Below are 144,179 nucleotides of genomic sequence, written 5' to 3' on the forward strand. Positions count from 1 at the left end.
TATTTGATTCTAGTTACGGGGTTCTTCGATTCCATCGAAAGTTGTTAAGTGGCTTCTTTTGTGTTTATTACTCAGATGGAAAGCGCAAACCTCAGTTTTATTAGGGTTGCCATGAAGTCTCCAGTTAAGGGGAGTTATCACTCAGTTTTGTCAGATAACTTGTCAGAACAATTTCACAGAGAATAAAATCTACTCTGGAGAACTAATGCTATGATGTCTGCATACTGAGTTTTCTTGGAGTTTGTGTCTTGCATGTTACGGATATACAGCTTAAGCAGAATGGGGGCCACAGTTGATCCCAGAATTGAAACAATCAGTTGATGGTTGCAGACACAGCATCACTGTTACAGTCGTTTACGAAAGCCACGTCATAGATGTTGACCACTGATTGGATCGTGTATACGATTGGAGTTCACCCCCGCAGCGTCAGTTAAGGCCTGAAGACGGTATATTGAGTCTTCGAAACTGTAAGTTTTCTTTAATTTACGTCTATGGTCACAAGCTTTTTGGTAACAGGTTACCGGTTTCGGTCTATAATGAACATCATCAAATCTGATCAGATCAGATCTGATGGCTGCAGTACATTAGGACTTTGTTTTCATAAGACAAATCTGATGATGGTCATTATAGACCGAAACCGGTAATCTGCTAACAAAAGGTTTGTGGCCATAGACGTAAATTAAAGGAAACTTATTGTATATACGGGTCACTGTTTTATTCGTGACAATGTTTGTGGAAAATCTTCGAAACTGGTTGCTACATAATAAAATAGCATCGAAAGAACGGCCGCAGGTGTTTCATTTTATTACGCAAGTGAAAGGCCAAAGTCCCACAAACCTTCGGCCAGAAGGATGAACATACAGAAACTTAAGTAAATCTTGTTGTACCGGTAGAAAACTGCCAACTGAGAAAACTGTTGAGGTCTAGTACCATGATACTGAATCGGGTACATTGAAAAACTTGTCGAGTTCAAGCCCTTAAAAAGAGACGACGTGCTCATATAAAACGTAAATTTTAATTTAATATGTTCTGTACAGCTTTGTCTAAAAATTCCAGTAAACCAGTAAAATATAATCTCTTTGTTGTTTTTTCTCTTTTGACATACATTAAGTAAGATTTGTAGGTGGGGATATTGTCGTGGGACCTACTGTGTACAAGTCAAATGGTTCTACTAAGAAATATGTCGGTGGTATAGGAACGAGTTGGACATGGCCACTGGGCAGTTATTGAAAATGTCTGTTGTTGAATAATGGGCAGTTTTCTGGACCTAAGTAAAGGACTTTAAGTGTTTATGTGGACTTTTCAGATTCCCAGAACTGATTCCACAAACTGAGCTTCTGTTTTGTAGAAATGACTAATTATGGAATAAATATACTGCAAAGCAGTACCTTGTATTCCCACTTCCTTGACCAGGTTTCGGCAAGGTGTTCTCGAATTCACGAAGAATTTGTGTCTCACGGCTTTGCACTACACAAGCTGTTGATTGACCTGCTGAACTGTCCGAAAATGAAGTGGAAGTAACCAAAGTATGATAGATTTTTCTCATTTTATACACGCTTTTCTGACAACATTATAAGTACAATAAAGCATGTTGTTATCAATGGAGAGACGTCTACAGACGTTAAAGTAACCTCTGGCGTGCGACAGGGGAGTGTTATGGGACCATTGCTTTTCACAATATATATAAATGACTTAGTAGATAGTGTCGGAAGTTCCATGCGGCTTTTCGCGGATGATGCTGTAGTATACAGAGAAGTTGCAGCATTAGAAAATTGTAGCGAAATGCAGGAAGATCTGCAGCGGATAGGCACTTGGTGCAGGGAGTGGCAACTGACCCTTAACATAGACAAATGTAATGTATTGCGAATACATAGAAAGAAGGATCCTTTATTGTATGATTATATGATAGCGGAACAAACACTGGTAGCAGTTACTTCTGTAAAATATCTGGGAGTATGCGTGCGGAACGATTTGAAGTGGAATGATCATATAAAATTAATTGTTGGTAAGGCGGGTACCAGGTTGAGATTCATTGGGAGAGTCCTTAGAAAATGTAGTCCATCAACAAAGGAGGTGGCTTACAAAACACTCGTTCGACCTATACTTGAGTATTGCTCATCAGTGTGGGATCCGTACCAGATCGGTCTGACGGAGGAGATAGAGAAGATCCAAAGAAGAGCGGCGCGTTTCGTCACAGGGTTATTTGGTAACCGTGATAGCGTTACGGAGATGTTTAATAAACTCAAGTGGCAGACTCTGCAAGAGAGGCGCTCTGCATCGCGGTGTAGCTTGCTCGCCAGGTTTCGAGAGGGTGCGCTTCTGGATGAGGTATCGAATATATTGCTTCCCCCTACTTATACCTCCCGAGGAGATCACGAATGTAAAATTAGAGAGATTAGAGCGCGCACGGAGGCTTTCAGACAGTCGTTCTTCCCGCGAACCATACGCGACTGGAACAGGAAAGGGAGGTAATGACAGTGGCACGTAAAGTGCCCTCCGCCACACACCGTTGGGTGGCTTGCGGAGTATGAATGTAGATGTAGATGTAGATGTAGATGAAAGATTTGTTTAGCCATTTCAGGTATTCTGTAGTGTACTTCTTCAAACGATCTATTGTCAAATAGTAATGTCATGAATTTAACACTGTCAGCTTCTTCTTTTCTCTTGTCAACGTATTTTAGACATATTATGTATAGAAACCCACTACGAACTCCGAGTTGCTTGTCGTGTGTTCTTGCTAATATCGGTGCTGTACTTGATTTTGTTATTGATCGCGATGTTTGTATCAGCAGCAACTCAGTACAACTTCAACAAAGACGAGAATTATTTTATGCCACGCTGTGTTCCAGCCGCGGATGAGAGACTTCGCTCCGCTGGAGGTGTCGTAAGACTGTCTGAACGCAGGCGTTTCGAAGCTGTCAGAGAGAGAGAGAGAGAGAGAGAGAGAGAGAGAGAGAGAGAGTGAAGTGACGGTACCAGACACGTAAGTGTAATATGAAGTTAACGCGAGTCCTTCAGTGTTCTGTGACTGCTGTATCTGAGAGAATAATGGCACAAGATGATAACACATCACGTTGATAAACGTTATGAAATGTTTTTTATCTAAAAGAAGCCTCCGTCAGTTGCTATCTCAGTGGGAGTCAGGCCGGCGAGCTAGTTTCTTCTCAATGCCTTTACCCAAGTGACCGAACCTCAGTCATACGATCCTTCGAAGGAAGATCGCTAAAGAGGAATCGACGTTAACAGTCTGAAGTTTCGTCGAGGTGATCAGTCCTGGAGGAGTTCTGATGGGAAAGGATGGAAAGGAAGTGTCCTCGGGCAGCTCGAGGTTCCTGACTTTACTGGACGATGTTTGGGGTACTTACTTTATCTTTGGGCACTGTCGATATAACTTTTCTTCTTAATTCCGTTGAGGATTAACTAATACTTTTTAGGCCATATGAATTATTTCAGACAATACAGGTCACTCGCAGGCACCGCATACATTTCTATGTATACCGTCTGTTCTGTCTAGCGTCTTTTTGAAATCTAGGGGGATAGAATCTACCTGCATCTATGATTCGCTGGATACCGTGTATCAAGAGAGCGAGCTGTTGTCTTGTTATTATTGTAACGTGCAGAAGCTACACTGTGTAGAAGAACATCATTTGGGTTCCAAGATGTCAGCTGCACTGGTATATAATTCTGTACGTTCGTTATTTTCTCCCCACACGACGTCACAGAAGAACCTGTATACTGAGGAGAAAGAAAGCGGAGGAAGGTATTAATTCATTCCGCCGGCTGCAAGTGTAGAAGTCGCTGGTAAGTCGACCAGGAAATTTCAGAACAATGCAAACTCCACTGCTGCATTTTGGAAACAATCGCTTAGGTCCTATGGTGTCGTTAAGCAATTTGTTCGCAATTTCCTTTCGTCCAGAAGCACTAGGTGAGCAATGTATGATGGAGAGCTAATGTCTAGTGTTGAAAGAAGAAGAGAGTTAGTGGCAGTAATAAAGCCTGAAGACTTGTCGTGAATCTTACCTGCATGACTCTGTCGGTAGAGTACTGCCCGCGAAAGACGCTGTTTCGAGTTAAGGGTCCGGTGTTCCCCCCAGAGTTTTAACAAGTCAGGAAGGTTCAGCGAGGAAGCTGAAAAAACAACAGGTTCACCACCTCCTAAGATGTGACTTTGTGACGGTCTGTGGTCTTGGCATGCAATCTAAATCTCATCAGCCCCCTGCGTCAGTATAAGCAATCTATCCTAATGATAACTAAGTGAAATAAGTGTGTCACACGGATAAAATCCTGTAAGTGAAATAAGTGTGTAACAAGGATAAAATCCTGTGTAATCAGGTAATTTATGCTATCTAATTGAAATTATATGGGCAAATGCTAATGGACATCAATATAGCGTGTGTCCATCCTTCGCCCTTATGACCATTTGAAACTGTTGGGGACACTTTCATTGAAGTTCCTGAATGATGTAACGTTTCTAACTTATTTTTGGTATTCAGTTTTAAAGTAATGTGAGCTCTCTTTTTGTTCCACGTGTCACACTTCATATTTGTGCACTGGGTATTTTTAAAACAGAAGTCTTCACTAGTCGATATCTTACGCCACAGAGGTTCTGAGAACAAGGTATGTGATCTTTGGTTGTCACTAGCATTGTCGTTGTCAATAGCGTTTTTCAGTGGGACGTGAGTGAGAGTCGGGTGTTCGTCACGCTGCTGAGTGGTCTGGAAATAACTATCAGAACACAGAGATGAAAATGCAGACGATCTTCTCTTTTTGAAAATATGATTTGAGAACTGTGAAGATATTCAGGTAACGTTATCGCTGTATTCCTTGCTCGCGTGTAATTTATGATGAGTTTGAAAAAGTATGATTTTTCTTTATTGGTTTTGGTCAGTTAGTCTGATTGTCGAGACGAGATTAAACAAAATCGTCTGTTCACATGGTTTACCATTTCAGTAACTAATTGCGTGACAGAATTGTATTTTTTTCGTAAGAAATTAATTTTGGAAAGATTGTTGTAATTGTTAATGAATCGTTGTTTCGTAATTCAGTTTTGAATGCTAGTCCCTTTTCAATCATTCACGAAGTTTAGTTTCTTCCAGTGTCTACCCACGAAAATTCTGTTTTGTAGTTGTGTGTCACAGCACTGCACCGAGCGGAACATAGTCTTCAAAGTAAAGCGTGATGTGCTTGGTATAGCTGTTCATCCTTGCACTGCACTTGGCAAGGTTTTTCTTTAGCTGGTTTACTGCTGCACTGCATTTTGATTTTCACCACTTTAGAGCAGTATCGGGTATCCGTTGCTTGGAGGTACAATATGTAATCAAAAGTATCCGGACACCTGGCAGGAAATGACTTACAAGTTCGTGGCGCCCTCCATCGGTAACGCTGGAATTCAATATGGTGTTGGCCCACCCTTAGCCTTGATGACAGCTTCCACTCTCGCAGGTCCGCAGCTCGTGGTCGTGTGGTAGTGCTCTCGCTTCCCACGCGCGGGTTCCCGGGTTCGATTCCCGGCGGGGTCAGGGATTTTCTCTGCCTCGTGACGACTGGGTGTTGTGTGATGTCCTTAGGTTAGTTAGGTTTAAGTAGTTCTAAGTTCTAGGTGACTGATGACCATAAATGTTAAGTCCCATAGTGCTCAGAGCCATTTGAACCACTCTCGCAGGCATACGTTCAATCAGGTGCTGGAAGGTTTCTTGGGGAATGACAGCCCTTTCTTCACGCAGTGCTGCATTGAGAACTATCGATGTCGGTCGATGAGGCCTGACACGAAGTCGGCGTTCCAAAACATCCCAAAGGTGTCCTACAGGATTCAGGTCAGAACTCTGTGCAGGCCAGTCCATTACAGGTATGTTATTGTCGTGTAACCACTCCGTCACAGGCCGTGCATTATGAACAGGTGCACGACCGTGTTAAAAGGTGCAATCGCCACCCCCGAATTGCTCTTCAGCAATTGGAAACAAGAAGGTGCTGTGATAGTGTCACGCAAAGCAAGAGGGGGTGCAAGCCCCCTCCATGAAAACCTCGACCACGCAATAACACCACCGCCTCCGAATTTAATTGTTGGCACTGCACACGTTGGCAGTTGACGTTCACCTGGCATTCGCCATACCTACACCCTGCCATCGTATTGCCACACTGTGTATCGTGATTCGTCACTCCGCACAACGTTTTTCCACTGTTCAATCGTCCAACATTTACGCTCACTACACCAAGCGAGGCGTCGTTTGGCATTTAGCGGCGTGATGTGTGGCTTATGAGCAACCGCTCGACCATGAAATCCAAGTTTTGTCACCTGCCGCCTAGCTGTCATAGTACTTGCAGTGGATCCTGGTGCATTTTGGAATTCCTGTGAGATGGTCTGGATAGATGTCTGCCTATTACACATTACGACCCTCTTCAACGGTCGGCGGTCTCATTTGGTCAACAGACGAGGTCGGTCTGTACGCTTTTGTGCTGTACGTGTCCCTTCACGTTCCCACTTCACTATCACAGTGGACCTAGGGATGTTTAGGAGTGTGGAAATCTCGCGTACAGACGTATGACACAAGTGACATCCAATAATCTGACCACGTTCGAAGTCCGTGAGTTCCACGGAGTGCCCATTCTGCTCTCTCACGACGTCTAATGACTACTGAGGTCTCTTATATGGAGTACCTGGCAGTAGGTGACAACACAATGCACCTAATATGAAAAACGTATGTTTTTGGTGGTGTGTGTATACTTTTGATCACATAGTCTAAGTCACAAAAGTTTGTTAGGGCCAGTTTAGCACCACAGATGGGATACAGTAAGATCATTCACAGTTAAGCGTTGCCTTTCAAACTTATCTTCGGGGTCAGTTAAGGTGCAGTTCAATTAAGATTTCATTTCTTATGCAGACAGCCATACTATTGCAACGCAGTACTACATTCGGGTGTGCATCATCTAATATTTGGAAATGCATTTAGTCAGTGTGCCTGCGTAAATTTACGGGGCTTTTTAAAGAAGTACTTTGGACAGTTATTCTTTCAAAGTTCAGCTTGTAATTTTATGCAGAATTCTTACTCTCTTAGTTTTATGTGTTAGAACTGCAAGACACTTACTGCTACGTCATACATTGTAGCACTTTTCACTGCACAGGATAATCCAGAATTTCACAGGCCAGCTCGTTTAGTACATGCTTAGGGTTTTCAATTATTTATGGTAAAAATTAAGCGCAATACAGTTCACAGTTTCTGTTGGATTTGGTGACACTTTCTTCGGATAGAGTTTATATAAGTACACCGCATGCATTGTTCAGTTTCACGTAAAAATACAGACACACAGGAAAGTAAAAAATAAGAACCAGTTCTCGCACAAAAATTAATAAACAAATAAATAAATAAACAAAACCGTTACAAGTAATGTGGAGAAATGGCAGCTTATTCTTTCTCAACAGCCAAAAACCAGAGAAGGTACTTTGCTGAACGCTGAGGTCTGGAGCAAAGTCGACATTCTAAGAGATCCGGAAGGTGCTGCATTTGGTTCCGCAGGTCAGGACTCTGGACAAAAATGGGTAGGGAAATTGACAACGCATTATTTGAGGAATCATTCGCCTCAGCAGATTTAAGGAAGTTACAAAGACACCGTCTGGATAGGCCTTCAGGCCCAACGGTACTGACCGGCCGCCGTGTCATCCTCAACCCGTAGACACCACTGGATGCGGATACGGAAGGGCATGTATCCCGCACACCGCTCTTCCGGCCGTTTTCACTTTTCGTGCCCAGTGACGCTAATTCTCAATCAAATAGCTCCTCAGTCGGCGTCACAAGGGCTGAGTGCAGCCTGTCTGCCAAAGGCACTCGGCAGATTCGGACGGTGACCCATCCAAGTGCCAGCCAAGTCCGACAGCGCTTAACTTCGGTGATATGACGGGAAACGCTGTTACTACTGCGACAACGGCGTTGGGTCAAGGAAATTACAGAAAACTGAATTTAGAGAGGCTAATGGAGACACGAAATGCAGTCGGTTTGAGTTCGTCGTCTGAATAACTGCGCCATGTCGCTCCCTAAATACGGATAAGAAATGTATCTTCCGCTGTCAGGATTACAATTGCCTGCATCGAGCCACACCTGGGTGTGCCACCAGTATGTGCAGTGGTATGAAAAATCTGTAAAGTAACACGTGTAAGCCGTCTAACTATCTCGACTAGCTACGACTCTTCATATAACATGATGAACACATTTTATGCCCTGAAATTTACTTCCAGCCATAACACGATCAAGTTCTAGGGGACTGATGACCTTAGAATTTAAGTCCCATAGTGCTCAGAGCCATTTGAACCATTTTTGAACGAGAAAGGGGGAACTTGCTCGGAAGTAACACAACTGAATACTGAAAACGTCAGTGAAGCTGTCAATCAGATGCGGCATAACCTCCAAGTACGATAAATCGCATCTTACAGGTTCGATTTGTGCAGCGACAAATGTCCCGATCGGCTGTTACCTTCTTTGCCTGATAACGTATGAACATGTATGAATGCCTCGCTTTATGATACGTAGTTTCAGCAGCAGGAAATTTCGGAGTAACTGCATCAGTGTCAACTTAACTTGTTTGCTGAAAATCTTTAAGAAAACCAGAAACTCTAGTAGGAAAGACATGTGCAAAGTAGCCTTGAATCAAATCAAACACAAATACAAGAGGCATACCTGATATGAAGACAAACACACGCGTCTGAAATTGATAATATCAGGAAAAAGTGGGTTCGCGGTATCTAAAGGCAATAGATAAGCGCTTTAGTTTACCAGTAGATTACTTATACGATTTAGTCATGGTTGCGATAACAACGTCGAGTAACAATCTCACATACGGAGGGTCAAATATCGAAACATCTGCTATGCCTCTACAAAAAATTTGTTTTATGTAAAAGGAGCAAAGCTAGATCCCTCCGTGTATAACTAAAACTTCAATTTTTGGCATAAAAAACTGAAAAGCACAGTTTTCAGACTGCAATGTAATCACTCTCATTCGATTGTCAGGAAACTACTGCATAAAATAAATTTATTTTCTCGCATCGTATAGTCTGACATCACAGATAGACAACGAAATGCTTTTCTTTTCGTTATAGCTCACACTTATTGTAGTGCGCCGAAGGAAACTAAAATAAAAGCGCTTATTTTGAAAAGTCGGCTGTAAAAAATGCCATCACTGCCCAGTTTACGGTTGGTGAATTTTCGAACATACAGTAAAATGCTGCGTACCAAATGTAGCTAACGCATCAGAGCTGCTCTTAACTCTGCAAGGAAATCCATACCTCTTCACAATCCCGAATAAATGAGCGATATGTACTGGCGTTCGGCCGCAATGGACTACGACAAGCTGCACTCTAGACTATGTCCACGGGCTGTTTGGTGTTGAGCCTCGTATTTCCGTTTCGTATTGTGGTTTATGTAGTCAGTTATAGTCAGACTTCCAGTTAACATCCCAGTCATAGTTATTCTCATTTTAAAAGCAGGGACAGGCATTCGCAGATCCAAGTTCCGGATCAAACTTACGCAAAGTGGGCAACAGGGAATTGAAAAACGACTTATCCTCGTCACCAAGGGATGAGAAGGAACTGAAGACCTTTCCAGGAATATCCATCATTTAGCTTCAAGATCAGGTTTCACACTTCTGACTTTTGTAGAAGTAATGAGCCTGCTCAAGTCAGTTCAAGTGTTGCCGCTGTTGACTTCTGCCAGAGATAATTCCAAGAGCAGTACCACATCCTTATTCAGATTTCCTGTGGATTTGAAATTGACTCTCTTGCTTCTAAAACAAGTGACAAGGATCTCAGTTAGTCATCATACAAGTACTTCAATCTTCTTACTGCTTCTGAACCGGGTATCTTCATTTTCTTTGTATATTTCCGACAACAGTCCCTCTTCTTTCGCCACTTCTGTTGAGTCCACTGGTGTACATAGCAAAAAAAAAAAAAAAATTACCATCAACTTCGAAATGTTTAACGTCGTTAAATAATGACTAAAAATTGATGATAATTTTATATATTTATCTCTTCGGCTTTAGGTATTTGACCACTTGTTACTTAGTTCAGCTTTGGTGTGCATAGAGAACTGGCAGCTCAACAGCCAGCGACATAGTGAGAACAGTGTGCTGTGCGATTTCTGGCTGAGTGCGTGAAAAGTGTCCGCCTCAGCCCACAGGGATGGAATGGAAGAACATTGCAAACGAATTCCAAACCAACGGGAATGTACCGAACTGCACAGGGGCAATCGATGGTAACCACGTACGGTTGGTGACGCCAAAAATGAGTGGGTTATTGTTTTACTATTACAAGGACTTCTTCTCCATTGTTCTTCCAGCAGTGGCCGACTCAGATTATAGACACGTTTTTGTCGATAGTGGCTCGTTTGGAAAAGATTGAGGCGGAGAAGTGTCAAACAAATGGCTCCTGGTCGAGCGGTCAATGAACGTGAAATTCGATTCGCTGCTGGCATAACAAAACTACGATGTGTTTTGCATAATTACGTATGTGAGAGAGATGGGCACCAAGCTGAGGACGCATTTACTATGAAAGGATCAGAGTCTGCCACAAACATGGATGAAAGAAGTACAAATGTGTCAACAATAATAGACAGAGATGTAACTGCAAATTATATTGTAAGTGAGGCTAGTAAAGTGCTTTGATAAGACAGCAAAAAGGGCAATCATAAGCTTTTTCCTTTAAACGTACAATTTTGTTAATTTGATTGTTATTAGCGGTAGTTGTAACTCTAAATTTGCCTGAGGTACAATGCAAAACCTAATCTGCTACTGTTGATTCTTTCTCACACCATCTAGAAATCCATTTTAGAGCAGCGCTTACTGAAAGTGGCACTTTTAATGTTCTACCTTTACTGATGCATGGCTTTCTCCAATAACCTGGTCCGCCTCCATAGCTAAGTGGCCTTCGGTCAGAGGGTTAATTACCCTCCATAATAAAAAAACCCTGAGTTAATGAGTCAACGATGAGCTTGAACCAGCGTCATAGGATGTCCGCCCCGAAGAAATACAACGAACATTAACTAAAAATGCGATCAGTAAAAAAAAGTGGTTTGTGCGGCAGGATGCCAAGGGAGGGGTCCGGGTTCGATCCCCGTTCGGGGAGGGAATTTTTCTCCGGTCTCAGACTGGATGTTGCGGTGTCTTCATCATCTTTTCATCCTCATCTACACTCAAGCGGCCGAAGTAGCGTCAACTAAAAAAAAAATTGCACCAAGTGACCGGTCTATTAGGCAGGAGGTCCTAGACACACGCTCATTTGATTTCATTTCCAATAACGTGATTGCCCAACGCGATTATGTGGCTTAATTGATCGGATGGAAAGGAATCGATATCATTACTGCCGATTCTTCACGAACCGAGAGTTGAAACAGTAACTTTAGCCACGACTTATAAGAAACTGTAACGCATGCTGCCACCCATTCTTGTCATTGCATTTGCTGTGCATGCTTACAGTCAAATAATTAACAAGTTACATATTTGTCTTCATATCAACATTAATTATATTAGTCATGTTTCCCTGTATCCAATCATCGATCAATAGCTCAGAAATCATATTATTGAGAATTTTCGTAAATACGAGGGTTGGAACTTTAATAGTGGCAACTACTTATTTACAGCTCGTACAAAATAGATAACGTGTTTAAAAGTTTTATTGACCTTCAAAGTAGTCACCAGCATTGTGTATAACCCGTTGCCAGCGATGTGGGAGTCGTAGGATACTCTTAGCAGTGCCAGTTGTGTTGACAGTTCGAGCGGCGCGGTCTATTGCCCGACGAATTTGTAGCAGTTCTGAAGCGAATGCCATGAAGTGTTTCCTTCAGTTTAGAAATCGAGTTCAACTTACGAGGGCTCAAGTCAGGGGAGTGCAGTAGGTGGTATAGCACTTAGCAGCCCCATCAATCAAACAAATCAATAACAGCTTGCACTGTACGTGCTTGAGCATTGTCGTGCAAGATGATGGTCAGATCCTGCAGAAAGTATCATCACTTCTGTCTCTGAGCTGTTCATTTTTGGAACACAACCTACGACCAGCTTAGAGACAGAAGTGATGACACTTTCTGCAGGACCTGACCATCATCTTGCACGACAATGCTCAAGCACGTACAGTACAAGATGTTACTGATTTGTTTGACTGATGGGGCTGCTAAGTGCTATACCACCTACTGTACTCCCCTGACTTAAGCCCTCGTAAGTTGAACTCGATTTCTAAACTGAAGGAAACACTTCACGGCATTCGCTTCAGAACTGCTACAAATTCGTCGGGCAATAGACCGCGCCGCTCGAACTGTCAACACAACTGGCACTGCTAAGAGTATCCTGCGACTTACACATCGCTGGCAACGGGTTATACACAATGCTGGTGACTACTTAGAACGTCAGTAAAACCTTGAAAGACGTATCTATGTTGTACGAGCTGTAATTAAATAGTTGCCACTATTAAAGTTCCAACCCTCGTAGTTTATCTATCTTTCCCTTAGATCCAATCACGTTTTAAACCTAGTTATTGGATTCCATCATAACTGCAATTCAATTAGTGTTTTTGCTAGACTGTGTCAGAAGAAGCAAGATAAGGCAATAATAAAAATTTAGTTTCTCAAAACTTTTCACTTTGATGAATTTCTAAATAAAAATGTGTTACCTATTTGGGGAAACTGTATCGCTAATTCTGTAGTAATTTCGACTGATCTTGTAACCCAGAGAATTAGTTAAGAATGAAAAGATGAAAGTAAATACCAACAGATCCTCTCTCTCTCAACTTGGCTCTGCGAAATCAAGAAGTAATTGACAGCAAATATCATGCTATGCCATATGTTTTTTGGTTTTATCTTTCTGTTCATCGATTCACATGTCCCAAATACAGGGCCTCTTCTATTCCTTCATTTTCAAAATCTTTTTGTCAGTTTTCTCAATGTTGTGTCGGCTGCTGTGGGTGTCAGCAAGGACACTAACAAGGAAGTTGAACATTAATTAATCACTTTATTTCTAAAAAGAAAATAAACGTAACTTAATTTGCTTACTGTGCCTCCTACATGCAAATACTTTTCCCTATTTCCTTTTTCCCTACTCACATAACGCAGGCTAAGTATCAGCTTCCTATTATTCACTACTGATGCTCTCGAAGTCTGCTACCGAACTGGGGCCGTCCAGAGCCCTATTCTATATTGTACATACCGATCAGTGCAGTAGGTTAGTCTCAGTAGTAACGCCATCTACAGTTCTTTATCCGAATTTCCTATTCAGTAAGCATCTGAGGCCTGATACCGATCAGTCCTCTGGCCGATTTTTCGACAACTATACTGAGAGGTTTTGGATTTCGGTATGGCCCTATCGCTTGGTTAGCTGTGGTTTATTTACCTATAGTTTGTTATTTTAAACATACTGAGCGGTTTTAGCTTTGGATTTAGTGATTGTGTTACTAAGGAATCACCACAGGACGCGCCCAGTTGGGAAGTGAGTCTATAATAGACTATTTTCCTTTGGCAGAAATATGGTTAGGTTAGGTTGTTACTGTGAATGATTACAACATAAAAAAAAAGTTTTCGGTCAATATTCTCTCAAAACACCTGTTATTTTATGTAGTTAAGAGTTTAAAGATCATTAAATATCAAGACATCGGCTCTGCTTATGTATATTACATGAGTGTTAGCTGAAACTACTAGTGACTTCGCCTACTGTTTTCCGCAAATGGTTTACTTATTAACTATCGAAACGCGTTTAAAACTTTTAAATAATAATGCAAAGGAATTTTGTGAAGCCTGATAGAGGAAACCTTCCAGAATTTGATGGTTGGTTCAAATGGCTCTAGCACTATGGGACTTAACTTCTAAGGTCATCAGTCCCGTAGAACTTAGAACTACTTAAACCTAACTAACCTAAGGACATCACAAAAATCCATGCCCGAGGCAGGATTCGAACCTGCGACCGTAGCGGTCGCGCGTTTCCAGACTGTAGCGCCTAGAACCGCTCGGCCACCCCGGGCGGCCCAGAATTTGATGCATTTACGGCTTACACCCGCATCATTCAGCAACGTTGTCAGCCTGCGTCTCTCTCTCTGGGAATTACATAAAATAAAGCGGCAGCAGCACACTAGCTGTAGTAGCGAAGTTGGTAGATGACGAATTTCGTGACTTCCACATGTTCAAGAATTGAAAGATGAAATTACTGTGTGTGAAACAACTAACAGTGACATTACTACTACTTCTTGTCACAAACGGTTCATTTATTTCGGAATACGTTGCGGTTTCCGAGACTATGTTCAGACAGGAATCTAATATCACAACGTAAGTTACTGCGAATGAGACTAGCAGCAATCGTCTTTATATTTTAGCTTGTCACATGTATTTATCTGCGAACGAATCGTTAACAACAGTAGACAAAGATGAAAGGTTCCTGCCACAATATTTTCAGACTATACTACCATGTATGAAACATTTTTATTCATCAGATGCATGTTACAAACTACAACGAACTTCTGTAGCTGCACTCGCCACACGCTCTCGAAAAGGCGATTTTTAAAATTTTGTTTTTATGAACCAAATCGTTGATGTATCATATAGGGAAGTAGGCTACTTCAGCATTTGCATCGCCACTAGGAGCGAGCTACAACCACATTCTATGCGTCTTCTTATTCTTTGACATTCTCTTAAATAATTTTTCAGGCTCTTGGAGATGTGTTCCACCTATGCAACTAATTGAAGGCAGTTTATTCCGATACGCGTTTCGCTTCATTTATTTGTGAAGCATCATCACGAATAAAGGAAGCGAAACGCGTATGGCAATTAACAAACTGCCTTCAATTAGTTGGACAGACGGAACGTACCTCCATGAATTTGAAAGGAACGACGAAAAACAGAAAAAATGACGAATTTTTCGGATGTTTCTATTGATGTATTTGTACAATGTGGTACTACACTCCACTCCTAACTCATATTCCGAAACGTAAAATCCAAAACAATACGTCGATGTGAATGAGAATAAAATGACATAATGTGACATTTATGACAGATTTCAGACCACAGTCAATATTCTATCGTTATCATGCATTGATGGAAGCCCGTGGTCAGCGAAATTTGAACAGTATTACTTACTCTAACCAAACTTTTCGGTACTGTGAAGAATGGCATGCCTGTGTCGGCTGCTAGCCGCCTCGAGTTCGTGCCGTTGTGGCGCTGCAGTGCGCATGCCCGGATCTGAGGCAGATTGGTTTTTATGGTTGGCGTGAGGAGAACTGACAACAGTGTTTCGATTCGCTAGGACCCTTCGGCATCGCTTTCGAAATGCGTACTGAATAATGTTGGGTCTCTGTTTCGAAAACAAGACTGTTCGGGCCGCTCGCGTACCGAACCGATCGGCAAAATGGCGGAAAGATACAGCATAGGGCGCCAGCGATGGGCGGCTGGATAAGTCATTGTTGACAGGGGGCAGCTGACGTTCCGCAAATACTCCGTTCGTGTGCCCCCAGCCTCAACACCGATGTTTGCTGGTCGAATGCGTCCACATTCACACTTGACAGACGACTGAAAAGCCGTATCCTACAACGTGCTGCTTGTAAGAAATTTTGTCCAGTAGAGTGTAGTGGAACACAACCGGATTTTGCTCCCTAGCATTGCCTTAGCTCGCAGGAGGTCAAAGGTCTCCAAGCTCTCCGCTCACGCTTACATAGTCCTGTACTTTCTCGCTTTGGCGAAGGGCCTCGTTCTAGCAGTAAGGTGCGACGCATGACTGAATGTCTGTGAAGAAATAAGTGACTTACACCGAGAGTGCAGTAATTATGTGATACACTAAAGCCGCCCATCCGCCCATTCCAAAGTGGCTTTGTCTTTTCCACTTTCCGCGCGGAATGGCCGCGTGGTTAGAGGCGCCATATTACTAATCGTGCGGCCCCTCCCGCCGGAGGATCGAATCCTCCCCTGGGCATGGGGTGAGTGTTGTCCTTAGCGTTAAGTTAGTTTAAGTAGGGTGTAAGTCTAGGGAGCGGTGGTCTCAGCAGTTTGGTCCCTTAGGAATTCACACATATTTCAACATCTTCCCACTTTATTACGACGGTAATATAAATAAATACGATTTTTGAGTCGAAAATTAAGCATCATGTGACCTCCATATTGAAATGTATTTCATGTTCTGCTTGTGAGTAACGCAATTCCATAAGAAATACGATATTTCACTGTACTTCGTATATTCTCTGGAAGTTTGGCAAAATTATTCTCGCAGATAAAGCTGCCCATCAGCAGATGTGAGAAAGGTCTGCTATGTCATGCTGTATAGTTGTCTGAAGCCCCTCTTCACTGTATGAAGAGTGCATGTCCCTGGCTTTTAAGTGAGATTGTTTGACTGCCCTGTGAAGAAATCGACTTTTGAATATTTTATTTTGCTGTTCTTCTCTTAATATTTGACTGCAGTTACCACGTCACACTTTCTGCAGTTAGTAAACTATTTTATTTTTAGAAGGAAATTTTGATGCAGCAGTGTGCGCTAATGCGAAACTTTCTGGCACGTTTAAACTGTGTCCGTACCGAGGCTAGAGCTTGGGCGTTTGGAAGGTAGGGGACGAGGTACTGGCGGAAGTGAAGCTGTGAGGAGAGCTCGTGCGTCGTGTTTGGGTAGCTCATTTCATTGATCACTTGCCCGCGGAAGTTCGAGTCTCGGTCCGGCACAGTGTTTTATTTTTCTCGCTGTATTTACAGATCTGGTGATATGCTTTGTCATCCTGGAGTAGTCAACATGGCTACAATTAAATATTTATACGTATCTAAATTACAAGTCAATATGAACAAGTTTTAAATTAGGTTAATATTTTGCGAGAGAGAGAGATCGCGATAATGTCTCTCTAAGTAGCTTTCGCCCTCAAAGTGGCGCCAGTTTCAGTTCTCACGCGTCTGCTTTTGTTCCTTCCGCTGCTTTAAACTTTTCTCCAAATCATTTTCGGTGAGGCAACACAAAAGACCGCCCTTTTTACCTTTCTGCGCAGCAAAGGGATAGTGGGCAATAATCAGTTTGTCAATTGTCACTGAATGCAACACTGCTGATGAAACGTTATACCCTAAGCACATACATGTCAAAGTCGAAGAAAGGCGTGGACAAGTACGCACGGTTCTGTTGTGTTGCGGTAGTAGACCTTCTGTGACTCACACCGAAAAATTCGAAGTACTCACTTCGATATGCCCATAGTAGTCGTTCGTCAGAAGTTTCCAGTATGCTGGGTCCATACATATATCAACAGAAACAGCACAATCTTTGCGCCTTCTCTGCGTCTTGCGAGTAAGTGTGAACTCGTTGAAAGTTAACACATATGCAGCAAGAGAGGAGGGGGGGGGGGGGGGAGGAGAATAGGGACGATGTATGGTTTATGGTTTGTAAGGGCAGTGCAGCACCGGTAAGTAGCTCTGACGAGATGTAGCAGCGTTAGTTTATTACCGGTCGAGTATTAATTTGTGCTGCATGAGGAAAGTTAGAATTCACCATTTCTTTAAATCTAGAGAAGATTAGGAAAGGAACAAAAACTCAAAATGTGACGAACATAATGACACTAAGGTTTGCTATTGTAGGTCATCGTGTGGTTCTGTTACATACTTAGCAAATGGGAAGCTGATAAAAAGTATTATCGCTGGAAATCTGAACCGCAGCCAAATTCTGTAGGATTTATCAGTTTACTGTTGGCCTGGGAGGCATCTATCTAATATTTCACAAACCGAGTTAAGCATCCAGTTACTAAGAAACAGAGAAAGTACATACTTCGAGATAAAAGAACAAACAAACATCATAGTACGACAAGCTTGAGAAAAATAATGAGACTGACAACATTGCGATCGATCTGGCAACGCTGTGTTGTTCTGCTTGTGTAGACCTGTGTGTTCATCCCTCTAGATGCTCAGTTCGAGAATCAGCTCCGTACAGCCATTATGTGATTTTTGAGAAGGCCATCGGGGAAGTTGTGTTTAGTTCAAATGGTTCAAATGGCTCTGAGCACTATGGGACTTAACATCTGGGGTCGTCAGTCCCCTAGAACTTAGAACTACTTAAACCCAACTAACCTAAGGACATCACACACATCCATGCCCGAGGCAGGATTCGAACTTGCGACCGTAGCGGTAGCGCGGTTCCAGACTGACGCGCGTAGAACCGCTCGGCCACACCGGCCGGCTGTGTTTAGTTGTGTGTTACGAAAATGGAGCAATCGAATTTAGAGCAAGGTTATGCAATCAAGTTTTGTGCTAAACTTCAAAAGTTGAAACAAGTCTTTGAGGAACATTCCTTATCATGAGCAATCATTTTTGGAAGGCCGAAAACACGTTGAAAATGAACTTAGCTCAGGGAGACCTACAACTTCAAAAATCTACGAAAATGTCGAACGTGTGCGTGCTCTTGTGAGATCAGACCGATGTTTAGTAGTTAAGATGATGGGTGGTCTGTTAAAGATACTTTCCCCGTACATCAAATTTTGACCGAAGATTTGCACATGCGACAAGTTTGTGCCAAAAAGGTGTCGAAAAACCCCACAATTGAGCAGCAGGTCACTTGAAGAAACGTGTGCTTTGATCTTCTTGAGAGGACTCCTAATGAGCACGAACGGTTCAGTCGTGAGTTGTGTATTTTTGAGTCCGATTCTGAGGCAAAACGGAAAAGTGAGCAGTGGCTGACTGAGACATCTCCTTGACCGAAAGAAGCTCGAATAACCAACTCAAATATCAAAATGATGTTGATTTGCTTTTTTGACATTAGGGGTATCGTGCGTGAGGAATTTGTTCCTCCAGGACAAACTATCAACCAAGCGTTTTACAAGGATGTCCCTGAAAGGCTCAGGAAGAAGGTGAATCGATGGAGACCGGAGTGGATGACAACCCTCCCCATCTAACGCGGCCAATCACGGAATTTGTGACCTCAAAAGGCGTACCTGTTGTGCCACATCACCGCTAGTCGCCTAATCTGAGTCTTTACGACGTTTTTCTTTTCCAGAAATTGAAAAATGTCTTAAAAGGACGCCATTTTGGGATACTGGAGAACATTCAACAGAATGTGACCGACATATTAAAGGCCCCACCAGCTGAAACTTCTCAGCGCTGCTACCAAGACTGGAAACAACGACTCCGACGATATACAGCTGCCGAAGGGAACTGCTTTGAAGGGGCAGTATTGTTGTTTGAAAAGTAAAAACTTCGGTAGATAAAAATTCAGATTTATGTCTTTTCTCTCATATTAGTATGTTAAGAAATCGTGAAGAAAATCTAAGGTTTTGATAGACGTCTAACGCTTTACTGCTGATACAGCTGGTTTTCTTTTTAGATGGATTCGAGATATGTGAGAGTCGTCCAATAAGTAATTCACGACATATTTTTAAAAAAGCGATTAATATACGTAGACAGTCGTCCTTGTTGGTGCTCCACATTTGATGTTTGTTCTGTGCGCCGGTGAAGTTTCGAACCGTTCTGGCAGATGGCAGAGCCGTAGTACAGTGTCAAAATGGCGTCTACATACGACTCACGTTATAAGCAGCGTACTGTTATTGAATTCTTGTGCGCAGGAAAAGAAACCGTGGTGAACATCCATAAACAGTATAAAGAAAGTTACAGCCTCAGGAAATGCAGAAACAAAGCTCCATGATCACCCACTCTCGGGACGTGCCGTCACAGCCACGTTCCTGACATGCTGAATCGTGCGGATGCCATTATTCGTGCTGACCGGCGCATCACAACTCGACAGTTGGCTCTACAGTTGTCTGTCAGCATTGGCAGCGCGTCTGCAATGATGGAACCCGGGTGCACACCACCAAATTGGGTTGGATGGTTCAAATGGCTCTGAGCACTATGGGACTTTACATCTACGGTGATCAGTCCCGCCGGCCGATGTGGCCGTACGGTTACAGGCGCTGCAGTCTGGAACCGCAAGACCGCTACGGTCGCAGGTTCGAATCCTGCCTCGGGCATGGCTGTTTGTGATGTCCTTAGGTTAGTTAGGTTTAACTAGTTCTAAGTTCTAGGGGACTAATGACCTCAGCAGTTGAGTCCCATAGTGCTCAGAGCCATTTGAACCATTTGATCAGTCCCCTAGAACTTAGAACTACTTAAACCTAACTAACCTAATGACAGCGCACAACAAATTGGGTTGGACATCATGGCCTCATCCACCTTACAGTCCAGACCTGGCACCCTCGGACTTCCATCTCTTTGGGCCGCTTGCAGATCCTCTGCACACTTTGAAGATGACGAGTGTGTCAGTCATGCAGTGAGAACATGGCTAAGCCAACAAGACAAGAGCTTTTACCAGCAGGGAATAGATGACCTTCCACAACGTTGGGTGCTGCCATGGGACGTGATGGTGACTACGTAGAAAAAATAGGACATAGACAAGGCATATTGATGTATATAGTCACCAGATTCTGACTCTTAACAATAAATATGTTCTGACAGAAAAATGTGGTGCATTACTTATTGAACTACCGTCGTAATTTAAAAACTGCTAAATACGGCACACAGCGTACGCGACAGAATGATAAAATCAAATATGGTGTCTTTTCAGTTAGTTCTCCATCAGCCAATAATCTCACAGATAACTGATTCGTTATGTATGACTGCTAAAAATTGTAGGTATCGAAACCTAATTTGGTCTGCGATAACTGATAGGCAAAATAACTTTTTCGTGTCTCTAGTCTGGACGTTTCCATAATCAAACAATGCTATCACGTAGAATACAATAATCCCTATGCGAGTCTTACTTCATTTAAATGTTGCACTTTTTCCAGAATATGAAGCTGCTGTTATTACGTCAGTTTACACGTTATTAATTAAAAGTGTTCTATGGTTGAACACATTTCTGAATGGTAAATTCCTTCCAGTCACTGATAGTGCTGTTTTAATTACAGACTTACATACTAGATAACAGAACACGATTTGCTGTCCTTATTGGTTCGCTATGCTGTCGAAGTACGTCCTTTAGGGCCAAAATTAGGAACTAGTTAGTCTATCCCGTGAAGTATATGCAAAACAGAGTACTAAATAATGGAACTAGAGAAATGAAGAAAATAAACATGGTATCTTTACAAAATAAGCATCGGCCGTGAAACACGTAATGAAGAGAACCTTTGAAGCTCTGGCTGTCTTAAAAGGACGTCATTTTGGTATACTGGAGAACATTCAACAGAATGTGACCGACATCTTAAAGCCACCACCAGCTGAAGCCTCTCAGCGCTGCTGCCAAGAATGGAGGAATCTGGAAGGCACTAAACAAACCACCTACAGGCACCACAAGATAGAGAGATACTTGCAATAAATGCAGCTACCCCATAGACTCTAACCTCTTCGAATGTGCACTACTACAAACCACACTTCATATGTACACCTGACCACTGTAGGCCGCAAATTCCCTATAGAGGACCTTATGGCAGCAAAGCCAAATGCAATTGACGTCGCCAGTTTCTGGGTAAGAAATGTTTAGCTCGAACTTAAAATCACGATGTAGTTCCTATTTTTATATTCAATATACTGCCTTTTTTGGGCGTTTGTGTAATGGTAGGTCCTTTCAGACAGACGAACATGCAGGGATGCGGCGTACGCCAGATTTGGAGGACCCAGTTCTACATGATATTGAGACAGTCCACCTAGCACAAGTTCCAGATCTGGTGTACGCACAATCCGCCGCTTCCTTCCACGTTTGCCTGTCTGGAAGAACCCATGATCACACAAACGCCCAAAAAGGGCTGGAAACGTTGAGTGATGTTGTTGGTATCTGTGAGGGTACTTGCTGTGGTCTAGCCGTGCAGCCTCTTGACCGTTTCCATCTGCTTAGCCGTATACAAACAGCATCCCCCTTGTTTCCGGCATGAATACCGGATTACTCTGCTTTCTGAACACACGCGTGTAGGACCCTTTTCCCCCATTTACAGTCAGGAGACTACACTGCAGTTTGCCGATTCACTTCCAGTCACGAATCTGCCCCTGCAGTTACATATGAAGGGTTTATTTCAATAAAAATGGACTTGTACCACTATTGAAATAAGCCCTTCATATAAAGGGTGGGGCGGTTAAAACTCTTTGTGGAAATATCTGGGACACTATAACCGGAATGAAAAAAGGTTCTAACAAAAGTTGTTCGTCTCGGAAGGGGACATCCAATGACACGAACCCCCTGCCACACCCCGACGGGTGGGATGGTGATCGGTTTTGAAATCTTCGATAGCAACCCAATTTTTATTGCGCATTCGGATTCTGCGGAAAGAATACGTAACTTTTGTATAGAACAGTTTTATTGTTGCGTGATAGATGGCGCTGTAATGGTCACAGATCAAAGTGAGTTACAAATCGTTGAAAAGTTGAAAGAACCCGTCGCTTATACTAAACCTCCAGAAACGTCACGGTCAGCAGGTGAATCCGTAGGTTGTGCTATAAGGGGCATACAGTATAACTGGCCACGCTTTCCCACCCGAGTTTTGCTGTAAGGAAGCCAGTCCTTGCTTGAACTGGCTCAGTGAGCTGACACACAGGAATTCTTCCTGCCTGTTATGTGGAGGTTCTCTCGCAGTTTTGTGTCCCCTTGCAGAGCTGTAGCAGCGCCATCGGATTCTGAAAGTGCAACACTACTGTCTACGATTTGTGCAATAAAGTGGGATGAAGTTTTTTTGTGCAAATAATTTTTACACGGGATACCATTATGGTGCATTTATTTAAGGAACTTTTAAAATGAACTTCTTCACATTGATTGTAAGCTAACTATTAACGGTACGAGATCACGGTCTACCGCATAACTTGATCGAAAGGAAACCCGCTCACGACTGCCAACTATGGCGCACAGTCTGCAACTTGAGCACACACCCGCTACTATAGTCTGTACAGGATCGTACATCTTCGGTTATGCCAAAGTTATTGATTTATTTACTGATATCAACGTTTCTTGCCATTTTAAAATTACTGAAAGATAGTATTCATTACCCGTAGACTCCTTCAAATGTCTGAGTGGCAAAAGGCAGCTTTTGTCAGCAAATATTTACTAACAACAATTATTTGATTCGCGCCAGTATAAGTGTACTTTCCCTATGTATCCCTTTGCTGACGTCACAAGCTAGTTCTGCATCGGAACCTCATCCCACTGGCTCTGAAAGCACCAAATGGCCAAGCAACTCTGCTAGGCAGCGTGGGAACGCACTGCTCGCTCCTTACTCCGTACATACCGCAGAGCTGATACATTCACTTCGCGTATGCGAAATAGCAAAACTGGAAATAAAGTAAAATGCGCTCTTATCTGCAAATAAAGGGTACCTTTCCAAGTGACAGGGGAATGTTCGATATGTTAACCATTATCTGCGATACAGCTTGTTCTATTGAAATAACTGTCTGTAATGAAACTTCCTGGAGATTAAAACTGTGTGCCCGACCGAGACTCGAACTCGGGACCTTTGCCTTTCGCGGGTAAGTGCTCTACTATCTGAGCCACCGAAGCACGACTCAGGCCCGGTACTCACAGCTTTACTTTTGCCAGTATCTCGTCTCCTACCTTCCAAACTTTACAGAAGCTCTCCTGCGAAACTTGCAGAACTAGCACTCCTGAAAGAAAGGATATTGCGGAGACATGGCTTAGCCACAGCCTGGGGGATGTTTCTGGAATGAAATTTTTATTCTACAGCGGAGTGTGCGCTGATATGAAACTTCTTGGCAGATTAAAACTGTGTGCCGGACCGGGACTCGAACTCGGTAGAGCAGTCGGTAGAGCACTTGCCCGCGAAAGGCAAAGGTTCCGAGTTCGAGTCTCGGTCGGGCACACAGTTTTAATCTGCCAGGAAGTTTCATATCAGCGCACACTCCGCTGCAGAGTGAAAATCTCATTCTGGAACTGCCTGCAATGCACAGAAGGCGAACATACGTCGTAGCCCGTGATCAGACCGTCGCTGTAGGTGCAACACGTCTAGGTGCAAGAACGTAGTAGTTCCATGGTGTCAAGAGTGACTGGCCGCACTGAAAACAGCGGACAAGGATGTGACAGCATGAAGCGGTCACGGTTCACTTTACTGCAAACATTCAAACCACAGACATCGCTTCCTACGTGTGAACGATGTTGACGTTCGCAGAGAGAGCAGCTATTGTTGCTTCATACTTCGTGTTAAACAGGCTTGTACGAGGGGCATTCAAGTTCTAAGGCCTCCGATTTTTTTTCTCCAGACTGGAAAGAGATAGAAACATGCGCATTGTTTTAAAATGAGGCCGCGTTCATTGTCAATACGTCCCAGAGATGGCAGCACCGTACAGCAGATGGAATTTTACTGCCAGCGGCGAGAATGAGAACTGTTTTAAATACTTAAAATGGCGACGTTTTCCTTACTTGAACAGCGTGCAATCATTCGTTTTCTGAATTTGCGTGGTGTGAAACCAATTGAAATTCATCGACAGTTGAAGGAGACATGTGGTGATGGAGTTATGGATGTGTCGAAAGTGCGTTCGTGGGTGTGACAGTTTAATGAAGGCAGAACATCGTGTGACAACAAACCAAAACAACCTCGGGCTCGCACAAGCCAGTCTGACGACATGATCGAGAAAGTGGAGAGAATTGTTTTGGGGGATCGCCGAATGACTGTTGAACAAATCGCCTCCAGAGTTGGCATTTCTGTGGGTTATGTGCACACAATCCTGCATGACGACCTGAAAATGCGAAAAGTGTCACCCAGGTGGGTGCCACGAATGCTGACGGACGACCACACGGCTGCCCGTGTGGCATGTTGCCAAGCAATGTTGATGCGCAATGACAGCATGAATGGGACTTTCTTTTCGTCGGTGGTTGTGACAATGGATGAGACGTGGATGCCATTTTTCAATCCAGAAACAAGCGCCAGTCAGCTCAATGGAAGCATACAGATTCACCGCCAACAAAAAAATTTCGGGTAACTACCAGTGCTGAAAAAATGATGGTGTCCGTGTTCTGGGACAGCGAGGGCGTAATCCTTACCCATTGCCTTACAAAGGGCACTACGGTAACAGGTGCATCCTACGAAAATGTTTTGAAGAACAAATTCCTTCCTGCACTGCAACAAAAACGTCCGGGAAGGGCTGTGCGTGTGCTGTTTCACCAAAACAATGCACCCGCACATCGAGCTAACGCTACGCAACAGTTTCTTCGTGATAACAACTTTGAAGTGATTCCTCATGCTCCCTACTCACCTGACCTGGCTCCTAGTGACTTTTGGCTTTTTCCAACAATGAAAGACACTCTCCGTGGCCGCACATTTACCAGCCATGCTACTATTGCCTCAGCGATTTTCCAGTGGTCAAAACAGACTCCTAAAGAAGCCTTCGCCGCTGCCATGGAATCATAGCGTCAGCGTTGTGAAAAATGTGTACGTCTGCAGGGCGATTACGTCGAGAAGTAACGCCAGTTTCATCGATTTCGGGTGAGTAGTTAATTAGAAAAAAAATCGGAGGCCTTAGAACTTGAATGCACATCGTAGGAGAAGCTCGTCGATGGAATTCGAACTTGTTCCCTCAGAGGAATGTTCCTTCTGCAACGAAGTTTTGCACCATTATCCAACTGTTTACTTCAACTGGGAGTGTTCAGACAACAGGTGAATCGGCATAATAATATACTGCTGAGCAGTGGGGAATCCCCACTGGTTAAGGCGAGTTGAGCTTCAACGCCTCTGGTGTGTCACTATTTGGTGCAGTGCGTCAGGTACCCAAATAACTAGCCCATACTTCATAGATAGTAATGTGAATGTGTCGATGGACTGGATAAGGAGATCCTCATGAATGGGCTGTGCATTCGCTCAGTTTGACGCCTCCCCATTTTTTCTGTGGGGGACGCTGAAAGAGAGATGTTACATGGACATACCAACAACCCCTGCAAATATGTGGAGCGAATTAACACTGAATGTGCAAACAGCAAGGAGACACTTACAGATGTATGACCGTCTTTCAGAAATAGGGTTTCAATATGTATTGCAGCAATCGGGCACCATTTCGAACATTTGCTTCAGTACAACATGAAGATTGATCAGAGCCAAGGGGACGCACCTAAGACAAGCACCGCTATGGTGTGAGCAAAGGGGACTCACATTAAAATAACTATCCTGAAAGGAACAAACAACTAATACGTCCACATCATTGCCCCTTGGTAACGGAAAATGTAACAGTAAATGTAGTTGCTACTGCACTGGTAAAGGAACCAATGACCTGTTCCAACCACTTTCCACTTTGGCTCCATCTGTGAAGGTAAATTTTACCAACAATGTGGAAACCATAATGTGTTATGGTCTCGAGAATAATGTTGGTTTGCTATAAAACAAAGATGTCGCATTACAGAAGGGCCATGAAGTAAAGTCTCCTCCTACGCACGGACTTTGGTTCAGAGTGGTATTCGTGACTCGAACTGAGCGGCGGATCGCTTATAAGACATCGCTAGTTGAACTAGATTTTTACCAGTATCAGTTGCAATGGCGTGATCGCTGCTAGGATGCCACAGAGCACAGCGAGTCGTCAGCAGGTATGCCTGGGCAACGGTGTGCAAATGCTGCATTGCCAGCTGCAATCAGCAGGGCAGCCACAGCTGGCAGGGACCGCGCGCCGTGGCTGATGTACGACTGCGCCGTCTAGGCTACTGGCCCGCCTCTGGTCATGGAATGGAACACAGGAAAGGATGGCACTCAAACCATGGCCGCTATAGACGCTATAAGGCTGTTTTAGGAGCTATTGCAAGGAAAGGGAGGTCTGGCTATCGTCCCCTAGCGGGAAAATCAGCAAGAAGATAACAAAGGGGTGTCCACAGGGCTCTGTCATGGGGCCACTCTTTTGGTACATAAATATGGAACCCCTTTTGGATAACTTACAGAACAGTAATGATGTGCTAGAGGTCACAGCCTACGCAGACGACCTCCTCCTGCTGGTTGGCGGTCAAAGCCACGAAGACTTAGAGCCGAAAATCGAAAGGGCTATATATCCACCCTGACTATGTGGTGCCGTGCGACAAAAATGACAATATCAACTAGCAAGTCCTCGAATTTACTACTTTAGGGACAACTCGTAAGGAACCCAACAGTAAGAATAGACGGCTCACCAGTTCTTCGGCACCGCGAGGCCCGATGTCTAGGTGTAGTCGTCGATGGGCGATGGAGCTATACATCACATATTGACACTGTAACGCAAAGAACCCTGGAAACACTTAACAGCTTGATTGGGATAGGACATACACGTTTCCACTTGCCACCAGAGTTCATAAAATTATCCATAACAGTATTCTAACATCAATCGTAGGTTACGGGTCAGGAGTCTGGGCACACAGGCTCGTGATGGTCATGACCACCATGGCCGTAAGAAGAGTGCAACGGAATATGCTCCTAAATTCTGCAGGGGCATATAGGACAATTCCAGGGGGAGCACTGTTAGCGCTAATGGGACTTTGTCCTCTTGAAGTAAAAATTAGAGAACAGGCAGCATGGTACTGGGTGAAAAAGGAGAAAAGTGACAAAATAATTGAAATAATGGCGATTCGTGTAGGGGGGCAATCTGAAATTAAATGTACGGGGGAGGAGTTATGGCAGGAACAGTGGGATAACGACGATACATGTCGAAGAAGACACGAGCTGCTGCCAAACATCAAGGAGCGTTTGCAGCTCAAATACTTCAAGCCATCAAGAGGACTGCTACACTTTCTTACTTTACATGGACCCTACCTGGTGCCCCTATGCCGGTTTGGGAAGCAGACTAAACCAACATGTGGCTATTGGGCCGTACAGGGCACCCCAGACCATGTGGTGTATGAGTGCCACCTCTTTGACGACGTACCAGAACAACTAAGACAACAACTACAAAACCTCGACACTTACCACCTGCTCAGGCAAGAGTGGCATTTTCAAATCCTAAATAAACTTGCTAACGAAATGCCGAGCAAAGATTTAAAAGAGTTTCTAAGGAAAAATCAACAATAAATAAAACCCGATTTAGACTCCGTGTCCCTATCCTGTTCCGCTGAGGCGTAGACTTGGCCAGCCGCTTCATGGCTGTGATCCTCCACGTCTCGGACTAGGGGGAGGGAGCACATTCCAACCGGTCAAGACACGCACTGGAAATGGCAGCCGGAATTAGAATTAGGTAAGATGTAGGATGGGATGGGATAATCCTACTAGCTTAAAACTGCAGTGATTCAAATATTTTGGGCCAACCCGGTGCCAGGGGCATGCCCACTGGGATTAGGTCGGTGGGCATGGCCGATAACGTAGGTTTATAACACGCTGGCTCACCTGTAATGCTGCAGGTAGTGTGGATTAGTTCAGTGGATAAAGTAGCATATAGAGGAAAATACCAGCAATGAAGTATAAGTAACATAGCAATAAAAGAAACATGTATATTAAGATGCCAGTAGAATTAGTGATGTCCCTAGTAGGAGCAGAAGTAGTACTAACACTCCTGTAGTAACAAAATAAGATAAGCTGCAGTATTCGTAACATAAGTATAAATTAGGACCCACTTATGTATTAGGTGGTGGGCTAAACATTTATCATGTAGTTGTTGAATAAAGAAATTAAAAAAGAGAGGAAAAAAAGAAAAAAACCGTAACCCCTGGCGCCACTCGTAGGACCTGCCCCAAATACAAGATGCTGGAGCAGCGATTAATCTCTGGGATACGTTATGGTTGAGGGATCTGCGGGGTCCAGGATGCCAAAAAGAAAGTCCCCGAGCAAAAGGAGGAGAGGTACCGCAAGGGCCAGTAAGTTCAAGGAGTTTCTCGGGTTAACCACGGAAGATCGAGGCTGTTGAACGGAAACCGTGGATGTCGGTATTCAAACCGATCCCCAAAGTCTAACTGGATATTTCTCCTCCTATAGCTGGGGATATAGACCGACTGACGATCGGGAACGGCAAACAGGGTGTCTTGTGGTGGCTAACCAGTGGCAATGCAAAGGAATGAAACGCAGAACAGCCAATTACAGGACACTACAATTAGTAGTTCTACACCAACAACCGCAGTTCAAGTCCCCCCCCACCAGAGGGATGGTAACTAACACAGTAAGGGCACATCCCGGCATAGAGTTTTTGCAATGCAATGCGCCCGACTGCAGGAGCCAGCTGTCCTGGCCACTGCACTGCGGCATGTTGTCAGGTAGGACACAAGAACGGAAGAAAAGTCACCTTCTCGGCAATGGAGGCTGTAGAATCTCCCCGCTGACTTTGGAGCCTTGAGAGACTTTGTTAAGAAAGTATTTAAAAGACGAAACGAGACCTTAGACCTGGATGAGATTTACGGACAGTTAGCACTAGCCAATCGGCGCATAGCGCTCGACTGGAAGAAGACGTGGCCTAACTGTAATGCCCACACTTACTTTCCATAAGATGGACGTAAGTGTAGGGCAACTAAATACAGACAACAGTAAACTAGTAATGCAAGAGATCCGTAAAACGGTGGAGGAGAGGAGACTGGATGTACTCTATCTACAGGAGCCATACTCCTTTGCTGGGCAGATCGCTTTCGCGGCAGGTAAGAAGCTTTGGTGATGAACCAAAAGCTCAGCTAGTTGTCACCAACAAAGACTGCGTATGTAAGGATAACTGATCATTTTATATCACATAAGTTGCTATGAAAAGTACAGTTCGGCCTTAGAAGTTGTTTAACAACTGAAAATGCTATATTCTCTTTTCCCTGTTAGGTACTGGATGGGTTAGACAAAAGGTTTCGAACGCTAGGGATATTTTTTTTTATTTAACTACGGCGGTTGATTGTGTTGATAATAAACTATTGTTCCAGAAGCTGGACCATTACAGAATAAAGGGTGCAGCTCACAATTGGTTCACCTCTTACTTTAACAACAGACAGCAAAAGGTCATTGTTCACATTGTAGAGAATGGCTGTGATGTGGGGTCTGAGTGGGGTAAGGATAAGTTGCGGGTGTCCCAGGGATCAGTGTTCGGGCCACTCCTCTTGCTTATTTATATAAATGATATGCCCTCTACTACTACAGGTAACTATAAAACATTTCTGTTTGCTGATGACACTAGCTTGGTAGTAAAGGATGTTGTGTGCAACATTGGCTTGGTATCAAATAGTGCAGTTCATGACATAAGTTCATGGCTTGTAGGAAATAAATTAACACTAAATCACAGTAAGACTCAGTTTTTATAGTTTCTAACACACAATTAAACAAAAGCCGACGGTTTAATTTCACAGAATGGACATATTATTAGTGAAACTGAATAGCTCAAATTTCTAGGTGTTCAGATAGATAGTAAACTGTCGCGGAAAGCCCATGCTGAGGATCTTGTTCAAAGACTTAATGCTGCCATTTTTACTATTCGAACGGTATCTGAAGTAAGTGACCGTTCGATACGAAAATTAATCTACTGTGGTTATTTTCATTCGCTTATGTCATATGGTATTATATTTTGGGATAGCTCTCCCTATTCTAAAAGGATTTTTTGGCTCAGAAACGGGCGGTTCGGGCAATAAGTGGTGTAAGTTCGTGAACCTCTTGTCGACCCCTGTTCACTACTCTGGGTATTTTGACATTGGCTTCTCTATATATGTATTCTTTACTTTCGTTTCTTGTTAACAATATCAGGTTATTCTCAAGAAAAAGCTGCTTTCACACACTTAATACTCGGCAGATATTCAAACAGCATTTGGATCGGACTTCCTAAATTCTTGTGCAGTAAGGTGGCCAGTATACTGCTGCATCCACTTTCAATAAGCTGCCACAAGAATTCAAAAATCTTAGCAGTAATACAAGCGCTTTCAAATCGAAACTGAAGAGCTTCCTCATGGGTCACTCCTTCTATTGTGTTGAGGAGTTCATTCAAAAATTAAGCTGATTCTTATGTTATATTGTTAACTGCGTTTACTGAAACTTATGGCTTTATTTTTTTGGGTTCATAATCATTTTATTTTTATCTGTTATTACTTTTAGGTTGTGATTTCATGTAAAGCCCCGTTTCATGACTTTGGAGATTTGCTTCTCAATTTGGTCCTAAGGAACTTAACATGTAAACAAATAAATAAATAAACGCGCGATATCTTTGTTACCTAAGTGGTGCCGGAAAGCCATGATGAAGACTGCTCCGAATAAGTCCACATATTTACTGTGAAAAGGCCAGCTTGTGAGAAACCCGACCGTCAGAATCGATAGCTCACCAATTCAAATGGCTCTGAGCACTTTGGGACTTAACATATAAGGTCATCAGTCCCCTAGACTTAGAGCTACTTAAACCTTACTAACCTAAGGAGATCACACACATCCATGCGCGAGGTAGGATTCGAATCTGCGACCATACCAGCAGCGCGGTTCCAGGCTGTAGCGCCTAGAACCAGTCGGCCACAACGGCCGGCTCTCACCACTTCTGTGGGGGTTGAGAGGCCCGATATCTGGCCGTCGTCATTGACAAGAGATGGAACTTTGCCACACATATTGAGACCGTAACTGAGAGATCGATGGAGGTACTGAACAGTCTTATTTGTATTGGAGATAAAAGATTTCACCTTCCGGCCAATCCGATCCAACTGTATCACAACAGTATCCTCACCTCGATTGTGGGTTAAGGCTCCAGAGTCTGGACGCACAGGCTCACGAGGGACGCGCCCGCCGTGTCCGTGCAGAGAATGCAGCAGAATATGCTGATGAGGTCAATTTGGGGCATATAGAACCAGTCCAGGTGGGTCCCTGCTAGTGATAATGGGGCTCTGCCCCGTTGTCATTAAAATACGGCAACAGGCGCCCTAGTACAGGGTAAAGAGGGGGGAAATTAAAAAGACGGCAGAAATTATGGGAGTCCAGGTAGGGGATAAAATTTCGATCAGATGACAAGGGAGGGAATTTTGGCAAGAGACCTTGGAGACTGACAGAATGGGACGCAGGACATTTCAATTTTTTCCCAAGTAGCTCGGAACGACTGTAATTCACGTATTATCAACCAGGCAGATGTCTGTTGCTCTTCCTCACAGGACACGGGCCCAATCCGACATACCTATGTCTGTCTGGAAAGCGTGGAAAGCGGGCGGTGCCTTCGAACAACTGTGGAGCCTGGGGGAGCACATCAGACCACGTGGTCTATGAGTGCCCCCCATATGATGATGTGGCAGACGACTTGTGGCGACAATTGAATCCGCCATCGTGGAATAGGAGGGAGATGCGTCTCAGACCAAAGGATATTGCACTATTTTATTAAAATAGTTAGTCATAGATGTAGTTTAATAGAAACAGACTTTTTGAAACCAACATTTCAGGATCCTGCAGCGATAGTACAGTTTCTAGGGCCAACCCAGTGTCAGGGGCATACCCACTGGGGTTAGCTCGGTGGGCACGGCCACAAAAGTAGGTTTTTACTTGTGCTGGCACATCTGTTATGCTGCGGTAGTGTGTAGTATAGTAAAATAGTAGGAACGACTTGTAGTTCCCAGTAGAGCAAATAATGAACTCAGCTTGTCCATTAGAATTAGGAAACAGTACTGTATAATAAGCTGCCTGCGTAATTGTAGTAAATTGTAGGACCCATTAATTAGTTTGGTGTTGGGTTGTGTTGTATGATGAACATTGTTATGCATAAAGAATTTTTTTTTTCAACCGCAGCCCTCCCCCCTCCTGCACATAAGATGCTGGAGCAGCTTCTAATTTCAAGAACAGACTATGGCTGAGGGCCGGCCGCGGTGGTCTCGCGGTTAAGGTGCTCAGTCCGGAGCTGCGCGACTCCTACGGTCACGGGTTCGAATCCTGCCTCGGGCATGGATGTGTGTGATGTCCTTAGGTTAGTTAGATTTAAGTAGTTCTACGTTCTAGGGGACTGATGACCACAGAAGTTAAGTCCCATAGTGCTCAGAGCCATTTGAACTATTTTTTTATGGCTGAGGACACTACCAGACCCAGGATGCCCAAAAGAAAGTCCCTGAGTGAAAGAGGAAAGATGCCGCAAGAGCCAGCAAATTTAGGAGTTTCTGAGGTTGGCCACCGAAGCTCAAACGTGTTAAATTGAAACAGTGGATGTAGCTATCCAAACTGAGCTTCAAACTCCAACTGGAGCCCTCTTCTCTTCTGCCACAGATGGGGATACAGTCCAACAGATGACTGGGAACGGCAAACACGGCGTCCTGTGGTGGTAGGCTGGCTGTCGTGATGCAGAGAAATGAAGTACAGAATGGCCAATTTCAGGGCACTACGATCACAAGTACAAATCCAACAACTCCTGTGCAACTTGCACGACTGGAGGGGCCGGCTGTTATGACCACTATTTGCGGCACATGGTCCGGGTAGCTCACAAACACGGGAGGAAAGTCACTTTCTCGGCAATGGAGGCTATAGATAGGATACTGCTGAAGTCTCTCCCACCGACTTTGGAGCTTTGAGGGACCTTGTCAAGAACGTTTTTGAAAGGCGAAATGAGTGCTGTGCGGGATGAGCGACAGCTAGTTCGGCTTTCGGCTGGGGCGATCGCGGTCTGACGCTATTTCCATGGCGGCTGAGGTCTGTGGGTCAGCTCTGCACATCCTTGGCATCATGGTAGATATGAGTGGCACTTTTGACTACTGTGGTAACCTTTTCTCTTCTCCTGCTTGCGGGGAAAGGAGTGTCCAGCGACGCTAAAGGTTGTCGGAGGAGGTATTGTGAGGGAAAGGAGGTCTAGCTGTCGTCCCCTCTTGGGGGGCGTCCGTAGGGGTCTGCCCTGCTGCCACTCTTTTGGGGTGTTGATATGGAACCTTTACTGGAGAGTCTAAAAGGCAGTGACGATGTGCTAGATGTGATAGCCTATGCAGATGACCTTCTCGCACTAGTGGGCGGCCGTAGCCGCGAGGACTTGGAACCTAAGATACAGCGAGCAATATCTCTGCTATCAGACTAGTTCTAAAAAGCTAAAATGAGGATAGTCCAAAATAAATCTACCTATTTGTTGTTACAGGGGCAGTTAATTAGAAACCCAACCATAAGGATCAATGGCTTGCCAGTTCTTCAGCGTCGCGAAGGCTAATACCTGGCAGTCTCATGATGAGAAATGGAACTTCGCTACACACGTCGAGACAAAGACCAAGAGGTTGCTGGAAGTACTTGAACAATCTCACTGGAACTGGACATAAAACCTACCAGAGGCCTGTTGCACTTTCGCATGGGACATGGGCCCTATCCTACATACCTGTGGCCGTTTGGGAAGCGAGAATGTGTGAGTGCGGAGCCTGAGAAGGCACTCCTACCCGTGTGATCTATCAGTGCCCCATACATGACAACGTGGCAACCTAATTGAGATGTCAACTACCAAACCATGACACCAGTCACCTGATAAGACATGAAAACCTTCGGGTTCCTCAACAGCTTGGCTAACGAGGTATCCGCTAGAATATGAAGGGAATACTTGAAGGATAACCAATGAAGGTAAAATTGACAAGAGAAGTTCCTAAACACTTGCCGTGTACTGCCAGGGTGCGGAATGGCTGACCGCCATTACGGTTGGAATCCTCCACGTCACGGACTAGGAGGGCGGCGCATTTTTCACCAACGAAGGCAATTGTACTAACTTTTTAAGATAGTGAGTAATAGAGTAGTTTAGTAGAAATGGATATTTGAAAGCAGTAGTTAGTATCCCACAGCGGGAGCAAGTTCTTGGGGCCTGCGCAGTGCCAGTGGCACGCCCACTTGGGTTAGCTCTGTGGGCAGGGCCAAAATAATAGGCTTATAGTTTGCTGGCACACCTGTAACGCTGCAACTAGTGTACTGCAGTAGGAGAGTAGTTCAGTTGTAGTTCTCAGCAGACTATGTAGCACAGTAGCTTGCCCATTAGAATAAACTGTATTAGTAAAATGTTCAAATGTGTGTGAAATCTTCTGGGACTTAACTGCTAAGGTCATCGGTCCCTAAGCTTACACACAACCTAAATTATCCTAAGGACAAACACACACACACACCCATGCCCGAGGGAGGACTCGAACCTCCGCCGGGACCAGCCGCACAGTCCACGACTGCAGCGCCTTAGACCGCTTAGACAGTGAGAATTTCCAAGAGCTCTCATGAACAAGTAATGATTCCAGAGGACAACAGGGAATTAGTGGTTCAAATGGCGCGCGGTTCCAGACTGTAGCGCCTAGAACCGCTCGGCCGCTCCGGCCGGCTTTTCGATCCCATTCAATATTATCTGTACATCATTTCATTTTCCGTACACATTGAAAAGCCACGCCGCTGAATGAAAATTCTACATAGAAGGGATCTGTAAAGTAAATTGTCACATTCCAAAAAATATTCTGAGAAAAATAACAATAGATGGTACTGTTTGAGTTTGAGGTAGGTTTAATGAAGTGATGAATCGCTGATCGCTTCGGTGCATAAGGAAAAAATTTATTTGCGCATAAAGCTACTCTGTGTTTGATACTATTCTATGACTAGATTTATTTACTTCAGCGTGAACTACTGACACAGGTTTTCATATTATCACAGTGACGCGATAAATGAGAGCTCTCGGGTTTAGACCTTGTGCTATAACACACTTAAAACGCAGCATGTACACGAGAAATACACTACATGGAGATGTAGACTGAGTCGACATCTTGATCCACTTTGGAAACTGCTCCGAATGATTAGATGGAGTTCGTTAAGAAACTTAGTGCTTCTTCACTTTTTGTGTTTTGGTGGCGAACGAAATGGCGTATCTGGCCAGAGCGTAGACGGCGTACGCGGCGGCCGCCGTCACGGCCAGCAGGAAGGCGAGCACGTCGAGCAGGAGCAGCTGGTACCAGCTGAGCTGTGAGGCTGCGCTCTGCAGGTGCGGCGCCCCGTTGTGCCGCAGCAGGTACTCGATCCACCAGACGGCCCGCGGCAGAGACTCCGCCTGGTGCTCGCGGTACACCGCCGACAGCCTCTTCATGTTCTCCCGGTAGCTGCGGGCACCAACAGGCAGCCGGCTGTAAGCACTCTCAAGCGAACACCGTGATACAAGCGAAATGGACAAAGTATTGGTCGCCCCTTTAAAAGAGCATACAGGTCGCTTTGGAGAGCTAAGATGGAACAAAATTATTACCATGCGCTCAAACAGCTAACGTAAGTCGTGGCAGTTAAAATAAACCAAAAATATGGCATTTCTATGTCAAATATACCGGAGACTAGAAATCTACTCTGTAGGAATCAGCATGGGTTTCGAAAAAGACGATCGTGTGAAACCCAGCTCGCGCTGTTCGTCCACGAGACTCAGAGGGCCACAGACACTGGTTCACAGGCAGATGCCGTGTTTCTTGACTTCCGCAAGGCGTTCGATACAGTTCCCCACAGACGTTTAATGAACAAAGTAAGAGCATATGGACTATCAGACCAATTCAGAACGCAGCATGTCATTCTCAATGGAGAGAAGTCTTCCGAAGTAAGAGTGATTTCAGGTGTGCCGCAGGGGAATGTCGTAGGACCGTTGCTATTCACAATATACATAAATGACCTTGTGGATGACATCGGAAGTTCACTGAGGCTTTTTGCGGATGATGCTGTGGTATATCGAGGGGTTGTAACAATAGAAAATTGCACTGAAATGCAGGAGGATCTGCAGCGAATTGACGCATGGTGCAGGGAATGGCAATTGAATCTCAATGTAGATGTGATGTCACCGCCAGACACCACACTTGCTAGGTGGTAGCTTAAATCGGCCGCGGTCCATTTAGTACATGTCGTGCCCGCGTGTCGCCACTGTGTGATCGCAGACCGAGCGCCACCACAAGGCAGGTCTCGAGATACGGAATAGCACTCGCCCCAGTTGTACGACGACATTGCTAGCGACTACACTGACGAAGCCTTTCTCTCATTTGCCGAGAGACAGTTAGAATAGCCTTCAGCTAAGTCCATGGCTACGACCTAGCAAGGCGCCATTAACCGTATCTGAAGATAGTCTTATTTGTATTATCAAGAGCGATGTACCACAAGGATAGAATAAAGTTAAGTATTCGAGGAGCTGCATACTTTTCTTATTAGAATTCACTACTTATCCTGTTCCAGACTTGACGCCAGTCGGCGTGTGTGTACGCGTGCCTTTCGGCTCCCTTCTCAGTGTGGCGTAGCTAGCTTGTTACGCCACAACAGTAGACAAGTGTAATGTGCTGCGAATACATAGAAAGAAAGATAATTTATCATTTAGCTACAATACAGCAGGTCAGCAACTGGAAGCAGTTAATTCTATAAATTATCTGGGAGTAGGCATTAGGAGTGATTTAAAATGGAATGAGATCATATAAAGTTGATCGTCGGTAAAGCAGATGCCAGACTGAGATTCATTGGAATAATCCTAAGGAAATGCAATCCGAAAAGAAAGGAAGTAGGTTACAGAACACTTGTTCGCCCACTGCTTGAATACTGCTCACTGGTGTGGGATCAGTACCAGATAGGGTTGATAGAGGAGATAGAGAAGATCCAACGGAGAGCAGCGCGCTTCGTTACAGGATCATTTAGTAATCGCGAAAGCGTTATGGAGATGATAGACAAACTCCAGTGGAAGACTCTGCAGGAGAGACGTGCAGTAGCTCGGTACGGCCTTTTGTTGAAGTTTCGAGAACATACCTTCACCGAAGAGTCAAGCAGTATATTGCTCCCTCCTACGTATATCTCGCGAAGAGACCATGAGGATAAAATCAGAGAGATTAGAGCCCACACAGTGGCATACCGACAATCTTTCTGTCCACGAACAATACGAGACTGGAATAGAAGGGAGAACCGATAGAGGTACTCAAGGTACCCTCCGCCACACACCGTCAGGTGGCTTGCGTAGTATGGATGTAGATGTAGATGGTTATAATTAAAATTTCCCTGTTTAACACATTCTAACACGGAAACTAATTACCATACCCGGACCAAACTTCGTAGCATTAAAGTCTCAGTACTCTACTGCATTGGCTCCTTACTTAGCTTGCATTTATCGCGAATCTCTTGCCCAACGTAAAGCCCTGAGCGACTGGAAAAAAGCGCAGGTGACACCTGTATATAACAAGGGTAGAAGGACGGATCCTCAAAATTACAGACCAATATCCTTAACATCGGTTTGTTGCAGGATTCTCGAACATATTCTCAGTTCGAATATAATGAATTTCCGTGAGACGGAGAAGTTTCTGTCCATGCATCAGCACGGCTTTAGAAAGCATCGCTCCTGCGAAACGCCAACTCGCCCTTTTTTCACATGATATCTTGCGAACGATGGATGAAGGGTATCAGACGGATGCCATATTCCTTGACTTCCAGAAAGCGTTTGACTCGGTGCCCCACTGCAGACTCCTAACTAAGGTATGAGCATATGGGATTGGTTCCCAAATATGTGAGTGCCTCGAAGACTTCTTAAGTAATAGAACCCAGCACGTTGTCCTCGATGGCAAGTGTTAATCGGAGGGTATCATCTGGAGTGCCCCAGGGAAGTGTGGTAGGTCCGCTGTTGTTTTCTATCTACATAAATGATCTTTTGGATAGGGTGGATAGCAATGTGCGGCTGTTTGCTGATGATGCTGTGGTGTACGGGAAGGTGTCGTCGTTGAGTGACTGTAGGAGGATACAAGATGACCTGGACAGGACTTGTGATTGGTGTAAATAATGGGAGCTAACTCTAAACATAGATAAATGTAAATTAATGCAGATGAATAGGAAAAAGAATCCCGTAATGTTTGAATACTCCATTAGTAGTGTAGCAGTTGATACAGTCGCGTCGATTAAATATTTGGGCGTAACATTGCAGAGCGATATTAAGTGAGACAAGCATGTAATGACAGTTGTGGGGAAGGCGGATAGTCTTCTTCGGTTCATTGGTAGAATTTTGGGAAGATGTGGTTCATCTGTAAAGGAGACCGCTTATAAAACAATAATACGACCTACTCTTGAGTACTGCTCGAGCGTTTGGGATCCGTATCAGGTCGGATTGAGGGAGGACATTTCAATTCAGAGGCGGGCTGCTAGATTTGTTACTGGTAGATTTGATCATCACGCGAGTGTTACGGAAATGCTTCAGGAACTCGGGTGGGAGTCTCTGGAGGAAAGGAGGCGTTATTTTCGTGAGTAGCTGCTGTGGAAATTTAGAGACCCAGCATTTGAGGCTGACTGCAGTACAATTTTACTGCCGCCAACTTATATTTCGCGGAAAGACCACGAAGATAAGATAAGAGAGATTAGGGCTCGTACAGAGGCATATAGGCAGTCATTTTTCCCTCGTTCTGTTTGGGAGTGCAACAGGGAGAGAAGATGCTAGTTCTGGTACGAGGTACCCTCCGCCACGCACCGTATGGTGGATTGCGGAGTATGTATGTAGATGTAGATGAACGACATGAGGAAGACAAATAATGCAAAACCAATTCGAGTGAAACACTTTTAATGTGGTCCTACGATACATCATACCATTACATACTGGTTTATTTGCTGCTACAAAAGGGGCTAAATGTGGCGCTCGCCAGTGTCCAAGAGAGTCTGAAAGCGCAGGATTGCATTCTGCATAGCAAAATGAAGCATGTCTGTAGGTATGCTGGCTACCTCTCTTGATATGCTGTGCTCCAGATTAGCACACGTGTGAATGTTCGCCTGGAAAACCCTGTCCTTCGGGTAGCTTCACAACCAGAAATCGCAGTGAGTGAGATCTCAGGTGATGGTGCCGGCCAAGCATTAGTAAATGATCGGCTGATAATCTGATCGTTTCCAAACTTTACGAGCGATGCGCGGTGGGGCTCCATCTTGGATGAAAACTGTTGCGTTCAACGCGTCTCTGTCCTGTAGGGCGGGTATGACATGCAGTCGAAGAATATCGCAGTGACGATGGCCAGCACGTCTTTGGTCCTTGAGCCCAGTCCGGTCAAAAAAGAATGGGCTAATGATGAACGCAGCCGTGAAGCCACACCGTACGGTGACAGAGGAACTTCATGCACAGTGACTGGAGACGAAGATCCCCACACTCGGTAATTCTGGCTGTTCACCTCACCCAACGAGAAAAATTAGTTTCGTCTGTCCATAGGATGGTCCAGGGCCAGCCCTCGTCGATCTTAATTCTTGCGAGAAAGTGGAGAGCAAAGGCATCAGGTCGTTCTCCGTCCTGTGGAGCAAGCTGCTGTACGATAGGGATCTTGTACGGATACCATTTGACAATGGTTCGAAGCACCTTCCATACAGTGGACCACGGGATGTTCAACTGTTGTGACACAGTACACGCACTGCCTGACAATCGCAAATTACTCACAGTGTTGTCTGCCATAGCAACAGCGATTTCGTCGGCCACCTATGATGCAACCGGTGCTCGGCCTCTTCCCGGATCTACGCCCAGTTCTCCAGTTGATTCGAACTTCTTCACCATGCTCCGCACAGCAGCTGCAGAAAGAGGACCCTTTCGTAATCTTTTCAGCTGGCGATATTCTCGAAGTGCAGCTGCAGCATCACTGTTGTTTTGATAATAGAGCTTCACCAGTAATGCCCTGCTCCTTTTGTCCAACCTCATGTTGACACGTCAACAAGTGCGCTATGACTGGTCACGTGTGTGAGACTACGAATCACGATGACTGATCACAGCACATAGTGGCCAGAGTTGGAACTGGACGGTGACGCTGTGATGCATGGAAATTATGCACTGCATACCCCGGACATTAATGCTACCAAGTTTGGTACTCGTACGGTAATTAGTTCCCATGTTATAATGCGTTAACTAGGGAAAGCTTAATTAAAACCACCCCGTAATTCGCGATACCATGGTCAGTTTACCGAAAACTGCGAACATATCTCTTCTTAGGGTTCCCAGCTTCGATCCGTAAATATGGAAAAATCGTTTTATTGTCAGTCTGTTAGTCAGTCGGCCCGCCTGTTAAGAACCGCTTTTCTTGGGAACGGGTAGAAATTTATGTCACATATTGAGGTCTATGGCCGCAGCTCGTGCTCTCGCGGTGGCGTTCTCGCTTCCCGGGTTCGATTCCTGGCGCGGTTAGGGATTTTCACCTGCCCCGAGATGACTGGGTGTTTTTGAGTCGTCTTCATCATCCTCATCCATCCCCATTACGGTCGGAGGAAGGCAACGGCAAACCACCTCCACTAGGACCTTGCCTAGTACGGCGGTGCGGGTCTCCCGCATCGTCCCCTACGCTCTGTCAAGGAGTATGGGTCTTCATTTGCATTATTGAGGTCTCTATGGTCCCTAGGCGGTGTTAAAACTTTAAGCTTCTAAGTCAATGCAATCAAAAGATACGGTCATTTACGTCACATACTTTTAAATCCGTAAGCTTACTCATCAAAACGTATGAGATATTTCCCGTTGACCTAGACGCTGGATCGAAAGAGAGGAGCAGAAGATGAACTTCATCGCCGTTGGCCTCCCAGGTCTCCAGACCTCACACCTTGTGACATAATTTTGGGGTTACATAAAAGCCTGCGTTTTTATCCCCCCTTTTTCCGACACTCTTGAAAGTCTTGAGGCTGCGAATTCGATAACGAGAGACCTGCTGCTTCTTGTGTGGCAGGAAATGAGCCACCGTTTTGATATTGTCTTGTAACACATGGTGCTCACATTGAATACATAAAAATTTGAAATTTTCTGTTTCGACGAACGTTGGAATTGTGCTCAGCAAGACAAAAACGATAGAGCTCCTGCACAGTTTCGAGGTAGATGACGTAGAAAAATTGTTTTTCACAATGGACTCTTATGGGATCCAGTTGAACGTATGTGACAGGTGCAATTGCCAGATGCGTTCAACTGGATCCCATAAGAGTCCACTGTTAAAAATATTTTTGCACGTCATCTACCTGGAAACTGTGCATGAATTCCAGCGTTTTTGTCTTACTGTGAAACGTGTGAGCATACCATGCTCATGGTAGCATTTATTTAATTTTCGTCTTTATTTTGTTTATTTAATTATAGCTATACGCTTCTTAAAGTTGCTCAGAGATAACGTTGCCGGATGTCAATGGGCCAGTGAACCCAGAATAGCTAACCGGTGCAAATACTGTTTTTTTAAACTAAAAAATAGTTAAAGAAACTGTCTAATACTTTGTGGAATGATTTGTCTAAAACTATGAAATAAAACAGATTACGAGGACCTTTAAATTATGTTCGAAACTATGCACACCAAATGAGGTAACGTTTAAGAATGTATTATTCCCTTTTCTGATATTTAAAAGTTTCTCCATTGAAAAATTTTTGCCGTGCGGGATTAGCCGAGCGGTCTGAGGCACTGCAGTCATGGACTGTGCGGCTGGTCCCGGCGGAGGTTCAAGTCCTCCCTCGACCATGGGTGCTTAGGGGCTGATGACCTTAGTAGTCCCATAAGATTTCACACACATTTGAACATTTTTTTTTTTTTGAAAAAGTTTTGAGGCTGAAAAATTGTTGACATTTCTCTCACACATACGAGCATACACGAAAAAATATGTCAAGGCCACACAATCGCAGCCTGCACGCTCAACATAATCCACCAGACAAATATTCTCTAATACTCTTTAAAATTCCAAGTGAAACATCGAGCTTTAAGTTCTCAATTGGCACCTCATTTGCTGCAGTTTGTTTCTAACATCTTTAGGGGAGCACGTCGAATGTCTTTCAAATCTACTTTATTTCTTATTTTTAGACAAAGGTTTCCACAAAACATTTGATCGTTTTTTGTTTTCATTTTGTTGGTTTAAAATTTTTTCAGTAAGTATGGTCTTTTTGACACCTCATTTGCTTTCCTAGCGTCTTCTTTTCTCGAAACGCCTTGAATTTAGTACTCTATTTGAAGGAAGTCTCTTTGACAGTTAAACATCACACCCATCCATGTTTTTGTGCGCGACACCGCTAGACCTTGAAGATATGAAATTTTTAACATCTCGCTTGCTTTCCTCGTGTCTCCTGTTCTTTAAATGGCCAAAATTTAGTACTTAATTTGAAGGAACCCTTTTGACAGTTAAATATCACACCTGACCAACTTATTATCCTCATATGTTTTTTGCAAAACCGGACCTCATATTGGCCAATTCATTACCCCGTTTGTCTATTTCCCACTTTTCATTTGGATACGAAAATTCGGACGATTTTTTTCTGAAATCATTAATTAAGTTTTTCTTAATTACAATGATTACGTTCGAGCAATTAAATCCCTTTTTGGATAATTAGACCTCACATTGGTCAATTTGATATCCCATTTGTCTATTTCTCACTCTTCGTTATGAAAACACGGACAGAAATCCATTGTATAATTTACAGGGAATCTCATTTTCGCTACGCTCAAGCCTTTGGATAAAAATAACAGTGGGAGCTGTGCAGAGTACGAGTTACTGGAGCATGAGGAGAAACTTGCCCCGGTTGCTTGGAAGAATTTTCGATATTAATTTATTACAGTATTGAATTCATGGCGTATATTAGTCAGCGAAAGTAATCAATAATAATAATAGAGGACACGGTATGCTTATTTCTGTAGCCTTTTCTTACTTGGATCGTCCTGAAGTTCGTCCCGGTAATAAATCTTCATTGTCAAGGTAAATTTCTGTTCACCATTCGAGCCGACAAATATCTGTAACTATCATCCCCATCCTCAAGATGCTCACACTGATTAGCACGGTCATAGATTTCAACTTTTTTTAATAATAACCGTGGTTATCATGATTTTAGGTACACGGATGACAGTCGATTGCTACAAACGTAAAAACACATCCTCAGTAAACAGGTCGTCCACTGCCTGCGAGCTTATCGATTTACAAAAATCGTTACGGTCAAAGGCTGAAAACCAGTCATTGACTAATAGGCCACAACAAATAGTGACACGCGACAGTACATAGTTTTACAATAGTGTGAGTATTCTCCTTTGATTTGTATCGTGGTAGAAACATTTCCCAAAGTTTCTTGGGAAACGCTAGGAACGTGGCTTGTATATATGTCCACTACATTATGCTCCAATGACATCATCTCAATTTCTGCCTTAGTGCCAATGGTGGGAAAGGACACAAAGCTATCTTCTCTGTTCATGTTCTACAGTACTGGCCATTGAAATTACTACACCAAGAAGAAATGCAGATGAAAAACGGGTATTCATTGGACAAATATATTATACTAGAACTGACATCTGATTACATTTTCACGCAATGTGGGTGAAATTAAAGAGACCTTTGGAGATAAGAGAACGACTTGTATGAATATCAAGAGCTCAGATTGAAACCCAGTTCTAAGCAAAGAAAGGAAAGCAGAAAGGTGGAAGGAGTATATAGAGGGTCTATACAAGGGCGATGTGCTTGAGGACAATATTATGGAAATGGAAGAGGATGTAGATGAAGATGAAATGGGAGATACGATACTGCGTGAAGAGTTTGACAGAGCACTGAAAGACCTGAGTCGAAACAAGGCTCCCGGAGTAGACAACATTCCATTGGAACTACTGACGGCCTTGGGAGAGCCAGTCCTGACAAAACTCTACCATCTGGTGAGTAAGATGTATGAAACAGGCGAAATACCCTCAGACTTCAAGAAGAATATAATAATTCCAATCCCAAAGAAAGCAGGTGTTGACAGATGTGAAAATTAACGAACTATCAGTTTAATAAGTCACAGCTGCAAAATACAAACGCAAATTCCTTACAGACGAATGGAAAAACTAGTAGAAGCCAACCTCGGGGGAGATCAGTTTGGATTCCGTAGAAACACTGGAACACGTGAGGCAATACTGACCTTACGACTTATCTTAGAAGAGAGATTAAGGAAAGGCAAACCTACGTTTCTAGCATTTGTAGACTTAGAGAAAGCTTTTGACAATGTTGACTGGAATACTCTCTTTCAAATTCTAAAGGTGGCAGGGGTAAAATACAGGGAGCGAAAGGCTATTTACAATTTTTACAGAAACCAGATGGCAGTTATAAGAGTCGAGGGGTATGAAAGGGAAGCAGTGGTTGGGAAGGGAGTAAGACAGGGTTGCAGCCTCTCCCCGATGTTGTTCAATCGGTATATTGAGCAAGCAGTAAAGGAAACAAAAGAAAAATTCGGAGTAGGTATTAAAATCAATGGAGAAGAAATAAAAACTTTGAGGTTCGCTGATGACATTGTAATTCTGTCAGAGACAGCAAAGGACTTGGAAGAGCAGTTGAATGGAATGGACAGTGTCTTGAAAGGTGGATATAAGATGAACATCAACAAAAGCAAAACGAAGATAATGGAATGTAGTCGAATTAAGTCGGGTGATGCTGAGGGAATTAGATTAGGAAATGAGACACTTAAAGTAGTAAAGGAGTTTTGCTATTTGGGGAGCAAAATAACTGATGATGGTCGAAGTAGAGAGGATATAAAATGTAGACTGGCAATGGCAAGGAAAGCTTTTCTGAAGAAGAAAAATTTGTTAACATCGAGTATAGATTTAAGTGTCAGGAAGTCATTTCTGAAAGCATTTTTATGGAGTGTAGCCATGTATGGAAGTGAAACATGGACGATAAATAGTTTGGACAAGAAGAGAATAGAAGCATTCGAAATGTGGTGCTACAGAAGAATGCTGAAGATTAGATGGGTAGATCACATAACTTATGAGGAAGTATTGAATAGGATTGGGGAGAAGAGAAGTTTGTGGCACAACTTGACCAGAAGGCGGGATCGGTTGGTAGGACATGTTCTGAGGCATCAAGGGATCACCAATTTAGTATTGGAGGGCAGCGAGGAGGGTAAAAATCGTAGAGGGAGACCAAGAGATGAATACACTAAGCAGATTCAGAAGGATGTAGATTGCAGTAGGTACTGCGAGATGAAGAAGCTTGTACAGGATAGAGTAGCATGGAGAGCTGCATCAAACCAGTCTCAGGACTGAAGACCACAACAACAACAAAAATTGGGTGCATAGATCCTGAGAAATCAGTGCCCAGAACAACCACCTCTGGCCGTAATAACGGCCTTGATACTCCTGGGCATTGAGTCAAACAGAGCTTGGATGGCATGTACAGGTACAGCTGCCCATGCAGCTTCAACACGATACCACAGTTCATGAAGAGTAGTGACTGGCGTATTGTGACGAGACATTTGCTCGGTCACCATTGACCAGATGTTTTCAATTGGTGAGAGATCTGGAGAATGTGCTGGCCAGGACAGCAGTCGAACATTTTCTGTATCCAGAAAGGCCCGTACAGGACCTACAACATGCGGTCGTGCATTATCCTGCTGAAATGTAGGGTTTCGCAGGGATCGAATGAAGGATAGAGCCACGGGTCGTAACACATCTGAAATGTAGCGTCCACTGTTCAAACTGCCGTCAATGCGAACAAGAGGTGACCGAGACGTGTAACCAATGGCACCCCGTACCATCACGTCGGGTGATATGCCAATATGGCGATGACGAATACACGCTTCCAATGTGCGTTCACCGCGATGTCGCCAAACATGGATGCGACCATCATGATGCTCTAAACAGAACCTGGATTGATCCGAAGAAAGACATTTTGCCATTCGTGCATCCAGGTTCGTCGTTGAGTATACCATCGCAGGCGCTTCTGTCTCTGATGCAGCGTACAGGGTAACCGCAACCATGGTCTCAGAACTGATAGTCCATGCTGCTGCAAACGTCGTCGAACGGTTCGTGCAGATGGTTGTTGTCTTGCAAATGTCCCCATCTGTTGACTCAGGGATCGAGACGTGGCTGCACGATCCGTTACAGCCATGCGGATAAGATGCCTGTCATCTAGACTGCTAGTGATACGAGGCCGTTGGGATCCAGCACGGCGTTCCGTATTTCCCCTTCTGAACCCACTGATTCCATATTCTGCTAACAGTCATTGGATCTAGACCAACGCGAGCACCAGTGTCGCGATACGATAAACTGCAATTGCCATAGGCTACAAACCGACCTTTATCAAAGTCGGAAACGTGATGGTTCGCATTTCTCCTTACACGAGGCATCACAACAACGTTTCATCAGGCAACGCCGGTCAACTGCTATTTGCGTATGAGAAATCGGTTGGAAACTTTCCTCATGTCAGCAAGTTGTAGGTTTGGCCACCGGCGCCAACCTTGTGTGAATGCTCTGAAAAGCTAATCATTTGCTTACCACAGCATCTTCCGGTCGGTTAAATTTTGCGTCTTTAACACGTCATGTTCGTGGTGTAGCAATTATAATGGCCACTAGTGTATCAGATTAGGGTATAAGTGACCGATGTTTGTTTTTCTGTCTCGGTCTTTCTGACATTTGCCTCCTTACGACAAAAAGAATTCCTGTACACTCACCACTTACAAGGGAACCTCCCCATCGCACCCCCCTCAGATTTAGTTATAAGTTGGCACAGTGGATAGGCCTTGAAAAACTGAACACAGATCAATCGAGAAAACAGGAAGAGTTGTGTGGAACTATGAAAAAATAAGCAAAATATACAAATTGAGTAGTCCATGTGCAAGATAGGCAACGTCAAGTACAATGTGAGCTCAGGAGCGCTGTGGTCCCGTGGTTAGCGTGAGCAGCTGTGCAACGAGAGATTCTAGGTTCAAGTCTTCCCTCGGATGAAAATTTTACTTTCTTTATTTCCGCAACGTTATGATTTGTACGTTCGTTCATTTACGTCTCTGTTCACTGTGATAAGTTTAGTGTCTGTGTTTTGCAACCGCACCGCAAAACCGTGCGATTAGTAGACGAAAGGACCGAAAACATTTGATCGCAAGGTCATAGCTCAACCGATTCCTCCACAGGAAAACACGTCTGATATATTCTATACGACACTAGTGACGGCATGTGCGTCACATGACAGGAATATGTTGTCGACCCACCTAACTTGTACACTTGGCGAATGGGTAAAAAAGATTCTTCTACCCTGCCCGATTTAGGTTTTCTTGTTAATGTGATAATCACTCCCAAAAAAAGATGAAAACATAAGAGTTTGTCACATAAACAGCAATAATTGAATGCAACAGTTTCACAGTCGCACAATTTTCCCTGTCAAAACATATGTTTTTTTTACGTTTTCATACAACGTCCCCATACTACGGCGTAGTTACCTCGCATCGGACGGACGGACAGATAATAATTGTCTGAAAATAAAAAATTAAACTTTTCACTCGAGGGAAGACTTGAACCACGGACCTCTCGCTCCGCAACTGCTCACGCTAACCACGGAACCACGGCGCTCCTGAGTTCATAGTATCCTTGATGTTGCATATGTTGAACATGGACTACTCAGTTTGTATATTTTGCTTATTTTTGTCATAGTTACACACAACTTCTTCCTGTTTTCTCGATTGATCTGTGTTCAGTTTTTCAAGGCCTATCCACTGTGCCAACTTATAACTAAATCTGAGGGGGATGCGATGGGGAGGTTCCCTTGTTAGTATCTATAGAATTTCAATACAACTAGTTTTACTGAAAACTTCGAAACTTGATAAGTGAGACTCGAACAAGTGCACTGACCCAGAGACAGCTTTCCGTCCAAAGCAAAACAAAAGAAAAACGGAAAGGGTTTTCCTTACCTTTTATCCTCGAGCACTGTCTTAATGGCTTTTAACGCAGTGTCTTTGGTGACGTGACGAAACTGCAGCTCGTAACCGATGCCGGCGGCCACCATCTTCGCCACATTATGGTGCTGGTCCCCGTGGAACGGGATCCCTATCAGGGGGACGCCGTGGTAGGACGCCTCGTTGAAGCTCTGCAGGCCGCCTTGCGTGATGAAAAGCCTCACCTTCGGGTGCGCTGCAACACGCAAATCAGTCACGTTACTCCCATCACCTGTGTGAATTTATGCAACGTTGAATACCAGAAACAGCTGTAAAATCAAATTTATCCTCGTGAGCAACTAAACTACATATGGCTGCTGCAGTGTGGAGAGAGTTTGTCAGCACAGTAATGGTAAACAGTTCAATTACAAATAGCTGCTGCACTGCAGAGAGAGTTTCTGTCAGGACAGCAAATGAGGGACAGTTAAATTGCAGACGCTGCGCAGAACACAAAAAACCGTTGGACGTGACACCTGACTGAGATAACGTGAGGCCTAACGCTGACATATGGGTGGAGGACTGTCTAACAACACCACCACTTGCAAAGTAGTTTAGAAATCAGATTAATAATGTTGCTCACGCGGCATATGTTCGCTTTATCGGGCAACAACAAAGTTATTGACTGTGGACGGTATCGTCAGAATGGAAATAATGAACTCACTGAAAAAAAAAAAAAAAAAAGCCGCGCGGGATTGGCCGATCGGTCTTGAGCGCTGCAGTCATGGGCTGTGCGACTGGTCCCGGCGGAGGTTCGAGTCCTCCCTCGGGCAGGGGTGTGTGTGTTTGTCCTTAGGATAATTTAGGTTAAATCGTGTGTAAGCTTAGAGACTGATGACCTTAGCAGTTAAGTCCGATAAGATTTCACACAATTTTTTTTTGTAAAAAAATCAATAATTTTGGCACTTATCTTGCATGGATTCCCGCGTAGATTTCGTCGAAGTTGTTATGGCTCATCTGTTGATTCTAGGGTGATTCCACTTTGACTGCTAGAAGGTCCAGATCTGTATTTTAGCAATATTTGAAGACCTAACAAACGCATTTTTCAGGAAATTCTTAATGACCAAACAATCCCAGATCAGAACAACGGTATGGTAGAAATAATTTTTGACTTGGTGTTCACGATCCACATTTTTATTAAACTTCTTGTAAATTCACATATACTTCTTAATTGTCACATCATCAAGAAAACAGTTTTGTATCAATCTTCATATATTTAATTTCCACTTTAACCAAACACAAGACTTGACTGTTCTTTTACAAAGCGAAATAACAACTTCACTTCTGCAGAGTGAAACAAAGACTGCTCTGTGCGCATTCGCGCCAAAACGGTTACAAGTAAGTCAAAGATTATGACAGTCTTACAGAAATGAATAGATACAAGCACCATATCACTGTAACATATCGATACATCGGAGTACCTATACATTAATAAAACCAAATGTGAATATTGTTACAAAAATATGTCTGTTACTTCGCAGAAAAGTAGTACGATATTGCTGGTATCGAGAACTAGGGTTGGAGTGCCGTATTGGTCACGTAAATAAAGAACAATTACAACTAGAAAGACTTGTGATGTCAGACCAGGGTATTCGAGCGTATGCAGATCGCGGTTGTCCGATGCATGAGTCCCTCTACCTCCGAGGTCATTCAGTCACCAGGGTTTACAATTGCCGCCATGTCTTGCCATAGCCGTGGGAAACTACCACTTCCGACGTGTCCATGTGGCCCCACACAGCACCTCTGGAACTGTTCTCAGTATTTATAGTAACGACATTCTCGTTGTATTTGTATACCTGTAGACTCTGGCCAGACATACGGGGTAGAATCTACAAAGCACTGCTAGTAAAGGTTGCTGCACTCTGCTTCAGAACGTTCTCGAAACTACAACACTGCGCAACACAGTTAGAGGGTGATCTTTTCGAAATCCCGTAGCTGTCTCCCATTATGATGCATAAGTTTGAAATTTACCTCGAAAGTGCCAAAGCCTTCTAGTGTAATGGACGACAAGCACGGCGCATTGTGACGTCACCTTCGGGCTCCGCGGCGCTTCTATCAGCAAGGTGTCGACACATGCAAAAAAATTGGCCGCAGCTCAGAAGTTCACGTGATCTGTAAGGTGGGTTAATGATGTCACATTGTCACAATGTTCCTCATCAATTCAGCCCAAAGCCACCGTGGACGTGTCATACTATGGGAAGGTCGGCACACCCTCTCTTACATTTCACCCCTTCTTTTGACATCTATGCGATGGAAGTCAGAACCGCGAAGCCCAGCTTTAAAATCGGTTTTCGTATGGGTGCCAGAGGAATACATTTCAGACACACAGCCTCTCAAGATCGACACGAATAGGCCTCAAAGGAGAGCCTTAAAGGGCGTCAATGAACCACCTCTTCCGCACAAATTTCGCGAAATCGCGAACAACTATGGTCCGGTGACAACGCGCATTGTCATCCATAAAAATTCCATGGAGTTTGGGAACATGAATTTCACTAATGGCTGCAAATTGTAATCAAGTAGCCGAACATTAGCATTTCCAGTCAATGATCGGTTCAGTTGAACCAGAGGACCCAGTCCATTCCATGTAAACACCGCCCACCAGCTCGCACAGTCTCTTGTTGACAGCTTGAGTCCACGGCTTCGCGGAGTCTGCCCGACACTAGAACCCTGCCATCACCTCTTACCAGCTGAAATCAGCAATCAGAACAGGCCACGGTTTTCCAGTCGTCTAGGGTCCAACCGATATGGTAAAGAGCCCAGGACAGCGCTCAAGCCGGTGTCGTGCTGTCAGCAAAGGCACTCGCGTCCCTCTTCTCCTGACAGCCCACTAACGTCAAATTTGGTCACACTGTCCCAACAGATGCGTTCGTCGTACTTTCCACATTGATTTCTGCGGTTGTAGGCGCTTCAGACTGGAACTGCGCGCTGCTGCTACGCTCGCAGGTTCGAATCCTGCCTCGGGCAAGGATGTGTGTGATGTCCTTAGGTTAGTTAGGTTTAACGAGTTCTAAGTTCTACGGGACTGATGGCCTCAGATGTTAAGTCCCATAGTGGTTTGAGCAATTTGAACCATTTTGATTTCTGCGGTTATTTCACGCAGTGCTGCTCGTCTGTTAGCACTCACAACTCTACGCAAATTCCGCTCCTCTCGGTCGTTAAGTGAAGGCCGTGAGCCGGCACACCTTGGCACTGTCACATCGATATACTGAATTCTCTAACGAATTCCTAAATGGAAAGTGCCAATCTTCTAGTTCCAACTACCATAGCGCGTTCAGAGTCTGTGGTGCGGCCATAATCAGGTCGGATACCTGTTCACATGAATCATGCGAGTACAAATGACAGCTCCGCCGATGCACTACCCTTCTACTTTACGTGCGCGCTATTACCGCCATCTGTATATGTGCATATCGGTATCCCATTAATTCTGTCACTTTAGTGTAGTTACAGCAAAGGCAGATTCGTTAAAAGACTGCGAAGAAAATATATTCAGCCACGAAATAAGTAGCTTAAAAGATGCTCATTTACAAGTACACTACTGGCCATTAAAATTGCTACAACAAGTAGAAAAGCAGATGATAAACGGGTATTCATTGGACAAATATATAATACTAGAACTGACATGTGATTATATTTTCACGCAATTTGGGTGCATAGATCCTGAGAAATCAGTACCCACAACAACCACCTCTGGCCGTAATAACGGCCTCGATACGCCTGGCCATTGAGTCGAACAGAGCTTGGATGGCGTGTACAGGTACAGCTGCCCATGCAGCTTCAACACGATACCACAATTCATCAAGAGTAGTGATTGGCGTATTGCGACGAGCCAGTTGCTCAGCCACCATTGACCAGACGTTTTCAGTTGGCGAGAGATTTAGAGAATGTGCTGGCCAGGGCAGCAGTCGAACATTTTCTGTATCCAGAAAGGCCCGTACAGGGCCTACAACATACGCTCGTGCATTATCCTGCTGAAATGTAGGGTTTCGCAGGGATCAAATGAAGGGTAGAGCTATGGGTCGTAACACATCTGAAATGTGTAACCAATGGCACCCCAAACCAACACGCCGGATGGTACGCCAGTATGGCGATGACGAATACACGCTTCCAATGTGCGTTCACCGTGATGTCGCCAAACACGGATGCGACCATCATGATGCTGTAAACAGAACCTGACGTTTTGCCATTCGTGCACACAGGTTCGTCGGCGAGTACACCATCGCAGGCGCTCCTGTCTGTGATGTAGTGTCAAGGGTAACCGCAGCCATGATCTCCCAGCTGATAGTCCGTGCTGCTAGAAACGTCTCGAACTGTTCGTGCAGATGGTTGTTGTCTTGAAAACGTCCCCATCTGTTAACTCAGGGATCGAGACGTGGCTGCACGATCCGTTACAGCCATGCGGATAAGATGCCTGTCATCTCGACTGCTAGTGATACGAGGCCGTTGGGATCCAGCACGGCGTTCCGTATTACCCCCCTGAACCCTCCGATTCCATATTCTGCTAACAGTCATTGGATCTCAACCAACGCGAGCAGCAGTGTCGCGATACGATAAACCGCAATCGCGATAGGCTACAATCCGACCTTTATCAAAGTCGGAAACGTGATGGTACGCATTTCTCCTCCTTACACGAGGCATCACAACAACGTTTCACCAGGCAACGCCGGTCAACTGCTGTTCGTGAATGAGAAATTGGCTGGAAAGTTTGCTCATGTCAGGACGTTGTAGGTGTCGCCACTGGCGACAACCTTGTGTGAATGCTCTGAAAAGCTAATCATTCGCATATCACAGCATCTTCTTCCTGTCGGTTAAATTTCGCGTCTGTAGCATGTCATCTTCGAAGTGTAGCAATTGTAATGGCCAGTAGTGAATTAAAATGTAAATGTGTGACTAGGGCCTCCCGTCGGGTAGACCGTTCGTCAGGTGCAAGTTTTTCGATTTGACGCCACTTCGGCGACTTGCTCGTCGATGGGGGTGAAATGATGATGATTAGGACAACACGACACGCAGTCCCTGAGCGAAGAAAATCTCCGACCCAGCCGGGAATCGAACCCGGGCCCGTAGGATTGTCATTCTGTCACGCTGACCACTTTTTTTTACCCGCTTTTTTTCCAGGAACAGGGAAATTAACAAAAGATCTTTATTGGTACAAACTGAAATACAACAGAAATGCCATCCTTCTGGCGAAAATAACACAAGACATTATACTCGTACAAGGCGAGCAATATTTTGTTTTGTTTTTATGAACAAGGTGTAGGAAAAAAAGAATAATAATACTGATGCAAGCTAAGAGGTGTGAAGCAATATACAGTAGAGTGAGGGAAAAACCAGTGTGTTCTGGTATATTGCATAAAAGAAAGGAGGCGCGTGTCCATGCGTCTACTCCACTGTGGGCTACAATGTAGAAAGTAGCGCGGGGAGTCTCAGATGTCAGCAGGGGGGGCGGGAGTGTTGTCGGCGTGTGGCACCATCCAACTGAGCGGGGGTGACGTACAGATCGCATGTAGGTAATTGGCGAAGAAGGCGCGGTAGCGCGGTCGGTGTTCGACTTGACTGTGGGCGGTTTGTAAGCAGTGCCAGAAATCAAGGCGTGATTTGTCGCCATCATTATACATGTAGGTGATCGTCCATCCCTTGACCCATACAATCGCATGATTTTTGGCGGCGGGGAAATAAGTATTCTCAGGATGGATAAAAGTCCATGGGTCAATCGAGTGCGGCGGAACGCGGAGGTAACAGGCAACGAACTGTCGGGCTAGTTTCCAGACGTCACTGGCGGCAGCACAAGTCAGTTGATGGACATTGTCATCCACGAGGTGGGAAATGGAACAAAGTGGTGAGTCCATTAGTCCGATGGCGTGAAGGTGATGATTTGTGGCGAATTTTTCATTTGCGACTAGGTACCATGTTGCCCGGACGTTGGAGGGAAGAAAAGGCTGGTGGATATGACGCTAAACCGTGGGCCACCGCTTGGACGGATGTCTGAGTTCGATATTGTTGCTGCATATGGATCGAAGCAGTGGGGTGTAAAATCTTTAGGTCGAGGAGAACGCGTGGTCGGTAAGTGTGTGTGAGCATAACTGAAGTCGACGATGAAATCAGAAATGTGCGTCAGATGGTGCTTGATGTGTCCGACTGGTACTGGTGGTGTTATGGTCGCGGGCACAAGAATTTCCAGCAAGCTGCGCGTAAGAGAGGTGTCCCCGTGCCACTGCTTGTGCATGGTGGACATGTACAAGGACGCCGCTCGGAGTCGCACATTGACAAGGCCGAGGCCTCCCGCTCGCATGGGAAGGGTGAGCGTGTCGTAGCGGACCTTAAAGAGCGTGCCTGCCGTAAGGAAGTATCCGAAGGCAGCCTGGAGGCTGCGTCCAATAGTTGATGGCAGCGGGAGGACCTGTGCGATGTGGACCATTCTGGACGCCACATGTCGTCGGAGAAGATTTTGTCGCGCCGTCGTGCGGATAGTTTGGAGTGCATGCCGAAAATTGATGGCAGCGGAGCGGCGCACGGTGGAGGTGAAAATGATGCCAAGGTATCGTAGTTTTTGTACACACAGGAGAGGTGCTAAGTCGTCGTGTGAGAGGCCGCGTCCAATGGGCATCGCCGCAGATTTAGCCACATTCATGTTACTGCCCGCTGCAGCGCCGTACGTTGATATCAAATCAAGTACCGTGTGTGTTTCACTCCGTGAGCGGATCAAGAGGAGGAAGTCGTCCGCATACGCACGACATCGAAAACTGTGCTGTCGCAAAGTGAGACCAGAAAGGTGGCTCGTCAGACTCCCGATGAGTGGCTCCAGGCTTATGGCATAGTGTAGGGTCGAAAGTGGACAACCTTGCCGTACGGAACGCCGGATTGCCACTGGTCCCACCACACGGCCATTAACCTGAATCAGCGATTCGGCGGTGCCGTACAGGCGCCGGATAACGTCGATAAAGGCTGGTGGAAAACCCATGGGGTTCATCACCGAGAACAGAAAAGGATGCCGCACTTTGTCGAATGCGCTGTCAAAATCAATGGCAACCACTGCGGCGCGGAGTCTGCACGCCGCTGCCAGTGCAATTAAATCGCGACATTCTCCTGTGTCCGTTTGTATATTAAGTGAGCCGCCCGGAGTTGTCTGTTCCGGGGACAGAATGCTAGGCAGGACCTTGCGGCATCGCGTTGTCAGTAGACGTGTAAAAATTTTATAATCTGCGTTAAGCAGAGTCAGGGGACGGTAATGTGCTGTCGTCACACCTGGTGTCGGTTTGTGGATGGGTATAATACGAGGTGTGGCTAGAAAAAAACCAGACTAGTACTGGTGAAACAATAAAACGAGTGCAATAAGGCTGAAAGTCGCGTGGCCTGTCACGTGACTCTCGCTCCGCCTACTGCTCGAGTTTCATCTGCCTCCTGCACTCAGTCTGCCCGTGGCGTCTGTTTTAAGTAGTTGACGTTTTGTCTGTGCGTCGGAAAATGTTGAGTGTACAGAAAGAACAGCGTGTTAACATCAAATTTTGTTTCAAACTAGGAAAATCTGCAAGTGAAACGTTTGTAATGTTACAACAAGTGTACGGCGATGATTGTTTATCGCGAACACAAGTGTTTGAGTGTTTTAAACGATTTAAAGATGGCCGCGAAGACACCAGTGATGACACTCGCACTGGCAGACCATTGTCAGCAAAAACTGATGCAAACATTGAAAAAATCGGTAAACTTGTTCGACAAGATCGCCGTTTAACAATCAGAGCAGTGTCTGAGTTAACAGGAGTTGACAAGGAAAGTGTTAGGCAGATTCTTCATGAAAGTTTCAACATGAACAAAGTGTGTTCAAAAATGGTTCCAAAGTGTCTCACAATTGAACAGAAGGAACTCCGAAGAATGATTTGTTCTGACATCCCGGAAAACATTGTAAGTAATCCCACCTTCTTACAAAATGTTATTACTTGCGATGAATCGTGGTTTTTTACTTACGATCCCGAAACTAAACGCCAATCGATGCATTGGAAAACTCCTGGTTCTCCACGACAAAAAAAGCACGAATGTCAAAATCGAAATTCAAGGCAATGATGATTGTTTTTTTTTTGACATCAAAGGGATTGTGCACATTGATTGGGTACCAGAGGGACAAACAGTGAATCAGCATTACTACATTAGCGTCCTGGCTACCCTACGTGAGCGAGTACGGAGAAAACGGAACGATTTGTGGAGAAAAAAGTCATGGGTCCTTCACCAAGACAATGCCCCAGCTCACAGTGCGTTGTCAGTGAAGACGTTTTTGGCAAAACACAACATTTCCATCTTAGATCATCCACCCTACTCACCTGATTTGGCCCCCTGTGACGTTTTTCTTTTCCCTAAAGTCAAGTCAGCTTTGAAAGGAACTAGATTTGAGACTGTTGAAGCAGTAAAAGAAAAAGCGACGGAAGTAATGTATGGACTTACCGAAAATGATCTGCAGCATTGCTATGAACAGTGGAAAATTCGTATGGAGTGGTGTAGAGACCGAGGAGGAGACTACATTGAAGGAGATAACATGAAATTGTAAATAATTGTAAATAAATGTTTTTTCCAGCATCAGTCCGGTTTTTTTCTAGCCGCACCTCGTAATTCCCGTGACGAAGGACGGCGGTACGGCGTTCCCCACCGTCAGCAGTTCATGAAACATCGTTCTCCACCGTGACGCCATTAGTGTGAGGAAAGCGCGATAAAATTCTATCGGCAATCCGTCGACACCAGGTGACTTATTCAGAGCGCCTTTTTTGATTGCATCATGGACTTCGTCACGCGTAATTGGCTCCATCATTTCGTCCGCTTCGTCGTTGGTGAGGGTGCGAGTTACGTGTGGTAACACAGACTCCTCAGCGTGGTTGTTGGTAGTCTACTCCTGGTACATTGTGCGGTAGTGGTCGACAAAGGCACTGACGATTTCAGCTTGGCAAGTGGCGTGCTGGCCGTGACAGGTGTTGATCTCGGTGATGAGTTGTTGTCGTCGATGTTTCCTATCGGAGGCGATGTGATGCATGGTGGGATGTTCTTGTTCCGCCGAATCTTGACATCGGGTTCGCACTATAGCCCCCTGCAGTCTGTGGCGTGTCAACGTTATAATTTGCGCCTTAATCCTGCTGCGTTCCCTCTGGGTGTCGGGGGTGGGCGGTTGGGCGACCAGGTCGCGGAGAACGGCGTAGAAATAGTCGGTAGTATGCCGGCGCCACGCAGCTACTTCCTTTCCATACTGAATCAAAGTACGTCGAATGGCAGGTTTGGCACATTCCAGCCACCAGGTCAAGGTCGTGCAGTATGTAGGTAAGCGACGTTCACAGGTGGACCATGTCTCGGTAACTCGTTGAAGACATTCGGGATCATGAAGGTGGGTGGTGTTTAGCTTCCACGGTGCACGACTACGCCAGACCACTTGCTTGGGGAAGAGAATGTTGCAGATGTAGGCACAGTGGTCCGTAAAGGCCAGGGGCCAAAGTTCTGCACCTTGGACTGCAGGTGTGAGTTCCCGGGAGACGTAAATCCTATCAAGGCGGCTCGCGGAGTGACTCGTCTGGTAAGTATATCCAGGCGCGTCGCCGTGCCGAACTTCCCAAGTGTCGCGGAGCATCAGATCGCGGACGACAAGACGCAGTTCTTGACAGGTGTTGTAGTGGGGCACTTGATCTTTGGGGTGCAAGACACAATTAAAATCACCCCCAAGCAAGTAATGGTCGCAGCGTCCAAGAAACAAAGGAGCGATGTCTTCTGAATAGAAGAGTGCCCTGTCGCGTCTGCGGGTGGAGCCTGACGGAGCGTAAATGTTGACGATACGCGTCCTCATGACGGTGACGGCCATGACTCTGGCAGATGGAAGGTATGTGATATCGGTCACTGGAATGCCTTCTCTGGCGTAGATGGCTACGCCGCGTCCCAGGTGGTCACCAGGAGAAGGATAAGTGTTATATCCCGCGACGTCTGGAAGTGTGGCCAAGTATACTCCTGTAGTATTGCGATATCGACGTCCGACGCCCATATCATCTCTCGCAGCAGTTGAAGTTTCACGGGTGAGCTAATGGTGTTAGTGTTGATCGTCGCTATTCGGTAGGTTTGGAGCCGTACCCCGCCGTGGAGGGAAACTCCACCGGCGGAGGATGAAGAGGGGCGAGGTAACGGCGAGTCATGCCGTACGCCACCTGACAACGTTATCAGCGGCGTAACGATGCTTCCGTGTGGGGTAACTATGTCCCCAGCGTGTGGTCCGGGTCCTCATCGACGTCCTCACTCCACACCATTGAAGGCGCTGTCGTTGTGATGGTCGTACGTTCCACGTCGGTCGTAGGGGCGGAGGGCGTCTCGGCGGCAATCGCAGCGGTGGAGTCCATTGGTTCAGGAGCACCTGGGCGAGCCAGTAGAATAGGCATCGACACAGCCACAGTCAGCGTCATGTTGTCCTCATTCGTATCGTCGTGTAGGTTCTCCGAGGTCTCGTCGGGTCGGACGGCCTCTGGAGCATCAGGGGGAGGTGATCCGTCTCGTTCCGAGACCGTATGGCGCCTCCTCTTGCGCCTCTTAGGTGAACGTTGTTTGCGGGTTCGTCCCTCCGTGTCGGAAGACGGAAGGGAATCGCGTCGCTCTGAGAGGAAGGTCGTCGCGGGAACGTCAGATGAAGGGGCGTCCACATGGTCGGGCGGGTGGGGGTCGGAAGTCGTCGCTGTTGGTAGTGGCACCGGAGTAGCACCAGGCTGTGAGCGTGACGTGTCGGCCCCGGCGGTATCCGTAGCAGCTGGGAGAGTCACCGGTACATGGTCCGACATGCGGCGGCCGGTGGGAGGAGAAGAGAGCGCCGATGCGTAGGTGATCGGTAAAACCGTCGTCGGAGCCGGAGGTGCCACGGTAGCGGCTGGCAATTGGGTGATTCGTCGCTGAAGACACTCAGATCTGAGGTGGCCTTCTTTGCCGCACCCGGAACAGGTCTTGGGTTGGCCGTCGTATATGACAACCGCGCGGCACCCGCTAATTTGCAGGTAAGATGGCACGTGGCGATGGGGATCGATGGTGATCTGCCGTACACCGTTAAGAACGGGGTACGTTTGGAATTGCGCCCAGCGTTCGGCAGTGTGGCCATGTACAGTGCCATATGGGCGGAAAGCCGCGATAACGTCTTCCGCCGGGAGCTCGAACGGGAGTTCGAAAACTCGTATGGTGCGCATTTCTAAGCCGGCGTGGTCGACAGTGACCGCTCCGACATTGCCGGCTGCGTGGCAAAAGCGTAATCCATGGTTGGTGTCACGAAGTATTCTTTCACATACCGCGTCACTGACGACTTTGACGTACACCGTACATCTTAATATTGACAAATGGATGCCCAAGATGTCGGAAGCTGGGATCTTAGCAACGTCGAGTAGGAAGCGTTCCACTTCCAAGGCCCTTGGTCGTGCGTAGTCGTTGCAGAAGGTGAATCGTAATGTTGATTTTCTAAAACGGTTGGCCATGGTTCTATTGCACGTAAGTGACGGCCGCGGAATTGTAAACAACAGCGAGCCCGCGCGCTCCGCAGGCGGAAACAACAACACGTCCGCACTGCACGGCGGCGAAAGCCGGACTGTTAAATCTCATTTTGTTCACTTTTGTTCGTTGCATCTGTTCGGGGCGGACGTCGTAAGACATCCGTTTAAGTTCGTTGTTGATCGATTAGCTCAGTTTTTTTTTATTACAGAGGGCTGTTAACCCTCTGACCGAACACCACTCAGCAACCGGGGGCGGACATTTGTAAGTACTGATTGTCAGTCTTGGATCCTTACCACGTGTGTGTCATCACGGGTTGTTTTTGTGAAAAATCGAGCTGTAGAAATACCATACCTAGGACAGACTGCTGAGGCAGCCACTTGGAGGTTTTGACGTTGGCTGGGAGAACGGCCGCGTCGTCCTCTTCCCACTTCCAGAGCACCCTCTGTGGCAGCTCGGAGAAGGCGTCGAGGAAAGCCTGCCTCTTCTCTGGTGGCATCGTGCTTCCGATCACGTTGGTCCCCAGGCTGAAGTAGATAACACCCTCTTTCGCCCCGTCCAGCCACTCCTGTATATCCTGTGAACAAAGTTCATCTTCTCGATTTTGTCACCTGACGTGTCGCTTCAGTATTGAATAAGGGGAATTATTTGAGTCAGTATGTCTGCCGTTGATTTCATGCGATTCTTTACAGCATATATATATACTCATATATATATTCCCAGATTTTATGTTTCTGAAACGTATTCTGCCAATAAATTGTTTTCTTACCACTAATAACTGTTTCTTGCGATGGATGTGGAAATATTTATGCGATATGTTCCTATCAGATCGTCGCAAGACTCATCTAGAACGTTCCGGAAATGAAAATAGCTCACGCCACACCCTGCTAGATCACGTTCGTTGACAGTAGTTCCAATGACGAATATTGCCTACTTCTACAGACAAGTAGCGATATTGGTGGTCACACAGCACCCTCGAACACTTCTTCAGCAAACGAAAAGGAACATAATACAATATGCTAATTAAATTAGCGTATGACAATTGTTAACCATTATTTGAAATTTGAAAGAATAAAATTTTGCCGAATGTGTTTTGTTCTGCAACTATGTTGAGTTGCCAGTTGAGGTTTATGAAGAGGTTTGTATCTAGTGAGGTGGGAACAGAGAGGGTGACATTTTAGTACCCTGTAAGTCAACATTTTCAAGATGGAACTCTCACCATGGGTACCATTCTTAATGGGACCGCGTACACACGTAGCAGTTTGTCGATCGGCAGATTCGCTTTATTTTATTATAGCTTATTAGTAATGCCCAGAGTTTGTTAACATGTAAACGGTTTTTCCTTATGAGATATGCATTGTTTACAGTTACTAAAATCTCGAATATTCCAGCTATAGATATCAATCTTTAATTTTGTATTTTTCGTCATATACACTCCTGGAAATTGAAATAAGAACACCGTGAATTCATTGTCCCAGGAAGGGGAAACTTTATTGACACATTCCTGGGGTCAGATACATCACATGATCACACTGACAGAACCACAGGCACATAGACACAGGCAACAGAGCATGCACAATGTCGGCACTAGTACAGTGTATATCCACCTTTCGCAGCAATGCAGGCTGCTATTCTCCCATGCAGACGATCGTAGAGATGCTGGATGTAGTCCTGTGGAACGGCTTGCCATGCCATTTCCACCTGGCGCCTAGGTTGGACCAGCGTTCGTGCTGGACGTGCAGACCGCGTGAGACGACGCTTCATCCAGTCCCAAACATGCTCAATGGGGGACAGATCCGGAGATCTTGCTGGCCAGGGTAGTTGACTTACACCTTCTAGAGCACGTTGGGTGGCACGGGATACATGCGGACGTGCATTGTCCTGTTGGAACAGCAAGTTCCCTTGCCGGTCTAGGAATGATAGAACGATGGGTTCGATGACGGTTTGGATGTACCGTGCACTATTCAGTGTCCCCTCGACGATCACCAGTGGTGTACGGCCAGTGTAGCAGATCGCTCCCCACACCATGATGCCGGGTGTTGGCCCTGTGTGCCTCGATCGTATGCAGTCCTGATTGTGGCGCTCACCTGCACGGCGCCAAACACGCATACGACCATCATTGGCACCAAGGCAGAAGCGACTCTCATCGCTGAAGACGACACGTCTCCATTCGTCCCTCCATTCACGCCTGTCGCGACACCACTGGAGGCGGGCTGCACGATGTTGGGGCGTGAGCGGAAGACGGCCTAACGGTGTGCGGGACCGTAGCCCAGCTTCATGGAGACGGTTGCGAATGGTCCTCGCCGATACCCCAGGAGCAACAGTGTCCCTAATTTGCTGGGAAGTGGTGGTGCGGTCCCCTACGGCACTGCGTAGGATCCTACGGTCTTGGCGTGCATCCGTGCGTCGCTGCGGTCCGGTCGTAGGTCGACGGGCACGTGCACCTTCCGCCGACCACTGGCGACAACATCGATGTACTGTGGAGACCTCACGCCCCACGTGTTGAGCAATTCGGCGGTACGTCCACCCGGCCTCCCGCATGCCCACTATACGCCCTCGCTCAAAGTCCGTCAACTGCACATACGGTTCACGTCCACGCTGTCGCGGCATGCTACCAGTGTTAAAGACTGCGATGGAGCTCCGTATGCCACGGCAAACTGGCTGACACTGACGGCGGCGGTGCACAAATGCTGCGCAGCTAGCGCCATTCGACGGCCAACACCGCGGTTCCTGGTGTGTCCGCTGTGCCGTGCGTGTGATCATTGCTTGTACAGCCCTCTCGCAGTGTCCGGAGCAAGTATGGTGGGTCTGACACACCGGAGTCAATGTGTTCTTTTTTCCATTTCCAGGAGTGTAGATACTGTATCAACCATGAACCATGGACCTTGGGGAGGCTTGCGTGCCTCAGCGATACAGATGTCCGCACCGTAGGTGCAACCAGAACGGAGGGGTATCTGTTGAGAGGCCAGACAAACGTGTGGTTCCTGAAGAGGGGCAACAGCCTTTTCAGTAGTTGCAGGGGCAATAGTCTGGACTATTGACTGATCTGGCCTTGTAACACTAACCAAAACGGCCTTGCTGTGATGGTACTGCGAACGGCAGAAAGCAAGGGGAAACTACGGCGGTAATTTTTCCCGAGGGCATGCAGCTTTACTGTATGGTTAAATGATGATGACGTCCTCTTGAGTAATATACTCCGGAGGTAAAATAGTCCCCCATTCGGATCTCCGGGCGGAGACTACTCAAGAGGACGTCATTGTCAGGATAAAGAAAACTGGCGTTCTACGGATTGGAGCGTGGAATGTCATATCCCTTAATCGGGCAGGTAGATTACAAAATTTAAAAAGGGAAATGGATAGGTTAAAGTTAGATATAGTGGGAATTAGCGAAGTTCGGTGGCAGGAGGAACAAGACTTTTGGTCAGGTGAATACAGGGTTATAAATACAAAATCAAATAGAGATAATGCAGGAGTAGGTTTAATAATGAATAAAAAAATAGGAGGGCGGGTAAGCTACTACAAACAGCATAGTGAACGCATTATTGTGGCCAAGATAGACACGAAGCCCACGCCTACTACAGTAGTACAAGTTTATATGCCAACAAGCTCTGCAGATGATGAAGAAACTGATGAAATGTATGATGAGATAAAAGAAATTATTCAGGTAGTGAAGGGAGACGAAAATTTAATAGTCATGGGTGACTGGAATTCGAGAGTAGGAAAAGGGAGAGAAGGAAACATAGTAGGTAAATATGGATTGGGGCTAAGAAATGAAAGAGGAAACCGTCTGGTAGAGTTTTGCACAGAGCATAACTTAATCATAGCTAACGGTTCAAGAATCATGAAAGAAGGTTGTACACATGGAAGTATCCGGTAGATACTAGAAGGTATCAAATAGATTATACAATGGAAAGACAGAGATTTAGGAACCATGTTTTAACTTGTAAGGCATTTCCAGGGACAGATGTGGACTCTGACCACCATCTATTGGTTATGAACTGTAGATTAAAACTGAAGAAACTGCAAAAAGATGGGAATTTAAGAAGATGGGACCTGGATAAACTGAGTAACCAGAGGTTTTACAGAGTTTCAGGGAGAGCATAAGGGAACAATTGACAGGAATGGGGGAAATAAATACAGTAGAAGAAGAATGGGTAGCTCTGAGGGATGAAGTAGTGAATGCAGCACAGGATCAAGTAGGTAAAAAGACGAGGGCTAGTAGAACTCCTTGGGTAACAGAAAAAATACTGAATTTAATGGATGAAAGGAGAAAATATAAAAATGCAGTAAATGAAGCAGGCAGAAAGGAATACAAACGTCTCAAAAATGAGATCGACAAAATGGCTAAGCAGGGATGGCTAGAGGACAATTGTAAGGATGTAGAGGCTTATCTCACTAGGGGTAAGATAGATACCGCCTACAGGAAAATTAAAGAGACCTACGGAGAAAAGAGAACCACTTGCATGAATATCAAGAGCTCAGATGGAAACCCAGTTCTAAGCAAAGAAGGTAAAGCAGAGAGGTGGAAGGAGTATATAGAGGGTCTATACAAGGGCGATGTACTTGAGGACAATATTATGGAAATGGAAGAGGATGTAGGTGAAGATGAAATGGGAGATATGATACTGCGTGAAGAGTTTGACAGAGCACTGAAAGACCTGTGTCGAAACAAGGCCCCGGGAGTAGACATCATTCCATTAGAACTACTGCTGGCCTTGGGAGAGCCAGTCCTGACAAAACTCTACCATCTGGTGAGCAAGATATATGCGACAGGCGAAATACCCTCAGACTTCAAGAAAAATATAATAATTCCAATCCCAACGACATCAGGTGAAAATTAAAGAACTATCAGTTTAATAAGTCACAGCTGCAAAATACTAACACGAATTCTTTACAGACGAATGGAAAAACTGGTAGAAGCCGATCTCGGGGAAGGTCAGTTTGGATTCCGTAGAAATACTGGAACACGTGAGGCAATACTGACCTTACGACCTATCTTAGAAGAAAGATTAAGGAAAGGCAAACGTACGTTTCTAGCATTTGTAGACTTTTGACAATGTTGACTGGAATACTCTCTTTCAAATTCTAAAGGTGGCAGGGGTAAAATACAGGGAGCGAAAGGCTATTTACAATTTGTACAGAAACCAGATGGCAGTTATAAGAGTCGAGGGGCATGAAAGGGAAGCATTGGTTGGGAAAGGAGTGAGACAGGGTTGTAGTCTCTCTCCTATGTTATTTAATCTGTATATTGAGGAAGCAGTAAAGGAAACAAAAGAAAAGTTCAGAGTAGGTATTAAAATCAATGGAGAAGAAATAAAAAAATTGAGGTTCGCCGATGACATTATAATTCTGTCAGAGACAGCAAAGGACCTGGAAGAGCAGTTGAACGGAATGGACAGTGTCTTGAAAGGAGGATGTAAGATGAACATCAACAAAAGCAAAACGAGGATAATGGAATGTAGTCGAATTAAGTCGGGTGATGCTGAGGGTATTAGAGTAGGAAATGAGACGCTTAAAGTAGTAAAGGGGTTTTGCTATTTGGGGAGCAAAATAACTGATGATGGTCAAAGTAGAGAAGATATAAAATGTAGACTGGCAATGGCAGTGAAATCGTTTCTGAGGAAGAGGAATTCGCTAATATCGAGTATAGATTTAAGTGTCAGGAAGTCGTTTCTGAAACTATTTGTATGGAGTGTAGCCATGTATGGAAGTGAAACATGGACGATAAATAGTTTGGACAAGAAGAGAATAGAAGCTTTCGAAATGTGGTGCTACAGAAGAATGCTCAAGATTAGATGGGTAGATCACATAACTAGGCGCTACAGTCTGGAACCGCGCGACCGCTACGGTCGCAGGTTGAATCCTGCCTCGGGCATGGATGTGTGTGATGTCCTTAGGTTAGTTAGGTTTAACTACTTCTAAGTTCTAGGGGACTGATGACCTCAGAAGTTAAGTCCCATAGTGCTCAGAGCCATTTGAACCATTTGATGAAGTATTGAATAGAATTGGGGAGAAGAGGAGTTGTGGCACAACTTGACTAGAAGAAGGGATCGGTTGGTAGGACATATTCTGAGGCATCAAGGGATCACCAATTTAGTATTGGAGGGCAGCGTGGTGGGTAAAAATCGTAGAGGGAGACCAAGAGATGAATACACTAAGGAGATTCAGAAGGATGTAGGCTGCAAGTAAGTACTGGAAGATGAAGAAGCTTGCACAGAATAGGGTAGCATGGAGAGCTGCATCAAACCAGTCTCAGGACTGAAGACCACAACAACAACAATCATATATTATTTTTCAAGGAAGATATCATTTTTTTACGTCTGTGTTTAACGTCGCTTAATGACTCAACTGATTCTTTTAATATGTAAAGAACGAACAATGGGTGTGCCTTTAGGAAAAACGCTTAAATGTTGCTCAAGAATGCATTTGTAAAAGTTAACAATAAACTGCTGGTTCATCTGATTATTCCCATTGTTGCCTCACTTGCTGTTGTTAATTTCTTCCACGTGTGGGTGTATAAACAAAAATAAAGATACTTCGTAGGCAATACCTGTAAGAAGGATATACAACAATTTTGCACATCTTCAACGAACGAGATTTCTTGAAGAAAATTTTTAAATTTATCATCATTTTTTAATTTTAGTTCGATTCTCCTTTAAAGTTTTTCATTTCTCTAGTTAATCCTGTAATTCTGTTTACATATGTTTTATATAATTTTTACGCAATTTTATCGATATTTTCCGGTTATTTTAGTGGTAATTATACAGGTATTTTAAATCATACATAACTGACCCCTGTGGGTCAGTACATGAGGTACGCCTCGTCACGGTTAGCTGAGGTCGGTCCTCCGCGTTTCCACTTCACAACCACATCACCAGCAGTCGACTTGGGCAGCGTTACAAAGATGGAAATGTCTTTGATGGATCTGTTACTCGTCGGGCATCGAACGACTAGTCGAAATCACTGAGCTCTCCCAATCGACCCATTCTACTGTTGACACTTATCTACTTACAAGAGGATACTCGCCGTCTCCTTCCTTACTGACAGGTCTGTCTACAGTGACTTCTAGGGGGCTGTTCCGTATTACGTAGGGTGTTGGATTCTTTTGATTAGGTTGTATATTTTACCAGTCCCGAATCTCCTCATATATTTTATCCTGACAATATTAAATTTAGTGACTTGGCTTCCCTGTATTTCAGGAACTACTGTAGCCATTGACATGAAACTTTTACAGAACGTTAAACTGTATGATCTGAGTCTACTGAACCACAATAATTGCATTTCAGCCACTGCTTTCGGAAATAAATTTTTTTAATTACATGGTTAAAATTTTGTGTACTTTTTTGTACATTATCCTAAATAATTTTAATTATACATAAGATTATGTTCTTATTTTAGTTCAGTAATGTCAGGACATGCATATTATTACTAAATGAAAATTTGAACACTCTACTGGAAGTGGTTTCTGAAATTTAAAGAAAAATGCAACAGAAAATGTAAATTTTCAGGAACGGCTTCTTACGTTTCAAAAGACTGTAACTCAATATACGCTTAATTTTTTTTATTTTTAGTCACTCAGAAGCACCCTGCACCATACTGTACATCATCCTCTTGATCTTTTTCCAAGTTCGTTCTTCTTTTCTTCTTTCTGGACTCCTTAGTGGCCAACTGTACTCCATACTCTGCTTTATCAACCCGAACCTTGTCCATCCGTTCAAGTTCTCCACCAGAAAGTTTCTTGTCCCTCAAACTTTGTTTCAACTTCCTCAACCTGGTACCCATCCTCTTCTGGACATGACCAACACATTCCAGCCTTTTATATACAAAATTACCAATTTTACTAGATCTTGAAGTAATGCACGTAGGGAATTTTAACATTTTCAACCAGTGTAGATTATATTTTTAAAAAATGAAATAAAATACTTCCCACGTCAGTTTGTAAGTGACGTATATATCATTTTATTTGGAAAATTGCAAATTTTACAATGAGATAATGTGGTAAGGTTTTATGGAACCAAACTGCTGAGGTTATCGCTTTCACACTACTTAATCTAACTTAAACTAACTTTCGCTAAGGGCGACATACACACCCATGCCCGACGGAGAACTCGAACTTTCGATGGGGGAAGCCGCACGGGCGGTGACAAGACGCCTTCGACCGATCGGCTACCCCGCGCGGCTTGGTGGGTGAAGCACGGGATTTAAACATGGTATAACCATACATGGCATAGAAGGCTGAATCGACATCAGCAGCGTTTAACATATCCCGTAACAACCATAACTAAGAATGGGTGCATATGTTGTGATGTTGATGGTCGCAATTCAATATACCTGAATTCTGTCTGAAAGGTCACCATCAGCCATGAAGCTGCGAAGGCTACCATGAGATGTGGCCCAACCGCAGCAGCTGACTATTGCGGTCGATGTCCCTGTGCAGCTCGGAGATTGTCAACATCTCGGCCTCTTCGGTATCATCTGCGCTTGAGGTATGAGAGGGCAATGGTTATGGGGAGGCATTGTCCGTGATGGTATATTGTAGTATCAGATGTGGCTCTGGCAGGGGGTCAGCTGTGAGGTGCAGCTCGTTGGGTGGAGATGTTGCTGGGAGAGGGATGTCAGGTGCCTTGGCCTCCTTTTACAGAGTGTTGAACAATCCTGGAATGCACGTTGCTCTTGGCAGCAGCAAGTGGTCCATCTTCCACGGGTGATGGTCGCACGAGACAGTCATCAAAGGATATCTGTCGTCAGTTCTCATCCCTCCACAGTGCGTGTTGCCTGCAGACATGTATCTCAGGTGGTGGGTCGCATCTCCCTCCAAAAGCAAAGGAGAGGACGGCAAAACCTTAGCATCTATTACCATTGCATCAAAAGATATTGCCAACATTGACTGCTGTCGAATGGTGTCTGTCTGTTCCACTACCAGCATGTCAGTGTTCAAATCTGTCTCCAGTGTGGGACGCGATGTCTCAAGAGACAGTGTCTTCCGTCAGGCAGAGTTACTGGCCTCACTGCCACAGCATAATTGAGGGGAGGGTCGTGGCCGGACAATCCTGCGACTAATCGCCCACTGGGAGTAGTATGAGGCGTTGTTGGAGGCTTGCTGACCTGACATAGCCTTCCTGGTCACGTCCGGAACCATTTGTGGCTGCCTGTCTGTCATACATCATTATTGCTAGGCAACCACCAATATATGACAGCACATGTTTAGTTAGCTCCAGCTTAATTTGCCTGACTCAATTAAGGGCGAAATACACTCCTGGAAATTGAAATAAGAACACCGTGAATTCATTGTCCCAGGAAGGGGAAACTTTATTGACACATTCCTGGGGTCAGATACATCACATGATCACACTGACAGAACCACAGGCACATAGACACAGGCAACAGAGCATGCACAATGTCGGCACTAGTACAGTGTATATCCGCCTTTCGCAGCAATGCAGGCTGCTATTCTCCCTTGGAGACGATCGTAGAGATGCTGGATGTAGTCCTGTCGAACGGCTTGCCATGCCATTTCCACCTGGCGCCTCAGTTGGACCAGCGTTCGTGCTGGACGTGCAGACCGCGTGAGACGATGCTTCATCCAGTCCCAAACATGCTCAATGGGGGACAGATCCGGAGATCTTGCTGGCCAGGGTAGTTGACTTACATCTTCTAGAGCACGTTGGGTGGCACGGGATACATGCGGACGCGCATTGTCCTGTTGGAACAGCAAGTTCCCTTGCCGGTCTAGGAATGGTAGAACGATGGGTTCGATGACGGTTTGGATGTACCGTGCACTATTCAGTGTCCCCTCGACGATCACCAGTGGTGTACGGCCAGTGTAGGAGATCGCTCCCCACACCATGATGCCGGGTGTTGGCCCTGTGTGCCTCGGTCGTATGCAGTCCTGATTGTGGCGCTCACCTGCACGGCGCCAAACACGCATACGACCATCATTGGCACCAAGGCAGGAGCGACTCTCATCGCTGAAGACGACTCGTCTCCATTCGTCCCTGCATTCACGCCTGTCGCGACACCACTGGAGGCGGGCTGCACGATGTTGGGGCGTGAGCGGAAGACGGCCTAACGGTGTGCGGGACCGTGGCCCAGCTTCATGGAGACGGTTGCGAATGGTCCTCGCCGATACCCCAGGAGCAACAGTGTCCCTAATTTGCTGGGAAGTGGCGGTGCGGTCCCCTACGGCACTGCGTAGGATCCTACGGTCTTGGCGTGCATCCGTGCGTCGCTGCGGTCCGGTCCCAGGTCGACGGGCACGTGCACCTTCCGCCGACCACTGGCGACAACATCGATGTACTGTGGAGACCTCACGCCCCACGTGTTGAGCAATTCGGCGGTACGTCCACCCGGCCTCCCGCATGCCCACTATACGCCCTCGCTCAAAGTCCGTCAACTGCACATACGGTTCACGTCCACGCTGTCGCGGCATGCTACCAGTGTTAAAGACTGCGATGGAGCTCCGTATGCCACGGCAAACTGGCTGACACTGACGGCGGCGGTGCACAAATGCTGCGCAGCTAGCGCCATTCGACGGCCAACACCGCGGTTCCTGGTGTGTCCGCTGTGCCGTGCGTGTGATCATTGCTTGTACAGCCCTCTCGCAGTGTCCGGAGCAAGTATGGTGGGTCTGACACACCGGTGTCAATGTGTTGTTTTTTCCATTTCCAGGAGTGTATATTGTGAACGTATTCCATTTTTCAGCAAACTGATTGAGCCCTTTCCTGTATGGTCATAAGGCAGCAACAACGACAATATGTGGCACTTCAGAAGGAAGATCGAAGATCAGCACACAGCATTATTTGAGCCTCGCGTAACTGATGGTGACTGCTCCTACGTGTCCGTCGGCTATTTTAAGGCCGATGGCATTTCTGGACGCCATGTTATCACAGACGGTGTCACTTGTCAGTGTGAGATATACGTTACTAGTGGGGCTGTGACGAATTTATTCATGAAGAAAGGTTGCTAACAGCACGACATCGCCTGTAATGCTTCCCCTGGGCTCAGGACCGTAACAGTTGGACCCTATAAGACTCAAAAACCATGCTCTGATCAGATGAGCCCCGATTTCATTGGTAAGAGCTGATGGTAGGGTTCGAGTGTCACGCAGACTCCACGAAGCCATGGGCCCAAGTTCTCAACAAAGCACTGTGAATGCTGGTGGTGGCTCCATAATGGTGTGGGCTGTTTTTACATGGAATAGACTCGATCCTCTGGTCGAACTGAACCTATCATTGACTGGAAATGGTCATGTTTGGCTGCATGGTAACCATTTACAGCAATTCATGGACTTCACGTACCCAAACGACGATGGAATTTTTATGGATGACAATGAGTCATGCCTCCAGGTTTGAAGAACATCCTGGACATTTCTAGCGAATGATTTGTCCATCCAGATCGCCAGACATGAATCCCATCGAACATTTATGGGACATAATCGAGAGGTCAATTCGTGCACAAAATCCTACACTGGAAACACTTTCACTATTATGGACGGCTATAGACCTAGCATTGCTTGGTATTTCTGCAGTGGACTTCCAATGGCTAGATGGGTCCATGCCACGTCGAGTTGCTGCTTTACGTCGGGCAATAGGAGGTCCGACACGGTGTTAGGAAGTATTCCATGGCTTTCGTCAGCTCAGTGTATATTATATTAGAGAAAAATGTTTGTTTTATCGTCCCGTGCAGTCCCCAAGATTTTCTCTGTTTAAATAATTCCTCACCCTGTATAAGCGCAAGAATCAGCTCCGAGCAGGTGTCAGGCTGTTTCGAAGCATGCTGTAAGCTTTTGGGTGCTAGGGTGCGCGACCATGCTGGTAAGCTAATGACTAGCGAGGCCTGGTGGATACACGATCCTTAGGTTTTTACTGCAGTGCATGACGAAAAAAAATTCTCGGAACAGCGGCTTGGTCGTCTTGGCAAACATGCCAAATACATTAACACGGCCACAGGAATGCTGGTATACAACTTGTTCCCATCGATGAACAAATACGCGGTCTTGGAGAGAATTCGTTTGTTGTTAATACTGTCTTCTCGAGGAACCCCTAGGATAGAACACAAGGATCCCGCGTCGAAAGTACTAAATAATCGCCCTTCTTTGGCGTAGCTGTTCTGTGTCTGTGGCGCCTGTAACGAACTGCTTAGGTTGCAAGGTGGTGTGGTCTCCAGACCTTCATTTCTTACATGTTCCATCATCACAATCGTATTCTGCACATCAAGACGCTTCATTCGAACATAAACTCGATAAGGTCGAGTCAGTTTTGTATGAATTCATGTAAGCGATATGCAAATCTAATAAGTAAATCCCAAGTGCGCACCGAGGTTGAAAAAAGTCGAGGCTGGCGTACACAACATGACGGCCACAGGAATTTTCGTTCTAAAGAGGAAACCAGCCCGCTGGGAAGACCATCCCTTCAGAGGGTTGGGTCAACAACATACATACTTCGGCCCAAGCGACCGCCCAGAGAGAAGACAGCTTTTGCCAGAGCAAAGGGATAATGACTCCCATGTTCAACTTAAAAGCAAATTCCGCTACATTGTGTGGAAGCACCCAGAAGACGCATTTTTTCATGGACCGATTACGTGGTACGGAGTTCTTACAGGAGGACAGTATATGCCTAATGGAGATGCTACAGATTTCCGCATTGGTCGACTTAAGTAAAACGTCATTCTACCATTTAAAAGAGCAACTCTGATTGGTGGAATATTTCTGACACAAAGAGTCAGAGGAGTGAGGGAAGGCAGCGAATGATATAACCTTGCAACTTTTCCAGAAAAAGGGGCCGTTCCGTTGTTGCTCTTGGAGCGGGAACACGTAACAAGAGCGAGTGCACTCGTACGTGTATGCAAAGAGTGAGGAACAAAGTCTCTACTCAGTGCTTCACTGGGACAGCGCACCTCTGTCGTTAGTGAATCAGAGTGATACACTATATTGAGTCCTTCACGATTAAGCGTTGTTCACTGTGTTGGCCACCACACTTACTGTGTGGTGTGAACATGGACAGAATACTAGTTAAATGCCTGTGAGCAGATATTGAGTGGCATTGCGGTGGACTGGTTATCTGACCAGTGTACCATGCCAATAGTTAGACTAGGGGCGAATAGGAGTCCTTGACTTCATCAATGCATAGGGAGAGTTTGATTGGCGAAGGTCAATCCAGATAGAAAGACACAGTTGTGTTATTTGTCAGCATCGAGTGACGCAGTCAGCAGTCATCGCAGCTCACGGTATTGTGCGCTACAGCGTATGCGAGCCCCATATATCCTCCCTAACACTAAACTCCACTACGTTTCTCACACAACAGCCCTGACCGTACCTAGAAAAGTTATTCAAGTTGTGTAGGCGTGGCTCTCAGCCATTCTGCCAAGTAAATATCATTCTCAAAGAAAAGGGGGAAAAGAAACTTACCATACTTTGTAAAATAATAGCATTCCTATCCATAAGAGGCAATCTACTGTTCTGAAAAGAACCTATTATTATTTTATAAGAAAAAGTTTCACTTGACTTCTCAGAATTTTTTGTAATAAATAATATTTTTCGATCGTTCAGTGTTTTTCTTACACTAACTAGCAATACTCCCGTACCAAGCATTCCACTAGTTACATCAGAATATACAGAATATTTTTGTGTCTTTTCCTTACAGTGGACGACTCCAGAAGATATTTGTTGCTGCATGTTTTTCAAGCAGTTCTTGTTGGTACATTAGGAGCGTCTGTCTGACTTCTGTAGTAGTGTGAGGTGGAAACTGTTTCTTGTAGGAGTCAAAGGGTACTTGTTGGATCAATCCATTGCGCAACTTGACAAAAAGAAAACACGCTCAGAAGGTTGCCAGTCTGGTATAGGTGGATCTTGGAGGAAACTTTAAAGAAACAGTTTCTCCACTGTCGAGCAAAAAGCTTTTGTGTGACAACACTTGAGGAAAACGATGGTGAAAAAATAAGGGTTCAACTACTCGTCGATGAGTAGATTATTGACCCACATCTTGAGTTGGACATAGGCGAGGAAAAAACTGTGCTGTATTCTTTTTATGGACTCATAGCTATGTTGGTCGTAGTTGACTTAAGGAAACCACGCAAAACATACATCGGGAGGACGGTAGACTAATTTTGAGTCGGCCGAAGTAGCCGAGCGGTTCTAGGCGCTGCAGTCTGGAACCGCGCGACCGCTACGGTCGCAGGTTCGAATCCTGCCTCGGGCATGGATGTGTGTGATGTCCTTAGGTTAGTTAGGTTTAAGTAGTTCTAAGTTCTAGGGGACTGATGACCTCAGAAGTTAAGTCCCATAGTGCTCAGAGCCATTTGAACCATTTGAACTAATTTTGAACTTTACTCGTCATTAATGGGAATCTACTGACTTGACCGCTAAGCCACCTGTTTTTGATTTATTTTAGAACCTCCGTCCGGACTTGCTCGCCAATTTTGGCAGGTATTTTGCCTTCACCTCTGACCCTCACCGGCCTTTCCCACGGAAAATGAGCAGAAAAATGGTAACAAGTAGAACAGCTTCCTCGTTTCTGACAGTATATTTCTGCGAAACGCCCCTCTTTGCTACCGCACCTCCTTTATGATTAAACATTTACTGGAAAAGTGATATCCTCTAAATGAATTTCAGATTCTTCTGTAACTAAAATCTTCCAATCTTGCGGAAGGGTACTTTTTTAACTAAACTTTAGAAAGTAAAATACATCCAGGAATTAAAAATCTGTAGGAATAACGAAATTCTGCTAAAATGAAGCCATGATTAATTTCATGGCCGTTCTTAAAAACGGACCGTCTTTACAATGCTGTTGTTTGAGAAAAGAAAACCACCACTGGGACGAAGACATCGTCAAAATAATTTAACTCTTCCTGTGTACTGAAAAAACATCATTTACCTCTTCTCCTTCCGAACAGGCCACGGAAGGTCCAAAGGCACCGACCACCACAATGTCTCCTGCAGCCTGAATGCTGATACGCAGAGGCATGAGTCAGCACACCGTTCTTCCACCTGTTGTAAGCTTTCGTGACCACAGCTGCTGCTTCTCAGTCAAGTACCTCCTCCACTTGCCTCACTAGGGCCGAGTGCACTCAGCTTGCCAACAGCGCTCTGCAGACCAAGTCGGTCGTGACATCCAAGTGCTAGCGACGCGCGACAGAACTTAATTTCGCTGATCTGGCGCGAAACGGTGTTACCACTGTGCCAAAGCCATTGCCAAAAAGAGCATTTGCTGGTAATAAAAATTCTGAAACTAAAATTTTCCTCCAAACCCCGCGTCGACTAGAGGCGTAACAATCGTTTCAACCGATGCTTTCGTTGTCCTTCTGCTCGCATGTAAGCCAAAGGAGAGTTGGTAAATTCTGCGACATGAATATCCTGGTTGTGAACGGAATACGTAAAACTTCGTTACGTATAACTATCACACTTCTTATTACACTACTGCCCATTAAAATTGCTACACCAAGAAGAAATGCAGATGATAAACGGGTATTCAATGGACAAATATATTATACCAGCATTAACATGTGATTGCATTTTCGCCCAATTTGGGTGCATAGATCCTGAGAAATCAGTACCCAGAACAACCACCTCTGGCCGTAATAACGACCTCGACGGCCCTGGGCATTGCGTCAAAGAGAGCTTGGATGGCGTGTACAGGTACAGTTGCCCATGCAGCTTCAACACGATACCACAGTTCATCAAGTGTAGTGACTGGCGTATTGTGACGAGCCAGTTGCTCGGCCACCATTGACCAGATGTTTTCAATTGGTGAGAGATCTGGAGAATGTGCTGGCCAGGACAGCAGTCGAACATTTTCTGTACACAGAAAGGCCCGTACAGGACCTGCAACCTGCGGTCGTGCATTATCCTGCTGAAATGTAGGGTTTCGCAGGGATCGAATGAAGGGTAGAGCCACGGGTCGTAACCCATCTGAAGTGTAACGTCCACTGTTCAAAGTGCCGTCAATGCGAACAAGAGGTGACCGAGACGTGTAACCAATGGCATCCCACACCATCACGCCGGGTGATACGCCAGTATGGCGATGACGAATACACGCTACCAATGGGCGTTCACCGCGATGTCGCCAAACACGGATGCGACCATCATGATGCGGTTAACAGAACCTGTATTCATCCGAAAAAATGACGTTTTGCCATTCGTGCACCCAGGTTCGTCGTTGAGTACACCATCGCAGGCGCTCCTGTCTGTGATGCAGCGTCAAGGGTAACCGCAGCCATGGTCTCTAAGCTGATAGTCCATGCTGCTGCAAACGTCGTCGAACTGTTCGTGCAGATGGTTGTTGTCTTGCAAATGTCCCTGTTGACTCAGGGATCGAGACGTGGCTGCACGATCCGTTACAGCCATGCGGATAAGATGCCTGTCATCTCGACTGCTAGTGATACGAGGTCGTTGGGATCCAGCACGGCGTTCCGTATTACGCTCCTGAACCCACCGATTCCATATTCTGCTAACAGTCATTGGATCTCGACCAACGCGGGCAGCAATGTCGTGATATGATAAACCACAATCGCGTTAGGCCACAATTCGTCCTTTATCAAAGTCGGAAACGTGATAGTACGCATTTCTCCTCCTTACACGAGACATCACAACAACGTTTCACCAGGCAACGCCGGTCAACTGCTCTTTGTGTGTGAGAAATCGGTTGGAAACTTTCCTCATGTCAGCACGTTGTAGGTGTCGCCACCGGCGCCCACCTTGTGTGAATGCTCTGAAAAGCTAATCATTTGCATACCACAGCATCTTCCGGTCGGTTAAATTTTGCGTCTTTAGCACGTCATGTTCGTGGTGTAGCAATTTTAATGGCCAATAGTGTACCTACGAAGGGCGTTCAATATGTAATGCAACACCTGTTTCCTCGGCCAATTCCGGTTGAAATAATACAGAATTTCTTTCGGGATATCATGGAATATTGCCGCTTTAGCCCCTAAAGTTCAATGAATTTCGAACGGGAGACGGCGTTATACGTATCCTTCAAAATGGCGTCCTTAACGGAGGTGCTTTTCAAGCAGAGAGCTGCCATTGAGTTTCTTTTGGCAGAAATCGAGAGCACCACAGATATTCATAGGCACTTGCAGGATGCCAGCGAGGACCTGGCAGTGAACAAAAGCTCGGCGAGTCGTTGGTAGAGGCGATTGTCATCATCGCGAGAAAACCGCGAAAATCTGTTCCATCTGCCGTGTGCCGGCTGACTGCACATAGCTGTGACTCCTACAGTGTTGAATACGAAGACAAAGGAGGTCATCGAGAGGATACAGTCAAATAACTCGCTGTTCAACTGGCCATCTCTGTTAGTCTGTACACCCATCAGGAACTCAGAAAACTTCATTGGACTGTTCTTCCTCATCCACCCTACAGCCCGGATCTCACACCTCCCGACTTCCATCTGTTTCGTCCAATGAAGGATGCACTCCACGGGAAGCACTAGTGGATGACGGGGGGATTATTGATGCAACAAAACGTTGGTTCCGACGTCGACGATAGAGTGGTACCATGCAAGCATACAGTCCCTTCCCGTTAGGTGGAATAAGGTCATCGCATTGAACGCAGATTGTGTAGAAAAATAGGGTTTTGTAACCAAAAGAGTGGAGAGAATAATACGGTCTACTGGAATTCTGAACAAAATGAAATTGCTTTCAGGAAAAAAAAAGTGTTGCTTTACTCACTGTATACCGTCCGTATGTTTTGAGAAACTATATAACGGTTGCAAATTAACTATTAAATCGTAACTATTAAATCGTAAGTAATAGTGTCAGAATCGTGTCACGTAACCACTTCTGCAATGATTTAGAACTCATGGATTCTGCTAATCACATCTCGGCAGAGACTGTTATTATCACTGAGGCTTATATTGTATATACTTTCTCTAGCACTTCTAATGTTATGTGAGCCTCACTGCCCTTTTTAAAACTAATTTGTGTCTGACTTTATTCTGAGAAGCTCAGTAATGTATGTAATTACCGTAAATGTAAATGTGATTCAAAAAGTACTTGAAGTGAAGTGAAGCGAAGCGCAAATGGACAGGAAGAAACTCTTTAGCGCGCAGTCCCCGCAACGATAGCATTAGAGAATCTTTGAGTATGGACTCTAAAAAGAAAAAAAGACAGTTGATTTTATTAAAAAAAAAGAGGACTGTTAATCTGTATCTTGTGGAAAGAGGACGTGTTGCTAGGCCGTCGCTCAGAATGTATTGTTACATTTAATGAAAATTGATATTTTAGTGATAAAATCGAGTGAAGTATGTGTATCAGTTGCCAAACATTTATGTATACAAATTTTATGGAAGTTAAGAATAGAAATATCTTGTTTTTGGAAAAGGAAGTGAACTTCATTGTCGTTGCCGTCTATTAATCGACAGAACTGTAAGTGTACAAAGTTCACTAAAATACAGGAAAAGAAATGCATTCTCTATAGTTTTCGTTCAATAAGCAACAACCTCTCATAATTTCTTAATTACAGTAATTGGCTAATGTTCTTGTACAATAGTATGGTGCTAAACTCCACTGACCAATTTTGATGTAGCAGGACGTATAGTCTGAAGGAAGTTTGTGTGTCAAGCAATCTCCTTTTCTCACGGAAAGCAGATTGCTGATTGATCTTACTTACTTACAACAGTGGTCCCTTAGGTATGAAAAGCAAGGAAAAATTACGCTCAAAGCTATCCGCAATACGGCCAAGTAACCAACAGAGTCGTATTCTAAACCTTAAAGAACAATAACTTCCTCCAAATCGCAATACGTCAACAACTGGTGCAGAAGCTGATCATTCAAGGAGGCAGCAACCAAAATTCAGGTACCAGTTACGACTTTAAGTAAAAATCTCAATCAAAAACCGATCTCTCTCTCTCTCTCTCTCTCTCGCTCTCTCTCTCTCTCTCTCTCTCTCTCTCTCTCTCTCCAAACACATATACAGGGTGTTACAAAAAGGTACGGCCAAACATTCAGGAAACATTCCTCACACACAAATAAACAAAAGATGTTATGTGGACATGTGTCCGGAAGCGCTTAATTTCCATGTTAGAGCTCATTTCAGTTTCGTCAGTATGTACTGTACTTCCTCGATTCACCGCCAGTTGCCCCAATAGAAGGAAGGGAATGTTTACTTCGGTGCTTGTGTTCACATGCGACTCATTCCTCTACAGTACTAGCATCAAGCACATCAGTACGTAGCATCAACAGGTTAGTGTTCATTACGAACGTGGGTTTGCAGTCAGTGCAATGTTTACAAATGTGGAGTTGACAGAAGCCCATTTGATGTATGGATTAGCACGGGTTAATAGCCGTGGCGCGGTACGTTTGTATCGAGACAGATTTCCAGAACGAAGGTGTCCCGACAGGAAGAGGTTCGAAGCAATTGATCGGCGTATTGGGGAGCACGGAACATTCCAGCCTATGACTCGCTACTGGGGAAGACCTAGAACGACGAGGACACCTGCAATGGACGAGGCAATTCTTCGTGCAGTTGACCTAATGTCAGCGTCAGAGAAGCTGTTGCTGTACAAGGTAACGTTGACCACGTCACTGTATGGAGGGTGCTACGCGAGAACCAGTTGTTTCCGTACCATGTACAGCGTGTGCCGGCACTATCAGCAGCTGATTGGCCTCCACAGGTACACTTCTGCGAATGGTTCATCCAACAATGTGTCAATCCTCATTTCAGTGCAAATGTTCTCTTTACGGATGAGGCTTCATTCCAACGTGATCAAATAGTAAATTTTCGCAATCAACATGTGTGGGCTGACGAGAATCCGCACGCAATTGTGCAATCACGTCATCAACACAGATTTTCTGTGAACGTTTGGGCAGGCATTGTTGGTGATGTCTTGATTGGGCCCCATGTTCTTCCACCTACGCTCAATGGAGCACGTTATCATGATTTCATACGGGATACTCTACCTGTGCTGCTAGAACATGTGCCTTTACAAGTACGACACAACATGTGGTTCATGCACGATGGAGCTCCTGCACATTTCAGTCGAAGTGTTCGTACGCTTCTCAGCAACAGATTCGGTGACCGATGGTTTGGTAGAGGCGGACCAATTCCATGGCCTTCACCTCCTCCTGACCTCAATCCTCTTGACTTTCATTTATGGGGGCATTTGAAAGTTCTTGTCTACGCAACCCCGATACCAAATGTAGAGACTCTTCGTGCTCGTATTGTGGACGGCTGTGATACAATACGCCATTCTCCAGGGCTGCATCAGCGCATCAGGGATTCCATGCGACGGAGGGTGGATGCATGTATCCTCGCTAACGGAGGACATTTTGAACATTTCCTGTAACAAAGTGTTTGAAGTCACGCTGGTACGTTCTCTTGCTGTGTGTTTCTATTCCATGATTAATGTGACTCGAAGAGAAGTAATAAAATGAGCTCTAACATGGAAAGTAAGCGTTTCCGGACACATGTCCACATAACATATTTTCTTTCTTTGTGTGTGAGGAATGTTTCCTGAAAGTTTGGCCGTACCTTTTTGTAACACCCTGTATAAATATTGATATTATTTTTAAAAAACGTCATTTTTATACACTGCTATGGATTTGTATGAGTCATACTGTACCTTCGGAAGAGGCTCCAGTTCCGGTTTCACATGGAGTCCAGTCAGTTCGATGAAATTTGGCAGATTCGGCCTGGGGTAGTTTTCGATGAAATGATTGGAGAGAATCATGAAACTGAAATTTCTCTCGAGTTCATAGATGGATGGGACCTCGGGCCCAAAGTACTGCTTTTGGAGTTTGTCGTGCCGCGGCAGCACGACGTAGAACCAGACGTAGTTGAGGTAGAGCCAGAAGTAGGTGCTGTAGAGGCGCTGCCAGAAGGTCATGTGGTCGGAGTAGGGCAGCACCCAGCTGGGCAGGTAGGCCGGGTTGTCGGGGCTGCCGTGGCTCCAGTGGGTGTAGGGGTAGGCGCCCAGCGACACGAAGCCGACCAGCGGCGGCGAGCCGGCGAGGTGCTGCAGCGCGTAGAAGCACGGCGTCAGCAGGCGCTCCACGATCACCAGGTCGTACTGCTGCTTGTTGGACCTGCGACACAGGGAAGCGTCAGCTGTGTCTCAGCCGTCCGGCGGCATCACCAGGTCGTACCGCTGCTTGTCGGACCTGCGACACAGGGAAGCGTCAGCTGTGTCTCAGCCGTCCGGCGGCATCACCAGGTCGTACCGCTGCTTGTTGGACCTGCGACAGAGGGAAGCGTCAGCTGTGTCTCAGCCGTCTGGCGGCATCACCAGGTCGTACCGCTGCTTGTCGGACCTGCGACAGAGGGAAGCGTCAGCTGTGTCTCAGCCGTCCGGCGGCATCACCAGGTCGTACCGTTGCTTATTGGACCTGCGACAGAGGGAAGCGTCAGCTGTGTCTCAGCCGTCCGGCGGCATCACCAGGTCGTACCGCTGCTTGTTGGACCTGCGACACAGGGAAGCGTCAGTTGTGTCTCAGCCGTCCGGCGGCATCACCAGGTCGTACCGTTGCTTGTCGGACCTGCGACAGAGGGAAGCGTCAGCTGTGTCTCAGCCGTCTGGCGGCATCACCAGGTCGTACCGCTGCTTGTCGGACCTGCGACAGAGGGAAGCGTCAGCTGTGTCTCAGCCGTCCGGCGGCATCACCAGGTCGTACCGTTGCTTATTGGACCTGCGACACAGGGAAGCGTCAGCTGTGTCTCAGCCGTCCGGCGGCATCACCAGGTCGTACCGCTGCTTGTTGGACCTGCGACAGAGGGAAGCGTCAGCTGTGTCTCAGCCGTCCGGCGGCATCACCAGGTCGTACCGCTGCTTGTTGGACCTGCGACAGAGGGAAGCGTCAGCTGTGTCTCAGCCGTCTGGCGGCATCACCAGGTCGTACCGCTGCTTGTCGGACCTGCGACAGAGGGAAGCGTCAGCTGTGTCTCAGCCGTCCGGCGGCATCACCAGGTCGTACCGTTGCTTATTGGACCTGCGACAGAGGGAAGCGTCAGCTGTGTCTCAGCCGTCCGGCGGCATCACCAGGTCGTACCGCTGCTTGTTGGACCTGCGACACAGGGAAGCGTCAGTTGTGTCTCAGCCGTCCGGCGGCATCACCAGGTCGTACCGTTGCTTGTCGGACCTGCGACAGAGGGAAGCGTCAGCTGTGTCTCAGCCGTCTGGCGGCATCACCAGGTCGTACCGCTGCTTGTCGGACCTGCGACAGAGGGAAGCGTCAGCTGTGTCTCAGCCGTCCGGCGGCATCACCAGGTCGTACCGTTGCTTATTGGACCTGCGACACAGGGAAGCGTCAGCTGTGTCTCAGCCGTCCGGCGGCATCACCAGGTCGTACCGCTGCTTGTTGGACCTGCGACACAGGGAAGCGTCAGCTGTGTCTCAGCCGTCCGGCGGCATCACCAGGTCGTACCGCTGCTTGTTGGACCTGCGACAGAGGGAAGCGTCAGCTGTGTCTCAGCCGTCTGGCGGCATCACCAGGTCGTACCGCTGCTTGTCGGACCTGCGACAGAGGGAAGCGTCAGCTGTGTCTCAGCCGTCCGGCGGCATCACCAGGTCGTACCGTTGCTTATTGGACCTGCGACAGAGGGAAGCGTCAGCTGTGTCTCAGCCGTCCGGCGGCATCACCAGGTCGTACCGCTGCTTGTTGGACCTGCGACACAGGGAAGCGTCAGCTGTGTCTCAGCCGTCCGGCGGCATCACCAGGTCGTACCGCTGCTTGTTGGACCTGCGACACAGGGAAGCGTCAGCTGTGTCTCAGCCGTCCGGCGGCATCACCAGGTCGTACCGTTGCTTATTGGACCTGCGACACAGGGAAGCGTCAGCTGTGTCTCAGCCGTCCGGCGGCATCACCAGGTCGTACCGCTGCTTGTTGGACCTGCGACACAGGGAAGCGTCAGCTGTGTCTCAGCCGTCCGGCGGCATCACCAGGTCGTACCGCTGCTTGTTGGACCTGCGACAGAGGGAAGCGTCAGCTGTGTCTCAGCCGTCTGGCGGCATCACCAGGTCGTACCGCTGCTTGTCGGACCTGCGACAGAGGGAAGCGTCAGCTGTGTCTCAGCCGTCCGGCGGCATCACCAGGTCGTACCGTTGCTTATTGGACCTGCGACACAGGGAAGCGTCAGCTGTGTCTCAGCCGTCCGGCGGCATCACCAGGTCGTACCGCTGCTTGTTGGACCTGCGACACAGGGAAGCGTCAGCTGTGTCTCAGCCGTCCGGCGGCATCACCAGGTCGTACCGCTGCTTGTTGGACCTGCGACACAGGGAAGCGTCAGCTGTGTCTCAGCCGTCCGGCGGCATCACCAGGTCGTACCGCTGCTTGTTGGACCTGCGACAGAGGGAAGCGTCAGCTGTGTCTCAGCCGTCTGGCGGCATCACCAGGTCGTACCGCTGCTTGTCGGACCTGCGACAGAGGGAAGCGTCAGCTGTGTCTCAGCCGTCCGGCGGCATCACCAGGTCGTACCGTTGCTTATTGGACCTGCGACAGAGGGAAGCGTCAGCTGTGTCTCAGCCGTCCGGCGGCATCACCAGGTCGTACCGCTGCTTGTTGGACCTGCGACACAGGGAAGCGTCAGCTGTGTCTCAGCCGTCCGGCGGCATCACCAGGTCGTACCGTTGCTTATTGGACCTGCGACACAGGGAAGCGTCAGCTGTGTCTCAGCCGTCCGGCGGCATCACCAGGTCGTACCGCTGCTTGTTGGACCTGCGACACAGGGAAGCGTCAGCTGTGTCTCAGCCGTCCGGCGGCATCACCAGGTCGTACCGCTGCTTGTTGGACCTGCGACAGAGGGAAGCGTCAGCTGTGTCTCAGCCGTCTGGCGGCATCACCAGGTCGTACCGCTGCTTGTCGGACCTGCGACAGAGGGAAGCGTCAGCTGTGTCTCAGCCGTCCGGCGGCATCACCAGGTCGTACCGTTGCTTATTGGACCTGCGACACAGGGAAGCGTCAGCTGTGTCTCAGCCGTCCGGCGGCATCACCAGGTCGTACCGCTGCTTGTTGGACCTGCGACAGAGGGAAGCGTCAGCTGTGTCTCAGCCGTCCGGCGGCATCACCAGGTCGTACCGCTGCTTGTTGGACCTGCGACAGAGGGAAGCGTCAGCTGTGTCTCAGCCGTCTGGCGGCATCACCAGGTCGTACCGCTGCTTGTCGGACCTGCGACAGAGGGAAGCGTCAGCTGTGTCTCAGCCGTCCGGCGGCATCACCAGGTCGTACCGTTGCTTATTGGACCTGCGACAGAGGGAAGCGTCAGCTGTGTCTCAGCCGTCCGGCGGCATCACCAGGTCGTACCGTTGCTTATTGGACCTGCGACAGAGGGAAGCGTCAGTTGTGTCTCAGCCGTCCGGCGGCATCACCAGGTCGTACTGCTGCTTGTCGGACCTGCGACACAGGGAAGCGTCAGCTGTGTCTCAGCCGTCCGGCGGCATCACCAGGTCGTACCGCTGCTTGTTGGACCTGCGACAGAGGGAAGCGTCAGCTGTGTCTCAGCCGTCCGGCGGCATCACCAGGTCGTACCGCTGCTTGTTGGACCTGCGACAGAGGGAAGCGTCAGCTGTGTCTCAGCCGTCCGGCGGCATCACCAGGTCGTACCGTTGCTTATTGGACCTGCGACACAGGGAAGCGTCAGCTGTGTCTCAGCCGTCCGGCGGCATCACCAGGTCGTACCGCTGCTTGTTGGACCTGCGACACAGGGAAGCGTCAGCTGTGTCTCAGCCGTCCGGCGGCATCACCAGGTCGTACCGCTGCTTGTTGGACCTGCGACAGAGGGAAGCGTCAGCTGTGTCTCAGCCGTCTGGCGGCATCACCAGGTCGTACCGCTGCTTGTCGGACCTGCGACAGAGGGAAGCGTCAGCTGTGTCTCAGCCGTCCGGCGGCATCACCAGGTCGTACCGTTGCTTATTGGACCTGCGACAGAGGGAAGCGTCAGCTGTGTCTCAGCCGTCCGGCGGCATCACCAGGTCGTACCGTTGCTTGTTGGACCTGCGACAGAGGGAAGCGTCAGCTGTGTCTCAGCCGTCTGGCGGCATCACCAGGTCGTACCGCTGCTTGTCGGACCTGCGACAGAGGGAAGCGTCAGCTGTGTCTCAGCCGTCCGGCGGCATCACCAGGTCGTACCGTTGCTTATTGGACCTGCGACAGAGGGAAGCGTCAGCTGTGTCTCAGCCGTCCGGCGGCATCACCAGGTCGTACCGTTGCTTATTGGACCTGCGACAGAGGGAAGCGTCAGTTGTGTCTCAGCCGTCCGGCGGCATCACCAGGTCGTACTGCTGCTTGTCGGACCTGCGACACAGGGAAGCGTCAGCTGTGTCTCAGCCGTCCGGCGGCATCACCAGGTCGTACCGCTGCTTGTTGGACCTGCGACAGAGGGAAGCGTCAGCTGTGTCTCAGCCGTCCGGCGGCATCACCAGGTCGTACCGCTGCTTGTTGGACCTGCGACAGAGGGAAGCGTCAGCTGTGTCTCAGCCGTCCGGCGGCATCACCAGGTCGTACCGTTGCTTATTGGACCTGCGACACAGGGAAGCGTCAGCTGTGTCTCAGCCGTCCGGCGGCATCACCAGGTCGTACCGCTGCTTGTTGGACCTGCGACACAGGGAAGCGTCAGCTGTGTCTCAGCCGTCCGGCGGCATCACCAGGTCGTACCGCTGCTTGTTGGACCTGCGACAGAGGGAAGCGTCAGCTGTGTCTCAGCCGTCTGGCGGCATCACCAGGTCGTACCGCTGCTTGTCGGACCTGCGACAGAGGGAAGCGTCAGCTGTGTCTCAGCCGTCCGGCGGCATCACCAGGTCGTACCGTTGCTTATTGGACCTGCGACAGAGGGAAGCGTCAGCTGTGTCTCAGCCGTCCGGCGGCATCACCAGGTCGTACCGTTGCTTATTGGACCTGCGACAGAGGGAAGCGTCAGTTGTGTCTCAGCCGTCCGGCGGCATCACCAGGTCGTACTGCTGCTTGTCGGACCTGCGACACAGGGAAGCGTCAGCTGTGTCTCAGCCGTCCGGCGGCATCACCAGGTCGTACCGCTGCTTGTTGGACCTGCGACAGAGGGAAGCGTCAGCTGTGTCTCAGCCGTCCGGCGGCATCACCAGGTCGTACCGCTGCTTGTTGGACCTGCGACACAGGGAAGCGTCAGTTGTGTCTCAGCCGTCCGGCGGCATCACCAGGTCGTACCGCTGCTTGTCGGACCTGCGACAGAGGGAAGCGTCAGCTGTGTCTCAGCCGTCCGGCGGCATCACCAAGCGAAGCTTGCACAGTATCTGATCAGAAGTATCCTGGCATTCCTGTGTAATGCGGCACTGACCATAAGATCTCGCGAAAGGTGGATCACCCATTACAAAAGAAGGTTACAGTGCCGTACCGCTGTAACAAAGAGACTACTGGCCATTAAAATTGCTAAACCACGAAGATGACGTGCTACACACGCGAAATGTAACCGACAGGAAGAAGATGCTGCGATATGCAAATGATTAGCTTTTTAGGGCATTCACACAAGGTTGGCGCCGGTGGCGACACCTACAACGTGCTGACATGAGGAAAGTCTCCAACCGATTTCTCATACACAAACAGCGGTTGACCGGCGTTGCCCGGTGAAACGTTGTTGTGATGCCTCGTGTAAGGAGGAGAAATGCGTACCATCACGTTTCCGACTTTGATAAAGGTCGGATTGTAGACTAACTCGATTGCGGTTTACCGTGTCGCGACATTGCTGCTCGCGTTGGTCGAGATCCAATGACTGTTAGCAGAATATGGAATCGGTGGGTTCAGGAGGGTAATACGGAACGCCGTGCTGGGTCCCAACGGCCTCGTATCACTAGCAGTCGAGATGACAGGCATCTTATGCGCATGGCTGTAACGGATCGTGCAGTCACATCTCGATCCCTGAGTCAACAGATGGGGACGTTTGCAAGAGAACAACCATCTGCACGAACAGTTCGACGACGTTTGCAGCAGCATGGACTATCAGCTGGGAGACCATGGCAGACAGGAGCGCCTACGATGGTGTACTCAACGACGAACCTGGGTGCACGAATCGCAAAACGTCATTTTTTCGGATGAATCCAGGTTCTGTTTACAGCAGAAGTTTGTTCACACGTGAGCTAGGTTATGTCTCTAAAGGACCATTACTCACAGACTGCTCTCAACCACAATGTCTTATAACGCACGTGCTGGTTCGCTGAAATTGCATTCATTACTCTCTATATTTCAGGAAATTGTACTCTTCATAGCCTAAGTAACATAAGCTCATGCTTCCGGAGAAACCTAGGCTGGTCAGGTTCATAGCAGTGTGACAACTCAGGTACGAGTGGGTGCCACAATATTTGAACCTTCTCTCTCTCTCCGTTGTAAGATACATATCACAAAGGCGCCTAGCACGTTTATTTGTATCTTCTACAAATATTATAAAAGCCCCAGCCGTCTTTTTCTATCTGTATGTCATGGCTTATCTCTGGAACTAATGTAGGGATTTTGATACAGTTTTCACTAACAGGTTGATTCTAGAGGAAAGTTTGTATACATCACTACATATTAGAAGCAATTAGCCAGGCCGTAGTAACTTAGTGCTCCACGTAGGAATCCTGGGTGGATTTACATACATCAAAATTTTTTTGCATCAACTCAGTTCATAGAGTTCCGGAACCTGTACAGAAAATTGGAATAGGTATCAACATAAACATCATTTCCGCCATTTTTATTGCCCAGGAAAACGGCACATAGCACGTTGTACCACCATACAGCGAGACCTTCAGAGGTGGTGGTCCAGATTGCTGTACACACTGGTAACTATAATACCCAGTAACTCGTCCTCTTGCACTGATGCATGCCTGTATTCGTCGTGGCATACTACCCACAAGTTCATCCAGGCACTGTTGGTCCACATTGTGCCACTCCTCAAAGGCGATTCGGCGTGGATCCCTCAGAGTGATGGGTGGCTCACGTCGCCCATAAACAGCCCTTTTTAATCCATCCCAGGCATGTTCGATAGGATTCATGCTCGCCACTCTAGCCGAGCGATGTCGTTATCCTGAAGGAAGTCGTTCACACGATGTGCACGATGGGGGCGCGAATTGTTGTCCACCGACACCAGCGGCGTACGTCGGCCCCACATAAAGCCACCCCAAAACAGCAGGGAACCTCCACCTTGGTGCACTCGCAGGCCTGTGTATCTACCGCGTTCAGCCTGACTGGGTTGACTCCAAACACGTCTCTGACGATTGTCTGGTTGAAGGCATATGCGACACTTATCGGTGAAGAGAACGTGATGCCAATCCTAAGCGGTCCATTCGGCATGTTGTTGGGCCCATCTGTACCGCGCTGGATTGTGTCGCGGTTGCAAAGACGGACCTCGCTATGCACGTCTGAAGTTGCGCACCATGCAGTCTACTGCGCACAGTTTGAGTCGTAACACGACGTCCTGTGGCTGCACGAAAAGCATTATTCAACATGGTGGCGTTGCTGTCAGGTTTCCTCCGAGCTATAATCCGGAGGTAGCGGTCATCCACTGCAGTAGTAGCCCTTGAGCGGCCTGAGCGAGGAATGTCATCGACCAGAATGGGATTTTCGCTTTTTTGCCCAATAACATTTATCCGTTTTCGAGATAGACTATGATGGTTTAAAATCGAGCTAAATGTTACGCTTAAAATTCGTTATCACGTGAACTGAATGAGCGGAAACGGTTTGGATTCGAATAAATAAAAAATGCTTTCTTAGGATAAAACTGGAAAGCAACTTCCAAAAATCTATTCTGATTCGCATTTTACGTGCAAAAAATATATGTTTGTGAGTCTTGTTACGCCCGTCACTGTTGTTTCAAGTTTGCGCCGGTCGGTTCAAATTTTCTGAGAAGGTAGACAAAGATAAGTAATTAATGATTAAGTAATTAATGGTCGTCCTCTTGTTTTGTGAAAGCTTTATCCGTTGACTCGATATAAGCAACATGTTTCTAAAGGCAATAAAAACACCTATACCGGATCAGTCATCGTCAAGTCAACAAGGCGTTCTAAAGTCAAAATTATGGTACAGTAAAACTTGGGAACCACAACGAAAAATGCTCCTATCGTACCACAAAAAATGTGAATATGTCCTGGGCACAGTCATGGATGCAGAAGAATGGAACTAGTTTTCCGACTTACCTGGCAGGTTCAAAGACGTTTAAATCAAAACGTCTTGGTATATTCACGCTTTGTTACGAGTTAACCCCACTCCCCCAGCATAGTGAACTCTCTCAGGCCATCCCCTGTTACATGTATGATGAGGGGTTTAAGGACACACAGACATAAATTAATGTCGTTCTAGAAAATGGGATGTATCTAAAACAGGAAGTATCAGAAAGTTGGGGTCGCATCTATAATAGTAAGTACCCCAGAATGCGGATGCATGCATCCTATACTTTAATGACACGTGTCGTATTGCACATCATGACGGATGCCATGTTGGATGACATGATGGCATGTGTCATTGAGCCAGATCGCTGGTCGATCAACAGTGATCGGCTTGTTATCTTAGCGCGTCCCCGGGCATGAGCATCTTTGCGTTTTCGGCTGGGGCGCGCGGGACGGAGAGAGGCAGTCGGTTTGGGGCGGCCGGTGAGACTGGCGGAGTTGTGGCTCGGGCGTAAGCACGTGTGTGACGTCTGTTACGCTGGGGCTGTTTGCCAATCGTTAAACTACTGCGGCTGTTACTGGCTGCCTGGAAGGAATTTCATATAAACTGTGCCAAGCCTCGCAGTGAGAGGGGAGTCCGGAGTTGGTGTTGGCCTAGATGTTTGTACAAATTGAGGTGCCTGCGTGAGAAGCACGGCGTGGGGCCTGTTGGTTGCTTCGTCCTTCTGGCAGCCACCGCAAGCTCATGTTCGGCTGGAGTGTCTACAGTTTGTGATGAGCAAAGTGTGAGCAAGTTCTCGTAGGATGTGCTCCCAGCCTGACTCTTAGCCTGTGGTATTTGTGGGTGCCGACCCCTTGTCTGTTGCTGCTTCTGGGTGTCCTGTAAGATTTATCAGCAAAACTGTGTTTTTGTGGCATTCTGTGTTTCTGGCTCAGCCTCCGCCTAGAAAGGGGAAAGATTTGTGGCTCAACTGAAAAGGGGGGGGGGGGGGGGGGTTCGACTGGACATCTTTTGGAATTCCTTAATGCTGTAAATTAAACATATAAAAAAAATTGTTCTTTCAGAATAAGCGCCTGTTTCTTTGGGACACTGCAGCTCAAACAGGAGTGGCGTAATGTTAATGAGTATTTGTTATTCGTCAAATGAAGTGTATTTAATGTCTTGCAGTTTTCTGGGGCACGCAGCTGTGTTATTGACTCACTTTGAAGTGTTGTGTCGGGTGAATGACTGCTCCCCACTTCAGTGTATTCTTTTGAGTAGTATTGTAAGGTTTTTTGGATATTTGTCAGTGGGGTATATTGATTCAATTTTGTTTTTCCCTTTCTTTTGAAATACGGAGAATTGGTTAGTTTATCTAGTTATTGGCTTAACTCGCACTTCACGCACTAAATCAGCTGATACTGAAATTGTTGTTTTATTCCTGTTTAATGCCAGACAGATTCAAATGTAACTTCATTTATGTTATTTGAAATAAATGTGTTGGATGGACCTTAATGAATTGTGTGCAATCGAAGTAAGGGACCCAGTCCTTCATTAGTGCTTAACAGTGGCGTGCGGTTCGGGTTGTGAGTCCCGTGCTCGGTCCATTCATGTTGTAGGACACGACATCACGTATCATGTCATCTCGTGGAATCGGGTGTACTGCCGATGGTCTGCGACTTTCCATCACAATATTTCGACGTCGTAACCCGCTGTCGTGATCAGATGTTTCCTGCGACTGGTCGACAAGCTGACCGTGCCCCGTATTTATGCCTGGGTGGTGTCTGGTGTTCCCTAAGCCGTCCGCGCCCACTGCGGCCGTTTCTGGCAACTCTATTTATCTCTAGGCGTTCCGTCTTCTGTCCGTGGCCGTTTCCGCTGCTTTCCCCGGCGACGGCCGCGCAAACGAAATCTCTCGTGGGAAGACGCAGACCACAGCCAGTACACCCGATTCTACGAGATGACACCGAATTACTGGGAAAGTCTAAAAAATTATCATGTTACTTTAGTTGACGCGATACATTATGTTTGCATGACAAGAGTACTAACGAGTTAAAAAGCGCGAATACGTGAAGATTTTTTGATGTAAATGTTTGCCAGATAAGTGGAAAAGCTAGTTCCTTTCTTTTATATCCCTAATAATGCACAGGACCTATCTGCCTTTTTTGTGCTGTGACAGGAGCATTTTTATTCTGATTCCAAATTGTGATATCTTTAGTAGAGCAATAACAATAGTGTAGGTCGTCGGTCAGGATCTGAACCAGTCACTGGATATCACATGAATAACAGATCCATCAGGGACATTTCAATCCTTCTAAAGCTGCCCAAGTAGATTGTTCGTGATGTGACTGTGAAGTAAAAACACGTAGGAATAACCACAGTTAAAACAAGATCAGGTAGACCTCATGTACTGAGGACAGGGACTGTCAAGCACTGCGGTTGGCGGTTGTAAGAATCGCATGAAACCAGCACGTGTAAATAATTGCGAGGTACAGGGCGCTTCCAGCAGTCCAGCTGGCACAGTTACTGTGCGTTAAGGAGCTAAGTGTGGCACACAACGGTCAAGCACCGCCTCCTAAGCCACTTATTTCTATATTTAGTGCTAAGTGACACTTGATGTGCTTTAAACTAACATGGCACTGGCCAGTGGATGACCGGAAACTAGTCATCTGCAGTGATGAATTACATTATACCTTTTGTCAATCCGATAGAAGGGATTGGGTTCCGCAAATACCTGGAGAACATAACCTGCTATCATGTGTAGCCCCAACAGTGAAGTAACAAGATGGTGGTGTTACGGTATGGGGGTGTTCCTTCGTGGTTACAGTGTGGTACCCTTACTGGGCTTAAAGAAGCGCTGAACGCGGGAGTACATCATAACATTTTTAGAACATTGTGTATTGCGTAATGTAGAGGAACAGCTCAGAGATGATGAATGATCGTATCAGGGTGACGTTGCACGCTGTCAAGCGACGTCTGTGAGGCAACTGTTTGAGGACAGTGTCATTCCTGAAATGGACTGGCCTCCCCCAGTCCCGACCTCAGCCCTGTAGAACATGTTTGGGATGAAAGGTTAATTCTTACAAAGAAGAAAACAGCAACCAGCCACTATTAATACTGCTATGTCTTTAGGTAAATAGCGCCGTTACCGGTTTCGAACTGGCAAGTTCGCATGATTTTCAAGATACACATTACATTATCGTCCGTTTTCTATTTTTATTATTCCACTGTGGCGAAGTATTTTTGGCGTGTTGTTGCCCTACGTTAGAAAAACAGTGTTAGAAGCGCCCTATGCGAAAATAACTAACCTCCAAACGATGAACTACAGCGTGAATGAATAAGTGAGGTTAAATGGTTATGGTACTTACGTCGAAAATTCCGCGCGATTTTGTTGCGAAGTTGCAGGACTGTATTTTTCGCATATTCCTAAATATATCCAGCACTTACGTAACTTGTACATCACCATATTGTGCAAAGCACCATACACGCACAATTACCAGAAAGAATTTGCCACATGTGAAGTTATCACAGAGATTGCAGATTTACAAACACAACAGTGTCAGGCACATCACAATATACAGGTTGCGTTGATTTCACAGAATGACTGTTTTTAAAGAATAACATAACTTAATGAAAATTAAAACACAAAGATAAACCTTACATTATGAGCGTATAATATTACAAATGAAGTTGACAGATGTAGTAAGCAGCTTGTGTGAATGCTAATTATATGGTATTATGTAAATACTGTGCTATATGCAAGGAGCAACATAGAGGTGAGATAAATGAATAATATGACAGTAACAATTGTATTAACATCTATCTATAGTGCATTGAAAATTTGAATCAAGTATAGTAGCAGTAAATATTTTTTTTTTCAAGAATCAAGGTAGCATTACAAGTGCATTACAAGTATTTATAATATGGTATTCTTTGTAATATAAATACTTGTAATGTACTTGTAATGCTACCATGATTCTTGAAAAAAAATAGTTACAGCTACTATACTTGATTCAAAATTTTAATGCATCATAGATAAATGTTAACACAATTGTTACTGTCATATTATTCATTTATCTCACCTCTATGTTGCTCCTTGTACGATAATCATAAAATATATAATTATAAAAATAAAAATATATAATTATCCCGTGATAAGGGACCCACACCCATATATATATATATATATATATATATATATATATATATATATATACCGCGATAGTCGCTGCGCTGTAGAGCTCGCCGACGCTCTGTAATTGCCTCAGCGACTTCCGGCGACCACCAAGGGTCTGTCTTTTATCGGGGGCACCCTAAAGAGCGAGGGATCGCGTTTTCTGCAACAGAAGCGATTGTGGTAGTCACCTGCTCAACCATCACATCAATGTTACCATGTGGGGCAGAGTCGACGATGACATCAGAGGTGAAAGTTTCCCAGTCCGCCTTGCTTAAAGCCCATCTGGGCAGGCGTTCGTGAGCCTGACGCTGGGGCAGTGACAGGGAGATCGGGTAGTGGTCACTACCACACAGGCAGCCATGTGCTCTCCAGTGGATAGATGGGAGAAGTCCTGCGCTGCAAATTGATAAATGAATGGCCGAGCAACTACCTCGAGCCACACTGAAATGTGTGGAGGCCCCAGTATTTGAGAGGCAGAGGCTGAACTGAGACAGTAAAGTTTCGACATCTCTGCCTCAGCCAGTAAGCACGATGCCACCCCACAAGGGGTTATGGGCGTTAAAATCTCCCAAAAGTAGGGAAGGTTTAGGGAGTTGATCAATCAGTGCAGCTAATACATTCAGGGGTACTGCACCATCTGCAGGAAGATATACATTGCAGACAGTTATTTCCTGTGTCGTCCATATTCTGACAACCACAGCTTCAAGTGAGGTTTGAAAGGGCACAGTTTCACTACAGACTGAGTTTAGGACATAAATGCAAACTCCACCTGGCACTCGATTATAGTCACTACAGTTCCTGTAATATCCCTTATAGCCACAGAGGGCAGGGGTCTCCATTGCTGGGAACCAGGTTTGCTGGAGGGCAACGCAGAAAGCAGGTGTAAAGCTTAACAGTTGCCATAGCTCAGGCAGGTGGTGGAAAAAAACTGCCGCAATTCCACTGGAGGATGACGTCATCGTGAGACTGGGGAGGCATGGAACATTCAATGAGGCAGTTTACGCCTCTAGGTCACCTGCTGCCACCGACTTTTTGCCTCAGCAGTCTGTGTCTGAGGGTCTGACGAGATCCGGGTCCTCAGTGGATGCCAGAATCTCCACCCCATCCTCAGACACAGAGCTTGTAGGTAACGGTGGTGAGGGTGCCACCGCAATTTCCTTGGTCTTGAGGGTCTTCTTTTTAGATTTCTCTCGTTGCTCCTTGGGTTTCCCTGGCTGGGAGGACTCCACTGAATCAGTCTCCAGGATTGAGGATGAGCGTGAAGGACTATGACAAGCTGCTTTTGGGCTCTTCAGCTGCTGGCGGGTGTCATCTTTCCCACTAGCAGAAACCTGTGAAGGGAGTAACCCAAGGGACCCCTCCCTAGCATTCCCAATGGTTGGGGGGGGGGGGAGGAAGGGTGTTTCTCCTGAAGTAGGTGGTGCAGGAGCAACAAGGAGATAAGTGCCTCCTCCCCCCTCCCCCCCCCCCCGCCACCCACCATAAAGGGGCATGTGTAGTCTCCCAGTTCTGAGAGGCGACAGGAATTCGAGGAACTGATGGGGCAACAAATGCACTCGTAGCGGCGGCGTATGAGGAGGTCATAGCCATAGGATGTAGGTGCTCAAATTTCCCCAGTGTAGGTTAGTGAGTCCAGGGTGTTACAGTCCATGATTTTCCTCTCTTTCTGTAAAATCCTGAAGTGTGGCGAGCAAGGTGAATGATGCTCTCCACTGTTGACACAGATGGGAGGCGGGGCACATGGAGTATTGCGATGCGATGGACGTCCACAATCTCGACAGGTGGGGCTGAATGTACAGCGGGAAGACATATGGCCAAACTCCCAGCACTTAAGGCACCGCATCAGGGGAGGGATAAATGGCTTGACGTCACAGCGGTAGACCATCAACTTGACCTTCTCTGGAAATGTGTCACCCTCGAAGGCCAAGATGAAGGCACTGGTGGCAACCTGATTATCCCTCAGACCCCTATGGACGCGCCGGACGAAATAAACACCTCGCCACTCTAAACTGGCGCACAGCTCGTCGTCAGACTGCAAAGGAAGGTCCCTGTGGAATATAATACCCTCGACCATATTTAAGCTCTTATGAGGCATGATGGTAACAGAAACATCCCCGAACTTGCCAGAAGCAAGTAATGCTCGTGACTGGGCAGGGGATGCTGTTTCCATCAAAACCGCATTTTGGACAATCCCTCCACCTCCCCAAACTTGTCCTCGAAATGCTCCTCAAAAACTGAGGCTTCATGGACATGAAAGTTTCCCCATCAACCCTCGTACATACGAGGTACCGGGGCGAAGAAGCTTTACTGCCATCCTTAGCCTAGCGTTCCTCCCATGTTGTGACCAGGGAGGGGAACGACTTGGGGTCATATTTCTTAGCGTTGAAGTTGGACTTTGGCCGCTTAGAGACTGTTGGCGGCGGACCACCAGCAAGAGATGACGTACTACGTTTCATGGCGTGTCATCTGCCCTGACGCCAACCACTCCAGGGCCCCACGGGCGCCACCCAGCTGCACCAAAGGCCACCTGGCAGGATGGCCATTGCCAAGAGTTCTGATGCCCCAGGGTGACGGGCATCTACTCCTTGGCATATGTGAGGAGTGAATGGCGCAGGCATCAGCAGAGCGATCCCTGTGTTGTCTGGGGTCTACAACCAACAGGGTAAATGGTGACTCCACCACAACGGACTGGTTACTGTGCTGGAAATGAGGTGCAAAGAAGTCCATGGCCATTGTCGGCACAGAAAGTGACACTGCATAGTGCATGGTGGAAAACGCATCCAGAAAGGTGTCTTAGCCCAAGATATGGGGAATGGGCGGGATTGCAATGCCACGATGAGAAAGTGAGCTAAAGATCTCAATGCACGATGGACACAATGCACTATGTAAAGCGCCCTTCCCCAAATAGTTCGCTCTTCGGGAAAATTTTGAAAAATGGAGGTCAAACCCTACAGGGGACCATCACATAAAGGCCGAAACGGGTGAGACTCCTTTTAGTCGCCTCTTACGACAAGCAGGAATACCTCGGGCCTATTCTAACCCCCAGACACGCAGGGGGCTAAATGACAAGTCAGAAAATGTTCCAGCTTGACGCTGCCTGTCTCAACGGTTCAGGTTGTGGGTCAAATTATGTCAAGTGGTTGTAGTGTCAGCAGTTTCTGCTAAAAAAATTCGTTGCCGTATTTTTTTATCACACCTTGCAATAAGTGTCTGGATACTTTCGATCAGATAGCGTATTTATTCTGCTCTGCACTGGTTCACTATGAAGATAAAACAGATATGTGGTTTACACATACTTTAGGAACTTGAGCATTTCCGGACTCTTGAGGCCATCCTCACAGATGGGACCTGCCATGTCCTCCATGCCCCATAACATCTCGACTGGGTCCCAAGCATGTTTCGCCATTTCCATCCAATCGAATGTCTTCCTCAGGTACCTGTACGCAGGAGATATGTCAATCTCCGTGTAATTTGCGATGTTTTTCTGCAAATAAGAAAAGTGATATACTTATGAAAGAAATCCGTACACTACATCAAGTACACAATGACGATTTACTTCATAAAACATAAACATACGTAAATAGAGCAGAGTTCAAGCAATGGAATGAAAAACATATCATCAAATATGAGTCGCAGGTGTTTATAGCTGAAGGGTTACACACTTCCTTATTGCAGCACACACCTTTCCTTCATTCTTCTTCTCCCTTTAGGTCTGCTTTCTATAATACTGAGAGAGATTCTTTGGCGAATCACCCTGTTACTGTGTTCATTCCATTTTTCTCTGTTTTCGTGAATTTTATGCCTAATTTATAAATATTCAATTCATTCCTAATGTCAGTCGTTATTATTTCTGTCCAATGTACATACTCATAATGCTCATAGAAAGCTCATTTGTACCGCCTGAATTCTACTCTCTTGATGTTCATATGCGACCCATGGCTCACTTTCGTGCGATAAAGTAGGAACAGCCGGTTGACTTACAAAATTTTGATTATACCTGTTTCCGTGTTTTGTTTTTCAGGCAGCTACTGGCTGTTTGGCTGTGCCCCATGGAAACACACCAAAAAAGTTTTGAAAGTCACCAGAACTCTTGAAGATAGACGTTGACTGCGAATATTATATCACAAACACAGCCCTTTGACTGTTCGGAGATGTCACTAAACCCGCACAAAGACGTAAACAACCATGCATGAGCAGCGCGTATTAGACGGAGGGGGTCTGACAGCCGATCAGTTCCAGTCATTTCACCAGGAAGTGTTGTCTGTAGTTCAACCATACCACGGTTCGATCGCGTCCGCATTGCTACTTTGTGCCAGGCAGGGCTCTCAACAGGAGAAGTGTCCAGGCGCCTCGGAGTGAGCCAAAGCGATGTTGTCCGGACATGAAGGAGATGCAGAGAGACATGAACTGTCGATGACATGCCTCGCTCAGGCCGGCCAAGGGCTGCTACTGCAGTGGATGACCGCTACCTACGAATTATGGCGCCGAGGAACCCTGACAACAACGCCACCTTGTTGAATAATGCTTTTCGTGCAGACCCCTGACGTTGTGTTACGACTCAAACTGTGCGCAATAGCCTGCATGATGCGTAACTTCACTACCGACGTCCATGGCGAGGTCCGTCTTTGCAACCACGACACTTTACAGCGCGGTACAGATGGGCCCAATAACATGCCGAATGGACCGCTCAGGATTGGCACCACATTCTCTTCACCGATGAGTGTCGCATATGCCTTCAACCAGACAATCTTCGGAGACGTGTTTGGAGGCAACCCAATCAGGCTAAACGCCTTAGCCACACTGTCCTGCGAGTGCACTAAGGTGGAAGTTCCCTGCTGTTTTGGGGTGACATAATGTGGGGGCGATGTACGCCGCTGGTGGTCACAGAAGCGCCGTGACGGGCGTACGGTACGTGAATGATATCCTCCGACCGATAGTGCAACCATATCGGCAGCATATTGACAAGGTATTCTTCTTCATAGACGACAATTCGCGCCCCCATCGTGCACATATTGTGAACAACTTCCTACAGGATAACGACATCGCTCGACTAGGGTGGCCAACATGTTCTCCACACATGAATCCTATCAAACATGCCTGGGATATATGTAAAAGGGCTGTTTACGGACGACGTGACACGCCAACCACTCTGAGGGACCTACACCGATTCGCCGTTGAGGAGTGGGACAATCTGGACCAAAACTGCCTTGATGAACTTGTGGATAGTATGCCACGACGAATACAGGCATGCATCATTGCAAGAGGACGTGCTACTAGGTATTAGATGTACCAGAGTGTACAGCTATCTGGACCGCCACCTCTGAAGGTAATTTGTGGTTCTCATGAGCAATGAAAAGGCCGAAAATGATGTTTATGTTGATTTCCATTCCTTTTTATCTGTACAGGTTCCAGAACTCTCGGAACCGAAGTGACGCAAAACTCTTTTTCTTGTGTGTATCTGAGAATTTTACTCGTTTCTGCTGTGTGCGTTTATCATATTCAAATGTAATGTTAAATACTTTAACTGGGTCTGATATTTCGTTATTCACAACAATTTTTGAGCTTTTGCGTCTTTTCCCTTGGAAACCACGATTTTCAATATCCTTGTTGATGTCTGCAGGTTATGTTGTTTACGTATACTGTCCAACAAATAAATTCCTTTTTATAGGTCATCTTTGTTTTCCGCCAAAAGAGTGGCAGCGTCAGCATGTGTGTTACAGTATGACAGGTTGTTCTGTCTAACTACCTCTTTCCATTCTCGTTCACATACGTGTTAAAAAATGTGGGTAATATGCTAGCCCCTTTTCCCAGTTCTTTGTCAGTACGACCTGGGGCATTTTACCATTTAAAGCTACAGTGATGGATATATTTTTGTACAGACGCCTCAGAACGTCTGTCAAATGTAATGGATAACCTATTTTTTCATTATTCCCCACAGATGTTCTATATTAACACTGTCAAAAATCTTTATAAAGTCTACGAATACTTAGTGAGTCTATATACGTACCTAAAAAATAGCCTACGGTCGCAAGTTCGAATCCTGCCTCGAGGATGGATGTGTGTGATGTCCTTAGGTTAGTTAGGTTTAAGTAGTTCTAAGTTCTAGGGGACTGATGCCCTCAGATATTAAGTCCCATAGTGCTCAGAGCCATTTGTACTATTTTTAAAAATGGTCTTAATCCTCAACAACCTTGTAATGATCAGTAACAGAGTTTGCATCTATCCTGCATATTATCCAGTTCCATAAAACAGAGATTAGGGAAGAAATACATGCCCTCGCTACAGGAAGACAAGCCACAGCACTGGAGGATAGAAAATTTTTCAAAGAGTGATATGTGAAACTTGGTATTTGTGATTAAAATTTTTATGTCTGAAATAATCAGGAAGTACACGAGAAGTGCACCACAGAATAACAAACAGAATTCGCACCTTTAGTAGTAGTCGCAGGAGAAAAAAGGGACATGAAAATGTGGAGTTCGGAGAAAGAGAGAAATCTGTAGGTGCGAAAAGGACTTGCGCTCTACGTGGTCCGTAAAAGCTTAATTATGTATACAGAAAGTTCATCCATTCTGGAAATCGAGAATTTTGACGATTTTGCCTGTTATCGGCATTGATACTGGCAAGATATCGGTCCCGGGAATTCCAAGACTTCCGAGAATGTTTTAGTAATTTTGAAGTCGGATAACAAATGAAAAAAGAAACATTTTTGAATGATACAATTGCACATTACCGTATCCTGACGTTTCCTTTGCCTGTACCGCGAAACCTCGCTTCCTTCCAAATTTCATGATTCTAGATCAACGGGATATATCTTATAGGTTTTAATGAGTGAGTTGCGGGTATCACACTATGTGATACAATAAATGGGCGTACCTTTCGACTAAAGTTACTTAGAAGGCAAATATTTTTACAGTGCCAAGGGTCCGTAGACCTTAGTATGTGACTTAAATTTCAGTTTGACACGTCTGCTCTTTCCTGAGAGAAAGGGCCTTAACAGACGGCCGAAAAGACAGACAATCGGACAACAAATGACAGTAAAAATATCTTTATCGCGTGAGATAGGCACAAATTAAAATTTTTCGGATTTTTTCTTGACTTTTACTGTTAAACCATGCTTCTTGCCAAATTTCGTGATTCTAAGTCAATGGGAAGTAACTCACAGGTTTTGATGAGTGAGTTTGCGAGTACCTAAATATGTGATATAAACGAACGTATCTTTTTATTGCACTGACTTAGAAGCTTACATTTGTTACACCACCAAGGGACCTTAGATCTCAGTATGTGACGTAAATTTCGATACGTCTATCCGTTCCTGAGAAAAGGGGGTTTCAACAGACGGACAGATAGAAAATCGGATAGAAATGAACAAAAATTTGTTTAGTTTGGTATAATTACGAATTAACAATTTGCAGCTATTTTCCTTTACTTTTACTAGGAAAGTTTGCTGCTTGCCAAATTTCCTTGCTTCTTCGTTAACGAGAAGTACCTATATATTTTGATGAAAGAGACTGCGAGCATCAAAATTTGTAACATAACATACACTGCAGAGCCAAAGGAACTGGTGCACCTGCCTAATATTGTGTAGGGCCCCAGCGAGCACGCAGAAGTGCCGCAAAACGACGTGGGTTGGACTCGACTAATGTCTGGAGTAGTGCTGTGGGGAGTTGACACAAGGCTGTCCATAAATCCGTAATAGTGCGAGTGGTGGAGAGCTCTTCTGAACAACATGTTGCAAGGCATTCCAGATATGCTCAATAATGGTCATATCTGGGGAGTGTTTAAACTAAAAAGACTCCTCCTGGATACTCTGTAGCAATTCTGGACGTGTAGGCTGTCGCATTGTCCTGCTGGAACTGCTCAAGTGCGCCGTAATGCACAATGGACATGAATGGACGCAGGTGATCAGACAGGATGCTTACATACGTGTCACCCGACAGAGTCGTATCTAAATGTATCAGGGTCCCATACCACTCCAACTGCAATGCCTCCACCAGACTGAACAGACCCCTGCTGACATGCAGGGTCCAAGGATTCATGAGGTTGTCTCTATATCCGTACACGTCCAACCGCTCGATACAATTTGAAACGAGATGCGTCCTATCAGGCAACAAGTTTCTAGTCATCAACAGTCTGATGTCTGTGCTCACGGGCATAAGTGAGACGTAAAACTTTCTATCACGCAGTCATCAAAGGTACACGAGTGGGCCTTCGGCTCCGAAAGCCCATATCGATGATGTTTCATTGAATGGTTCGCACGCTGACACTTGTTGATGGCCTAGCACTGGAATCTGCAGCAATTTGCGCACGGGTTGCACTTCTATCACGTTGAACGATTCTCTTCAGTTGTGGTTGGTCCCGTTCTTGCAGGATATTTTTCCGGCCTCAGCAATGTCGGGGATTTGATGTTTTACCGGATTCCTGATATTCACGGCACACTTGTTAAATGGTCCTACGGGAAAATCCCCACTTCGTCGCTACCTCGCAGATGCTGTGTCCCAACGCTCGTGCACCGACTATAACATAACTCTGAAACTCACCTAAATCTCTATAACCTGCCATTGTAGCAGCTGTAACCGATCTAACAACTGCGCCAAACACTTGCTGCCTTATGTAGGCTTTGGCGACCACAGCACCGTATTATGTCTGTTTACATATGTCTGTATTTGAATAAGCATGCCTATAGCAGTTTCTTTGGGGCATCAGTGGACATACACTACTGGCGATTAAAATAGCTACACCACGAAGATGACGTGCTACATACGAGAAATTTAACCGACAGGAAGAAGATGCTGTGATATGCAAATGATTAGCTTTTCAGAGCATTCACACGAGGTTGGCGCCGGTGGCGACACCTACAACGTGCTGACATGAGGAATGTTTCCAACCGATTTCTCATACACAAACAGCAGTTGACCGGCGTTGCCTGGTGAAACGTTGTTGTGATGCCTCGTGTAAGGAGGAAAAATGCGTACCGTCACGTTTCCGACTTTGATAAAGGTCGGATTGTAGCCTATCGCGATTTCGGTTTATCGTATCGCGAAATTGCTGCTCGCGTTGGTCGAGATCCAGACTGTTAGCAGAATATGGAAGAGGTGGGTTCAGAAGGGTAATACGGAACGTAGTGCTGGATCCCAACGGCCTCGTATCATTAGCAGTCGAGATGACAGGCATCTTATCCGCATGGCTGTAACGGATCGTGGAGGTACGTCTCGATCCCTGAGTCAGCAGTTGGGGACGTTTGCAAGACAACAACCATCTGCATGAACAGGTCGCCGACGTTTGCAGCAGCATGGACAATCAGCTTAGAGACCATGTCTGCGGTTACCCTTGACGCTGCATCACAGACAGGAGCGCCTGCGACGGTGTACTCAACGATGAACCTGGGTGCACGAATGACAAAACGTCATTTTTTAGGGATGAATCCAGGATCTGTTTACAGCATCATGATGGTCGCATCCGTGTTTGGCGACATCGCGGTGAGCGCACATTGGAAGCGTGTATTCGTCATCGCCATATTGGCGTATCACTCGTCTTGATGGTATGGGGTGCCATTGGTTACACGTCTCGCTCACCTCTTGTTCGCATTGACGGTACTTTGAACAGTGGACGTTACATTTCAGATGTGTTACGACCCGTAGCTCTACCCTCCATTCGATCCCTGCGAAACCGTAGATTTCAGCGGGATAGTGCACGACCGCATGTTGGAGGTCCTGTACGGGCCTTTCTGGATACAGAAAATGTTCGACTGATGCCCTGGCAGCACATTCTCCAGATCTCTCACCAACTGAAAACGTCTGGTCAATGGTGGCCGAGCAACTGGCTGGTGACAATACGCCAGTCACTACTCTTGATGAACTGTGGTATCGTGTTGAAGCTGCATGGGCAACTATACCTGTACACGCCATCCAAGCGCTGTTTGACTCAATGCCCAGGCGTATCAAGGCCGTTATTACGGCCAGAGGTGGTTGTTCTGGGTACTGATTTATCAGGATCTGTGCACCCAAATTCCGTGAAAATGTAGTCACATGTCAGTGCTACTATAACATATTTGTCCAATGGATACCCATTTATCATCTGCATATCTTCTTGGTGTAGCAATTCTAATGGCCAGTAGTGTAAATGACCGTATCCTTTCACTGCAATTTTTTAGAGCGCCAAGGGATCGTAGATGCTAGTATGTGGCATAAACTTGAACGTGATACTTTTACCCGTTCCTGGGAGAAGGGTTTCAAACAGTCGGACAGAGAGACGGAAGGGGGACAAAGTAATCCTAAGGTTCCGTTTCTACCGATTGAGGTACGCAACTTTAAATATGAAAGGAAAGGTGTGTGCTCTGATGCTGGCGAGGTGTAGAAGTGAATATAAGTTCGTACCTTGATGGGGTCCGTGGTGATGAAGGTGACCTCGTGGCCGCGCTTGACCAGCTCGAGGACGATCATCCGCAGGGGGTACTGGTGGCTGACGCTGGGGAACGGCACCGCGGCCAGGATCCTGGCGCCGTCCGCCCACCCCCCAGCCAGCAGGGTAGGCAGCAGCAGCAGAAGCAGCAGGCGGGCGCTCCCCATGCCGGAAAGTTGGTACCACCTGCGCAGCGTGAAAACTTCAGTCGTACCGCGTTATCGGCAAAAATCTCGTGGAAGAAATAGAGAGAAAGTTACGTCAATTCGTTCCCAATATACACTAACGACTAAATGAATTGGAATAGTGGTTTTGTCCTGTCATTATGGCCAATGGAATAGTCCTTTTGTTATGTCACAGGTACGTCATTACATCTTGTACTACAGTCAACATGATAGTCGAGTCCATGAAGCGTAAGATGCACAGTACGGCTGAGTTTGATCATGGATACGAGCGGAAAAGTGCTCCTATCGGAGCACAAAAATGCAAATACGTTGATGTTTAGTGCGGTACCAGCTGCCTCATTCTACATTCCCCAGCATCTTTAATACTTTCTACATCTACATCTACATCTACATAGTTACTCTGCAAGTCACATTTAAGTGCTTGGCAGAGGGTTCATCGAACCACAATCATACTATCTCTCTACCATTAAACTCCCGGACAACGCGCGGGAAAAACGAACACCTAAACCTTTCTGTTCGAGCTCTGATTTCTCTCATTTTATTTTGATGGTCATTCCTACCTATGTAGGTTGGGCTCAACAAAATATTTTCGCATTCGGAACAGAAAGTTGGTGACTGAAATTTCGTAAATAGATCTCGCCGCGACGGAAAACGTCTTTGCTTTAATGACTTCCATCCCAACTCGCGTGTCATATCTGCCACACTCTCTCCCCTATTACGTGATAATACAAAACGAGTTGCCCTTTTTTGCACCGTTTCTGTGTCCTCCGTCAATCCCACCTGGTAAGGATCCCACACCGTGCAGCAATGTTGTAACAGAGGACGAACGAGTGTAGTGTAAGCTGTCTCTTTAGTGGACTTGTTGCATCTTCTAAGTGTCCTGCCAATGAAACGCAACCTTTGGCTCGCCTTCCCCACATAAATATCTATGTGGTCTTTCCAACTGAAGTCGTTCGTAATTTTAACACCCAGGTACTTAGTTGAATTGACAGCCTCGAGAATTGTACTATTTATCGAGTAATCGAATTCCAACGGATTTCTTTTGGAACTCATGCGGATCACCTCACACTTTTCGTTATTTAGCGTCAATTGCCACCTGCCACACCATACAGCAATTTTTTCTAAATCGCTTTGCAACTGATACTGGTCTTCGGATGACCTTACTAGACGGTAAATTACAGCATCATCTGCGAACAACCTAAGAGAACTGCTCAGATTGTCAGCCAGGTCATTTATATAGATCAGGAACAGCAGAGGTCCCAGGACGCTTCCCTGGGAAACGCCTGATATCACTTCAGTTTTACTCGATGATTTGCCGTCTATTACTACGAACTGCGACCTTCCTGACAGGAAATCACGAATCTAGTCGCACAACTGAGACGATACCCCATAGGTCCCCAGCTTGATTAGAAGTCGCTTGTGAGGAACGGTGTCAAAAGCTTTCTGGAAATCTAGAAATACGGAATCAACTTGAGATCCCCTGTCGATAGCGGCCATTACTTTGTGCGAATAAAGAGCTAGCTGCGTTGCACAAGAACGATGTTTTCTGAAACCATGTCGATTACGTATCAATAGATCGTTCCCTTCGAGGTGATTCATAATGTTTGAATACAGTATATGCTCCAAAACCCTACTGCAAACCGACGTCAATGATATAGGTCTGTAGTTCGATGGATTACTCCTACTACCCTTCTTAAACACTGGTGCGACCTGCGCAATTTTCCAATCTGTAGGTACAGATCTATCGTTGAGCGAGCGGTTGTATATGATTGCTAAGTAGGGAGCTATTGTATCAGCGTAATCTGAAAGGAACCTAATCGGTATACAATCTGGACCTGAAGACTTGCCCGTATCAAGCGATTTGAGTTGCTTCGCAACCCCTAAGGTATCTACTTCTAAGAAACTCATGCCAGCAGCTGTTCGTGTTTCAAATTCTGGAATTTTCCCAGAAATCTAGGCATTCGAAAATATTAACGTTTTTTTCTTACCATGCAGCTCACTTCGAACTCCCCTAACTGTAACTCAATCACACCCCCTAATCCACCGCTGTAAGTCGCTCACCCCCACCCGCTCCCAGCTGCCCTTTCTCAGTCACTCATTCAGCCCAACACACTGTCACTATGTCTTTGCGTCTCTCTCTCATTGTTTTCTGTTTCACAGTCAAAATCACCTTCGTACTACCCTACTACCACAGTCAACCCTCACTGTCATTGACCCCCCTCTTCCTCTCTCATACAGCTAATATCTCGTTCCTTCCTTCCTACTGCTGCTGTATCTTCTCCTGTCACTCTCTCTCTCTTCGTTGTCATTGTCATGTACTCTGTCTCTCATTATCACTGGCTCTCACCCACATTCACCTTCTCTTTCACTTTATTCTTCAGTTACAAAACTGACTTCAGATCTTTATTGTACACCCTTAAAATTGTTTCATGTATTTTTTAAGTAAAAAACTTGCACCCAGAGAACACTGCGCGACATCGATGGACTAGGAGTTAAAACAAAATTTCAAAAACTGCGTTGAAGTTGACGATGTTGTATAACGTAGTCTGTAGGGATATTTCATAAAATGGTTGCTAACAAAATGGCGGCACTCCGAAATAGAAGACAATTTTTTCGACAAAAAGTCATTAAAAACGTGCACGAAAAATCGAAATTGATGTGTATCGCAAAAATCCTACGTACTAGAAAAACGCCGACTCAGAAGTTACAAAACAGTATAATGTAATTGCATGTGTATGAACTTCAAAAATGTTGTTTTGGAAAAATAAGCGTTTAAAGTTTCAGCCTGTTTTTTAATATTGTAAATGAACAAACCTTTAATCGGCAATGTCAGCACCATATAGTTGGCCTGTCATTTTCACGAAAGTATATATTGATTAACTGGCTTCCGCCTACTAATGGAAGCGTTTTTCGCACGAGTAAGACTATTTTTCGGACCTTTCCCATGAATGTAAGTAAGTTTGTTTGTTATTTTCAAGTACTCATGTTTTACTTCGCATAAAAAAAATGGAAATGACAAGTTGAGCAGACGCGATACAAGTACGTGGCTTCAGGCTTTTTACCACAAACGAATCGTGTCAGGAAGTGAAATCTTGTTGAGAATACTATTTTAGTTGATACTAATGCCGCCTGCGACACTATCCGAAACTAACAGGACTGCTATTCTGTCGGTAACTAAATGGCTCTGAGTACTATGGGACTCAACTGCTGAGGTCATTAGTCCCCTAGAACTTAGAACTAGTTAAACCTAACTAACCTAAGGACATCACAAACATCCATGCCCGAGGCAGGATTCGAACCTGCGACCGTAGCGGTCTTGCGTGTCGGTAACTACTGCGTTATTACATTCGTTGCATTCGAGGCTTCGGATGCAGCAGACCCCCATGCACTAAACTGGGGTTTTGACATATTTTACCATTTATGGCAGACTAAATATGAGTGAATCTTAAAAATGAGCTCTCTGAAGAACATTTTAAGCTAATAAAAAAACTACTCAAAAAAATTTTCTACCTTGGTCCACCCCGTAACACCAACCGTATTTTGGAGATGTGGACGATACTTTCATAGGTGGCCTCATGAAGAAAATAAACTAATGGAGCTTTTATATCACTTCAACTCCATTCTTAAAAATATCGAGTTCACTATGGGATTATATAAAGACGGTTTGGTTAGCCGGAAGAATGATGGAGCTCTCTGGGGCACTGAGTTTATCGTAAGCCTGTATATAATGACTTGTGTTTACAATCACTGACCTGTCACACCAATCGATAAAAAACAGAACTCGCATAGTCTGACCCTCAGATAGTTCGCCTAAAGAGCACGCTCACCTGGAGACAGTGTTTAAGGAAAATGGATACTCTGCCCAACAGATTAACAGGGCAGTGTCACTTGAAATCATGCACCAGCAAGCGGATGAAGAGGAGAGCACGTCGGCAGAATCTCACGGTTTCCTTTCCTTTATCGGAAATACACTGATGGAAAAAAAATTGCAGCATCAAGAAGGATTTGTGTGACATAAATGAAAGTCGGTAAGCGTGTTTCTACATCTGAAAGATGATGTGTACTCAAATTTCGCGCCAGTCGGATAACAGCAGCGCTAGTAGTGCCACTATGACGATGAAAATCATGTTTTATTTACGAAGGTCACTCCAAAAGATGTGCACACTATTTTTGTAAAAATACAGTTTTCATTCTACATGTGTGAAAGTTTTACAGTGTGTAGATACATCGTTGCCGCTTGTTTTCAAACTTAGTTCAACCTGTTCCCGTGAGTGGCGCCGTCACATCATGTCTTCAAGATGGCTGCTACACTTGACATCCGTCAGAAGCAACGTGCTGTCATAGAATTCCTGTGCTGTGAAAACGGGGCAGTGGGAAACATCTACAAGAGGTTGAAAACGGTGTATGGAGATGCTGCTGTCGATCGCAGTACAGATAGTCGGTGGGCAAGCAGGTTACGTGATGAAAGCGGGCACGGCAATATTGAGGATTGTCCTCGCAGTGGCAGGACTCGTATTGCACACAATCCAGACAATGTGCAGAGAGTTAACGAATTGGTGAGTGTTGACAGAAGCATCACAGTGAACGAATTGTCACGCTACGTTGGGATAGGGGAAGGAAGTGTTTGCAGAATACTGAAAGTGTTGGCGTTAAAAAAAGGTTTGTTCCAAGTGGGTTCCCAGGATGTTGACAGTGGCTCACAAAGAAACAAAAAAAAAAAAAAACGTATACAGCGAACTTTTGGAACAGTACGTGAATGGTGGAGATTAATTTCTTGAAAGAAGTGTGACAAGTGATGAAACATGGCTCCATCATTTTGCAGCAGAGACGAAGAGGCAATCAATGGAGTGGCATCATGCAAATTCACCCAAGAAAAAAAATCAGAACCACACGTTCTGCTGGAAAAGTTATGGCTACGGTGTTTTTCGATTCCGAAGGACTCTTGCTTGTGGACATCATGCCAGATGGAACCACCATAAATTCTGATGCATATGTGACGACACTGAAGAAACTTCAAGCTCAACTGAGTCGTGTTTGACCACATCGGCAAAAGCAGGATGTTTTGCTGTTGCACGACAATGCACGGCCACATGTCAGTCAAAAAACCACGGAAGCGATCACAAAACTCGGATGGACAACACTGAAACACGCGCCTTACTGTCCTAACGTGGCTCCATGTGCCTATCATCTCTTTGGGAAACTGAAAGACTCTCTTCGTGGAACAAGGTTTGAAGATGATGATTCCCTTGTGCACGGTGGCAAACAGTGGCTCCAACAGGTTGGTCCAGAATTTTACTGTGCGGGTATGCAGGCGCTGGTTCCAAGACGGCGTAAGGCAGTTGAGAGGGATGGAAATTATGTGGAGAAATGAAAATATTGTTCCTAAAGGATGTATGTACACACTGCAAAACTTTCAAACATGTAGAATAAAAGATGGATTAAAAAAAATAGTGTGCATTTCTTTTGGAGTGACCCTAGTAAATACACGCTTTAACCGTCATAAGCATTAGTTACCTTTGACATTGGACGTAGTCGGTTTATGTTAGTCAAGGATGCCTTTAAGGCGACAAAATACCCTTATAAACACCCCACTGAGTTTGAACAAAGTCGTTTAGTAGGGCTACGAAAAGCTCAGGTGGTCATGAGACTGAACGGTTGCAAGAAGACCAGGCTACGGACGGCCACGTGGCACTACCGAGAGGGAAGACCATCATGTTCGGTCTACGGCTCTGGTGCATCCTACTGCATCTGCAGCAACAACTTGAGCAGTAGGCACCGCAGTGACACAACGAACTGTTACAGATAGGTTACTCCAAGAACAGCTCCGGGCTAGATGTCCTGTAGCGTGTATTCCACCGACCCCAAGCCACCGCCATTTGCGACTTCAGTGGTGTTGAAACGTCGCCTTAGAAAAATTTATGAATGGCTGTGCTGATAGACGTCTTACATTATTTGCTTTTCAAACAGCTGAGCAAAACTGAACGTACTCAGACATTACTCTCTTTACTTATTCTGATCAACACTAAACTGAAACACAATATTTTTAGCAGAGCGCAATCTGACTTTCAAAAATCCCTACAATGGCCCTGACTAACAATAACCTATACCTTTCATGAATCAGTTACCTCACAAAAATCTTCGTTACTCAAACTACTGCAATACAGCGAGCGTCACTACTGCCAGCTAAATAAAAGATTCTAACTACTGAAGGCACTAACTACTGATAGTCACAGTTAGCAAATGAAAGATTTTGATAGAGAACAAACAATGTATTTACCTTAATAGTGTTCAAAAGTCATAATATATACATCAGTTCATGACATCCAGTCTTGCAAATTTAATGTTTCTGATGGACACACATCCAGAACATCCGCTCTCAAAACTCCGCCATCTCTCTCCCCACATCCACCACTGCTGGCGGCTCACCTGCAACTGCGCAACGCTACGCGCTGTTAACAGCCAACTGCCCAACCTACAGTAGCATATGCTCCAACAATGCAAACCGACCACAGCCTTCACACAGCACAGTCAGTGATTTTCATATAGAGCGCTACGTGGCGTTTCCAGCATAAAAACCTAAACAGCCTACTTACAGTGTTACTCAAGAGGTCATTGGATTGCGGGGTGAGGTCAGTTGTGTTTTCTGATGAAAGCTCGTTCTGCCTCGGTGCGAATGATGTCTGTGTGTTGGTTAGAAGGAGCCCAGTCGAGGACCTGCAACAAATCTGTCTGCGTGCTAGTCACACTTGGCGTACACCTGAAGTTATGGTCTGGGGGGAGGGGGAGCGATTTCATATGACAGTAGGAACACTCCCGTGAGTATCCCATTCACCCCGCTGCAAATTTTTGCATCAGTCTGGTGATTTGACATGTCGTGCTGCCATTCATGAGCAGCATTCCAGGGTGTGCTTTCCAACAGGATACCATGTAGATTAAAACTGAAGAAACTGCAAAAAGGTGGGAATTTAAGGAGATTGGACCTGGATAAACTGAATAAACTAGAGGTTGTTCAAAGTTTCAGGGAGAGCATAATGGAAAAATTGACAGGAATGGGGGAAACAAATACAGTAGAAGTAGAACGGGTAGCTTTGAGGGATGAAGCAGTGAAGGCAGCAGAGGATAACGTAGGTAAAAAGACGAGAGCTAGTAGACATCCTTGGGTAACAGAAGGGATACTGAATGTAATTGATGAAAGGAGAAAATACAAAAATGCAGTAAGTGAAGCAGGCAAAAAGGAATACAAACGTCTCAAAAATGAGATCGACAGGAAGTGCAAAATGGCTAAGCAGGCATGGCTAGAGGACAAATGTAAGGATGTAGAGGCTTATCTCACTAGGGGTAAGACAGATACTGCCTACAGGAAAATTAAAGAGACCTTTTGAGAAAAGAGAACCACTTGCATGAATACCAAGAGCTCAGATGGAAACCCAGTTCTAAGCGAAGAAGGGAAAGCAGAAAGGTGGAAGGAGTATATAGAGGGTCTATACAGGGGCGATGTTCTTGAGGATAATATTATGGAAATGGAAGAGGAGGTAGATGAAGATGAAATGGGAGATGTGATACTGCGTGAAGAGTTTGACAAAGCACTGAAAGACCTGAGTCGAAAAAAGGCCCCGGGAGTAGAAAACATTCCATTAGAACTACTGACAGCCTTGGCAGAGCCAGTCCTGACAAAACTCTACCATCTGGTGAGCAAGATGTATGAGACAGGCGAAATTCCCTCAGACTTCAAGAAGAATATAATAATTCCAATCCCAAAGAAAGCAGGTGTTGACAGATCTGAAAATTACCGAACTATCAGTTTAATAAGTCACGGCTGCAAAATACTAACGCAAATTCCTTACAGACGCATGGAAAAACTAGTAGAAGCCGACCTCGGGGAAGATCAGTTTGGATTCCGTAGAAATATCGGAACTCGTGAGGCAATACTGACCCTACGACTTATCTTAGAAGCTAGATTAAGGAAAGGCAAACCTACTTTTCTAGCGTTTGTAGACTTAAAGCTTTCGACAATGTTGACTGGAATACGCTCTTTCAAATTCTGAAGGTGGCAGGGTAAAATACAGGGAGTCAAAGGCCATTTACAATTTGTACAGAAACCAGATGGCAGTTATAAGAGTCGAGGGGCATGAAAGGGAAGCAGTGGTTGGGAAGGGAGTGAGACAGGGTTGTAGCCTCTCCCCGGTGTTATTCAATCTGTATATTGAGGAAGCATTGAAGGAAACAAAAGAAAAATTCGGAGTAGGTATTAAAACCCATGGAGAAGAAAAAAAACTTTGAGGTTAGCCGATGACATTGTAATTCTGTCAGAGACAGGAAAGGACTTGGAAGAGCAGTTTAACGGAATGGACGGTATCTTTAAAGGAGGATATAAGATGAACATCAACAAAAGCAAAACGAGGATAATGGAATGTAGTCGAATTAAGTCGGGTGATGCTGAAGGAATTAGATTAGGAAATGAGACACTTAAAGTAGTAAAGGAGTTTTGCTATTTGGGGAGCAAAATAACTGATGATGGCCGAAGTAGAGAGGATATAAAATGAAGACTGGTAATGGCAAGGAAAGCGTTTCTGAAGAAGAGAAATTTGTTAACATCGAGTATAGATTTAAGTGTCAGGAAGTCGTTTCTGAAAGTATTTGTATGGAGTGTAGCCATGTATGGAAGTGAAACGTGGACGATAAATAGTTTGGACAAGAAGAGAATAGAAGCTTTCGAAATGTGGTGCTACAGAAGAATGCTGAAGATTAGATGGGTAGATCACATAACTAATGAGGAAGTATTGAATAGGATTGGGGAGAAGAGGAATTTGTAGCACAACTTGACCGGAAGAAGGGACCGGTTGGTAGGACATGTTCTGAGACATAAAGGGATTACAAATTTAGTATTGGAGGGCAGCGTGGAGGGTAAAAATCGTAGAGGGAGACCACGAGATGAATACACTAAGCAGATTCAGAAGGATGTAGGTTGCGGTAGGTACTGGGAGATGAAGAAGCATGTACAGGATAGAGTAGCATGGAGAGCTGCATCAAACCAGTCTCAGGACTGAAGACCACAACAACAACAACAACAACAACAACGCTTGCCCACATACCGATGGTGTAAACCAACATGCTCTACAGAGTGTCGACATGTTGCCAGGGCCTGCTCGATCACTAGATCTGTCTGTAATGGAGCACATATGGGACATCATCGGATGACAACTCCAGCGGTATCCACAAGTAGCATTATCCATTACTGTACTAAACGACCAGGTGCAGCATGTCTGGTCACCATGCCAGAAACTGACAGCCGGTACCTGTACAACTCACTTCATGCACGTTTGCATGCTAGCATTCAACATTCTGGCGGCTATTAATGTACCAGCCTTTCAGATTTGCAGTCACTTATCTGGCAACTAATTACCCTATGACCTTAAAGATGTTACCTAGACAACAGAATTCCCGCATTTTCATTACTCTACATTAATTATTATTTGGTGTTGCAAATTTTTCCATCATTGAATTTAGCTAAAAATTGCAAGAATCCTCCGCAGTTTTCAGGTGAAAGTAATTTCCCGTGCACCATCCAATATTGCCAACCTGCTGGAATAAGTGCAGGTCAATTTGTTATTGCGGTTTGGAATTCACAAACTGCTTTGCCAGCTTGGTCTGGCTTATGCGGGCTAGATCAGACACACTGTGGAAGAACGCTTCACTAAGTTTCCTATAATTTACGTCTATCGTCACAATCTTTTCTGTTTAACAGATTACCGGTTTCGGTCTTTAATGACCATCATCAGATCTGCAGCAAAAACGGGAAAATATAAATACAAAAAATGGTTCGAATGGCTCTGAGCACTATGGGACTTAACTTCTTTGGTCATCAGTCCCCTAGAACTTAGAACTACTTAAACCCAACTAACCTAAGGACATCACACACATCCATGCCCGAGGCAGGATTCGAACCTGCGACCGTAGCGGTCGCGCGGTTCCAAACTGTAGCGCCTACAACCGCTAGGCCACTCCGGCCGGCAAAATATAAATACACTCGCAAACTGTATACAGCTTAAGAACAATACATAGAGCATATTGAAAAGTAGTACTGACAAAATTTACGTTTGTGCGCTTTAAATGTGAAGAGGCATACCTTTCTCATAAAAACAAAGTCCTAATGCACTGCAGTCATAGTGGCATAGTCAACTCATTTTTTGCTTGTAGCGAAGTACCACAGGATACGTAGGGCCCTCTGCCGGTCACGTTCCTCCAACCACTTCCCGCCTGTGCGGAATTCTAGAGTTAGCGCTAACAGAGGGCGCTGATTATGTGCAGAACTATATTTCCTTTCATTTCTGGCTCCTTTAGCGATTTGTTTTATGTTGTTTATATTACCCGGTGCAATATCAACGGTGTTTAATATTTATGTCATTGCCTAGAATATTGGCACTAGAGCAAATGTCAACCACTGTTCTTTAACTCTTCGTCTTTTTAACAATATTACCTTTGTCGTGTTCTTCTTTTTATTGCTTTTTATTACTGTAACACTTTTTATACTTTATAAACTTATTACAGACATTAACTATTGTATCCCCCTTTTATTTTCGCTCTTTCAATTGATTATTGAAAACTAGTGTATGCTGACATTAGCGACATCTGGTCAACTTACTACACAAACATCTTGCGGCTACTGTACGGCAGCTTGTGTTCTAAACAGTAGTACTACTGACAACATGACTCGTGTATGTGATGTGATTTATATGTATTTCACGATGCTGGTGCTGATTCCGCATTTAACATTTGACTATGCCACTATGGCTGCAGTGCATTAGGACTTTGTTTTTATGAGACAGGTACGCCTCTTCACATTTAAAGCGCACAAACGTAAATTTTGTCAGTACTACTTTTCAATATGTTCTATGTATTGTTCTTAAGTTGTATACAGTTTGCGAGTGTATTTACATTTTCCCATTTTGCTGCAGATCTGATGACGGTCATTGAAGACCGAAACCGGTAATCCGTTAAGCAGAAAAGATTGTGACTATAGACGTAAATTAAAGGAAACTTATTACATATACGGGTCACTGTGTTTTTTCGCGACGATGTCGCAGGTTTGTGAAACGCTTCACTGGCCGTCAACGCTGCACTCGTCTTTTACAACCATGCAATTCTGCTATTGGCGAACAGTGCATCTCCACCAGACATTCAAAGGAGTATAATAAAAAATATTTTTGGCCACTGTAATATTTGTTCTCGGACTCCAGTATTAAAGAATCCATGGAATATCTGTTTAACCGTAACAGCGGCTACCAGATGGATAATGCGTGCGATCTCCAGGATTTGCTGAAACGGGGTGAATCACCTAAAACTTTCACCACAGATTTGCGAAAACGGAAAGTGCTATTGGTGTGCTGTTTTCACAGAATCGCTTGGTAGTCTGCGACTCGTACTGCTAGCCAGTCAACAGATTGTAATGACACATGACAGTGTATTTTTTTGCAAACAAACACTTAAGTGGAAAAATGCATATTGATGTAAACAAACCTTATGTAGGGTAAACTACAACGACAGTGGTGCTTTTTGCAGGATTCTAGTGCGAGTCGTTTACGATATATCGTATTTTGAAAAGTTTACACACCGACACTTGTTTGTGTCATTGAAGCCGGCCGGTGTGGCCGTGAGGTTCTAGGCGCTTCAGTCTGGAACCGCGTGACCGCTACGGTCGCAGGTTCGAATCCTGCCTCGGGCATGGATGTGTGTAATGTCCTTAGGTTGGTTAGGTTTAAGTAGTTGTAAGTTCTAGCGGACTGATTACCACAGATGTTAAGTCTCATAGTGCTCAGAGTCATTTGAACCATTTTTGTGTCATTCAACCCGCGTAGTTGCTAGATACGATGTTGTCATGTTTGCTTCTGTGACTGTGTGTTTCTTGAGTGCACTGCGACTTACTAAACAGTGTGTGAGCCCAATCTGCAGGTCGTGAGTGGACGATAGGATTTATCAATGCAGATAGAGCCGACACGTCATGATGTATGGAGAGTGTACGAAGAACGCAGCTCGCTTTTGTACGGTGTGTGCGACAAGAAATTCCAGTAGACATCAACCACCTCGGCAGTTATTCATCAACCTCTTCAACCGTTACGTGAATGTGGAAGTGTAGCACCTTCTCAACGTAATAGAAAGAGACGACAGAACAGGCAGAATTAATGATCTTGATGCTACAGCAGTAGATTCGCAAGTTGGCTCCTGCGCAGTCGCACGAGGAAGTGGCATGAGTCAGGTATGTGTCCTATGCATTCTCCATCGATGTACAGCGTGTTACAAAAAGGTAAGGCCAAACTTTCAGGAAACATTCCTCACACACAAAGAAAGAAAAGATGTTATGTGGACATGTGTCGGGAAACGCTTAATTTCCATGTTAGAGCTCATTTTAGTTTCGTCAGTATGTACTGTACTTCCTCGATTCACCGCCAGTTGGCCCAATTGAAGGAAGGTAATGTTGACTTCGGTGCTTGTGCTCACATGCGACTCATTGCTCTACAGTACTAGCATCAAGCACATCAGTACGTAGCATCAACAGGTTAGTGTTCATCACGAACGTGGGTTTGCAGTCAGTGCAATGTTTACAAATGTGGAGTTGACAGAAGCCCATTTGATGTATGATTAGCACGGGTTAATAGCCGTGGCGTGGTACGTTTGTATCGAGACAGATTTCCAGAACGAAGGTGTCCCGACAGGGAGACGTTCTAAGCAATTGATCGGCGGCTTAGGGAGCACGGAACATCCCAGCCTATGACCCGCGACTGGGGAAGACCTAGAACGACGAGGACACCTGCAATGGACGAGGCAATTCTTCGTGCAGTTGACGATAACCCTAATGTCAGCGTCAGAGAAGTTGCTGCTGTACAAGGTAACGTTGACCACGTCACTGTATGGAGAGTGCTACGGGAGAACCAGTTGTTTCCGTACCATGTACAGCGCGTGCAGGCACTATCAGCAGCTGATTGGCCTCCACGGGTACACTTCCGCGAATGGTTCATCCAACAATGTGTCAATCCTCATTTCAGTGCAAATGTTCTCTTTACGGATGAGGCTTCATTCCAACGTGATCAAATTGTAAATTTTCACAATCAACATGTGTGGGCTGACGAGAATTCGCACGCAGTTGTGCAATCACGTCATCAACACAGATTTTCTGTGAACGATTGGGCAGGCATTGTTGGTGATGTCTTGATTGGGCCCCATCCTCTTCCACCTACGGTCAATGGAACACGTTATCATGATTTCATACTGGATACTCTACCTGTGCTGCTAGAACATGTGCCTTTACAAGTACGACGCAACATGTGGTTCATGCACGATGGAGCTCCTGCACATTTCAGTCAAAGTTTTCGTACGCTTCTCAACAACAGATTCGGTGACCGATGGATTGGTAGAGGCGGACCAATTCCATGGCCTCCACGCTCTCCTGACCTCAACCCTTTGGACTATCATTTATGGGGGCATTTGAAAGCTTTGTCTACGCAACCCCGGTACCAAATGTAGAGACTCTTTGTGCTCGTATTGTGGACGGCTGTGATACAATACGCCATTCTCCAGGGCTGCATCAGCGCATCAGGGATTCCATGCGACGGAGGGTGGATGCATGTATCCTCGCTAACGGAGGACATTTTGAACATTTCCTGTAACAAAGTGTTTGAAGTCACGCTGGTACGTTCTGTTGCTGTGTGTTTCCATTCCATGATTAATATGATTTGAAGAGAAGTAATAAAATGAGCTCTAACATGGAAAGTAAGCATTTCCGGACACATGTCCACATAACATATTTTCTTTCTTTGTGTGCGAGGAATGTTTCCTGAAAGTTTGGCCGTACCTTTTTGTAACACCTTGTAGATTCCATCCCTACCACCACTCTCTCGACAAACAGCTGCATGCAAATTATTATGGAAATCGCGTTAATTTTTGTGCATGCAAATTAAGACAGGATACTCCAGAAGTATCGTGTATGTTGTTTAGTGATGAGGCCACATTTACCAATCATGGCCAGGGAAGTCGCCGAAATATGCACTATTCGTCTGTTGTCAAACCCTATTGGCTTCGTCAGGTGTAACAGCAACGCTCATGGAGTGTAAACGTGTGGTGACTCATAGGCCCACATTTCGTAGATGGAACACTGAATGGGCGCAAGGATCCCAGCCTCCTAACAGACGATTTTCCATGGAGGCTAGAACTAGGTGGAACCTGTGTCCAGCTCAAAGTGCACGAAGTACTACAGCATGTCTTTACGAATTGTTTCCAAATCGTTGGTTTGGATGCAGAGGACCTGAACCTCAGCCAGCCCGTTCTCTGGATTTGAAGCCTATAGACCTCTTTCTCTGGGAAAAACTGGAAGACGATGTTTACAAGGACTTACGAACTACACCCTATTATATGCAACGACGTATTATTGCAGCCTGCAAAGACACCTCCGCTGAAATGCTAGCATGCGTGCAGCAGTCGTTTCATACCAGACTGGAAGCATATACTGCCGCTGGCGGTGGTCATTTTGAACGCAAGCCGTGATGGTCAACTGTCTCGTTACTGGTCAGAATCCACACAACCAGTGCATGCATTGGTGTTGTTCTTTAATGTGTACTACCACACGTACTGCACAAGTGTTGGTGTGGGAACTTTTCAAAATACGGTATATCGTAAACGACTTTCAGCAGAATCTTGCAACAAATGCCACTGACATTCTAATGTACCCTACATTTAGTATTTAATGTCAGTAGGCATTGCTCCATTTAAAAACTGTATGTTTGCGCAAAAGATACACTTTATAAGTATTATTGCATCTGTTGATTGGCTAAAAATACGAGCTCCTGACTAGCAATAAATTCTTTGAAACCAGACATCAAAGCACGTTCTATTTCGCAATATTTACGGCGAAAGTTCTAGGTGATTCGCTGTGTGTATTGTGGAACGGAGAACGTCAAATGGTTCAAACGGTTCTGAACACTATGGGACTTAACTGCTGAGGTCATCAGTCCCCTAGAACTAAGAACTACTTAAACCTAACTAACCTAAGGACATCACACACATCCATGCCCGAGGCAGGATTCGAACCTGTGACCGTAGCGGGCGCGCGGGTCCAGACTGTAGCGCCTAGAACCGCTCGGCCACTCCGGCCGGCCGGAGAACGTCATCATCTGTTTTCGATGGCTCGCACGAGGATGACTGCGACGTCCCAATTGAAATATCGTGGAGTGTAGTTTACGATGACTGGCCAGCTCCAAGCCTGAAGTTTCTTCTAACTACTAAACTACTATGGTGTATGCAGCATGGGCCACTATCCCATTTTCTACAGATCGGGTCATAGCACCTCACTGCAACTTCTCGTGGGCGCCGGCCGGTGTGACTGAGCGGTTCTAGGCGCTTCAGTCCGGAACCGCGCTGCTGCAACGGTCGCAGGTTCGAATCCTGCCTCTGGCGTGGATGTGTGTGATGTTCTTTGGTTAGTTAGGTTTAAGTAGTCTGGGGACTGATGACCTCAGACGTTAAGTCTCATAGTGCTTAGAGCCATTTGAACCTTTTGTTATTATTATTATTTTGTGGGCGAGGTTCAGTAGGCTGGCCTTCCCAGTCACTAAACCTGAATATATTGATATTTTGCCTATAGGGACATTTAAAGGTAGAGGTTAATGCCCAACCCATGGACGATTCGCGGATGTTACAGGAGCTTGTGACGAATGCATGTGGCGCAGTCAGCAAGCAGCCAAGTCTATCTCAAAGGACGCGTTATTCAATGCGAAAAGAGGCCTTGTCAGAATGCGTGGTAACCGCATGCAGCACTGCCCTACTCTGCTTCCACGTAACAGGCAAATGGGAAAGACAGACTGCTCCGTCTCTCGACAGGTACTGGTTTCTCAACAGATTATTATTGGAAGACGGGAGACCCATGCGAAGCTTTCGCACTTTTATAGTTTTAAATAAGGACAGTGTCTGGAAGAAGTATAGTCGTTGGGATAAGGGTAGTTGCGTGAATGAAGAGAAAACATCTTTAAAACTGAACCGAAGCACGCGAAATAATAATCATGATTTTATGACACATCCTTGTATGCAAAAATATGTTTTTCATTCGGAATGTTTGTCCCAGTTTGTACGACGGGCAGAGATCAGGAACTGTCCGTAGAGCTACATAATCTGTAACTTTAAATCAACAAACATTTTCCGTCACAGTAAGGCTGTAGTAGCAGCAATAGGTAAGTTACAATTCAAGGCGACAAAGAAAAATACGTTTGCTGTTTCGGAAGGTATATACGTTCACAAAAGTGAGCTTTTACGACGGGTAGAGATAATGGACTACCGCCGTAGTCACGATTATCACCTATAACAATGCTGTGTGCAAAGTACTCAGTTAATAAGTACTTTAAAATGTAACTTGTACTTGTAACAAAATATGAAAAGGGGGTCCCTTACTTGTCACTAGCTTCGTAAAATACAAGTATGAATTTGGGCATCCGTGACGCTCTTCCGCCTTTGATAGTTAAGTCTCTTTCTTATATGTTAAAATTTTCTTCAAATAATACGTTTTAGTGCACAGTCTGTTTGCAATGTCAGAAGTCAGTTTAAAAACCTGTCTAACGGCACCTCATCGATCCCTGTACGATTAATGTTGAGCGTTGACTCGAGACATATACACGGTGATTCAGATGCCCATATCGCTGGGTTTTATGCAACCTGCAACGTTTTCAAATATCACACGCAAGGTTTCTATATTCTCTCGTTCGCTACATGCAGACTATTAGTCCTACAGAAAAAATGAGTAGGACCTTTTTGTAGGAAATTTAATGTAGTTAAATTTTGTGTTGGGGTACATTTCCGACAGAGCTGCAGTTTTCGAGTTATTCAAGAAAGACGTACAAAACTGACCTTCAAACGCGTTTTTTTGAACAACTCGAAAACCATGGTCTCTAGCAAAAACGTATTCCAGTACAAAATTAAATTCTATACAAAACAAATTCTATACACAAAAAGGATCCTGTTCACTTTTTCTGTACCACTAATAGTATGTGCATAATGAGCAAGAGAATATGGAAATCTGGTGTGCGGTTTTTGAAAGTGTTAGAGGCTGCATATAACCCATAGGCAGGGGCAGCTAAATCACCTTGTATATGATTTTCTTCTAGTTTCGATCAATAATCCCTCCTGTAGGCATGTGTGACACTTTTTTTACACAAACTGTATATTATTCCTGGTGCCTGGTAGCTCGTCTGCCTGGCTATTATGGATTGAGATTCAGTTCCATTGTGTGGGGATGAGGCTTTCGTCTAACCTGGAGATGATACGTCAGTCTTTCCATAATCCTTCACAATGGATCGTGTAGCGAGCTGCTAGACTTGCTAAAGACACAGTGGCTGCCTCATTATGGCAGCTGTTTCCCAGAAACTGTTGAAAATAAATTTCTGAAAAGCTCTGGCAGGACGCAGCACTTTGCAAAGGAGTGCTATCAGCGTGAACAGGAAACGGCCAATGAAACTGTGGTGTCACCGCCAGACACCACACTTGCTAGGTGGTAGCATTTAAATCGGCCGCGGTCCGTTAGTATACGTCGGACCCGCGTGTCGCCACTATCAGTGATTGCAGACCGAGCGCCGCCACACGGCAGGTCTAGTCTAGAGAGACTCCCTAGCACTCGCCCCAGTTGTACAGCCACCTTTGCTAGCGATGGTTCACTGTCTACATACGCTCTCATTTGCAGAGACGACAGTCTAGCATAGCCTTCAGCTACGTCATTTGCTACGACCTAGCAAGGCGCCATATTCAGTTACTATATGTCTTCTGAACAGATAATGTTGTGAATCATGTACCGTCAAGAGCGACGTTCATCATTAATGGATTAAAGTTAAGTATCAAACTAATTACGTCCGCTCTCTGAATTCTCATTCCTTGTCATGTTCCAGACCTCACGTCAGTGTAGTTCTTCCCTCCTCACGCCAGCCTGCGTGAGCTAAAACGCGTGCATTTCGGCCTCCTCTGGTAACACGGTGTTGGCTCTTCTGCCAACACAACAGAAACTGCTTGTGTTCTGCTCCTGGCTGTGAACAGTCAAAGGCCTGGACGTAAACAGTTCCAAAAAGCAGTTTGAGGTCTGCGGGTGGAGAGAGCAAGTCCTGTGTCCAGTGTGGCGGTGGTGGTGTTTTAAAGCCTCTAACATGTATAAGTTTGCAGCCAATAATCCTTTATGATCAACAAAGTTACTTTTTTCAGTGTGGAAATCCTACCAGTATCTGAACGAGCGATCTCTTACAAGGGTGAGCGTTCTGCTTAATTAGCTTCCGGTATCCTAGCTGGGCTGGAGATGTGTCATATCGGAGCACGGAGCCAGCCGTTAGCTAATTGTTGGTGTTAAATGGACGAGAATGACATGCTGAGATCTAATTAAAGCTAATGCCAAGTTGCCTGCACTCGCTGCTCGCCTAGCTTCTTGCAGACGGTCGACGGAGTATTTGTATGATGGTGATATCCCAAAATTTGCTTTTAACTTTATATAAGGTAACGAGACTTCTTAACTCATGATACTGACACAACTTTTTGGTGATTTCTTATGAAGACTGTTGGCGATGTAACCTGATGATTTTCGTTCGAAGACACCACTATTTTCCATGGAGAGCTCATTGTTTCTGAAGAACAAGGCAAAATGATGTAGAAAAAGAAGATTTTGGGGGCCTGAATTGTAAGGTAATGAGTGATACTTCAGAGTTATTCGTGAGCACGAACCCGAAGAGCCTTCTTAGGTTATTGTCGAATTTCTCGATTATCAGATTGATGGAGTATTTCGGTGGTACCCTAGTGAAGAGGCACACTACGTCACTAACAAGTCGTTATCCTGGAGCCAAAGTTCTACATCTACATCTACATTTATACTCCGCAAGCCACTCAACGGTGTGTGGCGGAGGGCACTTTACGTGCCACTGTCATTACCTCCGTTTCCTGTTCCAGTCGCGTATGGTTCGCGGAAAGAACGACTGCCGGAAAGCCTCCATGCGCGCTCGAATCTCTCTAATTTTACACTCTTGGTCTCCTCGGGAGGTATAAGTAGGGGGAAGCAATATAATCGATACCTCATCCAGAAACACACCCTCTCGAAACCTGGACAGCAAGCTACACCGCGATGCAGAGCGCCTCTCTTGCAGAGTCTGCCACTTGAGTTTGCTAAACGTCTCCGTAACGCTATCAGGCTTACCAAATAACCCTGTGACGAAACGCGTCGTTCTTCTTTGGATCTTCTCTATCTCTTCTGTCAACCCGACCTGGTACACGATCCCACACTGATGAGCAATACTCAAGTATAGGTCGAACGAGTGTTTTGTAAGCCACCTCCTTTGTTGATGGACTACATTTTCTAAGCACTCTCCCAATGAGTCTCAACCTGGTACCCGCCTTACCAACAATTAATTTTATATGATCATTCCACTTCAAATCGTTCCGCACACATACTCCCAGATATTTTACAGAAGTAACTGCTACCAGTGTTTGTTCCGCTATCATATAATCATACAATAAAGGATCCTTCTTTCCATGTATTCACAATACATTACATTTGTCTATGTTAAGGTTCAGTTGCCACTCCCTGCACCAAGTGCCTATCCGCTGCAGATCTTCCTGCATTTCGCTGCAATTTTCTAATGCTGCAACGTCTCTGTATACTACAGCGTCATCCGCGGAAAGCCGCATGGAACTTCCGACACCATCAAATGGTTCAAATGGCTCTGAGCACTATGGGACTCAACTGCTGTGGTCATAAGTCCCCTAGAACTTAGAACTACTTAAACCTAACTAACCTAAGGACAGCACACAACACCCAGCCATCAAGAGGCAGAGAAAATCCCTGACCCCGCCGGGAATCGAACCCGGGAACCCGGGCGTGGGAAGCGAGAACCCGACACCATCTACTAGGTCATTTATATATATCGTGAAAAGCAATGGTCCCACGCCAGAGGTTACTTTAACGTCTGTAGACGTCTCTCCATTGAGAACAACATGCTGTCTTCTGTTTGCTAAAAACTCTTCAATCCAGCCACACAGCTGGTCTGATATTCCGTAGGCTCTTACTTTGTTTATCAGGCGACAGTGCGGAACTGTATCGAACGCCTTCCGGAAGTCAAGGAAAATGGCATCTACCTGGGAGCCGGTATCTAATATTTTTCTGGGTCTCATGAACAAATAAAGCGATTTGGGGCTCACACGATCGCTGTTTCCGGAATCCATGCTGATTCCTACAGAGTAGATTCTGGGTTTCCAGAAACGACATGATACGCGAGCAAAAAACATGTTCTAAAATTCTACAACAGATCGACGTCAGATATATAGGTCTATAGTTTTGCGCATCTGCTCGACGACCCTTCTTGAAGACTGGGACTACCTGTGCTCTTTTCCAATCATTTGGAACCTACCGTTCCTCTAGAGACTTGCGGTACACGGCTGTTAGAAGGGGGGCAAGCTCTTTCGCGTACTCTGTCCAGTGGACTTTCCTCTGTTGAGTGATTCCAGTTGCTTTTGTTCTGTATACGTTGCACAAAGTGGATGGAATTGCGGATGTGGTGTTCGCATTTTCCCACAATTGGACTAAGGAGACCCGTCAGGTGTTGGGCCATTTCATAGGTTGCTGCTCCTATGTTGCTGACTATTGGACGCATAGGTGTCCCATCCTTGTAGACCTTTGGTAGCCCATACAGTCGTGGCAGTGCAGCTGCTCGTGGTAGATGTTTCTTGACAGTTTCTCCATCAAAGGTACTGCGAAGAAGTTCAACGGTTCTTCTTTGAAGGCGACTTGTGGGGTACCCTTCTATCCCTTTGAAGTTGGAACTGTAAGCAGTAGATACGTGTTCGATCAGGCAGTGTTAAGTAATGGTTCGTGCCGCCTTGTGGTGTCTACGCTACTGTGTCACAAACTATAATGAAGGAACATATCTAAATCAGATGTTCAAAACATTCTCCAGAATGATTTGAAGAAGAGAAAGATACGTGCTAAGATTTTCCCGCGCTTGACTCCAGAAGAAGACCAACATCGCTTGGATGCCTCCCGCGACTTGACTGTTTGTAAAACACGGACAGTTCTTTTCTGAAAAAAAGAAAACCGTTACGAGTGATCCGACTTGGTGCTATATATACGAACCTACCACAAAACGATAAAGCGTAGAATTTCACAGGAGGCGTCAACATTTTGATGACATAACCGACATTCCAGCCAATGCTGAACAACAAAGAATGATTTCTATGAGTTTCACATGGTTGTATGAACGTTCTGTTCATTGTACTCAAGTGGGGGGGGGGGGGGACTATGTAGAACATCTGAAGCATTAAACCCGCCGTTTTAACTTCTATCTATGTCTTCTTTTTAATAGATTACATTTTGGACTGCCTTAGTTATCACCCAAAATGTCTAATATAACAGTGATAGATTAGCCATGTAATTAAAAAAAAATGTTCAAATGTGTGTGAAATCTTATGGGACTTAACTGCTAAGGTCATCAGCCCTTAAGATTACACACTACTTAGCCTAAATTATCCTAAGGACAAGCACACTCATCCATGCCCGAGGGAGGACTCGAACCTCCGCCGGGACCAGCCCCACAGTCGATGAATGCAGCGCCTTAGACCGCTTGTAATTAGAGCTACCACGAACGTAAGCTACGAGAATGATCAGATCCTTGGTATATTTTTTTAATTTTAACCGGCGTCCGTTTACTACAGAGGAAATTTATTGTGGCTTTCATTCTTAATAAAAATAAGCGCGAAACTCGGTCTTATTCACACCTTTCTACCTGATGCAAGCATCTAATGACTTTAACGCGTTTCTCATGTTCACAGTTGCACCTTTGGGTGCTTCAGCAGTTTTCTGCTAGTTATATTTCTTTTCCCTTTGCATGTGTGACATGGATCTTTTGGATTCCGGAAGCACTTACGATATCTATATTCTTCTGGCTGCTGACATTACATTCTCTTCAGATCACTCCACAGTTCACGTAACTCACGGCAATGACAAAATTAGACAGGACTTCCGAAGAATTTCCTTTCATGGTTTGCAAAACCAGCGGAGCACCAGGAAACACTAGCGCAATCCAGTCGAATACGACCGGATGCAGTTAGCTCGTGCTTGCCTACTGTTAGAGAACTCTCGTTCCTTGTGTTCGCTCCGGTGCAACACTGGACTGAAGTGCGCATGGGTTCCAGCCGAGGCTGCGAATGGATCTTCGCACGACACCACGGAACTCTCAGGAAATATTGATCAAGTGATAGTGAGCGCCTTGTATTTCCTTAGAAACCTGCCAATCAATACTATAGCCCGATTAAAATTGCTTGACATTTGACACTTCACATGTTGGAGCTGGTTTCCTCCAATCAGAGCGTTCTAGGTCACGCCCAAAACCGCTCGCCGTTGCCAAACTGCCACAACAATTAATGAGTTCACTCCCAATTCCTTGTCCGGCTTTCTTTCTTGATGTGCGTGAATCCCGAATCCTGTGTCTGGCCATTATGTTCACACATGATAACCACACCAAAAACGGCACAAACACATAACGATGCTACCGAAATACCTAAGCTTCATACATAGTACTAACCAAACACTACTGGATCCCACCACATTAGACGCGATTCAGCATCACATACACCGTTATTATAATCACTGAAATCAGATTACATTAGATGAGCTTCGCATAACGTTGCGTGATGGGGAATTTTTGAAAGTTGGCAATTGGTCGTTGTGATTGGGACATTTGAGTCAGAAGACCAACAACCTTTTCAAGTGCAAGGGTATAGCGTAGCATAGAAACCTGACTTGTGGGAGATTGTAGGTTCGAATCTCATCGAAATTCTTTGTTTTTGTAAATCTGACCAAGAGACTTTTATTATTTTATTCAATTGATTGGTTTAAATGCATTTTTTTTATTTCCAATACTTTGCCACATCATTTTCATAATTGTATTGACTTTCTTTATTTGCTCTTATTTTTCTTCCTATCACTCTTTTTTCTTTTGGAATCTGCTTGTGTCGCCTATAATCTGGTACCAAGTGTAAACCAGAACTGCTCATCGGTTGGTAATGGGGCATCCCGTGTAGCCAGTGTGAGTATAGTTTCAGGTAACCAATGAAGCGAGAAGCAGTTTGATTTGAACGCTGAAACTGAGTAGAGGTTAGCCTCAAATGCCGTGAGCAAAGCGCTCGTGATTTTAGTTCTACCGCAGCTCTGCGTTTTCTCGTATAGTTTGCACATTATGAGGTTGTGGTTCATTTAGGACATGAATTTAAATTCAGGGCTACAACATGCTGTCGTCCGTTGTAGTTCAGTCATTGGTCACGTAAAACGCACTCCCGACAGAGCAGCCTCCATCTCCGTCATACCTGCCAGCGACCACTTCCACCATTGATTCGCGCTGCACATTAACAGCATGTACGAAGTGACACACAGTGTACACTACTGGCGATTAAAATTGCTACACCACGAAGATGACATGCTACAGACGCGAAATTTAACCGACAGGAAGAAGATTCTGTGATATGCAAATGATTAGCTTTTCAGAGCACTCATACAAGGTTGGCGCCGGTGGCGACACCTACAACGTGCTGACATGAGGAACGCTTCCAACCCGTTTCTCATACACAAACAGCAGTTGACCCGCGTTGCCTGTTGAAACGTTGCTGTGATGCCTCGTGTAAGGAGGAGAAATGCGTACCATCACGTTTCCGACTTTGATAAAGGTCGGATTGTAGCCTATCGCGATTGCGGTTTATCGTATCGCGACATTGCTGCTCGCGTTGGTCTAGATCCAATGACTGATTGCAGAATATGGAATCGGTGGGTACAGGAGGGTAATACGGAACGCCGTCCTGGATCGCAACGGCCTCGTATCACTAGCAGTCGAGATGACAGGCATCTTATCCGCATGGCTGTAACGGATCGTGCAGCAACGTCTCGATCCCTGAGTCAACAGATGGGGACGTTTGCAAGAGAACAACCATCTGCACGAACAGTTCGACGACGTTTGCAGCAGCATGGACTATCAGCTCGGAGACCGTGGCTGCGGTTACCCTTGACGCTGCATCACAGACAGGAGCGCCTGCGATAGTGTACTCAACGAAGAACCTGAGTGCACGAATGGCAAAACGTCATTTTTTCGGATAAATCCAGGTTCGGCTTACAGCAGCATGATGGTCGCACCCGTGTTTGTCGACATCGCGGTGAACGGACATTGGAAACGTGTATTCGTCGTTGCCATACTGGCGTATCACCCGGCGTGATGGTATGGGGTGCCATTGGTTACACGTCTCGGTCACCTCTTGTTCGCATTGACGGCGCTTTGAACAGTGGACGTTACATTTCAGATGTGTTACGACCCGTGGCTCTACCCTTCATTCGATCCCTGCGAAACCCTACCTTTTAGCAGGATAATGCACGACCGCATGTTGCAGGTTCTGTACGGGCCTTTCTGGATACAGAGAAAGTTCGACTGCTGCCCTGGCCAGCACATTCTCCAGATCTCTCACCAATTGAAAACGTCTGGTCAATGGTGGCCGAGCAACTGGCTCGTCACAATACGCCAGTCACTACTCTTGATGAACTGTGGTATCGTGTTGAAGCTGCATGGGCAGCTGTACCTGTACACGCCATCCAAGCTCTGTTTCACCCAATGCCCAGGCGTATCAAGGCCGTTATTACGGCGAGAGGTAGTTGTTCTGGATACTGATTTCTCAGGATTTATGCACCCAAATTGCGCGAAAATGTAATCACATGTCAGTTCTAGTATAATACATTTGTCCAATGAATAACCGTTTATCATCTGCATTTGTTCTTCGTGTAGCAATTTTAATGGCCAGTAGTGTATGTGTCAGCTATAACCTAGCGGTAGCCGGCAGCAGATGTGGCAACACTGCAGCGGCAAAGTGACAGACGTCAGCTATCAAGTAATTTTAATTGCACCACAGGTATTAAGCACAGGAGAGCCCTCCACTTTTAACGACACTTGAGTGTACGTTGATGTTACTGCTGTATTTTTCTTTTTTGGGGTGTATACACGACAGCGTTAGGTGACCAGGCTGGGAAAATGAGTTGAGATGAAATGAAACACGTACATACGCTGCGCGGACAGTGTTGCTCCGCTGTACGGCTGACTCGCTGGCGCCACACGTGTCTGCGGCTGCCTGTAGCGCGGCGTAGCACTGAGACACGCCCCGGGACTTGGCGCGTCTTTTTAGAAGCGGTCTGCCACGTGAGGCGTTGATGCACTCCGAGTCACGCAGGCTGTTATCTCATAACGACTGTGGGTTACACGATGCTTGATTTGCTCACATGGTGCAATATTACAGGATGCGAGCTCGGGAAATCGAGGCCATGTCAGAGGTGCCATTTTATTGGTGAATCCCTTCCGACGCATCTGCCCCCAAAATCAGCGTAGGATATCGCAAATTGCGCTGGTGTTCCACACTTTTGGAAACCGAAAGGTCGCACCTATGGTACAAACAAGGAAGTTAACCTGCTGAGATACGTTATCTGTTTCACGTGCACAGGGCATGAGTCTCGGGGCCTTTCTAAGGAATATGGGACAATTTCATTTGTGTTTGATGCTGCAGAACATGTAATCACGCCAGGTAGAATTCTGTAGAGAAAAGTGGATTCTTCTCAACCTGAACAATATACTTTCGCATCTTTGCGATGCTGAATTTTTAGTATGTGGGGCGCTCAACGGCGTGGTTGTCAGCGCCCGTTCACATTCCCAATTTTTTCACTGTCCAGTCTCGCCATTTTCTTGAATGATGATGAAACGATGAGAACAACACATACACCCAGTCCCTGGACATAAAATCCCTGCCGACGCCGGTGCTCGAACACAGGACCTCGTGATCCAGAGGCAGTAATACTGGCCACTCGACCACGAGCTGCAGACCTTTGCACAACTATGCATGCTTTATGTGGTGGTGTAGTTGCATTCAATCTAATCTTGAAATCAGCTAATTCATTGATTTTCCTTCACGCAGTCTTTCAAGGAATCATTTTGACCCGTTGCCCCGTTGACACAATACAGAGGTTCTCCATCCTTTCTTATATGTAAATCAGGATACATTCTAAAATATTGGGAAGGATGAGGGTTCAACTTTTTTTCCAATGTAATATTTTAACAGACATAATTTTTTTTAAGGTTCCATATCTCAGTTGGTAAAAATGGAACCTATATAGGATCACTTCGCTGTCCAGTTGTCTGTCCGTTTATCTGCTATCCAACATTTAAAAACTCTTTTCCTCAGAAACGGGACGACGTATGAAGTTGAAATTTACTTACATACTGAGGTCCATGGTTCTTTAGTAGTGCGAAAAGGTTAATTTTCTAAATCAATGCAATAAAAAGATATGGTCATTTATATCACGTATATTGATACTCGCAAACTCACTCACTAAAACCTATATGGAACCTCCCGTTGGCCTAGAATCATGAAATTTGACAAGAAGCAAAGTTTCATAGTACAATCAAAGAAAAACCTGAAATCTGTTAATTTGTACTTCACACGAAAAAAGTCTTTTATTTTCATTTGTTACCGATTTCAAACTTGAAATTAAAACATTCTCTAGTATGAAGTTTTTACTTCATTCTAGTTACTACCCACCTTCCACACGGAGTGCGTCCATATCTCACCACTGACTTCTAGAACCAGCTGCACGCAGTTGACGTCAACAAGTGTATGGGCCTGAAGATTACGTTGTTGAAACGTTGAAACTAGTTGCCAAAATAAAATCGACACCTTAAATACAGCTGGAGGAATTTCTTCATTTTTAATATAAATGTCAATAAAATGACATTAACGAAATTTGAAATAGTGATAGGTTACTTGATAAAAACTGGTGTGCATCGCCCACTCAAAAAGATCAAAAACTGATTTTATTTTGGCGTATAAGCGACGTCAGCGCAGTAGCTAGGGTGGCGGCTTGGAGCAAGGACTGTAAGCGTCATGCGTTAGACCAGTGAGTCGTGAGGAGGTAGTGTTTAGCAGTGGTATTGCGGCTGTAGTGGGTCACTTTGTCATGTCACAAATCACCATAGAGGAACATCTCTAAATAAAGTGCTCAAGAGATTCTGCACAATGTTTTGAACAAGAGAAAAGTATCTGGTAAGTCCGTCCTTCACTTGACTCCAGAACAAAAGCAACGACAGGCGGATGCTTTGTGCGTCATGATTGTTTCTAAAACGCGGACAGCTCTTTCTTTGGGAAAAAAGATACGACTGATGAGACTTGGTGCCATCAACAGAACCTGCTGCCACGAAACCACAAAGTGCAGAAATTCACATGAAGCGTCAAAGCTCTGATGATATAACCGACACTGCAGACAATGTAACGTGTGAGTTGCGCAGTATCCCAGAGCACTATTTTTCTAACAGTTTGACATCACTGTATGAACGTTCTGTGCGTTGTACTTAAGTGAGGGTGGGGGGAAACATCTGAAGCATTAAACCCACCATCTTAACTGTCCTTTATCTTTCTATTCATACAATCTCGAAATTTTACGCATTGACTGTGTATAGTTTATTGTGTGTCAAAACTCTGATGATATAACCGACATAGAAGACAATGTGTGAGGGCTTTTCGGAAAGCAAGTGCCATTGTTGTTGTTGTTGTTGTGGTCTTCAGTCCTGAGACTGGTTTGATGCAGCTCTCCATACTACTGTATCCTGTGCAAGCTGCTTCATCTCCCAGTACGTACTGCAGCCTAATCTTTCTGAATCTGCTTATTGTATTCATCTCTTGGTCTCCCTCTACGATTTTTACCCTCCACGCTGCCCTCCAATACTAAATTGGCGATCCCTTAATGCCTCACAACATGTCCTACCAACCGATCACTTCTTCTAGTAAAATTGTGCCCCAAACTCCTCTTCTCCTCAATTCTATTCAATACCTCCTCGTTAGTTATGTGACCTACCCATCTAATCTTCAGCATTTTTCTGTAGCAACACATTTCGAAAGCTTCTATTCTCTTCTTGTCCAAACTACTTATCGTCCATGTTTCACTTCCATACATGCCTACACTTCATACCAATACTTTCATAAACGACTTCCTGATAGATAAATCTATACTCGATGTTAACAAATTTCTCTTCTTCAGAAATGCTTTCCTTGCCACTGCCAGTCTACATTTTATATCCTCTCTACTTCGACCATCATCAGTTATTTTGCTCCCCAAATAGCAAAACTCCATTACTACTTTAAGTGTCTAATTTCCCAATGTAATTCCCTCAGCAACGCCCGAGTTAACTCGACTACATTCCATTATCCTCGTTTTGCTTTTGTTGATGTTCATCCTATATCCTCCTTTCAAGACACTGTCCATTCCGTTAAACTGCTCTTCCAAGTCCTATGCTGTCTCTGACAGAATTACAATGTCATCGCCGAACCTTAATGTTTTAATTTCTTCTCCGTGGATTTTAATACCTACTCCGAATTTTTCTTTTGTTTCCTTTACTGCTTGCTCAATATACAGATTGAATAGCATCGGGGAGAGGGTACAACCCTGTCTCACTCCCTTCCCAACCACTGCTTCCCTTTCATGCCCCTCGACTCTTATAACTGCCATCTGGTTTCTGTACAAATTGTAAATAGCCTTTCGCTCCCTGTATTTTACCCCTGCCACCTTTAGAATTTGAAAGAGAGTATTCCAGTCATCATTGTCAAAAGCTTTCTCTAAGTCTACAAATGCTAGAAACGTAGGTTTGCCTTTCCTTAATCTTTCTTCTAAGATAAGCCGTAGGGTCAGTATTGCCTCACGTATTCCAACATTTCTACGGAATCCAAACTGATCTTCTCCGAGGTCGGCTTCTATCACTTGTTCTATTTGTCTGTAAAGAATTGGCGTTAGTATTTTGCAGCCGTGGCTTATTAAACTGATAGTTCGGTAATTTTCACATCTGTCAACACCTGATTTCTTTGGGATTGGAATTATTATATTGTGCTTGAAGTCTGATGGTATTTCGTATGTCTCATACATTTTGCTCCCCAGATGGTAGAATTTTGTCAGGAATGGCTCTCCCAAGGCTGTCAGTAGTTCTAATAGAATGTTGTCTACTCCCGGGGCCCTGTTTCGACTTAGGTCTTTCAGTGCTCTGTCAAACTCTTCACGCAGTATCCTATCTGCCATTTCATCTTGGATCGGTCGGGAAATCGAAACAACGGTGAAAAACAAAATCGTTTGCTTTGCAACAGTCAGCTACAGCTTCCAGTTACTAGTCTACATAGTCTTCGCTGCGACTTAGCCATCTGTCGTAGCGCTGCTCTAACTTTCCAATACCCTCGTCATAGGAGGCAGCCTTCTGTGCCTTCCAACAATTTTCCACGCTGGACTGCAGCTCGTTGTCTGTGTCAAAAAGTTGTCTTTACAGCCAGCGGTTCATCAGAGCAGAAATGAAAATCGTAGGGAGCCAAGCCCGGGCTCTATGGTGGGCGATCAAACACTTCCGGATTGCCCCTGGAGTGTGCGGTCGAGAACTGTCATGAAGATACGTGACGTGGGGTTGTGTGAAATCAGGCGAAATCTCTCGGCAGGCTCTCATACTTGGCGAGATACACTATTTTCTAGGCATCTTTACGCGCCCACTATGCGCTCGGAACTGAGAAGAGGGACGTGACGCTATCTAAGGGCATTCTAGAGACACTGCTGAACACATCTGTGAAAAGTTTCAGGAGTATTTTCACTGTGATTTCCATTTCACGGCTGATCGTCCCCTACTTTCCAAATGGCCTAAGTGTTTTTATTACTAACAGTCAGTACCATAACAATGATACATCGGCCGTGTAAGTAGAGCTACCTTGAACTTAAGCTACGAGAAGTATCAGGTCCTTCGTATATTTTTAATTTTAATCGGCACGATAGATACATGTTCGCACTTGTTTACTACAAAGAAAATTTATTGAGCTTTTCGCTTTTTCATTAGTTACGTGATCCACCCACCTAATCTTCAACATTCTTCTGTAGCACCACATTTCGAAAGCTTCTATTCTCTTCTTGTCCAAACTATTCATTGTCCATGTTTCACTTCCATACATGGCTACACTCCATACAAATACTTTCAGAAACGACTATACTAGATGTTAACAAATTTCTCTTCTTGAGAAACACTTTCCTTGCCATTGCCAGTCTACATTTTTTATCCTCTCTACTTCGACCATCACAGTTATTTTGCTCCCCAAATAGCAAAACTCCTTTCCTACTTTAAGTGACTCATTTCTTAATCTAATTCCCTCAGCATCACCCGACTTAATTCGACTACATTCCATTATCTTCGTTTTATTTTTGTTGATTTTCATCTTATATCCTCCTTTCAAGACACTGTCCATTCCGTTCAACTACTCTTCCAAGTCCTTTGCTGTCTCTGACACAATTACAATGTCATTGGCGAACCTCAAAGTTTTCATTTCTTCTCCCTAGATTTTAATACCTACTCCAAATTTTTCTTTTGTTTCCTTTACTGCTTGCTCAGTATACAGATTGAATAACATCGGAGAGAGGCTACAACCCTGTCTCACTCCCTTCCCAACCACTGCTTCCCTTTCATGCCCCTAGACTCTTATAACTGCCATCTGGTTACCCCTGCCACCTTCAGAATTTGAAAAAGAGTATTCCAGTCAACATTGTCAAAAGCTTTCTCTAAGTCTACAAATGCTGGAAACGTAGGTTTGCCTTTCCTTAATCTAGCTTCTAAGATAAGTCGTAAGGTCAGTATTGCCTCACGTGTTCCAACATTTCTACGGAATCCAAACTGATCTTCCCCGAGGTCGGCTTCTACCAGTTTTTCCATTCGTCTGTAAATAAGTCGCGTTAGTATTTTGCAGCTGTGGCTTATTAAACTGATAGTTCGGTAATTTTCACATCTGCTTTCTTTGGAATTGGAATTATTATATTTTTCTTGAAGTCTGAGGGTATTTCGCCTGTCTCGTACATCTTGCTCACCAGAAGGTAAGAGTTTTGTCAGGACTGGCTCTCCCAAGGTCGTCAGTAGTTCTAATGGAATGTTGTCTACTCCTGGGGCCTTGTTTCGACTCAGGTCTTTCAGTGCTCTGTCAAACTCTTCACGCAGTATCGTATCTCCCATTTCATCTTCATCTACCTCCTCTTCCATTTCCATAATATTGTCCTCAAGAACATCGCCCTTGTATAGACCCTCTATATACTCCTTCCACCTTTCTGCTTTACCTTCTTTGCTTAGAACTGGGTTTCCATCTGAGCTCTTGATATTCATACAAGTGGCTCTCTTTTCTCCGTAGGTCTCTTTAATTTTCCTGTAGGCAGTATCTATCTTACCTCTAGTGAGATAAGCCTCCACATCCTTACATTTGTCCTCTAGCCATGCCTGCTTGCCATTTTGCACTTCCTGTCGATCTCATTTTTGAGACGTTTGTATTCCTTTTTGCCTGCTTCACTTACCGCATTTTTATATTTTCTCCTTTTATCAATTAAATGCAATATTTCTTCTGTTACCCAAGGATTTCTATTAGCCCTCGTCTTTTTAACTACTTGATCCTCTGCTGCCTTCACTACTTCATCCCTCAGAGCTACCCATTCGTCTTCTACTGTATTTCTTTCCCCCATTCCTGTCAATTGTTCTCTTATGCTGTCCCTGAAACTCTGTACAACCTCTGGTTTAGTCAGTTTATCCAGGTCCCATCTCCTTAAATTCCCACCTTTTTGCAATTTCTTTAGTTTTAATCTACAGTTCATAACCAATAGATTGTGGTCAGAGTCCACATCTGCCTCTGGAAATGTCCTTCAATTTAAAACCTGGTTCCTAAATCTCTGTCTGACCATTATATAATCTATCTGATACCTTTTAGTATCTCCAGGATTCTTCCATGTATAGAACCTTCTTTTATGATTCTTGAACCAAGTGTTAGGTATGATTAAGTTATGCTCTGTGCAAAATTCTACCAGACGGCTTCCTCTTTCATTTCTTAGCCCCAATCCATATTCACCTACTATGTTTCCTTCTCTCCCTTTTCCTACTGTCGAATTCCAGTCACCTACGACTATTAAATTTTCGTCTCCCTTCACTACCTGAATAATTTCTTTTATCTCATCATACATTTCTTCAATTTCTTCGTCATCTGCAGAGCTAGTTGGCATATAAAGTTGTACTACTGTAGTAGGCATGGGCTTTGTGTCTATCTTGGCCACTATAATACGTTCACTATGCTGTTTGTAGTAGCTTACCCGCACTCCTATTTTTTTAATTCATTATTAAACCTACTCTTGCATTACCCCTATTTGATTTTGTATTTATAACCTGAAACACGTATGAATTCAGTAGCAGCGATGGCGAGGCATGACAGAATCTCTGACCAGAGAGTTATTTATTGTTGCTAGTCTGCGCTTGACCGCGCGTGAGTGCAGTAGTTGTACGTAGCGAGTCGCGAGAGCATGTAGTTCAGTTGCGAGTTTGCAGTTGCGAGTCGGAGTTGTGTGTGAGGAGTCGGCGGGCGTCGACATGGGTCTCTGGTCAAGGTTCGGTACGAGGTATATTGTTAAATAAGGTAATGAAGCAGCATTGCGCACATCTGATAATGTAATGCATGTTAATTGTAATTAATTTGTTCAAGAAATGCCCCAATAATAATTTTGTTTTCAAAGCAATCGTTTTTAAGAAAAGAATTATTACAATTGAAACAATATTTCCTATGCTTTTCCTCCCAGAATTAATTTATCAGATTAATTATTGCACAGGACCTAAGGTCAGCGCAGCTGCCCTTATAAAATTTATCAGGTTCACCTTAACGTTAATTTTGTGGGGACTTAACATTTTTGCACATTTTTATTATCATTGAATTTTATTACAGCGGGAAGCTAACATTTGGCACTATTTGCAATTCTATTCAATTCTTTTCATTTTGCATATTTTTCACGGGAGGTTACACTTAGCACGACGTCCTATTCACATTTAAATAATTTCATCTTTCATTTTTGGGGGAGGTTACACTTGGCTCTATTCCCATTAACATTTAATTATTGTCATTACAAAATTCTCCGGGGAGGTTACAAACCCTGTATTCACCTGACCAGAAGTCTTGTTTCTCCTGCCAGCGAACTTCACTAATTCCCACTATATCTAACTTTAACCTACTCATTTCCCTTTTTAAATTTTCTAACCTACCTGCCCGATTAAGGGAGCTGACATTCCACGCTCCGATCCGTAGAATGCCAGTTTTCTTACTCCTGATAACGACGTCCTCTTGAGTAGTCCCCGCCCGGTGATCTGAATGGGGGACTATTTTACCTCCGGAATATTTTACCCAAGAGGACGCCATCATCATTTAACCATACAGTAAAGCTGCATGCCCTCGGGAAAAATTACGGCTGTAGTTTCCCCTTGCTTTCAGCCGTTCGCAGTACCACAACAGCAAGGCCGTTTTGGTTAGTGTTACAAGGCCAGATCAGTCAATCATCCTGACTGTTGCCCCTGCAACTACTGAAAAGGCTGCTGCCCGTCTTCAGGAACCACATGTTTGTCTGGCCTCTCAACAGATACCCCTCCGTTGTGGTTGCACCTACGGTACGGCTATCTGCATCGTTGAGGCACGCAAGCCTCCCCACCAACGGCGAGGTCCATGGTTCATGGGGGGGGGGGGGGATTATATTATTAAGCACCGCTTACCCAACTTGTTCACTGTGAGCAGCGGAGACCTCAACGAGATGCTGCATCTGCATACTCATATGATCAAGACTTGCTCACAGCAGTTCCAATGGCATATAAAATATTTTTTTTTTTTATTTTTAACGTAGAAAAGCTTTTAATGCCTAGATCACAATCACAACTGAAACAGGATAACTAGTTTCGGTTGCTATCTGCAACCATCTTATGATCGTTCAAAATGCGAAAAAGCGCCGAATAAGCATTGGAAAGCATCATTAGCTGTAGTCATGCAAATACCATGCATTCATAACTACCAAAACATTAACAGTACGCAGTTCAAGAACATCACCGCGAACAAGCCAGGTTGTAAATCGTAAGCTCGCAGGATGGCGGTAATACAGGAAAATGTCCAGGTGAATGAGTAAAAGTTGAACCAGAAGCTCATTATTTGCAGTAGTGTAGGAGGTATTATAGTGAGAACATTATATGAAACGGTTCCAAATATTATCAGCTATTCTGTAACCTGGCTTACAGAAAAATGATCCTGTGAGATTAGGGTCTGCAATCAGATTAGGGTCTGCAATCTGGCTTGCTCAGGGTGGTGTTTTTAAACAACGTACTGTTAATGTTTTGGTATTTACGAATGCGTGTTATTGCATGGCAACACTAATGACGCTGTTCAATGCTTATCATCACATTTTGAACAATTTAAAGATGATTGCGAATAACAAACGAAAGTAGTTATCGTGTTTTAACTCTCGTAAGAAAATTGCCGTCTAGGCATTGAAAGTCTTGTTTTTTATTAAAAAATTATTCAATAAACCACATGTAGACCGCCGTCTCCTCCCTTACAATGTCAGGTTTCATTAAATTCCAGTGGAATCCGAGCAGCGTGTTCCTTTATATCGGTCTTCAGATCGGACAGAGACCGATCGTGTCCCTGGTACATGCTTTTTAGATATTCGCAGAGACAAACGTGGATCACACCAGATGCTCTTTCAGGCCATGCATCTGGAAAGTCTCTGGAGATAACATATGATGTGTTGGCAGAAGAGCCAACACCGTGTTGCTAGAGGAGGCCGAAATGCACGCGTTTAAGCTCATGCAGACTGGCGTGAGGTCTGGAACAAGGTAAAGTAATTATCCTATCAAGAAAAGAACGTAGTTGCTTGAATACTTAACTTTAATCCATAATTGGAGAACATCGCTCTTGATGATACATTAATTACAATCTCAATATAAACTGGTAATGGCGCCTTGCTAGGTCGTAGCAAATGACGTAGCTGAAGGGTATGCTAACTATAGTCTCGGCAAATGAGAGCGTATTTGTCATTGATCCATCTCTGGCAAAGTCTGCTGTACAACTGGGGAGAGTGCTAGGAAGTCTCTCTAGACCTGCCGTGTGGGCGGCGCTCGGTCTGCAATCACTGACAGTGGCGACACGCGGGTCCGACGTATACTACCGGACCGCGGCCGATTTAAAAGCTACCACCTAGCAAGTGTGGTGTCTGGCGGTGACACCACAACATGACCGTAGAGGGTTGCATTAAGCAGATCTTTGACTGAGCGAGCGACATGTGTTGCCCCATCTTGCACGAAATAGTAGTTTCCACACAGCTGCGCTCTTCCAAAGCAGGAATCCCGTGTTGTACAAAGAGGTATCACAGTAAACCTGACAGGCCCTCTGGGTGTCTTCTCTTCAACGGATAGAGAAAAAGGTGCATGAGAATCCACAGCACAATGTCGTATCAAGGCGATTCCGATGGCAGTTCTGTCTCTTCACTGTACCTATAGCGTAAAATGTGCCTCGTCCCTCCATAGAATATTGACTGACGACGTCTCGTCAACTTCGATCTGTGCCAGAAACCGTAGAGCAAATTCGGAACGTTGCTGCGGATTTTGAAGTTTCAGTTCCTGCACCGCCTGGATCGTGCACGGGTACCAGTGTAAGACAGACCGTAAAATTTTCCATACTCGTGACACTGCCCGAGCGCTAGTACTACTCAGATGATGTGCGGCATGGTCAGTTGCACCAACAGCAACCACGTCAATAACTTCTGCTGGGATAGGACGCCTTCCTCTTCCAGGTGCCACACCAAGATCACCCGTATTTTACAACTTTATTGTCACCTTCATTGTACCAAGAAATGACATTGGGCCTCTCCTAAGACCTTTCAGTCGGCGGTACTCTCTCAATGCAGCGCTGTAATTGCTGCCGTTCACATAAAGCAGTTTCACTAACAGAGCACGATCGCTTTTCTCGATAGCCGTACTGTTCACTCACGTTACGGCTCGTCAGATGACACTGTGGATATCATACCGTAGCATAAACAGAGTACAGCGCCAGATTTCCACCTGGTGGCCACAGTTGGAAATAATTTGTTCTGCAGCGTAAATCGCTGTCGCTTTACCGTATCTACGAAGTATCGCTGCCATACGATAATTACGGCGCACACTGGACCTAAATGAGTAGCTGCACTTTAATTATAACAGCACGGTATTCAGCGCACGACAGCTCTGCATCTTTAAGAAAACTTGAGTGCACGGTGAAGCTGCTGCCATCTCTCTTTCTCGGGTGTAAACATGGCAGCGTTACCAACCAGAGTGGGAGAAAAGGTTGAGACGAAATAAAAGATATACGTACGTTGTGCTAGAGAGTGTTGCTGCTCTGGACAGCCAGCTCGCCGCTGCACGTTGTATCTGCGGCCTTTCACACCGCGGCTCAGCACGGCACTGACCCACCGCACCGGCACTTTGCACGTCTTATAAAGCGGTCTGACACGCGTGGCCTTGAAGCGCGTCGAGTTACGCAAGCGATGACGCCCGGTCACTGGCTTCCCGCGCGCTGTTATCACAACAATACAACTCTCCTCCAGCACTGAAGGTACAGCCACATCTACATTGGCATACCGGTACACACTTCTCAAGCCACCATACGGTACGTGGCGGAGGGTTTCCTGCGCCACTACAAAGAATTAGTATCGACGGAATTTGAGGGACTCATACCAGTTGAATTAATAACAGGTGTTACAGATCCACTTTGGTACACAAAGCAGGCCTGAACACTACTGCAGAAGCAACGAAAAAAAGCATGAAAAATATAAAAGAACGCAAAATCTACAAGATTGGCTAAATTTTGCAGAAGTTCGAACTCAATGCGAGATGGTTTTAAGAGTTTCCACAACGAAACTCTGTCTCGAAATATGGCATAAAATCCAAAGAGATTCTGTTCGTACACTACTGGCCATTAAAATGCTACACCACGAAGATGACGTGCTACAGATGCGAAATTTAACCGACAGGAGAAGATACTGTGATATGCAAACGATTAGCTTTTCAGAGCATTCACACAAGGTAGGCGCCGGTATCGACACCTACAAGATGCTGACATGAGGAAAGTTTCCAACCGATTTGTCATACTCAAACAGCAGTTCACCGGCGTCGCATGGTGAAACGTTGTTGTGATGCCTCGTGTAAGGAGGAGAAATGCGTACCATCACGTTTCCGACGTTGATAAAGGTCAGATTGTAGGCTATCGCGATTGCGGTTTACCGTATCGCGATATTGCTGCTCGCGTTGGTCCAGATCCAATGACTGTTAGCAGAATATGAAATCTACGGGTTCAGGAGGGTAATACGGAACGCCATGCTGGATCCCAACAGCCTCGTATCACTAGCAGTCGAGATGACAGGCATCTTATTCGGATGGCTGTAACGCATCGTGCAGCCACGTCTCGATCCCTGAGTGAACAGATGGGGACGTTTGCAAGACAACAACAATCTGCACGAACAGTTCGACGACGTTTGCAGCAGCATGGAGTATCAGCTCGGAGACCATGGCTGCAGTTACCCTTGACGCTGCATCACAGACACGAGCGCCTGTGATGGTGTACTCAACGACGAACCTGGGTGCGCGAATGGCAAAACGTCATTTTTTCGGATGAATCTAGGTTCTGTTTACAGCACCACGATGGTCGCATCCGTGTTTGGCGACATCGTGGTGAACGCACATTGGAAGCACTTATTCGTCATCGCCATACTGGCGTGTCACCCGGCGTGATGGTATGGTGTGCCATTGGTTACACGTCTCGGTCACCTCTTGTTCGCATTGACGGCACTTTGAACAGTGGACGTCACATTTCAGATGTCTGGTACCGCGCGCTGCGGAATTTGAATCCGCGCCAGACGTCATGGACGTCGAAGACCCATAGAGGTCTCTGCACCATCGCGCCGCAAGGTGTGGCGTCGCGCGCCTCCTGGCCCGCTTTTAGAGTGGGGGCAGCACAGTGGAACACGTCGTCCAAGCGGCCAATAGCGGCGCCCTCGATAGCGTACTTAAGTGCCTGCCTTTTGCTCAGCCAGTCTCTCCCGCATCCCCCATATCCATTTGGCCAACGTGCAACCCTCACCCCCTACCACACCCCGTCCTCTCCCCGTCAGCCTCAACCTCCTCGACGTCCGCCGACCTTCACCGCTGTGATCACGAAGCTTAGCCCCGTGATCATAGAGGCTGAGGTGTTGGCGGAAATCAACTCCCGGCCCGACATTGAAATCCGCTTGGCCCGTCACATCTTCAATGATGCCGGACTGACTTTTCTCATGTGGATCTTCACCGAATCCTCCTCCTCCATTGACCGCCTCCTCACCGAGGGAGCCCTCATCTACAATCGCCATCATAAGGTGGACCCCTCCCGTTCCCCAGTCCAATCCTACCGCTGCCAATGCTGCCTCACATACAACGAACACGTTACCTCTGCCTGCAAGAACCCCCCTACTTGTCCCCACTGCAAAGCTTCACAATTCCTCAAGAATTGCCCCAATCTCACCTCTCCCCCCTCCTGCAACACCTGTAATGAACCACATCCTACCTACTTCTCGAAGTGTAAAGTGAAACCACCTCCAGTCACCCCTGAGCTCACCGTCCCTGTCTGTCCTGTTGATGACCCCATCCACCCCAACAAGTCGCTCCACCCTCCACCTATCGCAGAGGACATCATCCATTTCATCACCATTGTGCTCCAAAACATCCACCGCTTCCAGTGCTCCCACACCCTTTCCCAAATCACCCTCGCTGCCCATTCCATCTTCCATCTTACCGCCTATGCCACATACTCCCACAACCAGGCCCACTTCACCTTCACCCCCCTCACCACCCTCGCCTAACTCTCCCCTCCCATGGTACAACAACCCTACCATATCCTGTACCACAACATTCGCTCCCTGCCCACCCACAAACTCCTCTTCCTCCACACCTTCCGTCAGCACCGTGTGGATGCCTTCGTCCTAAACGAAACCTTCCTTCAACCCCGTATCTCCATCTTCACGGCTCCTTACACCCTTCACCGCACCGATACCCCGTACCCTCTGGCGCATGGCGGAGTTGCTATAGGCCACCTCAAGCACCTCCCTGTCCAGCCCCAACCTCTCCTTAACAATCCTGCCGAGCATCTCACCCTCAGCCTCTTCTTCCCCACCCTTACCATCACCTGTGCCACCATTTATGTTCACCCTTACACCCCCATCCCGTGCGATTTCCTGGCCCACATTGACCGCACCTTCTCCACCTATGTGATTGCCGCCGACCTCAATATCCTGCCGACCTCCAGCGGTGGCATCAGTTTCTCACCACCATCCAGGGAGACCTGGTTCCCCTGCCTCAGCACACCCAACCCGAATCCAACACCACTCCCGATGTGGTCCTTGCCTCTCCCAACTTCCTTGGGCGCATCACCGCAGATCTCCTTGACCTCATTGGCAGTGACCATGCTCCAGTTCTCCTCACTATCTCTACTGGTCGCCATCCCTGCAACGCTCCTCGCCCCGACGTCCCTCCTAAACTTGTCCATGATTACTCCCGTGCCAACTGGGATGCCTACCGGGACTCCATTCACACCCAGATTTATGGCCACGACCTTACCCTCCAATCTCCTGATGACATCTCTCGCACTGCTGCCTTCCTGCACCAGACCTTCTCTGACGCTGTCGCCACCCATATCCCCACCAAAGCCATCCACCCTCACCGTCCCGCCCTGCCTCCACAGGCTGTCCTTCTCCTTCGGGCGCCCCGCCGCCTCTACCGCTCTTTTCTCCGCACTCGTGACCGGGATACACTTACCCGCCACCGGCAATTACAACGACACATCCGCAACCTGCTTACTGCGAAGAAACGCCGTGCCTGGCGCCAGACATGTACACAACTCAACACCACGCTCCCCATAAACTCTTCCAAGTATTGGTCTGCTTTCCACCGCCTTCCTGGGAACCGCCCTACCCCCCAGTACCCTCTCCTCCTTAATGACCGTCCCTCTCCTGACAACCTCAGTAAGGCCAACCACTTTGCCTCTCACCTCTCCGATGTTTTTTCCATCCCAGATGATCCCCACTTCGATTATACCCTCTTCCCTGACGTCATGGACCGTACAAATACCTCCGTTCCTCCCCTTGCTTCCGGTCCTTGGGCCACACACCACCATCTGAACTTAACACTACCATCACTACACAGGACATCAGCCTCACACTCCGCACTAAACGCAACACTGCTCCCGGCCACGACTGTATTACCTACCGTCACCTCAAACACTGCCCTCCCTCCTTCCTTTTAGTCCTTGCCACCGTCTACAATGTCATCCTTGCCACTGGCTTCTATCCTGACCTGTGGAAAACCTCCCGTATCCTGATGTTCTCCAAACCCAACAAGCCTCCATCTGATGCCTCTGCCTATCGTCCTATCTGTCTCACATCGGTGTTCAGCAAGCTCTTGGAATCCATCCTTTCCCGGCGCATCCATCACCACCTCTGCCAAAACCTCCTCCTCTCCAACACCCAATGTGGCTTTCGACCTTCCTTCTCTGCTGATGACCAACTCGTCCACCTCACTCATCTCCTCTCCCTCCAGCTTAACTCCCGTCGCTCCGCCATTTTTGTCTCCCTCGATCTCGAAAAGGCCTGCGACCGTGTCTGGCATCCCGGTCTCCTGTTTAAACTCCAAACCTACGCCCTTCCTATCAACTA

At 45.7% G+C, this 144,179-nt stretch overlaps 1 protein-coding gene across 1 annotated transcript; it reads right to left on the reverse strand.

Annotated features, from left to right (window-relative positions):
- Positions 1-35,245: 35,245 nt before the first annotated feature.
- Positions 35,246-103,547, reverse strand: LOC124605829 (UDP-glucosyltransferase 2-like). The gene is made up of 6 exons (XM_047137758.1): positions 103,343-103,547; positions 96,266-96,453; positions 80,335-80,797; positions 60,141-60,363; positions 48,297-48,516; positions 35,246-35,805 (listed from the first exon to the last, which is right to left on the reverse strand). Exons 1-6 carry the CDS (start codon positions 103,532-103,534, stop codon positions 35,529-35,531), a joined length of 1,563 nt encoding a protein of 520 aa, XP_046993714.1. The 5' UTR covers positions 103,535-103,547; the 3' UTR covers positions 35,246-35,528.
- Positions 103,548-144,179: the final 40,632 nt, after the last annotated feature.

The sequence above is a fragment of the Schistocerca americana genome, chromosome 3 (genome assembly GCF_021461395.2).
Source record: "Schistocerca americana isolate TAMUIC-IGC-003095 chromosome 3, iqSchAmer2.1, whole genome shotgun sequence".
NCBI lineage: Eukaryota > Metazoa > Arthropoda > Insecta > Orthoptera > Acrididae > Schistocerca > Schistocerca americana.

Bases quoted from the DNA above. Each gene is read 5' to 3' on its own strand.
- LOC124605829 (XM_047137758.1), bottom strand. From the start codon at position 103,534: ATGGGGAGCGCCCGCCTGCTGCTTCTGCTGCTGCTGCCTACCCTGCTG. The intron at 48,517-60,140 runs GTATGGTATTTC...TGCGTGTTGCAG, and splicing joins GCCTCAGCAGTCTGTCCTAG to CGCACCCGAAGGTGAGGCTT. The intron at 35,806-48,296 runs GTAAGGAAAACC...TGGTGCCCGCAG, and splicing joins ACAGTGCTCGAGGATAAAAG to CTACCGGGAGAACATGAAGA.